The following is a 143,023-nucleotide window of genomic DNA, read 5'->3' as shown; positions in this document are numbered from 1 at the left end:
CCTGTTAGCAGTAGTGAAGTGAACACGTACATCGATGGTCGCGTTGATTTGGCCGCGTGCTTTTGATGTTCCACCCGACCCCGGGTACCTTATTACACGCCAGGGTGTCAAGATGTCAATCACGGTCAACGGTTTTCGGAAGGGTGTTTCCGTTCCGATTGCGCAGGTGAGGAGCGTGTGTACATTTGACACTGTTGGGCGGTGTACCACCGGTTGGTTAAGCGATGCGAACTTCCATCGGATTGTTTTGCACGGTTAGCTCCAGCAGTGCTGAGCGAATGGGTCACTTTGAAGCCATTTTTTAATTTGAATCGAACGCTTAGTGGAAGAACGCGCGTTCTTCCCGTACCGTCGAAATACCTCCCGAAGACAGGCTGTAATATTGATTTCTCCGAATCGGCAAAGATGATAAGACAATGATGAAGAAACCTGTCCCGGGTTGCTCCGTACCGGGGACGCATTTTGAGAACGGTTCGTCAGGTCTGCTATTCGCGCTTCGGTGCGCATTATCGGTCAAATGAACTCGTTCCAAAGGAAGCCTTAAGATTGACGGTTGCTACGATCGAAAAAAAAAATAGAGTAGCATCGAAAATCGATCGTTTCCGATAAGTTGTTCCAGTGGGGCCGACACCCCCAGCACTCTTGTTGCGCCACGTAGAACACGATTTTTTTTTGTGGTTAAAGAAACAAAACAAGAAAACCGAACACACAAACATGAGATGAAAATCGCTCGGCAATACAATACAACACAATAGAAAGGAGAAGCGGAAGAATTCGCACCGGGAGCAAGTGAAACATGGAAACCAAGCAAATGAAATGGCTGGCATCAATTTGCTTTTTTGTTGGCTAATCAATAAATAATTATGGCCGATACGATTCGTTCCCACCGTATCGTAATAATTCCGATGAATTTGCCAGCCGTTTTGGATGATAGAATATTCGAGGTGAAATAGGTGTGAAATGTTTATCAGAAATGAAGACTAAATAATTTACAATTTGTTCGGTAGCGCACTGCTAACAAATGCATTAATGTTAACCTTGTTCAAATACAAACAAATACCACGGTATTTATTTTGTTTAATATTTTTTCTTGACACGCTCTATGTAACACGGTACCGGAAATGCATCGCCAAGCGGAAGGAACGATCGCTTCACCAGGCTTACAAATTTAAATAACATCCTCAGCACCTCAGCGTAACTGGGTCGCGAACATTCTTTCCATCGTCAACTCGTCATAACTTTGCTGCCCGGGCCCGGAAGAAGTTGTTCTATTGCAAAGTCCGAACCGATGAATCGGTGCGGGCAAAGTTATGCAAAAGAAGTATCGCTAAAAGAGGTAACGCTTTAGTGAACTTTATTGAAACACTCGGGATACCAGCAGCGGGCAAAAGTTTACACACACAACGGATTGGGTGTGCGAGGGGCAGTAAGTAACGGTTTGGAGGTGTTACACTTGTTACGGAAGTGTTATAGCTCGATAAGTAATTATGTTATGGTACCGATGGTGTGTTGTACAGTTTTTGCGTCACAAAGTAAAAGGAGTGAATTCTTCATGCACACAAATAAACACGTCCAACATACCCGTTACCGAACCGAAGTATTTATAGTGGTAGTGTTTTGTCAGCAGTTAGTGGCAGTTACTGCCATTCTATCTGTAGTTTCTTTAATTACATTCTTGAAGAGTTACTCGCAAGCTGATAGCGCAAAGTATGTAGATTAAGGAGAGTGAGGTGCTCAGACGATGGATGTTAGAGCTGGACCTGAAGAAGGCTAAATATAGCATTCATGGACAAAAACATTTTTCTACCCTTCTTTCACGTATAATGAATGGTCTTGAGGGCCTTTTGGAACTTATGTTTATCATGTAACTGGCGGCTAAATCGAGGCAGCAATTGTTTGGCTTCAAATGAGATTTGAACTACGACCTTTGATGTAGTGGCGGATCTAACGGTGGGCGGGGTAGGCGGTCGCCTAGGGCCTCACCGTGTGGGAGGCAAAAAAAAACAAATAGGGGCCTAGAGGGGCCCCGAAGTGTATCACCCCCATGGGTTTGTTCAAAACTCAAGAAAACCCTCTTCGAGAGAAAGATGTGCAAAAGCATATTTGGCCCCGTATATCTGTGAAAGGAAAATGGAGGAACCACTACAATTACTGTCGTACAGAGGACGCCATACTAGCCAGGTTCCAAATGGGCTGGTCACGTCATGAGAATGACACCGGACGACCCAGCTCGTAAAGTCCTTTTAGTTCGTCCACAGAGGGCAGAGGAGGCGTGGTAGTTTAGAGGACTCCTGCAGTAGGCCAATACCACGAAGCGGTTGTAGCACCCGATAAGTGAGTAAGATCTGGCACACTAGCGATACAATTTTACAATGTACTTTAGATTGTTCTATTCCATGGGAGTTAGTTATGTCATTACAATGACGCCAGACGACCCCATAAAATCTTTTAAGAAGTCGATTTGGACGGGTCAAACTTTCGTGGCCCAAATTGACATGGATTGATCAAGAAAGAGGCACTGTTTAACAGGCACTAAATAGTTTCTGTTGGAACAGCATGTCCCGAATGATCGGTTGAAATGTTATTCATTGAATTCCAATGATAGAGCTATATCTTAGCTTAAGTTAATACCATCTGTCAAACAATCAAAGTAGATAGGCAACCTCCGTTCAATCGAGTGAAGATGTTAAACTCCTAAACGGTCGAAACATTCAAACTACACAAACTGATTAAAGTCATTATAAACTCCAACATTGAGGTTTTCTTTACCGTACAAAACTTTACGAAAAATAGTTTAATGGCAAACATAATGAAACCAACTTTAACTCAATGGTTCATACATCTTGATTCCAAGAATGATTGGTATGCCTGCCCATGTATCATTTTCCGTGATTCCGGTTGCCAGGCATTATCATTACAAAGCGTGTTGAATACCAATCGTTGCAATGAACGGTTAATTGATGTTTAATTGCTTTGAATATGTTTTCGCTCATTAAATAAATATTAATTTTTCGTTACGCACACAAAAACTCCCGTGCCGGAGCCAAGCAGTTCTATGAAAGTTTGGACCAAACAATGGTGGAATTTCATCACAGCATGATCCGCTTTTTTTTATCAGCACACTTAATAAAAAATCCATTTTGCTGCTTAATTAAATTAAACCACTTCACAAACATTAGCCGATAGCCGATTTCGTCCGGTACGTTCATCCGGGGGCCCAATCCGACAGTACAAGCAAGCAAGAAAGTTCACATATGTGGTCCGGATATGGTTGGGCCATGCTTCTACGACAAAATGTTGGACAAATCTCCCGCCGAGTTCGGAGGATATTGCGAAAAGTGAAGCGCTTGTAGCGTTAATCGATTATAGCTGGTGATCCAAATGTACTAAAGGCATGTCCGCTTAGACAGACACACGCAAGAAGCTGATCAAGCGAGTGGTAACAAAAAATACAAGCAAAAATACGTATCCTGTCCCGGGCAGTTGTCCACGGGCATTGAGGAGGACCAATGTGGTAGAGGGAGCGACGAATCGGTCGGTATTAAAGTTGGAAGAAATGGTTTTGCTGGTTAGGTTTCGATTGAAGTGCTTCCGGTGTTCTGCCCCGTGGGCAACAGCATCATCGCAATGTGAGTCAATTGGGTAGCGCTGTAAGACGACGACCCATTTGCCATCAAATTAAGTTCAATACGGCCAGCGGACACGTTCAGGTCGCATTTCAAACGAACGCCACGGTGCCATGACGACACATCCCCCCCGACTCCCGGTACAAACTTCAATTCGCCGCCTCCTGAGACCCCACCGGCGCGTCGCCGATCAATGTACAATGCAAACCGAGGTGAAGATAGCACGGTGAACGGATTTTTCTGTGTGGTTCACCATTTGTCTGACCCGTCGTACCGTTGTACTTCGCAGTGCATTCCATAAAAACGCGGAGAATTTTTGATATCATTCGAAATGAGCGACTGAGACGGAGGCGGCCGACACGGGACAGTGGCGTAACGACGCTTGCCCGGGGGTTTTGTGAATATGGACGCGTAAAGTGCAGCTTACGGTGAATAATAAAGGGGGCTTTGTGTTCATCCAGCTTCAACGGGTGTAGCCGACTGTAAAAGGGGGTGAGGACAAGGGGGAAGACACAAGCTACGCATCTTGTACGCTAGAGTGTCCTGAACGCGGTGAAGGCAAGAAGCCAGCGGTGTGGTCGTCGTGGTCTAGTAAGCAGTCATTATCCATGCATTTCGGTCGGTCGGTTTAGGCGGCGCGTTGCCTCGTCCATCCCAGAACGGCAGTTTCGCCCAGACTTGCTGGAGTTGAAATTCTTTCTCGCCACTTGCCGATTCGACACGATACGGCGAAAGCAGTCCGGAAGTACGGCGGGCTGTGTAGTAATTTGAGCGTATGCCAAGAAAAAGCAAAGGAAGCAAAAATAACTCCAGACTGCATATACGGACGGTATTCCTTTTGAAGGGTAGTAGTACTCCATTCCCGGCGCGCCACACAGTTCGAACGATCCGTTTGCGTTCGTTTCATTGCTTTTGGGTGTCGGTCGTAAAATTACAACCCCAGCACAAAACCGTACAAACACGCCCGGAGTAACGCTGGAACCCCCCTAAAAACGGTTCCCCGATCCGGTACGGTGCGGTGGCATGCGGGTAGTGTGCATTGCGCAAGGATACGTTTGCCGGGATGCCTCGGTATTTTCCCCTTCGCTCGGTTGTAACGTTAGGTGGGGAATGTTCGGGCAAGCCCCGAATCAGGTTACGAGCGGAATTTAGGTTACAACTACACCTGTTGTCATCACTTTTGCCGAAACGTTACATTTTGCCTATCAGTGCCGCATTACAAGCAACACAATATGCAGAAAAAACGAAACGATTTCTTTAGGAAAAAACGTGGCAAATGGGTTGAAAATATCTTCTACTTCAATACAAAGCATTTGTTTTTCGTTTTTGTTAATGTTTTCATTCAAAACGTTGCCTTAAATACGGAATAAATAAAGCACAGAGAAGATATACAACTCTTTAACATAGAAGTATAAACGATTAGGCACCAGTGTTCGACCTATGCGCTATAATGCTATAATAATGTATCTCGACGACTGCCTGTAATTTCGAAATAATGATGCTATAAAAAATGAACTTGTAAGTTCGTCCCTGTATAGCAGAATATTTCATTGACTAAGAGCAAAAAGAAGGACATAGCTATTAGTGACATAGTGTAATGTGTCTCAGACTCCTGTGCCTTTTGCAATCTGAAGGTAAATTTGGATATTTATCTGCTTGTTTTGCGATGTACAGCTTGATGGCCTGCTTGACTGGCGTTTATTCACTCCATTCGTAGTAAATTTGCCATAATTGCATGCTATAATACATATTCGCTTTATAATACTTTTATTTAGTTATGCTATATTTATCAGCAAATTGCAATAATATTATAACATTCGTTATTGTTTTTTTTTATAGTGTAAGCAATACTAGAAAAAATGGTTCTATACTATTTACTCATCGGTTCTGGTAGATCATCCGCTATACAAATTAAAAAAACGTTTGGTTTATAACATTTGGTTGACGTGTTGTTCATTATCTTTTTCTTATTTTTTCTACACAGTCATTTGCAAATAAATGCGCTTGAAAGGTGTATTAATTTCTTGACGTTTTATTTTCTATTGTTTATTTTTCGCTACCTTTATAGTTCCTTTCTAGTTAATGCGCTATAATTGAAAATCATTGAAAATCAGCTCATGCAGTGCATTTATAACACCTACTTGCGGTGTTTGTTTAACTAAGCAATGCGATAGAATGAAATGAAAATTAAATCAACTTAAAAATAATGCAATTATGAAAATTCTAACCTCGAAACATGCTCCAACATTTCAGGCACGAAGTGTACTGTTGATACAGCCCCCGTCCCCTGTCTGCCGAACGCGTCCTCCATCGTTACCATGGTGATCGCTTCGGCATACCGCTTGTAGTAAAGCACGACTCGACGAAACCTAGCCGGTCACACAGTGCATTCGGTAAACGGTTCGGCAAACGGGGGCAAACCCCGTGCCGAAAGGACGAACCGACAGCGGTTCGGGTAAAGCCGTGCTCCGGATGCGGATGGGTTTACAGCGTCCGTTGCAATGGTTCGCCTCGGCAGAGCATCAAACAACATTGCCACGGGCAGTAAGCGATTCGGGCTAGAGCAGAGTGCATGTGTGCGGTGTAGATTGTGCGTCCGCGTCCGGCAGAACCAGTCAGGCCAACCAGGCAGGCGGGTTAGGTGTGTTTTTGTGTCTGTTCGTTCTTAGGATCTCTTCCCCTTACGGTGTTGCTTGCGGCCGTACACTGAACTTTGCAAGAATCGGAAACACCCGTCCACGCCAGTGTGTCACTCCCCCCTCCCCCTTTTAAGGGAGGGTTTTGATCGCTCAGACGACAACGGGAAACAAAGAACAACGTGCTCGGTGGGTTTCCTGTTGGATTTCTGTTTTGTGACCAAGGGTTTCCAAGCGCTCCGGTGTGTTGGAATGTTCTGAAACGGTTCTTGTGCTGCTGTTATTATTTTCTTTTCGCTCTCTTCTTCCTCGGCATTGAAATCGTCCTCATTTGCAGGCGGCCAATCGGACGACCCCTTGTTTCACGACTCGTTTTTTGGTAAATTACGACGTTCTGCACAGAACTGCAGCGCCGTCCGTGTGTACCGTTGGTGTTGTGTAACGTGTCCATATTTGGGCAGCGCGGACACACATTGCGGCACACCTGCGTCGTTGCGTGTGTTTGGAGTCTGTGGGACCATTTTTTGGGGCTTTTCGTGCTCGTACGGGCTGGCAGAGTTTATCGATGCGGCACAGTGAACCCCGGGGTTGACGGTGACCGACGCACTGTAAATTACGGCCAAGTGACAAAGTGAGGTATTGGCCGGGTGTTGTGTTAGTATCGCCGGTCAGTCGGCCATCGGTCCGAAAGATATTTCGCGGCGCAACACCTTGGGCAGATCCAAACCACGACCAGCGTTGGTAGAATGTTGCACGCCAGACCGGTGCGATAGCGTGGAGTGTGTTCCGTGGTTTGGTGGTTTAGCTTAGCTATTTGTTTGCTGCTATTTTCTTGTGCACTCATCCATTCCTTCATCTTTCGTGCTTGTGTGGTGGTGGCGTGATGAACAGTGTGGAGTGTGCTGTGTGGTGAAATAGAAAAGGGCTTGCAAGTGGAATTGTCGCAGAGTACGAGTTCATACGGTGTGCAACAGCGTGTGATAAAGAGGCAGAGTTAAAAAAAAGAAAAGAAAGAGGAGTGCCAAAGCAACCAGACAACAAGTGGAGGCCCGCAGATTACAAATAAGACCGCCAGCAAACACTGCACACCGTCCCATCGAAGGTGCGTCCCAAAGCGAGGATGGAAGCTAGCGTCGTATATGCGTGCGTGTGGCTAGATAGGGCACCCCCTGTACGTTGCCATTCTTGGCTGTGCGAAGAGTAGTACCATCAATTCCCGGAATAACTCTTCGCAACCGTACACGTGGGAAGGTGGGGGAATTAATCTCGTCGTAAAAGGAAAGCTGCACGAGGCCCGATGTGCTTTAACGAGTTGTGATTGGAAACCAATTAAGGGATGCCGTGGTAGCCGCAGAGAGCAGGGACGGGCAGGGCGGTGAATGCCTTGGAGAATCGAACGCTTAACCACAACTTCATCCAGGACATGCACAGATTTATACACATTCGGGCCAGTGCACGGCACGAGTGGAAGCTAGTAGGCTGCGGCAATCGGCTGCGGACGTGCACCAGCCAATTGGGGAAGAGCGATGGGAAATGGCATCCAGATAGCGATATCTTCACGAACTGAGTGATGAAATTTATTACGACCGAACTGTTGCGGTTGCTGGCAAAAGGCAGGAAGCGAAAACAAAAAAACGCGTTTAATTTTTTGTCACTGCAGTTGAGCTTTCGCAGTTTGAAGAATATCGACAAGCCGTTTTTGGGCGACAAGGAAGAAAAAAAAAAAGTTAAATAAAGTCACAAGAGACACTCTTGTGACGATCGATCGGTGGTATGAAAACAAAACTCGCCAAAGCAATCTTCAAACTGCTTTTCCTGCTTTTTTCTGTTGCTTTCGGTCAGCGCCAACTAGATGGTTGCCGAACGTGGCGTGGGAATTGAAGTACATCTTGAACATTTGATTGAATCCATCAAGATGACAAACACGGACTGCAATGCTGCGGGGAAAAAGGAATAAAAAAACCGAACCTCCGATTGCGCTAATGCGTTTGCCATTTGGAAAGCAATTTTCATTTCTAATAGACTGTGAACGGTTCGCAAGGAATGTGACATTCTTTTGACACCGTTGTTATGTCTGCCCCATGGGGACATCGGAAGCGAAGCATTTTTTTTTTCTGTTGTTGTTGTGTCCGCAGTTCGTACAGTGTGAAGTTGAGCGCGACGGTAGCGAACGTTTCCGGGCGACAGTTTTCAATGGAGGCGCCTGGTACGTGTTACCATGCGTTAGGCTGCGTACGTGGTGGTTCATCTTGCAGTTTGGCAGTTTGCCGCAGCCATCTATCGAATGGCAAAACGAAATAAAAGAACATAAGAACGGCACGATACAGACAACCACCGCTGGTGTCCCATTATCGTAAGCGATGTTAAGCGGTAGCGTTAAGTGTGGTGGTATCACGCTCTAGATGCTCGTCGGGTCAACCGAACCAGCAACGATGCCAGCGGCACCAGCATCTCCCCATTGGTTTTGCCCCATCCGTAACTCAATTTGGCTCGTTGCGCGTTATTTGGAGCAACCACAGCCAAGGGGTGCTTGAGCGTATAATGCAGACAACAAAGAACATGCGGTTAAGCTTAGTCGAAACGCTGTTGCATTAACGGGCTAAAGTTTGGCCCCGCGATGCAGTATTATTTCACGCCAAATAAGTCGCCCGTTCCGTTTACTCCCGAGAGAGAGAGAGGGACGGGGAGGGGGGGGGGGGGGGGCGTATTATTCTGACCCGGGGGGCAAAGTAACAGCGCTGTGCGAAAAGAAGCAAAACCGACCGGGCACACTCCACCCCGGCCGGCAAATGTGGGTCATCATTAGACATTCATAGATTGGAATCGATTTGGTGCGGATCATGAATATGGTGGTCTTATGCGAGCATATCGATGAGGAGGATTTTTTTTGCTCGCAACGGATTTTCACTACATGTACACGGGTGTTCGTCCTTTTTTTAATGCAAAAAAGATTAAGTAAAATGTATTCTAAGACATACGGTACGGTGAACGGGGGACTAAATGCGGACAGATTTTCCCTGACGTCAGTTTCATATCCGGAGCATCTATGACATGGCTTACGGCGTATACATAACCAGCAGGATTAGCGTCGATAAGATTGTGTATATAGATCATTTTGGATGCAAGTGTTTTTTTGTGTTTAAGAATTGGAAGGGAATCCTTATTTATCATTCGTGAAATAAGGCTGTAGGCTGTAATGCGCTTAGAGTTGTGTTAAGCTTTGTCTGTGTTAATTTTTCTCCTGACGAAACCATTTCACGAATGCTGCAAAATCTTTTGTTTCTGGCTCGAAAAAAAAAAAGATAAAGCGCTTTCGGTGCTGATATTCACTCGAGTCATTAGAGTGTATGATACACGAGCCTAAACATTTAAAACTTTATATCCACTTAATCAAGGTTTTTTTTTTTTGTTGCTTAACTTGCAAACACTTTACGCATGGGAAATTCACCACCCGGTGCTTGTTTTTCCATCCAGGAACATCCCTTTCGGCCTATCTTTTCTTGGTGAAAAGATCGTTTTTCTTATGGCTTCTTGAAGGGGACCCACCGGGACAGAAAGTTTTTTTTTTTGAAGAAAAGATTTACAGAACTCTGTAACCGTTTCATTGTAAAGCAAAATCAACATTACCAAACCTTATTAATATGCAATGTAATCAAGTGGATATGAATGAATATGAAATGTATTCCGCTTTGGACTAAGGAAAAAGAGTTCAGTAATTCACTGACTTCATTACGTACTAATTAATTTATTTATGTGTGTGTGTGTGTTTTATATCTAACGGAAGACTTTTAGAGAATTCATGTGAATGTTGTGGAATGGCAGAACTGATTTTTCTTTTGCTCAACTATTCTACCTGACCTGTCAACCCATGGACCTGGTGTCATCCTAAAGTGAGGTTTAAATTGTTGAAAGACAGTGAAGTTACAGTCATAATGCGTGCCAACTGAGCAACTGTTTCTCCTTCCGAACTGAACCGAATACGGACCCAAATCTTAATGAGGCTTATTGTTTGGTGGTTGTGGAGCTATGAATATTTTATTTCATACAAGTTGTTCGTTGCAGTAGTTCGGGGGAGGATGTGTTTTTGCTAAGCTTTGGCTTGATGGAACCTTCTTATGAATCTGATTATCAATGCTGACTCTTGACCCTAGCTAGATTGGACGACTTCAAAACTGTGACCATCATCATCATCATCATCATCACCTCTAGCTTAGTTAGTATTTGTTGACATCATTTTGGTTTCTGGATCATTAATCTCCAACTCGTCTAGATATTGGGTAACGTACAGAACACTGGGATCCCTTGAAATAGAAACCCCCATTTTTAGTGCAAGGACCTTGATGACTAATGATATCCCTCTTCTTTTTAAAACATCCACTGTATGGTGAAGGAATGAGCAATATTATATTACTATTGGACTATCAATAATTCTGCTGGGGTCGGAGACTGTAATGGTTCGTTAACCTGGTGGTTTCATCATTTATTGCAGTATTCCTACAGTGTGAAGTGGTTCCGGTAGCTTGCATTCTATGAATGATCCAGTGTATTAATAAATATGTATTCTAACGTCAGGTAGATACTCTTTGGGAAACGATTTGTAATTATAACTTGTTTTTCATTTAAGAGGGACGGCCAGACCGTAATGCTTATAACTAAGGGTTACTTAATCTACGTTACAATTCACATTCGCTTGAAGACACTTCCATCTTCAACCGGTAAAAAGTCACCATAAACATGCCGAATGAGTCTGGGCTCTAAGTGGAGGAATTTTCATTCTGAACTTCACACCTTCACAGTGATGTAGCCTTTCATTTTTAATCGAAAATACTACAGCAGAAGCAGCAGTCAGAAGTAGCTGATCCAAAGACACACAAGTTAAGGCATCGTTAGCTACAACTAAACTGAACCTCTAAGGTTCTAACCATTGCTTACTGATACTGTGTTTTTGGTGGGATCAAGTTAAGGTTGGTTATTGTGAGTTCTAGCGCTGACCAGCACCAAGAGATGCCTAAAAACTTGGGCAATCCTTAGATTGGACTGAAGACCAATGCTTTGAAACATGGTTACTTTGAACTGGCTGGAGTTAAGAGGCTGACTTTACGACTCGGTTTTTTTCAATTGAACTCTACCATTTAAACATACAGATAAACATACGGATAATCGGTTCAGAAAAGATCTCTTAGCATGTTAAAATACTCTATCAAGACAGCATTCAACTTCGAACAGCAATCGAGTTTGAGATGTCTTGCGTGTGCTATACTGCCGTTGGAAACTTCTTTTGTTGTTGCTCCAACCATCACACACACTCACGATGATAGCTTTAAGAAAGGCATACAAAAATGGAATGTTGCTATCACATGCATGCAAACCCTTTGTTTGTTTTTTAGCCAAAGCAATGACAAATTGCTTTCCTTCCCGACTTATCCGATGACTTAAATGTGTTCTGAAAAGTTTTCCAAAAGCTTGGGGACGTTTGTGCAGCTCTGCTTACCCTGTGTGTTGGCTTTTGTGTCGTGCGAAGACTGTACGACGGGGCAGCACAACAGGCTGCCGGTGGTTCCACACTCGAACGCAGTACAATGATCTCAGGTGTGTAATAAAGAATAGCAGCCCAGCATTAAATGGCCGGGCAGGAAGAAGTTGGGTGGAAATGGGCAGATGAAGATAGCGAACGGAACGAAACAGTATTTGTATGGAATAAATTTGCAGTGCTGCAAACATGCTGCCCGGTTGCTCGGATAATTCTTTGTCAACGCGAATGTTGTAATATGGCAGAAGAATTTCTAGCAAAAAAAGGAAGAAAAAAAACCCGTCGGCAAACGGTGGACTGATGAATGTAAATTACTACATCTGTTTTTTAACCGGCGCTGGAAGAGTGGAAGAGGCTGTGTCCGACTGCTACCAAGGACACGAAATTTAATGAACTAGCATGACACCAGCACTCTCGTACGCCGCGGCAGCCTCGCAGTTGCTTCGAGTGGAAACTCATTACCATTTACTAAATAAAAAAATATTACCCTACTCACCGTGCCGCATGGGACCGCGTGGTGGCGTCGTGGTGGGCGTTGGAAAATTAAAATGTACGTCCGGGCTGTGCAAGGCTCGTAATGCTAACCGAGCGCTGCCAAGATGATGGCCGACTATAGTTACGGTCGCGAAGACATTGCCTAGTGACATATCATTTCGAAATGAACTATAAACGACAACGACCTCAATACTTTCTCCCTGGCTTTAATGGGGAAAGTTTCATTGGAGTTTGGAGCTACAAACAAGCCAATACATCCCAACGCTTCTACCGTAACGCTTATGAAAACATAAAATAGCAAAGTTTTACTAACAACTTTTGGGGTGATTTCCTTCATCCAAATCATGCGCAAGATTGGGATTTGTGAAATTAAATTCTCAAATAAGTTATTTCCTTTGAATACTCACTGTCAGTACTGTCAGTGCGTTTTTTTTCTTTCTTTCCATTCGCTTCGATTGTGCCCGCCTACTTAGCACGGCTGGAACAGTAGGTGGAACGCTTGGTGAAGTTTAAAGATATAACTAAGATGTTACGGAAGGATTTCATGCCCCCAAAAAAGATTGCCAATAAGCGCCATCAAAGTGGTGAAAAATTGATTAGCAAGAAAGGATGAAACATGGCGCACCTATAGCGCACCAATCCGGCAGCCCGAGGGGGAGTTTAGCTTAACCCGGGCGGAAAAACTTTGCTGCCGGAAAATGAAGAACGATTGTGCGTTGCTTTTGATGCGCTATGAGTGAGGGGTTTCCAAGCGAGAAAGTTTGCCCTACGCCCTCCGTGGCTCGAGGGTGGGGGGGGGGGGGGGCGAAGCGTTTCGTTTGAGGCGCACTTGAGGCACAAAGTTTGTTTGCCGACTGATACACGTCTTGTTGTTTTTAATTTGCACCGCAAAAAGGGTTTTTGCAGCAAATATTAAATAAGGCCGCCTTTGTGCGGGAGCGTCCGACCGTGAGTGGCATTTCAACTTCTCCCGGGGGGAGGGGGAGGGAGGGTACGGGGGCGATGGCGCACAGTGTAATAAAAATAATGAATATTAAAGGAGTCCCAACCGTCTAGCGTTTATCGATATGCGAGTAAGTACCGTGCGGGTGTTGAGGATTGGATCGCCGGGAATGTTGCGACCCGGCCTGGGCAGATTAGTTGCGCCTTCGCGTTGCGCGTCTTGTGGTTGATGGGTTCACCGTACCGAAAGCTCCTTAAATAGCTTTTAGCATAAATTTGTAGCAAAAAGTAATTGGATAATGTTTGCACAAACCGGCAGCCACCACCGGGACCGCACCCGGTTCCCGGTTCTGCGTAAATTTCCGTTGAGCAACGAGCGCTAAAGCGCTTTCCCATCCGCTGGATGGTAATTGCGCATTCAGTCGTATCGCTTTGTGAGCCACTGATTCGAATGAAGCTGTCGGTATCGAAATGGCCAACTGTTGGAATGTCGGGGGCCGGCCACATGGGGATGCCGTACGGAGATGTGTTTCTTTCCGATTACACCGAATCGGAACGTTTCTTTGCCCGCAGCGACGAAATAATTTCATCCGATTTGCTGATGCTTTCGAAAAATTCAATTACGCTCATCGAACACTCGAGGAGCGATTGTGTTTTTTCGGTGAACTGGGGTGAGCTTTATCGCGCAACTCACCGGTGCAGCACACGCCGCTACCGATAAATTATTACACCGCACCAATGTTGCAACAGTGGCAATCGGTAGGCAATCGTAACATTAATTGCCCATTGCCGGACGGAGACAGTTGGCCGGCAATAAATTCACGTGCTACGCGCTCAACCCTTTTGCAGCAATTGGCCACTATGGCAGATAAGTTGGAAAATGACGTGCCGTTGTGCGTTGCTTCAAGTGCGAGCTGGAAGTATGATGAGCGTGTATAAATTAAATTTTATTATTACCATTACCCTGGCGCAGATAAGCACCCCGGTCGTAAGTTCGTTCGTGGATAATTGTTGAGATCGTTATTACATTTCCTCCGCACTATGGTCGAAAGTAGGACATACGAAAATTAAGCAAAAGTTTTAACAGAAGGATAGTTTTTTGCCAAAAACTATTGTAATACATAATTTAATTTTTAAGTGGATTTAATCTAATAAGCGGAAAGAAATAACCTCCTCAATTCGACCGTGTTGAATATCGCCAACAAAATATTATCCCTTATACTGCAAGATCGCCTTGTCCAATTCATTGGAAAAGGTAGTTGGAAACTATAAGAGGGGGTTCCGACACGGGAATTCAACCACTGTTCATATCTTGGGGAAGATGGCGGAGCATTAGCTCCACTTTTTCCATCTCTTCAACGTCGCATACGACAACATCGTCCGGGTATTGCACCTATTTTGGGTCAAAGGAGGCTAAGGTGAGCTGAACATTTCCTGAGAATGACACGTGCTTTTAGATCGTCCACATCGACAGAGGAGGCGTAGTAGGCCTGCATTGAGATGAAGTGATGACGTTGATGCGTCCACCAGAAAGGCTGCGATAATGGGTTGGCAGAGGACGGCGCTCGACTGCGCACGGTTTAGAGGAGTCCTGAACGGTGGTAGCACCTGATAAGTAAGCAAGGAAGTTCCACGATTGATTGTAAATGTTGGAATGCTTTGATTGGTTGTCTGGATGTTTAGTTCCCAATGAAATTAAAAAAATGGTACCTTCATTGACAGCACTTTAAAGCAGCAGAAGTTCAAAACATTCAAATTGAGCTTCTCAATTTCTCAAGTGTGTGTCTAAATAATATTTGATCAATTTATTTTGTTATATGAACTTAACGAGCTTTTTTAAGCTTTTTAGAACGTTTTGTTTTTGTTGATTAATTAATTAATTTTTTTCATGACGACGACATGAAAAGCTAAGAATGTCCACCCATATGACCCGATCTGAACCACTGTGCAGCAGCGCGTTAGGGCAAATTCTCACTGATTAAAATTCATATCAATGTTTAGCCGTAACCTAACGTTCCGTACTAGAAATCCCAAAAGCAAAAAAAGGCGTAAATAAATAACGATTACGCGCGCTAAACACCGAGATAGATTGTATTTGCCAGACAAAATGCGCGCATTGAGTACTGCACACCTCGTCAAAGCGTTTACATTTTTATCTGCATTTTACGATTGCAAATGGGGTTTCGTTTGATGTGTTTTCTTTGACAGTGGGGCCGGCCGGGCGGGTAGTTTAGCCACCGGTACTTCCGATGAATTATGCAACGTAAATAATTAAAGCGAATTCAGCTTCCCGGGTAGTTTGGTTTGAAATTAATTTTCTCGCTACCGTGGAAGGATGATGCCACCACAAACGCTCGTTTGACGCTCGCACAAAACGCTTCCCGGGCGCAGCCGTTTCTGGAAGGTGCTTGTGCTTGTAAATATTGGTATTCGTTTCGCAGCGTTCAACGGGCCGTGCGGGTGCACGAGCAACGCGGTGCGTTTGGGACAAATTGAATAAAACACTTATAGTTTAACCGTTATGGTGCCGTAGCATGGCGTCACGGAACAGGGCGGGAAAGGGAGGGGGGGTGGGTTGCAATTTGCACCCCTGCACTTATTTACTGCCGTTTGTTATTACGGGTGAACTAGCTGAACGCAACGTGCCAATGGGATGCGCTTGGGCCAGTGTGAAGGAATGTACTCGTTACGTTTCATTGGATGTGTAGTCATAAAGGCAAACAGCGGGCTCGGCTTGTGAGGGCACTAAAAACCGGAAGTACGTGGTTCACCGCACAATGACGGTGTGTTTTACCTTCCATTTTTTGCTTTCGCTTGGTTGCCCATGTTTCTTCCACCGGGCAACATCTTTGTATACGACCCGCAGCACAATGTAATCTGTACGAGCTTGGTGCCCGGGCTTGCGACACGAGAAACACACACGCTCGTGTTCTGCGCGACCGATAAGCTCGACCCGAAGTTGGTGTGTGCCCTGCAAGGACATACGCATCCAGCACACGCAAGAAGAATACAGGGTGGGTAGAAAAAAAAAAACAAGTGGTACAATGTTTTATATTTCAGATCGGCCCGATGCGATATAGGATATTTTCCATTTTAATGACGGCTGCCTGAACTTGTTATGATTCGTACGTACGGCATCTTCCGAGTGGCCCGAATGGAATCGTCCCAATATCGACCAGGCACAAACAGTGCCGTCGGGATCGTACGCCTTCGGTTTTCGGTTGTCGTTTTGATTGAATCACCCGCCCAGCATTGAACCGTCGCAAAGGGCGAAGATCAGCGTCATCAAAGCGTTGAGTGAATGCTTGGCGGTCCGGTTCGGAAATATCGGGTCGTAGAACACAGCAGAGACATTTATTTTTTGCTTTGTTCCGGCCAGTTTCTTATTCCAAACCCCGGCGGGCACCTGCTGGTTAGGGGTGATATTGCTGAGACATCTCCCAATTTCACCGCTGGCCAGCGGAAGGACTGTCATAAAATCTTCCACGCTCGATCCACCACAGTTCCGACGACGAAAGGTAGGATTACTAGCATTTTATTACCCTACACATTCCACATCGATCGATGGGAATGGCGTAGGTTGGGGGCATCTTTTTGCTATTGTTAAAACAGCAGCCCGACGAACGTTTCGAAATGTTTATTGATTTTATAAAATAAATCTGTGCAACGGCAGCGTACTAGGCTTGCCGGCTGGAAGCTGGAAGTGTGATTTTAAGATACGATCGATACGAACGTTTTACATTTGCGAGATATTTATATTTCCCCCCGTGCCGGCTTTTTAAAGCCGTAAGGAACTGTGCAATATGCTTTAAAGGCGAAGCACCCCGAAAATCAAGGTAAAAGAGATGCGCCCTTCGGTATGCTTAAATGGCAAGCTTATCGGTGAGCATTGTCCGCTACGAATATTAATGAAGCTTCCAAGATTATGATGGAATTAATTTAATTAAGCAGCGGATCGTGGCAAAAGCTGCTTAAACGAGGTATTCGAGAGGGATTAATAAATAGACTTGCCGTTTCGTCCCACCGCTCAGAAACATAACAGTCATAATTTACTCGAACGGCAAATCATAAAGCTACGCCACCGGCCTGAAGGTCGTTTAGAGACATCACATCTTTAAAGGAGTTTTCCCATTCCCACCTTCAATCTTCAATCTTCAATCTTTGGCTTGGCGTAGAGGGCACCACTAAATGCGAGTTGGGAAAAGGGCCCACACACTTTGCATATCGGTCAATTTGGACCCGATAGGGCTCCGCTCAGGGGGTCCCTCTTTGTCTGTAAGCTGTGCTGTAAATGAATCCATGCTGTGGCGGATTAGGTTAGCTCAATGTGCTTTCGACCGAGGATGATTGATTTAATTGATTCTACACGAAAGCGAACGTTTGTTTGGCCCGTAGACGGAAGGAACGGTTGGTGGGAGCTTCGACTGCTTCGGCACTACACAGGCTCCAATTTCAAATTATAATGGTGGAAAATAAGCGGTCGAGTTTTACAATTTGATAACCTGCGGGAAATTATTAATTTACGGCCGAGCTTGGATGAACGAGTACTGTTAGCTACATTTGGTAGCGTTCGAAAGTCATCGACAAACATGTTTTTCCTGTGTGAAAAGTGGAAGAACGTCTAAGCTGCTTCCCGAATGCCAACAGGTTTGTCGCTTGGATTACGAACGGCTTAGGAATGCCACAATTTAGCGAACACTACATCGATTCGATCTTCAATAATCCAAATCCAAATTACAAAATCGATCGATTTGGTGGTGCTGCTGCTGATAATATTGAGCAGAGTGAAGCCATTACAAGCCGTTCCAATGTGTCAAGCATTGTTTATTGCCCCTAAATGCCTGACGTGAATGCTCTAGGGAGCCATCGCAGGATTTGAGGTGTTGTTAATCCGTCGCTGTTTTGATAAATCGGGCAGCGTCTCGGGGCGTGGTGTCTGCTGCCTGAGCAGGCTTCACTATTTGCCGGAGATGTGGGTTTTTTATCTGTGAAGGTTCTCTTCTCTGACAATCTAAAGATGTCGGAAATTGTCCAGAAAATTTCTGTGGAAATATGTGTGTTGTAGGCGCTGCGCTGTGGGAAAGATGTTTTATCTACTGGAATTTTTTGCAACTAAGGGTGAGAATTGAGCCACTAGCAACGATTTTTTTCCGACGGAAGCATGGCGACAATAATGTCACCGGTTTGGGATACCGGTCAGTAGTCATGGTAAGAGCTATTAAGAGATTGTTTCCACATAACACACACATGAAAATCTTGGAAAACTTTGCGAATCGTTATCTGGACTTTCAAAGCCATCAGCTACTTATTTTCCAACAGAATATTGCACAACACAACAACGAACAGAAGAGTCTTCCTAGAACACAATCGAGGATTACCGCATAGACACGTTGAGCTATTTCAACAGACCACGGACATCACAGCTAATATGGGAGAATATTAGGAAGAAAGGTCTATGAAGATTGGGAACATGTAAGAACCTCCAACAGAGCCCTTGAGGTGGCCCTCGGAAAAGGTTGCATGGTTCGGCCGATCCCGCACAGTTAACACCTAAAAGAAATGATCAAAAATAATGCCTAAACGAATAATGAAAGCAATTAATGGTAATGAAGGATCACAGCATTACTAAACCATACCGGTCGTTTCGTCGTTTTATGGTCGGTTTTGGGTGGTATTTAAAATTAAAGCCATGTTTCAGGACCATCTGCCATTTTTAGGAACCTACCTTTGTTTGTTAAAGTTTGAGGATTTTTTAATTAAAAATTATTCGTATACTTATACAAAAACTGTTTTTTTTTTATTGGACAACCATTAATTCATTGTCCGTTAAGTCACGGAAAGTCCTTTGAAAAGTCTTTGAACAACTAAAAAAATGACGAAAATGTGGAAAATTTTATCGAAAATAGCAGAAAATTTAAAGAAAATCGAAAATTTCGAAGCTCTCACCATCTTAAAGCACAGTAAATAATTAACAAACGATGGCTTTCGCAAGGAAAATATTTAATTAACTAAAAAAAGTTCATGATCTACGGTACAATTTGCCCAAAAAAACAAAATAAAAAAATCCAGAACTTAATACCACCTAATACTGTAAAATATTTGAACAGCTACTCAACCAAAACTCAAAACCACCTCCCCTTAGCAACCGCTTAAAGTCCGCAGAACTCACTAGGAGTAGAATTGCCATACTAATGTTTATCGATCATCATTTACTAATCCTTTTGTGCACTGTTTGCACCACATTCACTTTCCACCGCGTTTATTTACGCATGAGACACGAAGTAAAGTGAAACTTTCTCACGCCCAGACGGCACCGTAAATTGCATCACCTATTCTGACGCTGATGGCAATGATGAGGATGTTAATGGGCCGATCCTTTAGCGTGGCGCGAAACCAGACGGGCAGGCACGTGTAACGAGCATCAAGCGTCGAAGAAATGTGTTTATGGCTGTAATGGGATGGATATCAGGCGCGGTAAACGTGTTACTTAACACACATACACACACCGATACAATCACAAACAAAAGAGAGAAAGCGAGAGAGTGAGAGAGTAGCGGCTTCGTTTTCAGTGGGTGCAACTATAAATCATTCCTTTTTTCGTTGTGTCCCCCATCCGGAGCCGAAAATCCCACCACTCCATCGGTGGAGGATATGTTTAATAAAGGGCGAAAGACACGTTGGAAACACGTGGGCCACTGCAGCCCATGTAACAGAAGTTCATAATTGTGGTAAAACAAGCTGTGCTGTAACGATGGTAACAGTTATAGGTTAGCCCCGTACCGGCAAAACGCGTGAGCGCGAAATCTCCATCCCTCTTCGGAAAAGCGATCGTTTAGCGAATCGCTGTCCGGCGAAGCAGAATGTTCGAAATGATTTCGACCACTTCGGAATGTTTCTTCACTTGGTCTACCTTTCGTTTGGCGTTGCAAGACAACTCATCGAAGTGAAATGTTGATTTATGGTTTCATTTAATGCTGCCGTACCCACCCACCGTGCTGCCACCGTGCAACATTGAATGATGTAAATAATGTGCTTTTTTGCTATTACATACAAAGTAATCGTTAAACAAACGCGAAAAGAATCATAGCGAAACGGAGAAGTGATTAAGGGGAAAAAAAAGAAACACTATTGAACCGTCTGGGACCGGGTCCGGGTGGCGATGCGCTCGATCCGATTTGATAAATGCGTTTAATTTGTCTATTCATTGGACTGGTTCGAAGCGAATGAATGCAATTAACAGTATCGCGAGCAGCGGGTCACTACGTAGATAATTGTTTCATTCGACTGAACGGGTGGGATTTTCTTTTGCGGTAAGGGAAATAGAAAGAGAGAGAAAAAAAACAAGCCATAATAATGGCTGATAGGGGTGAAAGCTTTTGCAGCAGTACATTACCGCGCTGTGCGGTTTCTGTGTAAAAAGCGACCTTTTGTTAGTGGTTCGTTTCGTGCCATTCGTAGCGTTTGCATTATCAAATGAGGCGACAGCAGATGCAAGGTGTATTGGACAAAAGCTTCTACTACTGTAGAGTGTATCCTGGAATGCACAGAACGTGCAGTTTTATTACATTGCTATAACTATTAAATATCAGTTAGGTGTAAGTTTCACACAACCCAGTGGTGGCCATGTGGCTGACAGGCTGGCAAAATGTAGTAAAATTCGAGTAAAATTAGCATTTTTTTTTGTTATGAATAAATGTACCGAAAAATTAAGTTTAAATTTCGCCACATCACAACAATTGAAAGATAATTTTGCCGCTCTAATTATGTTGTTTTGGGTTTTGTTTTGTTAAATCATGATCATGATAAATGATGATTTATCGCTTTAATTTTTATGCTAATTTTCATAAAAAATAAAGCTATAATTTGAACACAACTAAAAGCGTTAATAATAAGCAACCCATTAAAGTTAAACGAAGTACAAGCTAAAAGAATAATTAAATACGCTTACCAAAGAACGGACACTCGGTCAACAAAGACCGGGCGTCTCCATTTACGCGTGCCAAGCGAACCATTATCTGGGGACATTTATTTATCCCGTTCTTTTCAACCCACTACAGACCACAAAAGGCATGCTTTGATGCAGAAAGTTTGCCATTTTGCCAGTTGTAAACATGTCCGAGACGGCCAACTGCAACCAGTGTGCAGTTCCGCACTGGTGCGCTAGTGCAGTGGTTTGCTAACTCCCTGGAGACGCTGTTTCTATACCTTACAGTAAATATAAACAGCAGTAGTTGGTTCTACGAAAGTCACTGCAATTAGTTGATGAGGAGTGAAATTAAATAACATTTTAAACATCTCTAAAATGGTCACGTGTAAACAGGTTCCACTTGTGTGCAGGTTCATTATTGATATCCACTGGCGTTTTCGCCCAATGGTCAGAGTCGTGTCACCTTACGAAATAAAAATAGGTGTTAAAAATGCGTGTTCTACTTGACGGAATTGGTTGGAGTGGTTTCTTTACCACCCTCACATTGTGGGGATTTTAGTAACTTGTTATGGCCTGAATAGCAAGAAAAGCACTGGATTAGAATTGAGTAGGAATATTGATAGTTCCCAGCTGTGTGGGAATAGGGTTTAATATAATATTTAAATGCATCATATAAAATATAATTATATAGTGGTAAAATAGTTAAAATGAAATGGATTTATTGATATTCTTGGCGAGCTTCTTCTCCAATGAGAAGTTTTATTGCGCCCGAATGTGGTGCGTGGTTGTCTGGTCTTATGGTTCTGTCTGCATTAGCTTACGGCAATTAATTACTGTGCGTGTTATACATTAAAGAGAAACCATCAGTGGAATTATATTGGATGGCCGTTAGTTAATTAAGATGCCGTCGCAGCTGCTGACAGATGTTGCTGATCTAACTGTCCCTTCTGCATTCGCATAAACAGACGGCAGGGGTTTTCTATTAATTTCGTGCCGCTTTTGGGAACTTGTCGCGTAATAGCACGCGTGTCCTGTGAGGGATAAGCTTCATCGCCCACAAATATGACGCATTTCACAAAGGAACACAACTCGGTACGTTACGGATGGGTCGGTGGGATCTTGCTAACCTTTGTGTGACATGATTTCGCATTTGTCTCCGGCAAGTTAACGTCGGTTGTGGGGATGCTACGAATTCGATCCTTATCTAACGAGCCTAATCTGGGACACAAGTTCCCAATCGAAACCCCACCACCACCACCACCACCATCAGCCATTGCCCAGCGCCGAACGACATTCTTGGAATAATTTTCCCATGAGCGCAACTCCGGTGAAGCGGAAAATCGTTGGTCGATATGCGGTCTGCTGTGGTTGACCCGATGGTATGCCCCAATATATTTGCCTAATGAGAACGACCCTCCGGCATACCGCCCGTCGATCCCTCGGTTTGTGTGTCCTTTGTGCCCTTCCAACCAGCGCTCGGAAGTTAAATTGGAAAACGCGTTAGAGGCACCCAAAAAGAGCAAATGGGACACTTTGTGACAGGTGAATGTCGATACGAGGTTATGAGTGTGGTAATATGTTGTTGACCACAAAAACACTACCCACACGTACCATACCAGCATTAGGGTGTTGTAGGGCTTTCCGGGATGTTTTGCTTCCGTCCCATTCGGCTAGGTGTGGCAAAACACGATGGAATTGGAAGTTTTACCATGGAGGTATTTTAGCCACAGAGAGGAGGAGTTTTGTCATAAAAAAAGGAACATGTTATACGTGGCAAATTCCCACCCATAACGGCAATGGTTGGGCTGTACACCACTAACTCAAAAGCACCGGCAAATCATTAATTTCTATTCGTGATCCCTGATTTCCGCCCACCGGCAGCAGCAATCGTGGATCGACATTATGCACCTGGACGTCGCTGGACGCTAGAAAATATCGCGGATGCTGAGGATAATTCTAACCGGTCATTAGCAGGGGTACGGTCGTTTGCGCTTTAGTGAATTAAATAGTGCTGTTGAACCAGCGTGCTGGCGTGATGGCGTTGACGGGTGCAAAATGAAAGTCACAGCAAAGCTAAAATGTGTCACTAATGAGGTGGGAGATACATTACAAATAGCGCACATTCGCTGGCCCGTGAATGTGCTGCGGATGTATAATTTAGCTTTTATTTATTGCGAAACCGGCATATCATTCAAACGATCAGCTGGGAAGCGTTTTACAAAAAAAAAAAACGAATGACGCCCGTGTTGAAGCGCATTCATTAGTTTGAATATGGAGGATGTTTGACTGGTGCGGATATCTTTCTTTTGATGCTTGTAATACAGTTGGTTTAAATTGGATGCAAACATGCACAGTGCGAGCAGGTTTCAATTGCGATGATTATTTTTAATTGATCTCAACATTACTAATTTTTAATGAATAATTAAATGGTTTTTAGTACACTGCTGTAATGGAGGCGCCCGGTGGTTTAGTACCATCGGTGTACTTCTGTACTAAAAATTAAGGGAGGCAGCATAACTTACTTTTTTAAACTATAAACAGAGAATAATCTTTTTCACTTATGCTATGTAAAGATAAAATAAGTTTTTTTAAAATAATACAAAAAAAAAACAGTGTATATCTTCCTGTAACACATTCATGTTAGAATTATATTTCTAAAGTGGGGAAACCACCAGAAGGTACTTTATAGCAAGCAAATGGGTCATATTTTAGCCAATCAAACCGGAAACTACATCGTTGTACTTCTGCCTCAATGCAACAAATACTTTGAAATGTTTTCATTCCAACTACTTCATTTGCAATTACCATTGAAAGTCGTTTTCTGTCGGAAATGCATTTTCATTTCTGGGGAACTGAAAGTGCATTTATGTTTTCATTATGTATTTCTATTAGCTAGAAGGGTAATTCCAGAAAGCTTAGTCCATAAGGTTAGTACTTCCTCTGAGCAATGGATTGATTCTTCAAAATAATCCACAAATAATCACCAGTTTTGCTCAACGAAATAATAACTTACGCTCTAGAATAATCTCTGTTTTGGTACGTTCTACGAAAGGTTCTACGATAAAGCATCGATGTCGATGTAGAAAGGCTCTTCTATCCAAGAGAGTGGTAATGCTTGGATTACATAAGGGTATAAGAACAGATGTTCACACTGGCGTAGAACGGATGCACACAATCAATCGGTTGATTCACGCTTCAAATGAATGAAGGAAATTTTTCAATAAACCAATCCACATCAAACTTCAACACAGGAATCTTAATTACCTTATGAATTGCGGAGAAATTCCAGGTTTCCATTTTGCTAACAAGCAAAACGGCTGTTTATTCATCTCGCCCACTAAGCAATCAACTCCTAAACAACTTGAATTATACATTCATATAAAGCAAGCAGAACCAAATAGGCAAGAGAGACGTAGATGAAATAGAATTCTATTGCAAATTGCTAGCTGTGTGGATTAGCCTACGGGACTCATCACATCGCACCTTCACTAGGACATTTACCATCACTGCAGTATTATTAGAATGTAAGAATACACCCTCAAGTCGAAAACTTCAATTGCAACCCTAATGCTTGACTTGAGCAAAGCAGTGCTCAGCAAGCAGCGCTCATACTTTCACGCTGAGCTGAAAATGAATTCTTGTTAATGAGATGAACACGAGATTACCTTTCTGTTCTTGGAAACTACTCGTTGTAAGATGGAATAAGATCTCACCTCTAGCAGCAAGGTGAACTAGTTTGGTTGAAGTTAACACACACACCCCGTACACATAGATTTTATTGAAAAAAAGAACGAGTTGCCAAGAAAAATAATAGCTGCACCAGCTTTTACATCTGTACAGCACCGGGTGTATGTTTTTTATCGAAACATTTGCAGCGCGGTTCAATTTTGGAATATGCTATAACACCGTGCGCTGTTTTTTTTCCCCCCACCCTTCGTTTATTGCAGATCGAATTTCCGCATATGAACGATGGCGGCAAGCTAGATGAAGGACTACCGCTAGTACACAGTTTATCGCGCAGTTCCTTCGCAGCCATAGTCGGCCACAGTCGTCAGCGGCACCGAGTAACAGCGGGAGTGAATCCATTCCAGCGTAAAGACATCGTTACCAGCAGTGCTTGCCGCGCGTACACAACCACGCAAAACGAAGACGGACCGCTGTCAGAGCAGCATTCCATCTTTGTCTGCATTTTCAATTTATTTTAGTTTGTTGTTTTTTTTTTGTTGTTGTTGCTTTTGTTGGTGAAAAAAACGAACACACACACGCACGCATCGCGCAGACCCAGTTTGGAATCTCCGGTACGGCAGGACGCTTCTGTTGCATTCCCGGAGAGCAGGGCGCAGGGTTAAATGAAAATGTCAGACTTCGAGCGAATAAGGCTAGTGATTTTGGGCGGGGCCGGTGTGGGTAAAAGCTGCATCATAAAGCGATTCCTGTTCAAAACGTACTCCGACAAGTATCGGCCAACGGTGGAAGACCTCTACAACCGGGAGTATGACCTCGGTTCGGTCACGCTAAAGGTAAGTAAACATGACCGTGGCTCCCCTTTTTTCCCCCGTCCCTCTCCCACTCCGTGTGCGCAGTGAGCATTTTGAAAAGTGGCACAACATCCCAACAGGTTGACATCCTTGATACGTCCGGTGAGATGCAGTTTCCGGCGATGAGACGGCTCTCGATTGCGACGGCTCATGCGTTCCTGCTCGTGTACGCGACCACATCGGAGGCAAGCCTCGGCTGCATCAAGCAGTGCTTCGAGGAGATACGCGAACAGCGGGCCGACTTCCAGGACATTCCCATGGTAATTGTGGGCAACAAGTACGATCTGACGGCATCGCACCGGGAGGTACGCATCGAGGACGTCTCCGAGTGGGTGTTCTGCGAGCTGCCCAAGCTAAAGTAAGTAGGGAGGGTGTTACCGGGGGAGGGGAGGGTTTGCGTTAGAACAGTCGCTGAGAAGTTGCAAACAATTCCGGCCTGAAAATTCCCAACCATCCGTGAGACGTCGGATGAGTGTTTAATTGCCATCGCTAGATGGAATGTTTTGTCGAGTGAGATGTGCTGCGCGGTACATTTTTTATCGGTTCCGTTGGTTTTCTCCGCTACCTGTCTCGGTTAAGCGTCATGGCATTCGTGTGTGGGGGGTATCTGTATTATCACGGAAAGTTTTGAGAACTCCTCGAAGCGATTCAAAGTATTTCATGCTGGGTAACGTGCGTTGAAGAAGTTCGGCTGAGATGTGATACGCATGCATGGTACAATGGGGAATGTGACATGTTTGAAGCAGGTTATAATAGAAGCGAACGTAGTTCGTATCAAGTGTTGTGCTCTTTAATAGACAAGAGTTCCCTTGAAAATCATGCATACTTCTTTGTAATTATTTTACAAACATGTTACTCTGCGACGCAAGTCGTCCAAAAATATATTGCTTCTTTTACAGTACGTAACATAATTAGAGGGCCACTTGGTTTTTCTAAGCCAAAATTGCATTAATTGACGAAGTTGTTTTTTTACCTTATTAATTATGCTGCAAAAGTTTGTATTTCTTTACCATTTTGTTTCATGATATTGTTGTTTTATTTTTTCGTCTCTGATTTGCAGTCTATTTTAGCTCGCAGAGCGTTTAGAAATGGATGAAACACCTTTCGTTATTATGTTGTCGCCTTACAAAATGTATTGAATTGAATGTTTTTGCTCCCCAAAATGGTATTTTATATCGCGCGAGAGTCAAATTTCTTCAAAACGTGTACTTTTTTTTCCTGTGAATGTTTTGAGTATTGTATCAGCGATGGGAATGGATATTTTTACAGATTAATGGGAAATTTTCCAAATAAAACGTAATTGAAAATGAAAAATGCCATTTTAAAAAACATTAAAATCAAACACGAAATATGGATTCTTCATAGTATTTAAGGGGCTGGATAAATTTTTGTGCATTTTTTTTTCATTCATTAAATATTTAATAATTTGCGCAAAATGTGCAAAAAAAAACATCTAAAAAGCATATTCTTTCGTTGTTTTAAATTTGTAAAAAAAGTTCTGCGAATTATCAAAAAATAAGTGACGATATAATTTTGTTACGAACTGTGTAATTAAATAAAACTTTACTAGCTGCAACACTACCAGCAGCACGTTCGTCACTAACAGGAAAAATGTTGAATATGCATAACACTTGAATGAATATGTCATGCACAAGACAAAAGAAGGAAACAACACTCGAGGCAACCGCAAATTTTCACCACTCAGCACCACCCAATGGGTTTTTTTCTTCGCCTTACAAAAGGTGGGTCCAATTTTTGCACCATGATTGAATTACCATACTGTTACAAATTTCCTCCCCAGCGGTAGATGAAATATCAATTTGAAATTAATTTGCCCTCACAATAACAAATATGTCCCACCCGCGCGGCTGGTTGAAGACAACGGCAGTGTCGCTTGTGCCGTCCGAATATTGCATTCCGGTGGACACATCCACATTGACAAAGGCCATGTCGCGAGCTGAACAATCGCTGACATTTTCAGCAGTTTCCATTCCACCCATCCCCCTCGCCGGGGTGGATTATACGTATGAGGTGTGCGGTGCAAAATTCAATTCCAAGCCAATATTTACCCCCGTCGCACAATGGTGCATACGACGGAGAGGGACGGGGCGGGAGAAAAGTCTTGCTGCGTTGCATAATTCCAACGGAATGAACATTTCCAGTCCAGTTGAAAGTGTTTGAATAAAGCGGCGTTTGGTGCTGCAAGCGATTGATAGAAATTATTCACTCTCAAACAACCTATGCTCACCCATTCGCCGGGTGTCCGATCGGAAGCAGCTTAAACCAATGGTTGTCTGACAGGCAACTGCGTGGTCCGACATCTCTACCCCGACGAGCGCTTTGAAAGTTCCTAAAATTTCCATTCAAACACACACACACACACACACCGGCCAGTGCTAAATGAACTAGGTTTAATGGAGTGTTCACACGTCAGTTAGGAGTTTGGTTGCAATAGCACCACCAGCAAACACATGCTCGTGTTCCCACACTGCTGCACCCGGGCGCCATAATCCTTCCAACCGATCGCATAATCGCAAACGGAATATCGCAACTAGCTGTTGTACTGGTCGCAACAATCGTGAAGGTATCGGGTTTTTCGGCAGCAACCGCTTCCTGTTTCACTGTTTGTGCGCTGTTTGCTAATGAGTTTCCATGGCAATTGTGAATAGTTTCATTCACAGCAGCGTTGTAACTGTTTCGAAGCGGGAAAAATGCTGCTGGGCTGCAGATATTTTCAAACGGCTTTACGATCTAATAAATTCGTATATTGTACTTCGTTATCGCTTTTAGACGTTCAATTCCAAATATTCAATCATCGAAACATAAAATATGTCAGCGGACGGATGGAGGCGCCCAGTACTTTGATGATGGTGGAGCTCAGCTTTGACAGCATATCAAATAACAGTCGTTAGCGCGGTTTGCTTCATGGAAATCATTTAAAAAAAAAGCTCCTTTTATGCAATACGAGCACAATGGAAATGAGTGTGCCGTAGAGTTAAACTCCTGTAACCCCTGTAATTAGTATTAGGTTCGCACATAAATAACAACCATTTTCATTTTTGGACAATGGCGCTCGTGTTTTATTTATCCAAAAACATAAAATTAAATAAATACAGAGAGTGTCTCTATATGGAAGTAAAATGTCAAGGGTGGTGATTTCGATGGTATCTACAGTCTTCGTGCAGGAGGGCAATGAACTGATGGGACAATATCGGTATAAACTATTACGAGTTCGAGGAAACCAGCAGTAGAGAATGCTATCGAAACCGTATAATTGAATGATTTTTTGTTTGTTTGCCGTTTGCATGAGATTTAATCATAACTCATACAGCACACGGCTAGAACAAACGTCCGGCTCAGCATGACAAAGCGATGCCGTAACATGACAACACTCGTCCTTTTGAAGCCAAACCGTACATGAAACGCCATATCACCTGTTCCGCTCGATGGCACATGGTCTGACTGACGAGTAGCTCAAGCAGTAAGAGGAAAATCAATAATGGCTTCAACAAAAGATTAAGAAGAATTTCGTCCAGGAATTCGAGCTTTGACAGAAGAGCGAATAGAAGTGTTTATTAGTTGTGAGCTGTCGGACATTTCGAATAAAATTACCATAATTTTAATAAACGTTTCATAATAAAAGAGACAATAAGAATGGGCGATAGTTGGCTTTACACCTAACACTGTTCTTACCACTAGTAACTTGGACAATCATACTCCTAACAAGATTATGGAAATGGTAAGCCGATAGTAAACTTGCCGCGTAAGATAATGTCCTGATGTCAGTCAGTATCCGTTACAATTGCCCATGACGTATGGTGCTCCATAACTCGTAACACTTGAATGATGGCCCATGGCAACCGTACGCTCCGCAGTCGTGAACCGATTGGGCTCGCGAGATGGCGCGAGGTCACGAATCGAAAACTGATTCGTAGCATGACAAATGTACCCGTCCTACACGTCCACCATGGCAGCGGATCATTTATTACGGCACTGCTCAGCACAGGCCCCGCAAGGCAGTGCGAAGAATGTGCCTAATAATCGTCAGCACGAGCACGAGCGATAGTGTTTTACTTCATCACCACAAAATGTTGATCCTTGATCCCGGGCATGGCAAACTGGCATGTATTTGATGTTGACTGTGATGTGCCCCAGCAAGATATGCCGTGCCGTTTTTTTCCAGTTCTGTCGGTGTTTTTGGGCAACAACAAAAAAAAGCCAAACCTTTCCCCTGCCGAAAACATCAGCCCCAATGGAAGGGAAAAAAAGCGGCCACACCATCAAGATATTCCACATGTGTCCTTCTGCCCTTCGGGATGGCGAGCACGGGTACGGAAATACGCGAGCAGAACCGTTAGCAGCGCGCGTGTATGTTGAATAAATATACTCTCGGGCGAAATCGTGCACTTCACACGCCGCCAGGATATGCTTTTGTCGGTGGATACGGTACGACCGAACGAAACGGCGAAGGCAACCCAAAACCACTTGTCATGCTTTTGCGGCACAGGCGGTGCGGCTGTCAAGTGGTTGGCGCATCAAACCAAAGCCCGCAAAGGCATGCGGAGCACGGGCTTTTGTGCGAGCAGTGACAGAACACGGTGGTAACGTGACTAAAGCCAATTGTGTGGGATAAATCTTAATTCAATCTATTCGCCTGGCGAGATCTTCGAGAAACAACAGCCGGCGACGGCGAGAGGTTTCGCCGGGTTTGGCACTACGTTCGGCAGTGGATCGTGAATGTTGTTTTAAATCTCTGATTTCACGCTTTACTTTAAATAGAGAACAAGGGAAGAGCTGAACAGAAAATTGAGGGAAAAGTGTACGAAAAGCAGTTCCACTGGGACAATGGCAGATGGAGATGCGCATTTCGACTCGGTGCAGCGGTAGACTGTTCCAATATTGTTTTATGGCTCATTAACAACGAGAAGCAACCAGATCTAGCTTGTTTTTCCAACTCTCCCCAATGCAATTAAGCATGGGAAAGCAAATGGAAATGTTTTAAACAACGTTATGTTCCAATAGTTCCCAGATGAACACGCGAGGAATGGCTGTATAATTGGCGCTTGTTTTGTTTCCCATCGTGGGGCTTTTGTTGCATAAAGCCATTCTCGTGCAGAAGCAACTGGTGACCGCCTGTTTAAAGCAGCAATAATTGTAAAGTTGTTTGTTCGGCCTCATTGCCGAGCAAACAGTTTAGCAGATGATAATGAAAAAAACAACAACACAGCGAAACATGACACGAACCGAAGCGAAACGAATTGTGCAAACCACCACAACGAGTGAGCTATTATAGCGGAGAAATCAGTGGCTGAATCGAGCGGGATGCATAAAAACAAAGTGCTGTAGCTCGATAACTTTTCTGTTATGGCATTTTTGACTCAATTAAGCACAACTACGCTTTGGTGTGCGTGTTAATTTATGAATATGGCTTCATGGCACAGAACTGTACAGTTACGCCTAAAGTTATAGATAGATTTCTGGTCGGATTCTATGGATTTTCAGTTGAAATTAATGGAGAAAATTACAAATGTCCATGAGTTTTCCGAATTTTTACAATAATTTTAGTAATTTGGTTGACGAAACCTCTGCTGGAAATTTAATTCTCACGAATTGTAAGAACAATTCGGACCCGTTAACCCTATTCAACACTGAACCACTGGATTCCAACTCTGTAAAATCTGAACTCAATCCCTCAACCTCAACTCAACCCATTTCGACCCGTGGGTGCATCGAGTTCGAGTCGGAGTCGGATCGAAGTAGGCTCAGTAGGTCCAGTAGATACAAGCCGCCATAAGAGACTCTGACCCGTAGGTGCAGCGGATACGGGTAGGAGTCATGACAGCTAGCATCTACTGGAATCGTTGCACCTGTTGAACCAATTAGTACCTTCTACGGGTCGAACTAATCCTACTCTGGTCGTTTACGGATGGTTCAGACTTGGTGCGCTCGGATGGATAAATGCGCATTATTAATCTGAACATCATCTCAGCTGCAATAGACAATTGTTTAAAACATCTTTTTGGATTAACTTACGGAAGGCAACAAAAAGGAACGGAACGGAATTTGGAAATCCTTGTTAACAATTGGTTACAAAGCAAGAAAGTTGTTTACAAACGGGAAAAGTCAACTTTAAAGTATTTTACCAACAACCCTTGGTGAAATGTGGTCTTTGTCTTCGACTTCTCAAGCTCCTTTAGTAATCAGTACCTTCTTGTTGCGAGTTGGTTGGTTCAGATGGCGATTACTCGTGATCTTTGCTATACTGAGAACTAGAGATCTTCTTCTCCTCAACAACCTCAAGAGTTCTCAAGCCTTTTCTGACCTTTATTGACTTTATTTACCCGTAGCCGAATAGTCAGTACGGCGTACGAAAAACTTATCCGGATGGGAATTTGTCCCGGTCCTGTCGTGTAAAGACCAGCTCAGCTACCAATACACCACACGGAGCGGCTGAACTAGAGCTCTCGATAGAGAGAATATTGGGCCATCCATCCAATTAATAAAATAAGAAGGTCTTCATCATTTTTGGTTTTAAGGAAACTGTTATCCTTTAACAGCTTCTGACCTGCGGACATTCTGTACCGAGTTATTTAAGCTGTTGCTACTTTTACGTGCAACCTATCATCCCGATCAACCCAACAGCACCTCCGGCAACAAACTTTACACTGATAATGCAGCCGACCGGTTCCGACGGTACGGTGGTGTGAACAGTCAACCTCAGCACTAATCACTGTGCCAACGTGTAATGTGTGTATGTGTGTAAAAGCTTCAATCAATACCGCACGTTTTGCTCTTGCTACCATACTACCGAATGCCTGCGCCATTGCTTAGTGCTGCGGCTGGCAGGTTCATCCAATGTGTCTTTCGACTGCAGACTGCGATGTGCCACGCAAAAAAAAAAAATGCTGTGACAGTGAAACATCTCACACAAACACGGCTGTAGGTGGGAATCGTAGCCGTGGTACTGCCCGAACATAATCGGTTGCTTAACGGGTTTCAATTGTTTCTTCGCTCTACGGTGAATGTGCGTTCCGGGCGAAAGATGTTGCTTGGCACGGTGGAGACCGTACCCGGAACCGGGTTCTAATCGCATCCGGGTAGGGCTTTGTCGAGGGTTTTTTTTGTTGGTGTCGCCACGCTGTGTATTGTTCTCTCGTTCTAGTAGAAACATGGAGAATGCACACTTGGGAGTTGGTGGATGGGATTGACAAGAGGTTGCAGCAATATCCGTGACAGAAGCACGAGCAAAAAAAAAACGCCTACCATGATTTGATGCATCACAACACGGAAAGCAAAGGGCCACCACAACAGAGAGGTACGAAAAACACTAGAGTTGAATGTAACCGATTCACGAACGGTGGAACTAATCGAATTTTAATTGCACACACACGCCCTCAAGCATCAAAAAGGGGGGAGGGTTTGTGTAAGTATCATCATGAAGGAGGGAATGTGCTTGTTTCGGGGGAAAATTGAAATCTACCGGCGAAGGTAAGCACCGAATGACATGGTTAGAGCGCATTTTGATCCTCTTTCTTGTGGGTCTTGGCTGTGCAACGGTTAGATAGAACAGATAAAATCTGGTGCTAGTTTGAGTGGCTGTTTTTCACTCTCTCTCGCTCTCTGCTGTGTGTGTGTCTTGAAGCGTTACGGTATCTTCAATACGAAGGAAAATTCAATTTGAAACCGTACCGAGAACCAGTCCGCCAGCAATACCCGACAGTAATGTACAAACAAAAAAAAAAGAAGGCTGGAACTTTGAACGAACGGTTGCACGAAACTTCACACAACAATATTGATGGCAAGCGCAACTAAACATAAGCCGCAACTTTGAAGAGGGTTTATTGTTGGTGGGGGATTAAATTTTCCATCCCCAAACATTCGGAGATGCAACTGTAACAACGAAATTGGGAGGGTTTTTTTTTTTTGTTCTGTCCGTCCTGTGCGTCGTATGATGAACTTCAACTGTTCAACGGGGGCACAAATATTCATAACGCTACCAAACATCATACAAATTCAACGAGTGAGTACTGTGTGTGCTTTTGTAAAATAGCTCTGAGTTTGGCATATTCATGGTATGGTTCATTTCGGAACTTCCACCATAAAGTATGGGCCAAGCCTTCGCCCTCCAGAAAACCCCCCAAATAGGCCACCGAAAGGCATGGTTTGCATGTAAAAACGTGATATGTTATTTTGCATTGCGCAACGGCACTGGGGATTGGTGATGTGCTACTCCGGAGTGGATTCATGAATGCACTCCGACTCCGACGCAGCAAACCGAGTGCAACTCCAGACAAAATCCGGAGCCGATTCTGGAGTTGAATTCGGATTAATCCGGAGTTGATTCCGGATTATTCAGGCACTGAATCTGGAGCTGGAACTCTGCTCCGGATTACTAAAAAGACAATTCCGGAGTTGATTTTTATTAACCCGGAGTTGATTCCTGATTTCAGGGAGTTAACTTCAGAATAATGAGAAGTTCAACCTGGAGCTGGAACTCTACTCCGGACTAGTAAAGTGTAACTCCGGAATTAGGTTTGGATTGTTCCGGATTCCAGATTTTACGGAGTTCACTCCGGATTATTTAGGAGCAGAATCTGGAGTCATTTCAACTTCGGAGTTAACTCCGGATTAATAAAAGTCAACTCCGGATAATTTCGATTTAATCCGGTGTTAACTCCGGCATCGGCTCCCGATTTTGTCTGGAGTTGAATCCGGGATTTCGGTGTTGGAGTCGGAGCGGACTTTAAGTGACCTCTTTGGGGGGAGTTGACTCCGGACTTTACTCCACAGTGGACCTCGGCATCGAATACGGTGTTGCGATTAGTGTCCGGAGTGCATTTTACCCAACACTACTGGGAACTCCGGAGTTAGCTCCGGACAATTCCAGATTAATCCGGTGTTAAATTCGCAATCGGTTACGCATTTTGTCTGGAGTTGAATCCGGTTTTTCGGTGTCGGAGCCGGCGTGGACTTTCAGTGACCGCTTTAGGGGAGTCGACTCCGGATTTTACTCCACCGTGAACATCGACGTCGCATCCGGTGTCGCCTCCGGAGTGCATTTTACCCAACACTACGGGGAATCGTTGGGGGCAAAAGCGACGAAACGTTACACACAACGAGACACACAAACATTAGCCACGTACCAAAACAAAGCGCCCGAAAGTTGATCGAAAATGAGTATGTTTTGGAGCGTTGTATTAAACCGGGTGTATGCCACCCTTGATTCCTTGGTTCCGTCCCAACCGCTGCATTAATTACAATTTGTGCCCAGGATAATAACGCCCCCCTGTTTGCCCCCCCAAAAAAAAAAAAAAAACAGGATGGAAGCTTCTTTTGGATGCAGCAAAAGGCACGGGTACGGGTGGGAACGCCCGGTGCCTCCGGGTGGGAGTAACCGTGGAATTGGTTATTACGATGGTAAACAAACAAAATGCGAAACCCGCCTAACCCGTTACCACGCCCGTGCCGTATCAATTTAAATTGATTATTTTAATCAGCATTTTAAAGCGTGTTGCATAAACTGGTGATGCGGGTTGCGTAATCGGTTTGTAGCTACAGCCGTAGGACGCACACAAACACACACACACATACACATACGGGACACAAAACCAATCGTATCCGGGCGGTTTTCCTAGTGCGATAGTAGTAGGGCTGCTAAATTTCTCCATATTGCTCTATTTCACCAATCAACCTCTAGTGTCCCATGGGACCACTTCGAGAAAGCGGTTAGGCTCTTGCCACCTATCGTCTCCTAGAGCTCACAATCTGCTGGTCGGTGGTTGAAGGATTAGGTGAAAATTGGTCCCGTCCCCCATCAACCCGTTCCTTTTCCTCCTCCCCCCTCACTCCCTCAGCACCACCGCTTAATGACGGACCAGAGCACAGGAAAAAGGTCAACCGTTTGATTGTGTGATTGAGGTTGGCCGAGGTTCGTCCCGGAGCCTTGGAGCCTCGTGTCTCGACGAGAGCGAGACTAATTGAATGTGTTGTGCGAGCGGTGCGACGGGTTAGCGCACCACTGGAAAGGCAGCGTTGGAGACATCTTATCACGGTCGAACTGATTGGCCATCAACATACGCCGGGGGTGGTGGGAGAACGAAATTTGCTCGGTGCTGTGCGCTGGTATGTGATGGGTGGCCCAGATTAGCCACATACCTGTGTACTGCATCGATTGCTATCGCCCGGCTTCATCTCAGTCTGCTTGGTCCGGTAAACTCTTCCGTACTTTTTGGTTGCATTGTTGCGAACGGTGGTTGTGTTTCCATGTCCATTTTGGACGCGGTAATAAAGCAAAGCAAACGCGATCATTTCAAAGCCAACGTGCGCCAGGGGACGGGGTTTTTAGCTAAGGTGATTCACTAGCATAAAACTAGCTGACGTAAGCACACCGGTTCCTTTGATCTATTTTTAATCTTATAAAGCAGCCCGGTTTTGTGAACCGATGGGTGTAGAACAAACAGAAAAAGAAGGGAAATCATAGGCAAGGTGTTTTGCACAGTGTGCTGGATTTCCGTTCCGTCGCTGGGTTTCCGCTTGTGTGCCGGGTTGTGTGTTACCGCAGTGCTCAAAGTGCATCTGTTTGCGACATTCCGTAGCGGGGCGGGACGGTGGGGGGGTTTGGTGAAAAGTTATGAGAAGTGGCGCTGAAAAAGGGACAGCGTGTGAGAGAGAAGAAGGAAAAAAAGAGGCATCAATAAAGGTGAGGAGGAATTAGACGAAGGCGAGAGCAGGCAAAAGGTGAGCCGCTGATGCCGTGATGAGTTGAAGGAAGGAAAATCTTGTGCTTGGAACAAGATAAATTAAAATTCAAAGACTTTTAGTATCTGAAGTCTTATGTACGAATAATGCTTAATATTATTTTATTATTAAATATTGGAAAGGTTGTTAAATATTTGTTATGACAACACTTGTCCCACACCTTCAAGAAGCAAAGTGGAGACATACTCTAATCGGAGACATATTTGCGCCATCTCAACACCCCCCTCCCAAGGATTTCCGCTCCGTATTATCTACCACGAAAAGAGGGCCTCGCCATCGCCCAGAACCGAAAGCCACTCGTGGTAATGAACCAGCCCTCCAATCCACGCCACTGTGTATCGCCACTTTCGAACCAATTCAATCGACTCTGCTGATCGTTTGCTGATGATGTTCGTGAAGGTCGTCCAAAGTCGGCCACACACATATAGTCACGAACTGTGTGTGTCACGCTGTGAGATGGAAGAAGTGCCATAAGGCAGCCAGCCCGTTCCATCAGCGGGGAGATAAGCTTTTGCGCGAAACACGCAGCCCATTCGGGAAGCGCCGTTTTCGGGGTTGTGAATCCTTTGCATAATTTGATGGCAGGACATCCCTAAAAAGTCACACACAAACACACAAACAAACAAACTGTCAATTTTGATTCTTCACAAATCTGTTGGAAAATATTGGGGAAATATTCTTCTGCGGGTTGGTGGCGTAGGTAGACGTGACCTTTCCGTACGAAACGAACCAAATCCAACCGTGTTCGTTCGTGCACGATGTGCCTGCAGACTAAAACCTTTCCAAAGTTGCAAAACTAGCGTGCCTTTCATCATATTAATGCAGTTCCACCGCTTCGTGCTAAGGAATATTTGCGAAAAGGATGATACACAGAAGGAATAATCGAGAAAGGAACGATGCACAATAAGGTTTAATATTCTGGTTCTCCAAATTCCTACTCCAGTTCCAGTTCTACAAATTCCTAACCTTAGACCACCCGTCTTGGTTTGGGCATTGCAAATTCTGTATCATTCAAAGGAAGGTGAACATTCCGTGAAAAAAAACTTTTTCATACGAAACTCATGTAAGCCGTCGGGTCGGGTCGGGTTAAAAACAAACCATTGGATTGATGATTCCGAATGTCACATTCCTATTGAATCATCATTTTTTCAAGCCTTTTCCATCGTTTAGCTGACCTAACAACGGGATCTCAAAGAGCCGCCTGGGAGAAAAGGTTGTACAAGTTCGTTAAAAGAGACATTGGGACATTCTTGTGTTTGTCCCACTTCTCTGTAATGGCGGAAAGATGTAAAGTTTTATATTTATATTTGGGAGTTAAGGTTGCTCTCATCCTCAATTAATTGCATAGCGAAGAGCCCATACTGCTCCTAAATACCGAAAATATCCTCGTCTAGCTAACCTTTTTCTATGTTAATCAGGCCGCTACACAAAGCAGAACCTTCAATCATACACGTCAGAAGCATAATTTCTGTGATCAGACATCAGGAGTTGTATGGTGCGGTACAGAATGCATTGCATATAAGATGATCGAGGTCGTTAAAGTCTCTGACTATGTTCGCTTTTTCTTGATTTAGAGCAGGGGTCTTCGAACTTTTCAGCCTGCGCGGCCGCATTGGTTGAAACCACTGTAGCTGGTGGCCAATAATTCAGCATCTTGCGGGACTGATATTGAGTGATATGCTGCACTGATGTTACTCTCAAAATATTTTATTTATTCCGCGTTTATGCATTCCAATTTAATAATCTTGAACAATAATTGGAGTAGATCACGCTCTAAGCTAGTTTTTTGTATGCGTTTTGACGTTTCCAGGCTTATCCGCTTACAGCTCGCCATACAAATGGCAAGCCAAGTTAAGCCTAGGAAAGAAGGATTAGATTGGTTTCTCAATGAAAGTACCCAAGTACCCAAAACCCAAACTCGACAAATGTCAAAACAAAGAATTTTTTCTAGCTGGCCTGAGCCAGGTTAGGCCAAGTTTCCCATGTGCAAAAAAGGTAAACAAATTTTTTTTTAACGAAAAGAACTGAAAAAGGATTATTTTGATAATCAGACTTGTATATTATTTCATTGCATTGAAATTAAAATTAAAATACTAAACTTAAATCGATTTTCCTCAAATTGTAGTTTACAAGAATGATCCCTTGTGTCATTCTTTATGTCAAAATGCTATGTGCTTTACGAATCTGTACAGAATGATATAGCCCGGTACCTGGATTATTTGGCAGATACAGGCTAAAAGCTTAAGCTTTCTAACTTTTGGAATGATCTACCCCATTAATAGATTAGCGATTGGAAAATATTTGAACTTTGGTTGAATTATCCACCTTCAAATGTTCCAAATATTAACAACAGCGTCGCGTGCCTCATTGCAGGTTCTCGAGGGCCCGAGGGCTGTAGTTTGAAGACCCCTGATTTAGAGTGACATGCCCAACTGTGCCTTCTCTGTTTCAAGGACCTGATTTCTGCAGCAGCTGTCGTGTAGAAGACGTCCTGTCTCTCTTTCTATCTCTCCCCTCACAATATACGGTTCTTGCGTGATCATTCAGGTATAAGAAGGTTCGCATACTAAATAGTTGTAAGGCTCTATTTGTTCTTCACATGCATAATGACGATGGCGCAGATATTAACATATCAACGCGACGATAATTCAACGACACTCAGAGACACTCTTTGTTTGACACACAAAATGACAATGCCGCACACATTAACGTATCAACGAGCCAATGGATTAGTTGTAAGGTTCTGTTTGTCCTTCGCATACCACGCGACTATGGTCCATACCACATTAACATATCAACGTGAAAATGAATTACCTGTTGGGATCGCTAAGTTGTTCAAAATGGCTGCGGTGCAGATATTAACACATCAACGAGACAGAGCAGAAGCTAGCTTAATCAAACCGGAATTCGTCCAGCGCTTTTGAGGTTCTGGACGAGAATTAGCCGTAGACGGTGTCAGTTAACAGGAAATGTGGCTAATGTTTGCATATTTAACAAATTCGACGAACAATTCCCAAACGAGTTGCTCCGTTTTCTGCAATCTCGTCTAAGCCAAACGTCTGCTAAAGCCCCCAACCATAAAGACAAATTCCCATACATCACACGTGTGCCCGTGGGCGACCATCGTGAGGGAACATTTTTAAAAAGAGCAATAAAAACCCGGCCCCACCTGAGCCCCGGGTCTTACGTGACGGGTAGCTTGCAGGTTGCAAGATGCGTCATTAGAAATTCAATTTCCATTCCGGCCAGAAAAGGGCCGGGAGCTTTTTTATCGCAACAGCATGCCATGAGACGGCCCATCGCCTACTAAAATAACGACTCCGGCAGAGTTGAGCCCATGAGTTGTCACCAAACGATCCAATTTTCCAACTCTCTCTCTCGCTCAACGGTGGCCACACTTCAGTAGCTTTGTTTGTGCACTTTTTATTACCCTTATAACCCATGATCGAGAACATACACCGGCTGGCGGGGTACCGTCCTGACCCTGGGAGGGGTTTTAACGGTCGTCCAATTTCGCCTCGAAATGATTAGTGTCAAATGAGTCGCTTTGTTGTCACCGTAAACCGGCAACAGCAGCGTACCGAGCGCGACAATCCTGGATTGTCCCATGCACAACCGATTAATAACGCTGCCTAAAAGTAATGGTTGGCCGTGCCACCAATACCAGGGCACACCGGGTCGTATGCATTAATTCAAAAAAGGTCGCTTGCTGCCGGCCTGTGTTCGATCGTAAAGGAAAATAAATAAAAACGGAAAACTGCAGCAAATTACTGTGCCGGTTGCAGGTCAGGGGTGGCAAACACGGCATGCGAACATTTGGAACGTTACATCGTCTTTATGGAACGAGGGCCTTCGGGGCCAGGGTTTCATCAGCCAACTTGGTTTCGTTTTGCAGTTTTGCAATCGTCACCAGCCGCGCCGTGGTGTGGCTGTCGAACCGCTGCGATCAAATGGTAGAGAGTGGGTATAAATTTGAAATTAACTTTACCATGGGAATGGGAAGCTTTTGAAGCGTTTTGTGGCATATGTCCTTCTGGGCAAGGCTGGAAAACCCAGCCAGCCACCTGCCGAGTGGTTCGAGTGCAACAAAAGCCGAGGTGTTGGTGGAAAACGTTGATGGCGTTGGAGAAGCAGGGAAGGGGGGATCATAAAAATCGATCGAGTTCGGCTCTTTTTTTTTCGTCCCGTCACCTGGCCGGATATGCCAACTCCTCGCTCCGGTCCTCCTGCTGTCCCTCTGCCGCAATCCGCAATCATTCAGCTTTTTTAAGGTGCGCAAGCTTTACCTGGCTGCATCGTGTCAGCCCCCCGAACGAATCTTTACGACCCCAAAAGCCTCATCTGCCCGACTGGCAGATCGGGGCCTGGCAATGGTGCGGAAAACTGTTCCGCGATTAGGGTGACTATCGTTTATTACCAGCTTTTTTTTATCGCCTCCCGATTCTTCCTTCCTCTCTGCGCTACGCTTACGGCTCATTTGGTATGAAGCAATTTTGTGATCAAATGTTTAACTAAAAAAAAAAAAAAACCTATCGGGTGCCGCCATAGGAAAGCAAAAAAAAAAAAAAAGTGGGTGGCAAATTGTTGGGCTGGGCGCAAATAGCCACACGACACAGCGGGACAAAAATGGTCCGTAAAGTACAAAAACGGCCGGTAGGAGAAATAAAAATAAAAAAAAACCATGGTGACAGCGCACACGGGTTCAAGTACGGGAATTAAGAGCTTAGAGCGATTGGATGGCCCTGGTCCCTGCGTCCTGGACCCTTTGCCGCGTACCGATCGATTGGAGGATTTTCACTGCAGAAACATCAAGCGATACCTTCACCAGCATCCGGTAGCGTAGTTTGCTGCTGCCTCTAATTGCTTTGGACAACGGTTTTTTTTTTTATCCCATTGAACAAACATATAATTTCATACCTTTCCCGTCTCTCTTTCCCGTTGGCGCTATGCGGTTCGTTCCTGCCTAGGGTGAAGGTGCTCGAGTGCTCGGCGAAGGATGATTACAATATAATGGAAATATTTCGTACGTTTGTCACGCTGTCCCGCATCCTGCCGGTGAACGGTAGCGCCGAGTCCGGTTCCGGCTTGAAGCGACGCTCGTCAGCCTACGTCAGTGCCAGCAGTAAAGGTGAGCGATAGCGAGCCCGAGTGGTCCCATCGCGAAAGGAGCACTGGGAGTACAAAAACCTAGAAGAACCTTATATAACATGATTATGAGTTTGACCGATGCTCATTATATGCACATTTATGCGCTACACCATTCACCTCAGTATGGCTTCATTAACTGCTGCAACATTGACATGACTCTTTTTTTGTTTTGCTCTTTTTTCTTTTCCAATGTACACACACACACTCACATACACACATACGAAAAAAAAAATCGTGTGCCCCCCTTTTTGTTGGCATGTGTAGCAAAATCACGAATCGGAAGTCCGTCCATTGGAGGTTGTGAAAAGCCAAAGGATTCGTCGTTCCTGGCGGCATCCACGTCCGAGGGCACTAGCGGCACTAGTGGTCTTGGCGGTGGCGTTACCGGTGGTGGTGATGTAAAGGCAAAACCTCGCTCAAGGTAAGGAAGAACTCAAGGCATTCCATCTGGTTCCACTTTAGATTGATTGAAATCCAATCTCCATCTCAATCTCATTTGCAGATCGCTCATTCGAAGGTCGTCCCGCAAGACGAAGCAACAGATCCAAAATGCATCCGGCGCGGAAGACTGCAACATTCAGTGAGTTCGATGAGTGAGGATCGTCGCTGGATGCCAGTGAGGGGCCAGTGGCGTTCGTGACGATCGCGAACATCCGGACTAGCGGTCGTGTTTCTCGAACAAACAACACACTTCGCACATCGTTTCCCTTGTTATTGTTGTTGTAGTGAGTGGCAGCGTTAGGTAGCAACCCCCAGAGAGGGGGTTTTTGAACGGTTTGGCCGAGTTGGGGCCGTGAAACCATCCGAGACGGCACAACAATGCGGATAACGTTGGTAAAATTATATTAATTGTACACTAACACGCTTGCGTCGTTGGCGCAGTTCTTGTGCGGGGCGGACACAACCCCAAGAAGTTCCGGACTGCGCTGTCGGTGGTCATCCGCAACGGTGGTACTTAGTAGCAGGTTAGCCCAGCGTTATATAGTAGCGGTTTTTTTGCGGGTTTGTTTTTGGGGACAATTGTTGACATAGGCTAGGGAAGCCGTCCGGCACATTATTGACGAATGCACCCGAAATTGAAGTGTTTGAAGGACGAACCGATTGTCGTGTTGAAATTCACCAAGAAAGCGCGCGTGTGTGTGTGTGCGTGTTGGCGCAATGGTTCCTTCTGTAGTGAAAGCCGCGCACGGAGCATTCGCAATTCGAAGCACAGCAAGAAGATCAAATTTATGGGCACAAAATGAAAAACGAACGTGTGGAACAAAAAACGGAGCGACCGCACAGGGTCAGCGACTATAGCCGGCAAACATACAAACCAACCCGCCTTTTGCAAAAGTGTCGTCGTAGAGTAGTGGTAGCGAACCGGCGGAGAGATCCGAGTTCCGATCGAGTAACGTCCACGCCATGTGCAAAACTGGGAGCTGGGCAAGCTGTTTGTAAAAAAAAAGCAATAATTTTCCCGTAGTGTTCGACGCCGGTGGCATGCATCCGGGCGAGTGTTTCGTTCGTTGCGTACTTAATACACTCTAATCAGTGTAATTTCTTTAACCGATGCGACAAAAGCTCAATGTGGTCCCGTAAAACAAAACAACACTTTGATGGAGTAAAGTAAGCAAGCGTGAACGAAAATGTCCGGAGTCTACAAAACAAGACTCGTTCGCGTGGAACTGAACCGATCCAGTAATTTAGTAATAAATGAATAAAAGAACAAAAGAACCCAACCAGGGGAGCAACAACTTTTTCCGGACCTTTTTCGACTAAGATAGAAACAAAAATATAAAAACTTGATCTCAGCAACCGTTTCATTTCTAACCATCAGATTTGAAGCTTTTACCACGACCTCTAGCCTCTAATTATTTTACTCGCAAAGGGTAAAACAAACGTATTATCGTTATTACTTTGTTGGTCGTAAGCATTGACGTTTCTAGTGCTTATTATTTATACCAAAAAAAAAAAAACCATCGCTTTCATGACCAAAAGCTTACTGCAAGCGCTTACCCCTTTACACGTAGAGTAACGATAGAATGTAACACTAGTCCACAACGAGCAGAGCTTATCCATTTATCGACATCAACCTCTAGTAGTATCGATCACTAAAACGGCGCCATTGGAAAGAATGAATCGGCAAGGAGCGTTCCATTGTTCACTGCAGGGTGTTCACGCTAAACAAAGGAAGGAATATTGCAAAGGGGTTTGGGGAGTGTTTTAAATTGTTTACGGGAAATGAAGCATGTTTCGTTTATTTACATGGAATTATGACTTCTGATTATTATGATTTTAATGTTTCAAGTATTTTGTTTACAAATTTCATTTAACCATTTAGGAATGATTTAAAAATCACATTTTGGAGTTCAATGGCGGTCATCAACTTTTTTTTCTATCGCAAAGAAAGCAAGATTAATAATTCTTTAATAAATAATAAATAAATATAAAAATTCTTGAATAATTAAGTAAAACCTACTATTCTGTAAAAGATTCTGTAAAAGTTAACAAGATTAACAAATAATTTTTTCAGAATATTTGATTCGTTCCAGTTTTAGCAAAATTTATTTCAAATGGTTGAAAACCCTGTACTACAATTTTAATATTATTTTGGAGATAAAGTATATAGTATGTTAGCAAACCGCTCAATGGCTGTCGAAGTAGTATTGCAATTGTTTTTTGTTCCTCTATTTGTTTTTATTTAACATGTTAGTTGTTCATCTTCAAACTAAATAACTTTAATAATTAATTAAAAAAAACTTTTTTGTTTCCAAGACAAGCTTATAAATATCAATCTTCTAAGCATTTTTATCACTTTAAGCTTGATATCGTTATATTTTCCCCTTAGTAACAAAATATAAAGTACTACACGTATGATCGCACCTGACCGCTCATCCCTTTCGTGCAGGCGTTGCTCTAAATGCTAAACGTTAAGCATATGATTTACCACTACTAGTAAAAAATAAAGCAGAAAACTTCACATTATGCTAGCAAGTAATGACACATTTGTAAAAATTAGATGAAACAAATCAAACGGTCCCAAAGTTTGATATTAAATGAGAGACAGAGTGAGAACGCAAACAAAGATTCTAGACGTTTAATGTCTGGCAATGGCTGTCGAGTTGAATGCAGCACAAACAAAAAAAAATGGCAAACAAGCTGAACGATTAGTGAAGATTAAAAAAAAAAAACTTACAATTAGGCAATACAATAATAATATTGTGAAACTAGTGCACAAAGATACAACGGACAAAGCAAACAAATAAAAGGAAGACTCAAAACAAAACAAAAAAAAACACACACAAACACACACAGAAGTTACAGTGCGAGTCACAGTTTTGTGTGGCTTGCAACCGTTACATGTTTAGTGGTTGATAAAGAATGGCGCATTCGATCAAGTTGCAAGTAGCGTATCTGATAGGAGAAGAATTATAACGAGCGAGCGACAGTATGGTGCCCTAAATCTAAATGGAAACAATGGACTTTTGTTTTGTGGCGGTTTCGAATAACAATACTCGATTTTGCAAATGACACATTTGGTCACCAGCACGTGTATCGGAAGGTACGATTTGTAATTCACCAATTAAGACATGCTCGAGATAAAAAACAAGTCACACTGTATGGACATAACATATCGTCGTTACATCAGTTGCTGTTCGTACGTTGGGACAATATTTACCCGTAGGACGTTTTTTCACAATACGATGAGACTGTTGTTTAGTGTGGATTTAGATGAAAGTTACTAACAGTTGCAAACCTGCATTGAATGTGATTTACAGTGACCGTTCGTTGCACCGATGACCCTTCCCCAGTAGTTACTAGCTTCCCAGTGTTTCCGTAAGAAATTCCCAATTTCCGCAACAAAGAAACGAAACAAACTGCACCGTGTGTACCCCTAACCACTACTGGCGTCTGTCTTTAGTTACACCTGCGCAACCAATATTTTTTCCCTTTTATCGAACACGTTTACAACACTAGGCTTATGGAAGCTACAATATCCGTGAGTTTCATGTCTCCGCTACCGGGTAAATGTCTGAATGTTGTGTCAAAAATATGGTGTAACTGTTTTCTTTGCTGATTTTGCTACATCTTCTGCTCGTCACGGGCGTATATTACTATTGTCCTGGCCTCTAGCCCAAGCGGTAAAGGATATTGGCGTATCACCATACATAGGATAGCGTTTTATAGATTAATGAAAGAGGACGAGACAGAGAGAGAGCGAGAGAGGGAAAAGTGACCACAAACATTTCGAAACCGCTGAAGCGTTTCACGGATTGTCCGTTTGCTATAGCATCGGTTTGAAGCAATTATTACAACCCCCCTGCATCCGTCACACACGATTGTATGGTAAAGTGATTGATCATTACATTCTCGATTAATCCATTTGGCTATGATACGTTCCATAAAAAGAGGAAAAAAAGAAAACAAGACAGTGAGCTATATTGTGAACGTTTCATCTAGCATTACTTAGAATACATAACAAAAAAACAAAAAACAAAAATCGTTTCATTCGCAAAGGAACGGAAGTGAACCCGACGTGAGGCGTACCAAGTTTGAGTATAGCTTACTGTAAGGAAAACCAAACTGTTACTTATGAGATATCAAAATAAGATGAAAAACAAACGATGATGGAAAATGTTTACAAAGTGATTGCGAGTGTCGTGCGGGGAATGTGCGCAGCCAACCACAATGCATTTGTAATTTAGATAAGAAGGTGAAATATTTCTTACTAATAAACTGTTTCGATTATCCTTTCCTAATACAAATAATGTTATTGCTTTCGGGTGTAAACAAAAAAGAGGTTCGCACAGTTATGTTACGCACTGTAGAATCCGTTTATATTTATAACTGCGGATCGTCTAACATCCATACAACCATTTTGTTTGCATGGTTTTAGAAGCCAGTAACAGTACGTGTAAATCTTGTATGATTTACCTCCAATCAATTAAATTACCTTTAAATCCGAACTTACATTTAGAAACTTTAGAAACCATTTTCGTATCCATCATCGTCCTCGTCATCGTTGGCCGACTTCGCGTTGATAAACTCTTCCGTCGACAAAACGGCCTTACCGGTAGCCATTCGCTTACCGCCAGCACCAGCATTGTCGCTGCTAAACTGTACCGCGGTACGTTTGCGCAATTCTTCCACATCGTTGTCCGGTGCTGCCCATTCCAGCACGAGACGACGACCGTACAAATGTGTGCTGCGGCCCAGCGTATCGAAAGCACGCTTTGCATCAGCAGCTTCCACGAACTCCACGAAGCAAAAACCACGATGGCTTTCTTCCGCACTGGCTGCCATTTTCTTCGGCAAGCGAAGCGATTTAATGTCACCGAAGGGTCTACAAAAGCAGAAAATAATTAATGTTAAGAAAATAAAAATATTTGTTGCGCCATGCGACAACGCCATACATACTTGAACAGATCGCGCACCTCCTTCTCGCTTGCCTGGAAGGGAATGTTGCGGACCAGAATTTTGCTGCCCGTTTGTTTTGGTGCTTTAGACTTTTTGCGATCGTTCCCATTTTCCGCCGTACGCAGTGTGCGATCACTGCGCACCAGTTCCACCTTTCGACCATCGAGTTCAATCGATTGCAGGTTCTTTAGCGCATATTCCGCTGTCTGACGACGTTTAAACTGAATGAAACCATAACCACGGCTTTCGTTCTGTCCACTGCCGGAGAGATCCTTGGTTCGCGCCACCTGTACGGAGTGAATAGTACCGACGTTTCGGAACCGTTCCCGGATTGCGTCCTCATTGGTGGTAAAGGAAAGATTTCGAAGAAACAGTGTCGTGCCATCTTCCGGTTCTGTGTCGTCGACATCTTCCTTTTCAGAACCAGCCGGTACGGAGCTTTTTGTATCGATACTAGCCTCCTCGGAAGGTGCTGGTGGAGCCGATGTAAACGTGTTTATAGGCGCCCATTCCAAGTACAAGGGCAACGACAAAAACATGCTGTAGGCTAACTTTTTGAATGCTTTCCTTGCTTCGCTGGGATCGAGATATTCAATGACGGCTGTAATGGAATTGTTTTGCAGGGATTAGTTTTCGATGCAATTTTTAACAACATTCTCATCTTTAAAGGATCGGTATAACGTACCTGTGACGGCACTCGGTGGCAACACGACACGCCCCAACAGTCCGTGCGGTGCGAAAAGTTTGCGCAGTGCCTCCTTCGTGCAACCAGGAGCAAGATTCTTCACCAGTATGACCGTGTTCGAACGTTTCGTCTCATTGGAGCTGAATGCATCCAGCGAAATGCCATGCTCCTGCAGAAAGGATTGCATTTCTAGCACAAGTTCCGTTTCACCGAGAGCTAACCGAACGGCCGCACTCGTGTCGCCCTCGGACGAAACAAGTATTTGTTCCTTCGTAGTACCATACTTCTTGGCCACCGCTTCGGCAACGGCATTCTCTCCCATAAAGAGCGTATTCCAATTGTGGCTTGATTGGGCCGTTTTCTTCAGTGTTTGTTCCTTCTTCTTTCGGTAGTCGTCTGTATTGTCTTCCTCATCCTTGGCGGCCTTCTCGCCTGAGGACACTCTTGCTGGTAAGATGTGAAACATGCGACCTTGCAAGAACGTACCATTCAGCTCATTAAATGCCGTGATGGCATGTTCCGGAATCATGAACGTTACCGTGCCAAAGCCCTAGAAAGCAAAGAAACGATCTCGTTACATACATCAATGCAGTTAAGGTCATTGCTTAACTCACCCTTATCTTGCGTGTGTTGGAATCGATCGGTACATCAACCTCCGCCACCGGTCCGTACTTTTCAAACAGCGTTCGTATGTCATCTTCCTGCACCGAGTAGGCCAAATTGCGAAAAAACATTTTACCGGACTCACAAATCGCCTCAGTGGACGCGTTGGCCTTTTGTCGATCCCACTTTGCTTGCTTGCCCTGTTTCGGTTGACCATTTGCTTCGGAGGCATGTTGGGCACTGCGTGCGGAAAAATCAAATATTTTCACCTGCTTTCCTCCGAGAAAGCTTTTGTCCATCAGCAGCGCCTTCGCTAGCTCGGATTCCGTTTTAAAGCCCACGTAGGCGAACCCGTTCTGTTTCGGTGGAATCCGCACCGAGTATGGTTTGGCGGTTTTGAAGAATCGTATCAAATCTTGCCGCTTTGTTGACGCCGGTATGTTGTGCACCTTGGCCACAAACAATGCAATCGGCTTCTTTGGAGCTTTCTTATCGCCAGATTTCGTTTCGTCCGAAGGTTCAACTTCGCAGGCTGAATCTTCGCTTGCTGGTTTGGCGTCAGATGCTTTTTCCTTGGTTTCCGCATCTTTCTGTTGAAATTGGTTGTCCCATATCGATTTGCCGGCCCGTTTGTGCGCGTCCAGAAACTCGTGAAACTGTGGATCATCCTGATACTTGCTGAGCACATCCTTTGCCGTCTGTGGTTTGACTTTTTCTTTCACCACTTTTTTGCTCTTTTCCACGACCGGTTCGGCCGGCTTTTGGGCATGTTTGCTCCAAACTTTCAGGGTCTTTGATTCGCTCAGCGCCACACACGGTGCCACCGTTATTTTGGACGTGCGAATGAAACTGTTGTTAAAGTGTTTGATTGCTTTTTCCGCATGTTCCTCATTTTCGAAGCCAATAAAGCCAAAGTTTCGAAATTTACCCTCCGGTGTATACTTTAACTGCACATCCGTGATGATGCCGCACGTGCTGAAGTGATTGCGAAGTTTTGCCTCATCGAACTGCAATATAGTCCATTGAATTGGAAATCAACTTCGGTTTGTATATTTCATGAGCTTTTCTTTACTTACCCCGTTAGGGATGTTTTTGATAATGATACGAGACATTTTAATATCGGTAAAAACTGCGCAAAAATGTGCTACAGGCGAATCAATACATTGTGGCGAGAACGTGGTTGATGAAGAGGTGACATCATCGCGAGCAAAGTGACAAATGTGACAAAGCTGTAACGAAACATAAACAAACGGTTGACAGAACGGATCAAGCACGGACTGCCGGCGTAGTTGTGCAGAAGTCTTCTGATGCTGTGTGTGCATGAGCTCACGGAATGCATTGGTGTGTGTGTTTCATTGCTAGTTCGATTTATCAACTATTATTATTCTTACTTCAACAAAACATAAAAATTTACTCGTTTTGGACAGCCATTTAAATGTTTTCTATTCTTTACGATACATGCGATATTAATATAGCATTTCTGTATTCTGTATTTCATTCATTCATGGCTATTCTATTATATTATATTATGCAGTTTATTTTAGTTTTTTCATACGTGTACAACGGTACATAATTTCATTTTTGAACAATTGACACATGAATTAAAAAAAATATTAATTTTGGAATGCCATCACGAATGTCCGCGGGACGTACGGTGTGCAATAGCCTGCACGAAAAATATGTCACAAATAAAAAAAAACTTGCCGGGGTCTTGGCAACGAAACACCAGCAAATTTATCTTGTTATAAACAAAGTATACTGCGTAATAGTTATTTTCGTTCGTTATCGTTACCGGCCATAATCAGTCCATATTGCTCGCCACACATCGCATCCAAAGATGTCGACGAAGGATTTTAACATCTCGCGAGACGAGTTCCGAAACATCACACGCTGTTTGGACAATGAGGAGTTCCGTGACCTGTTCATGGAGTACTGCAACGAGCTGCGGGATAATAAGAAACAGTATGAAGACGAACTGTCCCTGCTGGAAGCGCAACGAGGATACGACGTAAAGTTCCTGAAGCCGTCGCCGGGTTACGTAATCAAAACAATCGTTGACGGGAAGCAGAAAGGATTCATTAACGTGTGCCAGTGTGATCTGGTGCAGAAACCTACCAGCACCAGCGGCGTAAATGAGGACGGTTCGAAGGGTCTGAAATGGAGCATCCCGTACGCTCAAACGCAGCCGAGAAAAGATTACGACAACAAGCGGGTTGAGTGCACCGTGTATGATGTTATGTTTCATCCGGATTCGTTGCATTTGGCCTCCAAGAATGGGGGCTTCCGTAAGCTGCTCAATGATACATCACTCGACGCAGTTGAGAAGGCATTCAAAGTGAAGCTGGATCGGGCCAATCTTCGCTTTCCGAAGCTACAGTACAAAGGTACTCCAAGTTCCTCGGTAGTGCGAAAGAAGATGCCCCATTGCGATAGTTTACCGAAGGACGAACTGTTCGACAAGCTGCTTCCGCCACTGCCAAATGCACCAAAATCCAAGGAAGATTTAAAACTTTCCGAAAACATCATCCCCAAACCGCATAACGAGCGCACGGGGAAAACAAAAAATAAGGAAAACGTTAATCGAACGGCGGTAGTTGGTATGGGCAATAATCCGTTTTACGCTACACCAGAGTACAAAATCATCCAGTGCCGTGATGTCGAGTATGGTGAGATGACAAACGAGCTGGATGCAAAGATCGATGTAACGATTCCCCGCGAGCTCAAGGTGATCATCACGCTGCCATTGCTAAAGTCGGCATCCGAGTGTGCGCTGGATGTAACCAAGACAACGTTGTACTTGGTAAGCGAGAAGCCAGCCAAATACAAGCTGGAGCTAAAGTTGCCCTACGAGGTAAAGGAAAACGAAGGAAAGGCTTCCTTCAACATTGATGAGCGATCACTCTCGGTGACGCTGCCCGTGCTGCGGAAACGAAACATAACACTGCAGGACATTAACAGCGTCAATGCGTCGACCATCCCGCACGCGAAAGAGTCGGGAAAGTTGATCGAAGAAATCAATACCATTCCAGCGGCAAATGTCGATCCACAAATGGGCACGGTTACGGCTGTGCCATCTGTGGTGGTGGAATCGTCCAAGAAAACGGTATTTCCCAAATTTTCTGTCAACAAGATGGAGAATCTTCTAGCATTCACGCTCAACGTCCGGAATGTGGATCCGAGCACGATCCAGCTGGACAACCGTACCGATTCGGTGTACTGTCGATTCTCGAACCTAGGTAATGGATACTTTCCCTGCTTTTACGTGTTCTTTGTGCGGTTCCCTAACGCACAGGTAACGGAGGTTCAGCACGAGGAATGGGACAACAATCTGATCATTCAGATCACCCTCAACACGGCGAACCTTTCGTCCTATCGTGCTGGCCCGGGAGAACACGAAACCGTGGAGTATTCGATAATGGAAGATATTTCAGATAAGATTAATAAATTCGGGAAGGAAATCGAAGACGACAGCCTGTGTATAGCAGTGGTACGTCAAGCAAAAGCTTCCGCGAAGGTAAAATCGGACGAACGGATGAGTATCGAGATTACCAAGCGGGAGGAAACCGACCAATCGCAGCACGAGGCAATGAATGAGATCGAAACGGAAAAGGAGGAAGAGAAATCTTCCCTGCCCGAAGGTTTCTCGGCCACCTCTGCCGATGAGTGCGACGAGAAGGATGGTTCTGAGGCGGAGAAGGCCAGAACATTGCTGAAGGCGAAGAGAAACTCGCGCAAAAAGAAGAAGCAGCGTTCGCTGTCCGATTCCTTCTGCGATAATTTGAAGGTGATTGTAGAAAATGAGGCCACCACGGGAAGCTTCGAACAGCCGAAGGTTGGTGCGAAAGTGGAAACTCCACAGCCATCAGCTAAAGCGGGTCCGGACACTCCGGAAACGAAGGCGAGAAAAGCTCGCAGCGTATCGGAGTGCTGTCCGGTGAAGGAATCGGAAGATGAAGTACCGACGCTCACGCGGAAGTATAAGGGCATTCTGAAGCGCAGCTCGTACGATCGTAGCATCAGTGAATGTTCATCCGTGGATGATTTGGGTACATCGGTCGAAATGGCACGATCGATCGGAGAATCGGAGTGTCGGAAGACGGTACGATTCAATAACTCCATTCGGAAGCAACTGTTCAGGTAAGGTTGCGAAGGTTAAGAAGATGTCGGGCGTATGTGTTTTACATTTGTTTTACATTTGTAGATCGAACTCTTGCATACTCACCATGAAGAAGAAAGCTCAAAAAAGAAGAGAAGTGAAGCGCCGTGCCGATGCCCGGCGAATGAGCGAAGGGGAAAGCACTGATAACGACGAAAAAGATGCGGTATGTGCATATCACGCTCTAATCAAAGCGATATGATAAGCGATTTTAGGGTTGCTGCGGGAACCACCATTAATGCATTTGTTTTTCTGCAGCAACATCACGACGATGAGCATTGTTCCAGCAGCGATCAGCACGACGAGAAGGATGCGATGGAGGACGATAGCGGTGTGTCGTTCGATTCGGAATCGGGTGACAAGGAAGCGGTTGCCGTTAAGGAGGCTGGCCTGAACGGTGGCCGCGGGAAAACGGCTTCAAAGCGGAAAAACAACAACAAGGGGGGCACGAAGTCAGCTGGCTCGAAGTCAAACGGTGGTAAGAAGCATGGTTCCGATGCAAAGAACATTGAATTCAAAAGTGATATGATTTTCGATATCGAAATTTAAAGCTAGGTGGAGAGCGAAAGGGGCGCGTTGTTTGTGGCCCTCCAGTACACATTATCCCATTTTACTTATTGTGTTATAATTTAAATTGGCACGTCTCAACGTTGAAGTAGACTGGTAATACATACTTAGATTAGAATGATTTTCAATAAACAAGCCAATATATTGCACAGTTACGGATGGTACTTCCTGCTATACTGCATATCACATGGAGAAATCGATTATCTTCGCTATTTTTCATTACAAACCCAGATTTGCCTACCATTTCTGACTTTCCTTGAATTTGTTTACAATATTTCCTTGGCTCAATATTTCTTTAATTTTTACCCATAACATCTTGGTTGCGTTACGTTATGCGATTGTTGAAGGGTAATTATGCTGAGTGTTTTGTTTTTTTATCCGGGTTATCCGAAGGAGTTGACCTCATACTGCTATCGGTGTTCCGTTTCAGCTATTACTTATATTTCTAACAACAATTTACTGCTTTTATCTCTCGGTTATGGGTGCACCCTGGCCTAGCTGAACGAAAATGTTTATCTAAGCTGTTGGCTGCACGAATGCTTTTGTTGATATTTATGTTAAAGAAATTCTTCTTGTGATAAAGTAAAAGGTCATGTTTTTTAATAGGCGTGTACCTCACAGTCGAAACTGTACCTCAGTTTCTACAACAGTTTTACAAAGTTTGATTTGCTCACGTACTTGACTGAAAACACAATATTTAAATATAATACCATCGAAAGCACATACACCAACAGGGAAAAAATAGTCCGGTGTGTTCGTAAAATGGCCTTTAAATGTTGGTCGTTGATTGATTTGATGTTGATTCCAATAAATTTCGTTGGTATTCACTAAAAGTGTCTCAATATCATCATTTTTCGTTGATTGAACAAATAATAAGTAGTAAAATTGTTACATTTATGAGCAAACATTTGAATTTGGAAAGATCAACTCAACTAGTTTGTCGAGATAGTTAGAGAGAAGTTAGGACCTACAAGTTTGATGACTACGATACAGGCTGTAATACATCCATATTTGCTGATAACTCCGACTCCGACGAAGTTCCGCTGGATGTTCATAAGCAATACAAAGGTAGTAATAAAACGAGTGACACATAATTCTAACTACAGAAAAACATTATCAGGACAACTGGCGACTGGAGGGCTTGGATCGCTCAGCAATGGCATTATTATTAAGATTTAATGACCACTAGGAAATGGGTCGTCAGCGTAGTATAGTGCTCTGCCATAAGAGTTACAGAGAGTCGTACTAACTGCTCAAACAGTCAGTTCCAACAGTACTTATCCGACACATTTGCACAATCATTTGTCACATGTGACTGAAACAATTGGTTTCTCAATGTTGCATACGACACTACAGCCAAAGCAAGGTAGATAAACTCCGAACTCTGGTATGCAACTCCGAATTCGAGTTCAGAGTAGTCCGGAGTTTTAGAGTTGTCTTCAGAGCGTTTTGGAAGTGTAAATTAGTATTAGCTTCGAAGTAAGAGCTCTGTTAGGTGGATGTAGGTGCACCACACATAAGCAGTCCCTCGAAAACTTCAGCTTCTTCAAGCTTCAAAAATTCAAATACACTTTTGAAACTTACTCCGAAACTGAACCCTGAGGATTCTTACCGAAGTCCAAGATCGATAAGCGGATGTAGTGGAATAAGCTCCTCACATATCATAGATTACTACCTTTTTTATGAGCGGTCAATAAAAGTTCTCGGATATCAGAACTTTAGAGCTTTATCAAGGCATCACGTCCTCCAAGAGAAGTTCGTCTATCAGTCAGATGTTATCAACAGCGAATGCTCTTTGCTAGTAATTTGAGCATGTCCTTAGCTCCTCTGCCACGCTTTTTCTGCCTTTTCTGTCATTGTAGTGTACTCGTTATTCTCAGAGCAATAGAAAATATTCAACTTCTTGCGTTCGGAGCTCAAACTTCTCAGTACAGTACGCACAATACTTACCGATTTGTACATAAATAAAGAGATGTTTCCTTGTGAGCATTTGTTCTGCTGGTCAGATGTTAGTATCTAAGCTATTTGACAGGACAAGCTCGTCAAGAAGATGCCGGCTATGTTGAAACGAAACTGTCACATTTTGTGTTTTGCTAACGAATTCGTTACTCGGCAACCGAGCGGACTGTTACCAAAATTTAGCTCCAATGCAATCTTGGATTACTCATTTCAAAATATCTAAAGTTAATGAAGTCACAATTGATATGGTTGGATCCATCCATTTCAGCAAATCTGTGCAGTTTCATAAACTTTGTTTTAGACAAATTGTTAACATTATGGGAATTATGATGGTCAATTCATCAAAATGATGGTACCATTTCATCATCATAAAATCCTCCTCCCACTGCAAAAATAAAAAAAAACAACATTTAATTCAACAAAATCAATGAAATCTAATACTCCCCCCCCCCCCCCCACTTCCACGGCATCACACAATCGTTAGAAAGAAGAAGCGGGAATATCAAAAACATTCGCCCGTCACGCATTCGGCGGCTAATTAGCGTGGCCAGCGGAAGTTGGTTAAATTATTCATCTTGAGTGCCAACGAGGAAAAAAAAAAAGAAATGGCAGCAAACAAAATTCGAGGAAAAACAAATCCCCATCAGCAACGTGCAAGGGCAGCCGCGAGCGCCTGACGAATATCAAACTGGTTTCTTCCTGGTCCGTGGCGGATCCCGTGCTGTTCCGTTGCGGTACAGCAGTGCGAAAACGCCAAGCTGGCACAGGCCGAACGCCCGCAACGCGGAACGGTGAAACAGAAACAATAATCACACAAACAAGCGGCGATAAATGTGGTGTCGATTTTTCTCACCGTAATGTGGGCCTTCCCATTCACACTCCAACCCCCCCACCGGGGGTGTTTTCTTTCCGGTTGCCCATGGAAATGGCATGCCGGACCTGACCCATAAAAAGCCGATCTAATTCATGACTCATTAGCCTCCCGGTTAGGATTTGTGTTCGGGGCGCACAAAACGGAAGGAAAATTGATGAGCAATCATATATAAAACGGACCGCCGTCTCTCCCAGCTTGGCCACCGATTGGCCAGCCGAGTGGAGTGTGGTCGGGGCGTGGGTGATCACTGATCGATTGAGCAAACCGTACCGACACCGAGGGGGGACGTACCAATCGAAAGATGCATACCAATCAACCGTTTTTCAACGTAACGCACCAACGCCACGAGCAAGTGAGCAGCAGCGGGCCGTGAGCAGTGAGCAGTGAGCGCGCGGTGTGAGTCGGTGGGCATATTTTTGGCGCTCTACCGCACTTATCAACAGGTGAAATGCCGTGCGGGAAAACTCGTACAGCCCGTGTGCAAGAAACGGCAAGGAAAACGGGAAGCAGCACACAGGTGGGACGCGTAATGTATGTTTTATTTCACCAACAGAAAACATTGTTTCGCACGCGCACTCTCACCAGCCACGCGTTGCCCATCGGCTGCTCCATTGTTTGTGCACGGTGGAATGAAATCGGCTCGAGCGTTTTAGCGCGAACTGCACTTGACTTTGTGGCCGTCGGTGCGTAACATTCTGCAAACACAAAAAAAAAACCGAATGCGTTGTTTGTGCACCGTTTGAGGATTCGTTTATTTCGATAGCACGATAAAACACTAAAGAAGTCACTTGTGCGTGTTGGTTGGGCTGTATGAACTCCACGTTGGAATTTGTTGAGTGTAATGGTTTAATTGGGTTGTTTGATTTGCTCGGTTTTAGTAGCGAGCGGGAATGCAAATAAGCTTCCAGCGTTGGTTAAACGAGCGCAAATCGTGGACCCTTATGGGGATTTAATCATGCATTCATATGTCGGAGGATTATTAAGAGTTAATTAATTAAATTTTAGCTAAAATTTATTATATTGCATTAAAAATGAGTTAGACATTGTAGCTTAATTAAAAATATTTTTAAGACATCTTGTGGTAAACCTTATCTGTAACTTAGAACCATCCCCTTTCACACCATATCGACCCATCGAATGGTGCTAAAGACCTGCCATGAGCGCAGTTACGCGGTCTCCGCCCGGGTGCCGCTCCGTTTACCGCGATTTCTATCACTTAAATTGAATAGCGTTTGTGGAAATCTACGATAACGGTTATCGATTGTCGTGAGCAGCTCGTTAAAATGGCGCACTGCACCGTGCCCTTGAGATGGTGGCGATGGTGAGCTATCGATTCGGCATATTGCGATACCAAGTGAATCACGGATCGATCGAATCAAACCATTAGCGGGTTGTATTATTGAATCAAGTGCGGCAGAAATAGAAGTAAGTAAAGATTCACAAGTTATTTGTTACGAAACACGTTCTAATGCATTTAAAATCTCTAAAGTTTTTGGTTATTTGATAGGTTTTTCATCATTGTGAAATAAATGATACAAATAGCCATATCTACAAATGTCTTGTTGATTGGATTTGTCTTGAACATTCGGAAGTTTATATTTGCAATTAATTAATGATGTTTTTAAAAAAATTTAATTGATTTTTCCTTTCGAAACAATTCTGGAAAAACAAGCTGTCAGACCATTTTGTAGAACTAAACAATAAAATTGAAAACGAAAACTCCTCCCTCTCTCTCTCTCTCTCTCTCTCTCTCTCTTAAGGAATAAATATCATGATAATACATATTGAGTTTATAAAGAGGAATCGAATTCTAAAATTTTATAGTAAATTTATCCCAAAAACTAGGTTTTACTTAAATAAAAAAGGACAAAAGAGATTTTTATGTCTGCAAATAATTTAATATATTCTACATTAGTTTGCTCATCCCACTTTTTTCGTCTAACCCGGTGGGGTTTTTCCTAGTTGCAATATTGTTTTCCTCAATGCTTTTTCAAATTAATTTAGTTTTTTACTCTTTTTTTGTTCTATTACCTCTATTTACATATTCTTTTACCTTTTATTAAATAAAACCTACAGTTTTTGCTAATTTTTATGTGAACAACAAAAAATTAAATTAAAAATTAATAAACTTGCATTAAACACCTTCTGCCACGACGAGCCAAAGGTTGGATCCTTTTAAACATTTTGGAATGTTTAAACCAAACATTATTCAACAAAGTGTTGCCGGGCTTGATTTCCATTGGCTGGCTTGGTTGTTGTCTGTTCCGCGAAGGTTTTGGGCCATTAGGGAACTCTTACGCCTCTGCTTTTACGATGCCCATAGCTGAACAGTATGTTTTGCATATGGAGAACCTCACGGCAGCCATGATCTGCCGGGCCGAATCATTAACTTCATGAAGCTCCAAGTATGTTGGATGGCCCAGTGGGTTTCATTCCGCATGCAGATAGAGATTTTATTATCTTAATTAACTTAATAAATGGAACTCGCTGGAGGAAAGTTTAAGGCATTCGAACGGACGCTAGAGGGCGCTGTTTGAAGATGTTGAATAGTTCCAGTGGATTAGGCCATTTCTTCCCCAAAACTCAAATCGAGCTGATGTTACTAATTATAAAAGTTTTAGTCATGTCATGTCTGATTATTTTGAAAATGTAAAAATGTTTACTTGGGCCGTTAAGTGAATAAAGTTTTCGTTATGTATTTCTTTAAAATTTTGGATTTGTTAACACAATCATTTAAAGCAAATCAAAACACATCGTTAAAATGTCACTATTGCTATTGCTAATGCTATTTGTTTCTATTATCAAATGTTCCTTCAATACATAATTTCATAATTTAGTAACAATTAAACACTTAACTTAAACAACTCTTAACAAGTGTCATAAAGAAACGAAAGCAATCCGTCAAAGAACACAGTTGGAAATATTTAAGCAATCCGCAGAGAAATAGTTACGTCGTCGAACTAGAACATCATTGCCATGGTAGTCAGGATTCTTTGAGCGAAAATAGAAAGCGAGCATGCTTGTTGTTGCAGCCTCAAATGGTCCCACGGTGCCACACACGCACACGGTCTGTTTGCTTAGGACCCGAGTCACACATTCTTGCTTCCAGTCTTCATAATCTGTTCAAATAGTCGCCTTTTCCCGCGCCATGCTTTTATTCCAAGTTTTGGCCAACTCCCGACCTCTTTTGTATTGCAACAGTCACAAAGGGTAAGTTTTTAAAAGTTAAGGTTTTTAGTAGAATAAAATCCAAGTAGGTGTTAGTGTATAAAACTCGCTGCGTGTGGATGCAATTCCACTCCTCGCACGGTTCATTTGGGCGAAAATGGCGTAAATGGCGTTCCGGCGGTGATTTCGTCGTCCGGGAAGAATGATAAACCGAACGGCCGTGTGTGTTCCCATTTCCCTATCGGCATACCCCTCCCCCGGGGACCACCTGGTTTTTTCTTCCCCTTATTTTCACCCTTCCCAACACTCGTGGGGGTGGGGGGTTGTTAGTTTGCTTTGGTTAGGTGCTTTTGTTTTGAATTCCAAATGATGAACACCCTCGCCTTCCGTCGGTTGTGAGGGAGGGTGGTGGGGTGGGTGGGTGAAGGAGAAATGTTTTAATCGATGGTTCAAATCACTGACTTTTTCCTTTTTTGTTTTGGGAACTCTTTTTCATTCTCTCTCCCTATCTCTTTCTCGCTCCCCCTTCAAGTAGCTAGCAGGACGAAAGCATTTGTTCAGCTCTTTCACCGTCAGGCGTACGCAAGGTCACAAATATACAGTTGGCCGTATTTTTGTATTTTTTTTTTTGGTGAGTGTGTTTGTGTGTTGTTTTGTTTGCCCAAGCGTAAGCACATCACGTTATCAGCGGGGGGGGAGCTGCCTTAGTGCCTTAGTGCCGCCGTGTGCAAGCATTTGGCAAACAAACGTGTTGCAAGCTATCGGGGGGTTCTTTATCAGAGTTCCGGATTTTCCTAGTTACCTCCCGCCCTCCCCTTGGTTGTTTCTTCCCCATCCACCCCCGCAGGATGGGGTGTGAGCAATCAGCCACATGCCAGCCGTCACTGCCGTTTGCCGGAAACTGTGTCGCTAAATTATGTCTCCGTCGGCAGTGTGCAATTCGTCGAAACCGACCGCTTCAACTCCCGAGCGAACGAACCCACCGTCATCTGGCATCCGCTGGTGTAGCCCGACGGCTGGTGGCCGCAATCCTTGCGAAACGTGGTCGTTCCGCTGGGGATGCTACGGCGCGAAAGACGTTCCAGCCGAGGGAAGCAGATCATCGTCACGCGCTTGGCGAAAGTGAGGCCGCTTGCGAGCCGAACACCACCGACGGTTCCGGCGGACTGTGCCTTCACCGTTCGGCATCCGAGTGCGAAGCGGTGCAGTGTGTTGCGCATGTCCGGCACCAAAACCAGCCGTGTTTGCGAAACCGACCCGAACGTCGCTTGGAAGCCATACTCTTGCCCAGGGCAACAGTTTGTTGCAATCGGTTTCATTCCGCGCTGATCCAATCGCTGGTCCGGTTCGTCGGTGTTGTCGTTCTGCGGCCCCCTGATCGCTGCAATCGCTGGGCAAACACACAGTGACTCGGATAACTTTACTCCCAGCACTCGGTGCAGACTCAGATTCCGGTCACATGTAGCCCTGGCGGTTTCTCTGGCCCAGGACTGGAGTGGTGCTTGTAACCTGCCGGACCCTGCTCACGATCCCGTGCCGTGCGCGTGTGTATCCCCTGCGTCAATTACGTCCCCAGTGGGAAACTGCCGTCTCTCGATCCTTTCGGGTTAGGGTTTGCTGGTGCTTCCCGTCCGGTTTCAGCGGATCTTCCTCCACCGACTGCTCCGGAGCTGGGGCAAGCTGCACAAGGAGTCTGTGAGGAAGGAGGAGGTTAGTGAAAATGCGCCCAGTAAACCGGTTTGGTGGTGGGTTTTGGTCGAAGGAATTGAATCCTCCCAACAGCATCAGCGGCAGCAGCAACACGAGCGAAGCCATGTGGCTTTTCTAATGAAGTTTGTTTAGCGATTTCGTGTATTCGGTGTCTGTGAATGTGCGCTTAATGTGGAGGGGGAAAAAGTGTCTTTTCGGTTTCCCAGTTTACAGAGCGGAAGCCACAGGCAACAGAAACAAAAAGAAACTGGTGAAAACCATTTCGGGAAGATTGTTGCTGGGGGCTCATTCCCAGTTGGGCACGTGCGGCGATGATGGCTGCCGTCTGTAGGCAGTTAACACGGGGAATTCCTTGCAAAGGCTTTCAGCTTTAGTGCCACAAAGCAACAGCCATGGCGCATTGTTGTGCCCCATCCGCAACATTATCCGTCAATGTCCGCGGTGAAAAGAACCTTTCAGGACGCGTGCTGTGTGTGTTCGGACGAGTTGCAGCCGCTGCTGGTGCTTTTGGAGCCGATTCCCAGCAGTAACAAAGAAGGGGGAGAGTTTGGCGTTGTTGAGCTGGGTTTTGTGGGGTGGAAGGTAGCAAAAAGGATGAGTTTTGTGCTGCGTGAAGTTAAAGTGCAGTTCGGGTACGACGGTGATCTTCAGATAATTAAAAAAAAAACCTTGAATGAATAATCGGGTTTTTTGGCGCAATTCCCTTACGCGAATTCAATTCTTCAAAAGATCCCAACGTGCAAACTGGGAAACATTCTTCATATCATCCGTTACCTACTTTTGAGAAGTGGAACTGGCGCATGTTGCATGCTTTTTTTCGTACCAACGCAGGCAAAGCACCGTTGAGCTTGCATCTGCTCCACGCTTGTTTATTGGTACGGTTTCAAAGGAAGGCATAAGAATGAAGATGAGATGTTGCGCGACTCGTTTGCTGCACCATCCCCGTTTGGCACAGCACTGCAGCTGGAATGGCGGAGAGAAAAAAAAAGCTCCCCCTTGCTAGCGAGAAACCACCTGCCGGAAGAAAAATCGCATCGGACAAAGTAGACGTAGAAAGTGTGAGGGAAAGAAGCAAAAAAAAAGCAAGATTTCCAAAGACCTATGGTTGCTAAGCGAAATACAAGACGACTAGCCCACAATCCCGTTGATCCACCGCACACACACATGGTGCTTTCCCTTTTGGTTGTTGTTGTTGGCTGTGGCAGTGAGCAGTGAACCCGAAAAGCGCCATGTGATATAAGTTGTGACGAAGGGTGCGCGTGTGGGCTGTGAGTGGTGTTTGCGAGTGTTTTAAAATATACATAAGGTGAACTGTTTGCCGTTGGCTGCATCCGTCCTTTTCACAACCTCTCTTTTTCCCCTCCCAACCGAACCCCGCTTGTGTGCCTGAAACTCTTCTCCCCTCGACCCCAAGGCCAGCTGGTTTTGCGTGAAGATACTGGAGTGAAGTGAGTGGAGGGTGTTTGGGCGGGAAGCTGCGTGTGTGTGTACGGCGGGAGGAGGGGGAGAGCGGGGACGAGAAAGAAAATCAGCTCAAGTATAAATAGTGCAAAAAAAAAAGAAAATGCCGCCAGCAAACGTGCAAAGCGTGTGCGGCCTCCTGCGATGTAGTGTGACTGAGAAATTATAGCATGGACTGTGGAAGTGAAGCAAATGACAACCGGTGTCTGTGTGTGCGTTTGTGCGTGTGTATGTGTGTAGTTTATAGAGACGCTATCTATTCACCTGTAATCGCTTTTCGCCCTCCTCCCATCCCCCCACTCGTTACGGGGATCGTTTTCAGTGAAAGCAATTTTTCACTTCATTTCCCGTACTCCTTTCTGATGCAAGAGTGCATTTTCCGCACACTGCACTTACGAGCGAGCCCATTTTCGAAAGACTTAATCCTTGTGGAGGAAAGTTGAATACCACCGCGTTTCCCGCCCGGAAGAACTCCAGCCCCGTTACCCGTTAAAAGAACCCCAAACCGTACGCAAGTGGGCCATTCGCCGCTGGAAAACTGACCTTGCATCTCATACTGCCTTGCTCGCTGAGTGTTTTGATGCCATCGTCTTACAGCGCTCTTACGTCTTCTGTTTGTCTGTCCGTTTCGCCCTTCCCCATTCATTAGAGCTGCGGCCCCCAGGTGCAGGTGAAACCCCAACATTTCGGTGTCCGAGGGCAGGCATCAATTGAAACCCGGCTGGTTCTTGGTACACCTTTAAACATTATCATCACCGTACGGGGCGAAGGTTTTATCGGTCAACAGCATCATTCAGCCGTATCAGCCCTTTCGCCCGGTCCGGTACCGCCACGGCCAGCAAGGATGCAAAGATCCGTGTGATTTCCTGCAGCTTCGCCCGCCACACTCACACGCACACACGTTCCCACCGTCCCGCCTCCCGATCGCCGCCGGGGGCAAACGCAGAAGGTGAGTGGCAATTTTCTGATTGACTTCGCCATTTACTTTCCACCAGCGATAAGCAGCGCGTAGCGGTGCTGAAGTCAACTTACCTTTACTTTCCCTTATTTGTCCTTCCTGTGTGCAAGTGTTCTTCGTTGCGCTATTCCGTGTGCGATGTGGCGTGTCCTTCGCAAATGCTTGTTAGATCAGTTGATTTTTCCCCGGGTTCCGGGGACTGTGGACTTCACTGCTGGTCGAGTGTAGAAGGACAAAAATGTTGAGAAAGGAAGAAAATTCAGCAGTGAAAAAAAAATTCTCCCGGGTACTTGGGTCGGTTTGGGTAATATTTTTCTCGACCCTGCTTGAAATCCGTTGTAATCCAGTTTTAATGGAGCAAGCAACGTTTATGGTCCAAACGACGAGGCCTGAAACGGAGCTTCTGCAATCACACGCTATCGACATTCGGAGGTGGGTGTAATGTGTGTGTGTGTGTGCGTGCTTGTTTTATTTTACATTACAGAACCGAAACCAAAAATACAAATCGGAAAATTTATAAACAAATGGGTAAGAAAATAGCCCCACCGAAAGCTTTGGATCAGTGGCACAGTGGACAGAGGGTGAACAAATATAGGGATAAAATTGTGGGTTCGAGTTTTATTGTCGTACGTTAATTGTGATATTAAAATGGGGTTTATGGTTTGTTGTGAATTATAACACCAGGTGGTGCTTAATCAAATAAAATTTTTTGGATGATTGGATTACCGGAAATTTTAATGTTACTCTTCATGGTTTACTTTGGTTTAAGCTTTTCAAAATAAAATTAAGATTTTTCACAACTTCAATTGCTATTTAAACATAACGAAAATAATTAAAGAATACTGAAAGTTTTTGAAAGACAGAACACAGTTATCGGCTTATTAATTAAAACTCCGCTTTTATTATTAAAAACTCTGTATTAAAAAAACGCATGAAAGAAAATTCTTGTCGTCGTTTTCCTATGCCAAAAACAAGTCATTTACATTTTTGTTTTCAAGTCAAGTCGTGAAAGTTGCACTTTTCGCTTTTGATGCTAATGAATGAAGCATTATGCTTTACAAATATTCTTCCGAAAATGAGTTAATTTAATACTTAAAAAGTGTTACTGCCATGGAGACGCCTGGTACCTCATAGTTTTTGTATCTAAAAGCAACATTCGACGTTCATTTTCGGCTGGTAATTTGCCATTCCTAGTTTTTACTAACTTTCTCGCTGATGATATTTCTTGTTTCTAAAATGAACCTGAATATTTGCTTTTTTCCCCTTCAGTAACTAAAAATACTACCGTGGAGACGCCTGGTACCTCATTGTTTTTATGGCCAAAGAACAATATGATACATTTCGGCCGTGTATTTTGTGTTTTGTGTGATGTTGATTTATCTTCTCTTAAAACTAGTCTTAGTTAGTTTAGTATTGAATGCTCCGTGTTTGATTTGTTCTTGTAATAGAATAGGTATTTATATTTTTTTTTTGTCGGAATTTGCATTGGATATATCAGATAAGGTTGTTTATCATTTTTCTGTTCTATTTTGTTTTCTTGGGTGATTATATCTAATAAGTTGATATAAAACTGAATTTTATGTTTATTTGTATACAATAAGAATCTTAAACTATTGATGTATTATTATGATTTTAAAAAAATCACCTTGCTAAAGACCGTTAGTTGTTATGCTTTCATTTCAATGTGTATTATCGCAAAAAAGGCAACATGAAAGCGAAAATAATCTACAGAAAAATCAATACATCGCACAGTAAGGTTAGAACGTTTTCGACAGGACTGGATGGCCGGGAAGGTGGCACGTGATTAGGAACGTGTAGCCATTGCTAGATTCAAATAGCGGAAGCGGTCCCCCAATTGAAGTGAAGCTTACGGAACGAATCGAAATGAGTTTTTCGCTCCAAACTCACGTCCACCCCGCCAGCGCCTCCTCAACCCGAGAGGGCTGGTTCCGTTGGGCTTTTGGGCATTCGATTTTTCATCACCCTTCAGGCGTCGTAAAACTCAGTCATCAGGCAGCAGTACGATTTGCTGATCTGCTTACATCTGGCAGTGTGGGTTTGACCTAGACGAACTGTATTTCACTGTGATAAAGAATCCCGGATGATCAACCGAGGGCGAGTATGATATTTCTTCGCTGCCGGTTCGCTAGTTGGTTCCTCCCAGATAGAGGGATAGCAGCCCTCAGACGTGCTATCAACCTCCGCAGGCCGTCCTTTTTTGACAGCCGACGCAAAAGAGGAAGCCACCGTAAAGGAAAGATGATTTAGATTAGGCGCGGAAGAATCACGGAAAAGGAAAAAGCTTTTAACCGTAAGAGAAAGAACCCCCCCCCCCCACCCCCCCTCCTCAACGATTTCGTGTGCTGCAGGACGGACGTTTGGAGGCCATCTTAGGCGCACAAGGGCACGTACCATCAGCGATACGTTGCTGGCCAAGCTGTTGCCTAACTTTGGTGTGGATAATTTTCACGAACCATGGCGCAGCCGGAACCACGGCGTAATGGGTCGGGAAATTGGGTGCCCTCTCGTCTGGCTTGGGGCTGCAAGACAGGCCCAACAGCGCACGGGTCGACCGCGGCAAACAGAAAAGTTGTGCCATTACAAGGGAATGGCCAGATCGGCTATAAATTTGTGTTGCGTGGCAAAGTTTCCCTTCCAACAGGTGGTTCAAAGCATTGCCAAGAGGAAAGTTTAAAGTTATGTTCCGTTCGTGAGCCGTTTTTTTTCGCTTTCTTCGGTGCTTTTCGGTGAGTGTTGTCGGTTCGGGAGGCATTTTTTGGCGTGGTGTGTCATTTTTTATTTGAGGCGGGATGGAGGTTTTGATAATATCATTGAATCGATTTAACGAGCCCAATTTATACGTTTTATTGTCTTGTCGCGCCTTTTGTGAAGCGATCTTCAGGGTCCTCTTGAGTTGTTTTTGATACCGTGATAATGGGAATAGATGATTTTTTATCTACATTAGATTGTACCGTTGACTCGTAACATTCAAATGTGTGTTTGTGTTGGGTAAATTGATTTTTTTATAGCATAAAGCTCTCTTCATCTCGATTAAATGAGTTTTGTTTTCGTCAACTTTTCACTTCATCCACTACCTTCATATCATGTCTGTAGTGTGAAATTAGATTTTTAGTTTAGAGTTTTTTGTTCTCTGCTCCACCATCACAGTGGAATGAAGATTGATTCTTGCGCTTGCTTGTTAGTTGATTGCAAAACTTTCTCATTGCGATCAAAATTTACGACTCCTCTGCTCTCCAATTTCCAATCGGTTGCCTTCAGTTTGTCTTCGAAGCGGCACTAGCATGAAAGTGCACATGCAGTGGTGCCCGGTGCACAAGGGTTAAGAAACAAACCGTACAGCGAGTGTTGAATCGAAAGACATCGATCCACGAACACGTTGATTAGCGTGTTCCGGTCACAAGTTACGTGCCGTGTACTTTCTTTTATGTCTTTTTTTTACTTTTGACCCCTCTCGCTCGCTTGCTGCCTGAACGGGCGCGTTCAATCTAGATTGGATGAAATATTCGATAATATGGACGAGCAATCTCGTAAGCAGCGGGTGAATGGTTCGGTGCTGCACTCGCCGTAGAAGCAAACTTATTTGCTATTGATGCTCCCCGCCGGTTCTTGCTTTTCTGCGGTTTGCGTACCGGGCATACCAAGCAAAAAACTTTTGCCTTGCACAGTGCTACAGTGCGTATCGTAAATATGTGGCCATTTGTTTCGTAAACAACACAAGATTTTTATTTATATAATATAATTAATCATTTTAATATACAATTATGATGTTTTACCATAAATAATAAGGGTAAGCTGTAAAAAATATCCGCAAAACAATTTTTTTTCAATACGTCCCAATTCTTGTCATGATAGGCTTTTTTTAACGGTTTTACGAGGTTTTCAATGTGTACAGAGCATTTGGAACGATCGTGCTTAGTTCCAATTTTTCTCTACGTTTATAATATATCTGTGCTTGTGGTGGGCATTAGAACGACGATGTTTATTAGTCAGAAATTATATAAGCTGTCAACACCAACACCAACAACACCTTTGTGACCAACACCTAAAAAATTCTACCTAGAAAATGTATTTGTGCCTTAATATCACAAGCAGCATTTAGAATGTGATATAATGGAGACTTAACATCTTCAAGGAAAAAAAAAGGGCATTAAAAATGAAACGGTTGTCAAAAAAAAAATTGTTAAAAAAGTAGCAATATTTGGGGTGTAATGGGGAGACCTCACTGTAGTTGAAACATTTTTTTTTATTAACTTTATGGCCAACTTGCGATTAACTCAGGAGTCGACTCACAAGAGATTCATGATTCGATATAAATTAATTAATCTTCAATATTAATTCAATCTTTAAGGGTGCATGAATGAGTGATTGATTCATAAACATTTTAAATATTTCGTTCAATTCAAAGATTCATTCAAAATCATGAATTTAAATCCAAATCCAACAGAAATTTAGATTTTCAATTCAAAAAAATCACAACAACTGCCCTTATTTATGTGTTAATTACTGTACATCAGAAGTTTCGATGCATTGACAGGCGCGATTCGCCCCCAGGAGCAAAATGGAAGAACGGTTGAACGGATACTATCGATACACACACTCACCCGAGATAGTCGACGGAATGGTTGTTATTTATTATGCCACGCAGCCAAGCGGGAGAAACAGAAGATGGCGTCAAAAAGTAAAACGAAAACTTCCATAAGCCATATTATCTGTGCCTTTTGTAAGCGAAATAGAATTCGGCAAATTCCGCCACAAATGGCGCTCGGAGAAATGGGTACGGTAATTTGTTACGGTGGCTTACTATCAAGCATAATTTTCCCAGTAACTGGAGTCGTTTCGGATCGAGAAATGACGAACCAATTGAGATTAGGTGCGGTTTAAGAGAGCACAATAGCATCGATGGCCTTTGTTTGTGAAGTGTGTCGGAACGCCATTCGGAAGGACATTTGCAAATGCTTCTCCTGCCAACTGATCGTTGATAAAATATTTATCTTGATGTAATAATATCGGTTTGGCAAATCTAAACACCAACCCCTGGTAGCGTTCGAATCGTTTACATTTAATCAAGTTAACTTACCAAAACGACTGTTGAAGGGTACCGTTTGAAATTCATCCCTTGCAACATCAGTCTTAATTATTTTTGTAGCGATAAATTATCTTTTCATCCGACCTTCCCCCTTGAATTTGGAGCGAAAGCCTCGATAAACAAGTGTTTCGGACTGCTATCATAACAAGCCGTGTCAAAGGATATTATGGTACGGGAGGTAGGAATTATAAATTAAATGTGATTTTATAAGCCAACGAAATGGAACGCAACGCCATCAATCAATGCACGAACTGTCTGATGTATTCAGCTTCTGCTTTAGAATTATACAGCGTACAGGTTCTGCCTATGGTTTACTGGGGTTTGCCTTTATGTAGCCGATATATTCATCAATTTCCGATGTCAGATGTCTTCAAACCTGAGATAGCGAAATGACTATATTATATAATTTTTTGTAAAGCATTAATTAATTATATTGCAGATAAATTAAATTAGACAGTGCGATACGATAGTATACGCAGCGTAACTGTAAGGCCATTTATTACTCAAAAATCAATAAAAAAGACAGCTAAAACTCTTGTTGGATAAAGCCTAACGAGTTTAAAAAGCATATTTTAATATGTTTTTTAATCCTTTTTAACGTTATTGAATTCTTGTACTTATTTTACTTAGTGAAATATATAAAGTTTTAGTATTTTTTCACAAGCTGTGGTTCAAATTTTGTAAGCAAAAGCTGCATTTTAGACATCGGAGAGGTAATACTCAAGCGATGTTAATTTCTATTTAAGACCGCCATTTTCCCACTATTGCAGAAAGCATTGTTGTCGTGCATTTCTCACTAACAGCCTCGAAATAAAGCTAGTTATTCTATGTCAAATAAAATAGACTGCATTATTGATTCGGGGCGGAATCCTTTCGCCCATCTTAAGAATAAGCTGCCGTTTCGCTCTACCAAGCGCTAAATAAATAAAAAACACTTTCATCATCAAACTGTTCTGAAGCCGCTTAAGCATGGGGATGGCAAAAAATAGCATCGATATAAATAGTACCCAGCCCAGGCGATAAATCTCTCAACTACTTCCCGTGCCAAGCGCTCCGAGCCAACCGGGTTGCTGCGTTCCGTTCGAGAGGTTGGATCGGTTGGATGCACCTGTGAGTAAGAACGGTCAACTAGAATCGGAAATGAGTGATAAATTGACTAATGCGATGAAAGCTACCCCTCAGCGACGCACGCAGCCGCAAACGGTAGGGTGGCCAAGAAGGTTCTACCGCCGGTCGGAGGCTGTAACAGAGAAGTCCTTGCCAACAGCAGAAGTTGTATCTTTGAGTAGTTAATTTAATTTGCACGGCAAGAAGGAAATGAGTGCCTTCCGCCATACTGCGCTGGCTGTGCAGGGTTCCGTTGCGCCCGTGCAGAAAGCTCCCTTTGCCAGCGCAAAACTTCACGGGCTTTTCTGCTGCTCTCGGTCACATTCGGACGCGCTGGCAAACAACCGCAAACCACAACCGTGTACCGCCCGGCACTCGTGTCGCCGTTTGGAGGAAAACAGGTTTGTCCTGCAATCATTCGTGCAGGTTGCATTCCGCAACCGCCGGGTCAAACGGGGGATTCTACTGGCGCTTTTGGTTGGTGGCATCTTTTGCAATCGTACTGGCCCGGGGCAGGGTCACCGCTACACCATCAGGAGTAGAAATTTATTCATGGGATTTTGGAACGAAAAAGATATGCATATTGCAGGAAAATATTGAACACGTAGCGCAACGTGACCTAGTGCTGAGCACACATTTCTCGGAGGGGAACTCCTCCCTTTTTTTTGGGAGCAATAACGACAAAACAAGCTAGGGCGCGCGAGGACATCCATTCCATTTGAGATGTTGAAGAATATTTTGCTATTGCTAAGCATTATTGAGGTTAAGCCAGCTTAATTGAGCTTCGAACGGAAGCAGAACTGTTGCATCTGTGCTCGAATCGCAGAAAGGAATCATTTTGGGTGCGAACGATAGAAACTTGACAAGGTTTCGTTTTTCGCATTCGTAAAGCAGCTAAAAAGTTAGATGCTGAAGTTGTCCAAAACTTTTGAAGACATGTGCTGGAAGTTTCATCCATGAGAGTTGATAGTTTCTCATCAATTTGCATACGCTACGTCTCAATAAACATTTATTAACGTACAACTAATGACTTAAACGTTGTACGATTCATTATTCTTTATTAACAGTTACGAAATTCAATTAACCGTAGTGTTGTTAAGGTTAATGTTAATAAAGTTAGAAACTCATTTTCCAAATTTAATGTGATTTTATGCGTCTCAGTATGAACTATTTTGAACAGGTTGTGCCTTTTTTCGATGTTTGGATGGATAAAGTCTAGCAATTTTACAAAGAACAAGGTTAGAACATGAGCAATTAATTATTGTGTAATGATTTTCATTTTGTTTGTTCTGTTAAACGCAGACCCGTGTGGAGAAATTATCGCAAAAGTGGGAAATATGATCGAAAAGTGTCACCTTGTTAAGGATGAAAGCATTGAAGCCAGAACAAGTGTGCAATTTTTTGAAAATTTATATTAAAATACACAATTATCATGCTCTAAATTACCAGTGCTACATGAATTTTTGTATAAATTAACATGAAACACAGAAAGGACTTCAAAATAATAGAAGTAGGACTAGTAAAAATAGTAATAATACTCATTAATGGTTGTAATAATATATTTATATAAGTATTAATTTAAAAACTCTACAATTTTCATCATTTTACTGCTTCCAAATACACAAAATATTACAATATTACAGAGTTAATATTACATCAATTCTTGTAAAATAATGTGCAGTAAATGGAGGCGCCTAGTAGTTGATTGAAGAACACTAAAGAAGCGTGTCTACGGTTTAGGTTTGCTTCGGTAAATCCAGATCGAGTACAATATAAAACATATGTATTCATATAAATTTGTAGTACAATAATAAAGTGTGTGTGTTCCACATCAGTAACAAGCTTCCAAATGAAGCATCATTCTAGCACCGAACGTCGATTAAAGTACTGTGTCCCGCAAAATAGCAATCATTTCAATGCTAAAGTCATGCTGGCATAACAGTATCACACTCCAGGGAGTTACCAGTTAGGTATTTATCCCTTTTGAATGTGTGCAGAAACAAATTAGACAATGGCGTTTCTGTTCGCCATCAAAGACAAGTTAATGTAATTCCATGTTTGAAAGCCAACGAGCAACTGAGAATGCTATTTCGCTTCAATTCTAATCAGCTCGATAGAAATTGTTTGGTATGGCCAACATGGAAAGAAAAAAAAAACACGCCACTCTTTTAAGCGTAAAACTCAGAACGATACAAGGAAAAGAAAATCCTCTTCCATTCTCCATCACCAGCGCGCCCGGCAGCATCTGTAGCCGTGTGGCAAAAAGAAAGCTGAGGATTTTGTGTGTGTGGGTCTAGCTTTTGCAAAGGGATCGGCAGCAGTCATGATACCTGTTGAAAAAAACGGAATGGAAACGGATACTTGGTGTGAGACCGCACTCTACATGTGGAAAGACACGCACGCAACACTTTGCAAATTCCCGTCCGAAAAACCGGGCGGCAGATAACAAAGTCGCCCCGGGTGAAAAGCATGAAACGAGCGTAATCCAATTTACATTTTACGTATTTCGATTTTGTGTGACTACGTACTGCCGGCGAGTGGAAGCCAAACGATCGGTTTCGGGGCGCTTTTAAAGTTTGCACAAAAATTGAACACTGTTTGCTGTGGGAGCCGTTTCTCAAGCACTCGCCAAACAGACAGCTCGGCGGAAGCTCAACTTAAGACAACACATTTTACATCTGACATCAACCCTGTCCTAGCGGCGGAATCCATGGCGAGTGTTTGACGTTGCTGGGGCTTTCCACTGCTGCCCCGGATGGCATCTCTGATCGAGATGGAAACAATGGCAAGACGATGCGTTCGAAATGTGTCAATCACCGTTTTGACACTTTGGTGATTGAATGTAATGAGAATTGGTGTGTGGAAACATTCGATAGAAGGAACTCATTTGAGACGCCCTAATGCAGACCCCAATGTGGGTTCTGTCGTATTCAAATTAATTTTGAACGCGTTTCTTTTGGTGTAATGGCGGAATAAGCACATTATAATATTTAAATTTAGCAACATTATTAATATCCTTCATGATGCAAAGAAAACTTAACGGAAGGAGTATCTTTAGAACTTCAAAAGAAGATAGAAATTTTGGGGTTATTTCTTAAAGAATAGCTTCTTGACACATTTTGGATAGCAGGTTTCATTAGGCAGTAAACACCTTTATGAGTGCGTTAAAACATATGTTTTTGATAAATATAAAAAATTATGAATTAAATAAATAATAATTAAAGATAGATAAAAAAATCATAAAATAAGATATTTGTATCTTAAACGTCTAGAGAAAAAAAACTGAACAAAGTACCATGTTTAAAGCCTCCGGCTGTAAATTTGTCTGTATTTTATCTATGTAACACAAAAATAAATCAATATTGTTACCCACAAACAGTTATCAAATAAAGCTGGATGGTGTGTGGAGTATCTGCTCATAATTCTAAGCGAATCGATTTACAGCTTCGCGAGATTTTCTGAGCACCGAGTGGCGAAACGTTAGCAAAAGTTTAACTGGTGGTGCCAATTCGTTTGTGGTGAAATCGATATTTGCGAAGTTTCTGTGTTCCCGCTAGAGTTCCCAATTTTGCAATTCGTTATTCGTTTGTTCTTGCAATTCAGTTTACAATTGTAGAGTTTATTTCTAATACACTCGTTAAAGTTCTTGAAAACGTTACCGTTTGCATGACCTTTTGCGTTCTGTTTATACTGTTAGCTCCAAGTGTTTTTAAGTACATTATTCACAAACTCATCAAAGCAGCAAAGAAAAGGATATTCAAAATTGTCTGTTTCTCTTCGGAATGTTATGAACTATGACTTAAAACGCTTTTGTTGAGAATAACGTTGAGAATTTGCATTTTCGTGCTGAGTGGAGTTTACTAATCGTACTGTAATTTTGATATTTGTTGGAATATTTTATATTTTTTTACCACATGTGTAAGAATCTTTTAGTTTTGAAAATTAGAAGAGAAAACCTCTTTTATCCCAGCAAATATCTTCAACAAAAACAACATTTTCACTAGCTTGCAAGCGGTAAAAGTCACTTACGGGTGTTATTTACTGTTTATTCACTTAGGTTCATTAGTCATGAAACAAAAAATAATTAACACGCGCCAAGTTTATACTTCTCAGATGGCATTTAGATACTGTTGTCCAAAGCAATCGATACAGAACGGGAGCAGCGCAAACTAAGCAGATAGTGATACGCTCCCCGCATAAACATGGATGCTAAAAATGGTATCAAATACCCCACCGTTTTAAAAATAATCATAATCCAACCTCCAGGCCAACGGCTCACATTCATCCTCTACCGGGCGGCGACGTATTCGGCCGTCGTGTGCCCACCTGTTGCATCGATCCGTTTCACGGTGTCCGCCAAGTCCGTTCCGCTTTGCTGCCGTTGAGTTGAACAAAAAAAAAAAAAAACAAACAAACGCCACTGCAAAAAGGGTTCCGATACGAGTGATTACCTTTTCTAACCCATCAAGACAAGGTCGAGAACCAACCGAGAGGAGAGTGGGTTGATATTGAGTGTTACATGCTGCAGGCAAAGGAAACAGAAGGAAGGGGAGGAGAACACACTTTTCCAGCTTCATTCTTTATTTAATGATCGCTTTAACGTCTCGCCTGTTGCGATAAGGGGTGAATTCGTCCACAGTTTTCCCCCCCCCGGGCAGCCACCGTGGCTGTGGTCAGTGAAAACCGTAGGAGTTTGATCGGTTGAGTAATTATTATGCTGGAAGTGCTGGGATGGCACCTTCCACGAACGGGTAAATTTAAATATTTGTAAACTCGCTATAAAAGTGGTGGTCTCTTATGATAATGGCAAGATGGAAAGTGGAAACAACGAAGCAAAACAGGAAGCGTATTGGTGTTGGATGTTGAATATAACAATTAATCCTGCCGGAAGATGGGCAGAATCCTCAATGGTCACGGGAATAACATTGATGGGTGCATTCGCACCTGAACCAGCGCAGTTCAAGGGCACTTTGGGGGGCAGTTCAAATGGACACCCGGTGATGGAGGGAAATGTTCCCGGCAGCCGTGTGCCGTTGTCACCAAGCTGATCGTTGGCGCATGTCGCAGACAAACGCAAACCGATAAAGAATAAAAATTGTCCGCCATACGACCGCATGAGGTAATCTATCTGCACGCACACACAGGCATCAATGGGGCCCACACGGTGGGAAAATGTTGTTTCGTAAGTAGTGCGCACAGCGTGAAGCAACATAGAACAGTTTGATTATTTCCAATTCACGCCTTTCCCATGCAGAACACGTTGCGTTCCGTTGAGCCGATCAAATCTGGCCATCCCTTAACTTTGTGGCGGAATTTTGTGGCAGGGAAAAAAGGGAAGCGAACGGGGAGGTGAGGGAGGCTGATGTGTAGGTGCTTGAACATTGTTTACACAATCAATATGCTGGCAATGGCACGGCATAAACAAAGTCAACCAGGTAAAGGGGCAGGTACAAGATCGAATCATGTTTACCACCAGCACCACAGTGCTCTAGCACGCCTCCTCCGGTTATCTCTCCTAGCGCTCAACCGTTTGGTCTAACGGAATGACTACGGTGACGAATGTAGGCACGGTGTGGATTGAAAAGAGACCATTCAAGTTCCAGAACATATTTATTTTTTCTCAATTTTACAAGCTCATTAATGTCTGTAGGTAAATAATAGAGCGTACGAAATGAATAGAACAGCTGTAGTTTACCAGCCCTTGAGTCAATGGCCGTTCAGTAAGCATGGCTTTTGAGTGAAAACAGTTCGTACCGCAAAGCAAAAAAAAAAATGATGTATGCATTACGAAAATATTTGCTGCATTTAAATTAACAACTAGTAGAGTGTTTAGCATTTCTTTAGTGACTGGGTTCGAAGTAAAGCTCCAGAGTAGTGTTGGGAGATCCGGAGTGGATTCATGAATCCACTCCGATTCCGATGCCAAAAATCCCGGATTCAACTCCGAAAAAAATCCGCAGTCGACTCTGAATTACTGCGGATTACTCTGGAGTCGAATCCGGATTTTACTCCGGAATACTCTGGCCAACACACTCAGTTGAGTTCGGAGTTCACTTCGGTGTTAAATCCGAAGTCGTTACCACAATCAACGCTGAAGTCAGTACCGGATTTGACTGTTTCAGCAGTGTTCCACGGGTTTTCATACAATTTTTTAGCAGGTTTACCTCAGTTTCCAACTTTCCAAAGGCCCAATGAAAACACCAAAACCCAAGCAGGCATAGTTCAGTGCAAACACATGATATCACAATGGCAGCTCCGTTTACTACAACACTAGCAGGACTGTACAAGTGAAGTACGATCCGAGGAGTATAAACACACTCTGAGAAGGATTTTGACAACCAAACGTTGTTTGTTTTGAACCGAAGAAACATTTACTGTATTTATTGAATTAAATATGCTTTAATTCATGGAAAATACGTTAAATGTTACTAACAATCATCACAATCACAATCAAAAGCCTAAAAATCCCACAACAGTTTTGGGGTCCTTTACTAACAGTTTTTCATTAGTAATTCCGTACTTTACTTTGGTGTTATCCTTAGTTTTATTGTAAATTATTACAGTCAAGATTTGCAAGCTTTCTTGTAGTATTGCTTTGAATCCAGCATCTAGTTTTGAAATTCTCTTATTCGGAAATTTAACATGAGAGTAGCAACTGCGTGATATTTTGGCTTGTTCAAAGTGCTGAACGCTCCTACTGGCAGATTGATTGGTACATTGATTTTAAGCTGATCTGTGAACCGTTTCTTGTGAAATGTTAGACACTCACCTACAACCCCCTCCGGGAATTACTCAACACTGCTTCAGAGGTGACTTCTCGTTAAGCTCTGTGCGCTATAAAGCCGTTTCCCATCACTATTATAAAGGTTTTTTTAACTTGCTTTCTCCCTCTCTCACTCTCGCTTTCTCTCGTTATATATAATTGATCAATAGAAAAAAGCCGTACGAGCAGGTTCGTTATACCGTTTTGATACGCATTACAATTTGTGTATGTATTTGTGTTATCGTGTTATTTCCGGTTAACCGATTCCAAATTCCGATAACCATTCTCGGTACTTTTCCATCCGTTTTCGAACGCATTAGATACAGGAAAAAAAGGTATAAATTCCTTGTATCAGATCTGTTTGATATACACGTCCACAGCGTTAGGCGATCCGTTTGTTTGGTGTAGGTTATCTAATCGTCTTTGGCGTCTGTCCGCGCCTGTGATAGTGATTAGTCACACCAACAAAGGGGGGAGGCGCGTAGTTATAGAGGTTCATCCTATCGTTTAACCCATGTCGAATGTTGGCTCTTCCACCATCGGACATTCATTTGCCGGCACGGCGCGGTGTAGCGTTCGTGCGCACGTTTGTCGCTGCTTGACGCCCTTGCGAGGTACCATAAACATCGATGTTTTCCTGCATATCGATGTTTGCGCTTCGATAGGGCGAGCGATAGTGTTTGCGCATTGGGTTGCGCTGATTCCACAACCGAATCGTTGTCTAGTTTTCGGTACAGTCGTATTTGAGCAAGAAAAAGACGCCTCGCGCGGCGTTTTATTCCCGTTGCTACCATCTTCACCATCAGCCTCAGCTCGAATTGATCGATTCGCGCGGGTCGCTACAATGTGCTGCACGCGTATTACGTTCGGTGTGCGGGAGTACTTTTGAATGTACTGGCGGAGTGTTTTGGTCCCCGGTAAATATTTACCAAAACTCAGCATGCACCACGTCGCGTATCGTTTACAGCTGCCACCTTCAACCGGCACCACCCCCGTCCTTGTCCACAACCACCCGTCCGAATTTGAAAACTGTGCGAGGCACTGACTAAACAATTTCCCGGTGTAGCTAAATGAGACTTGATTGTTTTGTACTTTTTTTTAAAAAGGTTTTTTTTTGCTTTGGTGTGCGCGTGTTCGCAGGTTTCGGTGCCCCGCCCGAGCCCTACCATCCGGTCGTAAAGGAAGCACGCCAAACGAAACATCTCCCAAATGCCGGCACGGAAGGGGCTCCTGGCGCCCCAGAACACGTTCCTCGATACCATCGCGACCCGCTTCGATGGCACACGTAAGTAGACAGTTTAATTAAGGTGGCATTAAAATGTTCACCGAAGTGACTTAAAAGTGCAAAAGGTGCGATGCCGGAGTGTGTGTGTATCCTCGACTAATTTCATCACGTGCCCCGTCAAGGATGTGGATCGCATCGTTATACCAGCTACGAGCTACGACTGTGTGTGCGTATGGGTGATTTTCCTTAAGGATGCTTGTCACTGTACCCGTAGCCACCCCCATCGGGAAAGGGGTTGCCAGTGAAGGAAAGGCGGAAGACAAGTGAAGCTGAAAACTTTCTTTCATTTTTCTCGCCCCGTGGCCGATTGGGGTTGGGTGGTGGGGAGGGACCGGTTCGGCCGGGCCGTTCCCATGCCATGTTCATATTTTCACAATTGGTTCTACGAATCCGGTTTTCCGCTGTTTTCCTTCCCAAAAGCCAAGGGAAACGCATGACTTCGCGGGGCGTGGGAAAGGGACGAGGGAAAAAAAAAGGGAAATTAATTGAGTTCACATAAATGAGTGACTTTTCTTGTGCACCGTTTAGTAGACGATTCGCTCGTCCTTTCGCCGGAACGGGAGCTCGTGTGTATGACACCGAGCGAAAGTTCACCACCAGCTAGGCGATGAAAACTTTGGTTTTTGCGAGGTTCGGTTGGTTCGGATTTAATTGGGGGAAAATTCATGGCACACTTGGTTTTGGATTAGGATAAGGTTAGGGAGGGCACAACAGCACATGGATTGCAAACCGTGTGAAGCAACTGTTCAACCTTGAACCCTTGAATAAATCTGGGGTCGTGATTTCACCATCGGAAACCGTTAAATTGGGTTCATAAATCAAAAGAAAGGCATCGGTTTTACAGTAAGGTGAATAGCAGTAACTATCGAAAAGCATCAAAGCAGGCATCACATATCATCTGTTAAGCATTCCATTCTGTTTTGGATGTATTTCTTTTGTGAAACGAAATTGCTCTGAAACGTAGAGCTCATTATCTGTCGATGAACAGTTTTCTTTTTGGGTGACATAATTGTGACCTTCTGCCCTGCAGCGATGTGCCCTGAAGAGGCAAAGTGGAGGATGTTGATATTTATACCAACGGGCTCAGTAGTTTTGTGTAGTGTCACGTCAGCTTAATGTCAGATTTATGGTTCCGTTTATTTATTGCTATCAATTGCTGGTCGTATCAGTAGGAGGATAGCGTGCTATTCTTGGTCCTTGATCGATCTACGGCCAGTAGCCGTTAGTTGAAGGATTTCAGTCTTGAAGGCCTTACATGTTTAACACAGAACTTTTTAATGCTTCTAGGTAACAAAATTAAATTCAATTTTTAACTCGTGTAAGACAGAAAGTAAACAAATGTAAAGGAATTAAATATGTTTAAACAATAAAAAAAAACTTATATCTAATATTGAAACTCTCGAAAAAGCGAAACAAAAGCGACAAAATAGTTCATGAAAGTTGGGTCTTTATAGAAGTAATGTATAATAATTAACTTAGAAGCTTGTTTTAAATTTAAATAGACTTTGTTGCTTTAGGGAGTCTAGAAGAAAGAGGTTGACAACAAAATACCAAACAAAGATCCATCAGGCGAACATTATGTACTACAGTAAAGTTCAGGATATCTCATCAGAATTGGCAAGTCTGACCCTCCCAAAGATAGTTGTAGCAACTTCACTGTAAAGCTCCAATCACCCTAAACCCGGTCTCAATGGCCGAAAACTCGTTCCCAGTAAGGGTAAGAAATGGACGATTGTAGGTGTAGCGATGAGAGGGGAGAAATTTGTCGTTTAGTGTCGAAAGCCATTCAGAAGCGATAAACGGCAAGTACTTTTCCAAGTACTTGTATGTCGTTTACCTACATTGCAGCAAAGCATTGCCGGCAGCTGCGGGGTAGACTTTGTAGCATTGTGGAGTTGGCAATGGAGTTGAAACAATTCCGTTTGACGATGGTCGTTTGAAGTTTTGACATTTGATGGGTGAAAATTCTTGATCGATTTTTCCCGCTTGTTGTACTGTCTACTTCATCCGACTTTAACATATTAGATAGCGTTTGGGGAGGTCTATAAAGAAGAGCAACAGTAAGGAGAAACGTGAGGCTGCCATAAGATAGAATAAACCGCTCTTGTTGGAAAAAACCATCAGAAATAGTTTACTAAATTCAGGTCCTACCGTTAACTATAAAGTTCGTTTGTATTCATGTATTTCATCAATTTAATATTTATGAATTATTATTTCAGTAAATATTGTAAATTAACGTTAAAAAAACATTCATTAATTCAAATAAAATACAAAAATAGCTTCGACTCACCCACGGCCAAATGGCACCTAAAACAAATAATGTCATCACCATGACATCTCAGGCGCTATAAAAAGAGTGTATTATAGCATGCAACCACTTCATCTAATGTGTTTTTTTTTTGTTATATGCTTCCCGACTGCCACAGATTCCAACTTCGTACTAGGCAACGCACAAGTGAACGGGTATCCCATCGTGTACTGTTCCGATGGCTTCGTGGAGCTGTCGGGGTTTTCGCGCGCGCAAATTATGCAAAAAGGTAATAAAGTTGTGCATTATCTCACACGTTTGGAACGCTATTGAGCCCACCGCGTCCTTGGCCGGCTGTGCCGTTTTTTTTTTACTCCCCTCCCTCCTCCCACCAGGCTGTGCCTGCCGCTTTCTGTACGGGCCCGAAACGAAGGACGAGCATAAAGGCATGATCGAAACGAGCCTGGACGGCAAATCGGAACTGAAGCTGGAGGTCATCTTCTACAAGAAGAATGGTAAGTAACGCGTGGTCGTAAAACGTGCCCCATGCATAAACCGGCTGGCGGGGCCATGGCTATGGCTGTACGGGCCCGGCCTGTTTATCTCGCAAATGTTCATTTTGAGTTTGGTACCCCGCGGCAAAAACGAATGCTTTTTTCCCCCGTTATGGCATATGAAATCCGATCGAGAATGCGTGGTGGTTGTACGTTCATGTGCAATCGAAGCAGAATTAGTACACAATCATCAAAAATGGAGCCAAAGCACGGTGAGAAGTCTTCGGGAAGGACAATAATTCGAACAGTCCGCAAAAGCGAATCTTTAACGTTTAAAGACAACCCACCCAACCGTCTAAAACTGTCCTCCGTTTCCAATGAAATCCATCCTCGAATGTGTCGCCGGCTACTAAATTTCCCATTAGAATTAGACCACTCCATTGGGCGGAATTGAGGTAAAAGATGCTAAATGATGCAGAACCATCTACAAAATTCACGGAACCCGGGCACAGCACAGCATACATATTCAAAGGAATTCCACTTTAAATGTGATTATCTCCACCATTTAGGCCAGGCGCCCGAGATGGATCATCGCGGTCGAGGAGTCGCTGCGGTGTGACAACTTCATACTTTGGCTTCTTTCACTGTCACTTTAGCGTGAAACCACGGGCCAAACGTTGCCGCTGTCTGTTCATGCAAATTTATTTATTAACAACCATCTGCACCTGATTCGCGACTTCGCGATGTCAAATTAATAATAACTGTGGAAGACATCGCAGGGCTCGCAGGCAACAGCAACGGAACGGGGGTCAGGTTTTGGGACCAACCGCTCGAGACTGTGCGTGTGGCTGGGACTGGAAAATCTAGTCCGAAAGTCGTTATCCAACGAACAACCCGTAATTCTTTATGCCTCCGTCTTTTTTTTGGGTTAGGAGAATCACTTCACTTCTTTCGTTTTCGATCCTTCTCTGCTCACTTTTCCGGCCAAAAGTTTACTCAGCACGAGCCCGCCCGCTTGCGTGAGCGATCCGCCTTCCATCTGCTGCGAGTCGTGCAGTATCACGTTACCGATGGGAGGCAACGTGTGTGTGGGGGTGGCTGTAAACATCATGATTTATGGGACAGACACCGGGACATCAAAACTTACGCTAATGAAATCCTCTCCAAAAATCCTCGCCTGTTCTGTGCGAAGTGGTTACGGTGAATTTTCAGTGAAACAATACAAAAAGCCCCCGCGCGAAGAAAAAGGGGAACACCCTCTCTAAAACCCACACGGCACTGGGCATTTGATTGTCCGGGAAAAAAGGTGCCCCGTGAGTGAAATCGGTTGTCCGATTGGGCGACAGCAACTACGGAGCAGAAGGGGAAGGATGCATTTTTGTTGTTGCTTTGTTTGTTATCAATCACCTTCATCTTGGCTCACCCGGTTCCCCCGCTCCCCAAAGTTCCCGAGGAGAACTTTCCACCCGGCAAAAGTTTACTCGTAATCGTTTTAATGAGTTATTATGCTTGTTATGCTTAACATTTCATGTCTTTCCATCAACTTTTCATCTTGCGTTTTTGGTGTTGGTGGTATTATTTTTTTATTCTCCGCCGTTTTTTTTTCTCTTCTTTCTTCTATTCATCAAAACTCTCCACCAACAACTGATAGGTACGCCGTTTTGGTGCCTGCTGGATATTGTGCCAATCAAAAATGAGAAACGGGAGGTTGTGCTGTTCCTGGCATCGCACAAGGATGTCACGACGGCGAAAATGTCGGAGATGTCGATGTCGGACGAATGTGATAGCGGTAAGTAAGCGTTGCCCATGGTTTGTTTGTTCCTTTTTTTCTTTGTTGTGTTCCAAGCCCTGTTTCTGTTTTGCTCCTACGCTGCGCTGTTCGCCAACGTTCGGCCCCGCGTGGCGCGTGTTTCCGTGTATGTGCGTGTGTTTTTTTGACTTTTTTCTTGCCAATTTGTAAGCCTTCGATTCTGTTTCGTTTCGTCACTGTGTTTTTGGTATATCAGGCTGGGGGTTTTATTTTTCGATTTCTTGGTGCGAAATATTAATGCAAGCGGACACAAAGGAAGAAAAAAAAACGAACTTCCCCACCGTTTGAGGGAGGGGAGGGAAACGACCGTGTACAATGTTGTTTAACTAAGAAGGTATAATGACGTTAACGTGCTATGTTTTTGAATAGAGAATGTGTTTTTTTCCCCATTGCCCATCAAATATTCAATGTACACAAAATGTTAAAACGGGCGTAAAATGATAAAGTAGTATATTAGTCCTGTGGTTCAGCAATCTCTATACGTGAACGTCATGTAAAAGTATACCTCTTGCGCATAATCTAAATCTCGTGTAACTAATCTACATCGTAAAGGTTATTCAAGCCACGAAAAAATGACCGACTGCCGTGCCTTATTTGTTTACCATTTTCAAATTGCTTCATCGTTTTGTTGTTGCAGGTCGTGTACTTTCCTTTATGTAACTTTGTGTTTTACAGTTCACGGTGGGGTTGTTTTTTTTTACATGTTTTTGATGACATTCAATGAAGAGCTGTTATGGTTCTCAGGAGATTTTGGGTGTTTAATGCCGTATCTGGTACCGTACATTGCCTTCAGTGTTAGTTTGTTGAGGTTAGCATCGAGAGAGTCAGGTGGAGTTAGTTGATCGTTACTCAAACAGTAAAACTTTCCACACGCTGCATCAACGTCATCTGCATGTGAAATTGGACCTACTTGTCTGTTTGACAAGTGACTCTTTGATTGTCCTTGTGTTGGAATAAACGGTCGGAAAGGCGACTTTAAGCTGTCTTTAAGGCGAATGGTGTTCACTACGCAATATGAAAAATCGTACATCACATACAACTTTGCATTGTGGAAGCCATAAAGCCATTATTTTTCTAAACCCTTTGCAAGCGGCTGAGTGATTTTGATCAGCTTTGGACAAATTCCTTGACGTAGTGCTCTCGTGTAACTTACACAGACTTAAAAATGCTTCGTATACTCAGAATCTCGTTAAGAATTTTGAGTGGATAATTCGCTCGATGTGCTGACTGGAGTACACGGCGAAAAATGTATGGATCAAGTTTCAGGCCTTCAAAAAAAAAACAACAGAACCTCCAAACATTCACCAAAGTTCAATCATGGATGTAAAAAAACAATAAGCAATCGAGGAGACGCCTGGTACCTAAGTACCATGGTTGTGCCAAGGATAAAGTTACATTCGCCCAACTTTTGGTGATTGGCCTTTCGGAAATTGTTGCTAAACATTGCAAAGAAAATATACACCGTGGAAAAACCATCATATTTTCAGCTGCTTTCGCAGTATTACAATGGAGGTCTATACTTTTTCGTCAGGGGTTCGGTTTGATCACGTTCGATACTGAACTTAGCTTCCGTTGGTTTATAATCAAACTAAAAATTTAAGAAATACATTTAAGAAAATTGTATTACTGTACTTATACCTGTTATTTTTCCTAATAACAAAAGCACTGTGACGTAAATATCTAATAGGTTCATGAAAGTTCAAACAAGTTCCAGCAGAGATTTGAATGTGTTCTGTTTGTCTGCCAGCAAAACATCGATTCATACGAGGTGAATCAGCAAACAAAAACTTAAATTATACACAGGAAGTAGGGCATACTCCGAGAGAGTGGGTTTGCTCATATTTACAAAACGTGAATAAATGAATGCTTCACACAATCAAATCTGCTGCTGTCGACAAAATTGCTCGAAACAGCACAATTCATTTACTCACAATCAAAATCACAATTAGACATTCCATTCATACTACCCAAAGTGCTGTAAAATAGGTTGTGTGTGATAAATTCTACTAACTTACTTTGAACTTCGTTAGCACCGGTTCGTTTGCTGGTGACGGTCGAAGGGAGGGGGGTGGAAAAATCTCCACCGGGCGGAAAAGATAACGAGATTTTTAGTACCCACCCGCACAGTGCATTCTGTTTAATTTTCCCCTCAGTAATTATTCATCAGCGCCCAGGTTTTCCGGTTTCCCAAATTGACCGGAAAACGGGACCGGCGGTGCTGGTGGGTCGCATCCCCTCAAACGATGCTCATTTATTCTTCGCTTCGACCGACTACTTCACAAGCGGAAACGTTTCCAGTTAACTCTCAGGCCGATGCTGCTGCACGGGTGCATTGCGAAACTGTGATACCCGCGCGCGCGCACACACACACGTGGAAATGGAACGGAAAATTTGCATTTACATGACCGCGCGTATGATGCTGATAGCAAACACGCAGTGGTCATAACTAATATGCGTGTGCGTGTGGCTATATTCAAATGTGGTTCAGTAACTTTTTCCAATGGCGCAACGGTGATTGGATTACGGTTGGTTGTGCAAAGTCGTATCGATGTGCCATTCCATCGTGGGAGGTCAAACGAATGTCACCAGCTGATTTGCCTGGTGGCCTAAACCGTGGTGGAAAAGGATTGAAATGTTAAATTCAATTAATGCAGTTGCGCTGTGCTGAGCTGTATTTATGACGATGGAGCTGTTGCTTGATTGTGAAATATCATGAAATTTATGGTCATTAAAATAAATGGAAAAAGAAAAGCTCGGGTGCAGGGTTAGCTGGTTGAGGAACTTGTTTTTTGTTTAACTACAGGGGTTTCGAGTTGGTTTGCAATTTAGTTTTTGCTTGCTGCCCACATTTTTTATCACTCGGTCGCAAAATAAACATCGCAAACAACCATAATTCAAATTGATCTTTCAACTCAGGGGTTATAAACAAGCTGCCAGAATCTGGGTTGTGGAAATTAAATGCTCTCGATAAAAAATCCGATGTTTGCAATTAAAAATGTGCGCTGGTGACAAGAAATCGGGTGCGGCGCGTTAAAAACTTAAAACTAAAGCGTAAAACCCTGTAAGTTGATCTGGAATATGTGGAGATAAATCTGGAATATACACCAAAATTTGTACTTTGTACCCCACATTTGAAGGTCGACTTTTCAGATCCACTTCAACTTGCCCAGAACTTTACCACTTGCCCTTGAAAAGCCAGTTCCAGAAGGTCCAAGATGCTACAAAAAAAACAATGTTAATTATTATTTATTTCTTACCGGCCAAAAAAGATAATTATCCATTTTCTTGCTAACAAGAAACCTGAAGTACGTACCCGTTTAATTAGCTGCGATTAAAAGCATTAATTATTTAAAAAACAAAACAAAAAACAAAATGAAAAACATTATCAAGGATTAACGCACCGCCGGAACGGCACCATTCGAACGACCTCTGGTATAATATATCTCGTCTCAGTGATGAAATCCTTCGCGGAATTGAGTTTTCAATTGTTTCACCGTAATGGGACCACCGAAGAAACGATGTTGAGCTTTGTAGATTAACGTTCTGAGAAGGATGCGTCTACTGTACGGAGCAGTAACAAACAGAAAAAGGTTCCAGAGCACCTTCCATTTTGGCGCAAGATGTGGTGCAAGTCGCAAAAGAAAACAGTAATATCTACGACATTAATACAAAATCCCTCCTTACTTTAAGAGGTAGTTTTGCAATTGCATTCCGTTCCTACTGACCGCATGAATGTTACCCAACATATTTATGAAAAAAATAATGTTCTGATTATTTCATGTAACAATTCAAAATTCAAATCGTTAGTTCTTGTAGTTAGGCAATTCGGAAGTCGTGTTTCAATCATACGTGTTGCTATCATTCGTACGTTGTATGTAGTGGTATTGTGCTCCATCCAAAGCTCTCGAATAAGGCTCCATGCCTATCATTTTCAACACCCAAACCCAATCGGCGTAGCTAAAAAAAAAAAAAAACGCGGGCGCGTGTTCTTGTGCACGTTGACGGTATTGCAAGATTGATTGATTTTAATTTTGTCCACCATACGCGAAAGAACAATCCGACCGACAATTCGAACAAAACCACCAAATTGAACCACTTTCACGTGAAATAACAATCGATGTTCTATTCTCCTGCTCTTTCTCTCTCTTTTTCTCTCTTTCTCTATGTGTATTGTTCACTCTGAACGCCTCACTTGTGTTATGTTTTGTTATGTTGCTGTTGGTTTCTTCTTGATAACAATTACATTCATATCAAATCGGTTTTGGTGTTCTATCATTTGTGTGCTTGCCGCCATCTATTTTCGTTTCCTCATTTTCGCTTTCCGGTTTTTGTTTTTGTTTCATGGAAACTCGAGGCCCTCTGCCTCGGTTGCCAGTTCGATTGAATGTTTCAGTGTGTGTTTTTTAATCAATTCAATTCTCTCGACATTTACACCCGATTGGAAATTTTAGCTGCTTTGTTGGGAGCACGATTTCGATCAGCTGAAACCTCTTTGCTTGCAGACGATGGGGCGGAGGATGATAGTTTGGAAATACCGCCGGGCGTCAATATGGGCCGTCGGCGTTCGCGTGCCGTTCTCTATCAACTGTCCGGGCACTATAAGCCGGAAAAGATGAAAACCAAAATTAAACTAAATAGCGTAAGTAGAGAAAAACAAACAACACCATGTATTCCAGGGTTCGACAAACAAGAGACAATCATCTGATTCCGGAGTTCAACTATTGGGGTCTATAATGGCTTAAGTGAGAAAGCTTAAAAGTTCGAACGGTATTAGAACAAATAAGACTTTATTGGAATAACTTCCTGAAGAATATCCTTTGAAATACCATCTAATATTAATCTATTTTTTAAGGAATCAACAAAATCCGGTAAAAGACATCAATGTCCACAATTCTTCAAAGTTCAAGAAAGGATTTTTGATTAGCAATATGTCAGCTTTATGTCAGAGTAACAAATGCTCGTCGAGTACAAGTATCTTGTGTGAAGGGCTCTCAAATCAACCGGTCAATTCTTGGTACCATTATTCACTAGTTGTGTCACAGCATGCGGCTACTCTCGGGGTAATTCTGAGAAACTTCGTTTTTAGTAGGGATATTAATATGACGTTTTTGCCAGATATTCCTGAAATCTGCAATAAAAATGTAAGGCTTCTTGGAAATTGCTGATGGTACGTCTTCCTTCACAAGTGTTGCATACATTTAAGTTAAAAGGACCTTCGGTATTTGGTCCAGGAAGGATAAGAATCGAACCTAGAGGAGTATTTTTTGCAAAAAGCTTTTATACCACAAAACGGATACAAAAACGTAACTGAAGACATCATAGACCCCAATGTCCAGACCCGTTTGACAAACTGATTCATTTCCTCAAACTTCATTCGACTCGTTCGTCTCTTTCTTGTTTTTTTTTTTTTGCAGAATCTGTTGCACTCGAGTGAGGCACCGCTACCTGAGTACAAGACGCAAGCCTTAAAGAAATCGCGTTTCATTCTATCACACTATGGCATGTTTAAGGGATGCTGGGACTGGATGATACTGGTCGCCACGTTCTACGTCGCCATCGCTGTACCGTACAATGCGGCGTTCGTTAAAACCGATCGCTTAACCATGGTGTCGGATGTTGTTGTCGAGGCTTTATTTATTGTTGGTAAATATTAATCCCCTCTCCCGTCTGCCCCCCCCCCCCCCTCCTCCCCCCCTCTTCCCGCCTTTCGGCAACCCGGGGAACACTTTGTGTGCGAGTGAAGGGTAAAAACCACCCGAGCAGCCGTAACCCAGAAACGGTAATGGCAAACAGTAAACTTTATCTCCCACCCGCCACCAGCCACTGGCAGGGCGAACCGTTCGGTGTGTTTTGCTGCTTATTGAGGATATATAACTAATTGCATCATTTCACTGAATCATTGCTCCGTACGGGGTGTTCGGGGGCTGCCGTTTACTAACCGGGGCTACCCGATTATATGCCCCATCTGGGGGCGGCTGGAGGTATCTTAAACAATTCCTCCACCCACTGGCAGGGTATATTAACTTTCTCCCCCCCCCCCCCCTCCTCCCTCCACTCTTTCTCGCACAACCTTCTTCCATTACTCCGAATGGCCTGGGTGGGCATTCGTTTCAATTTACTTACGGTTTTTGACGTTTTTTTGGCAGATATTTTAGTAAACTTCCGCACGACGTACGTTTCGCGCAAGGGCGAGGTCGTGTCGGATTCGAAAAGTATCGCCCTGAACTATCTTCGCAGCTGGTTCATCGTGGATCTGTTAGCCGCCCTGCCGTTCGATCACCTTTACGCAAGCAATGTCATTAGTGGTGAGGTAAGTTAATTTTCCCACACCGCCCCATTACTAGCGCCCATCGTCCGTCGTGCGGTTAGGGGCGTTTCGGACCGTACTGGGAAAGTGGGAAAAAGGTCGAAACACACTATTATCTACAATCTCGCACGCCTGTCACGAAAACACCCACGGGCTCGCTGAGCCGACTGCCAGGAGATGCAAATTGTTGCCAAACCACACCTTTTTACTGCCCAAAAGGACAGATGAAAGTTTACCACAAAACTTGAGGTACAATAGCACCATACAGTACTGTGCGGCCATCAAACACAACTGGCAACTATCTTGCATTGGTGATGAATTTGTTGAGTGGCTCTGTTGGAACTCTCAGCGGATCGACCGCTAGGCGTGGTGCTGAAGGTGGTTCAGTTATCATTTTTATTCCTCTTTTTAATGTTACGAGTTGTGTCTCAAATCACAATCTTTTGCAAAAATTGTACGCAACATAATCTATCCGAAGTAGAATGTACACTGGTGGCAATACGTTTAAAACCATGCGTTTTATTTGTCCTAATTTTGATCATGTCATAGATCGTGTTGTTATGTTTAAAAGTTATGTTAACGTCTATTTCATTCGCCGTAAGTAACATAAAAGCATTATAGTGCCATTTGCCATACTTTTTTTGAATTTAAAGCTAATAGTAATAGCTCATATCGGTCCTAATTGTTATACTTAAAAGTTTAAAGTTTTACATGGAAGTTACGCCTTTCCCACATTAGTTTCCGTTGAAAACATCAATGAGGTTTAAATTTTTCCATTAAAAATCAACGCCCTCAAAACTCCATTCCGCCATTCCTCATTTCAAGGCTTGTTATATGCGGTAAAAGCTATTCGAACAATTTTTTTTGTAATGAGCTTGCAGTCTGGTTGTAAATATTTAGAGTCAAAATCTGTTACTGCCAAATTACACACACATTTTGGACAGCTGACGTTGCTATAATCGTCGGTTCCCAAACCATCCGATCGCGTCTGGGAAAACCGCGTCAGATGGCTTGATATCATTGGTTTGGATTAGCTTCGACGTTGCGTTTGTTGTTGTTTTATGACATCTTTATCATGTAGCTCAATATTCATCCAAGTTTGGTGCACTTTACTTTACAACAACAACTGTAGCATTGTTTTGATCGAAGCCTGACGCCGTTCAAACTACACGTACCAAACCGCGTCAGTTTGCCCGTGCCATAATCTGACGGCTTGTCAAAGCGTGTGTGTAGTTTGACTGTTCAATTAATTTTCTAAATACCAGCACCATCATGGCTGCCTTAAAGAAGTTTGTGAACTTAAAAACTTCCTTTTCCCTTTCCGTGTTAGATTGGACATCGTTACTTTATTGGTTTACTTGTTTGAGTCCATCTTCATCTATTTTGACAATTATTCCACTAAACAAAAGTGGTTCTTCACTAATAGCTAATGCACACTTTCTTTCTTGGCTAAAACAGTTTTTCGTAGAACTTTATATATTAAATCACAAATAAACTATTCAATACTGTGATTAATCACAATATATTCTTTAATAATGAGAAGCTTTTCTGCCAACACTTCGATTTTGAAATAGGTTTTTAAAATTATATAATTGAACGAAAAGAATTCAGAGCTACATTTTCCTTGTAGCTGTTCCTAAAGTTTAAATTGTCAGTTATTGGAGCAGCTTAATAGTTAGAATAAAAATCTGATGCTGGTTTTATCCTTATTTCCACCAGTGTATTTTGCAGCATCCATTTTGAAACAAAGTGATAAATAAAAAATAATTAAATTTATTCTTAAAATTACAGCAAAATATTAATGAAAACACCAAATCACTTTTTAAAATAAAACATTAATCTTTAGTGTGGAACAAATCACGACACGCTAAAAATAGTTTTGCTTCATCCACTGGAATGACGATCTCACTATATCTTTATAGCATCGCAAGGCGTGTACTACAGTTCAGTTCACCAGCACACTACCGCCAGTAACCTTGGGTAGCATACTGTCACACACCCGCACACCAACATGTGCCTCGTACATTAGTTTTAGGCCAAACAAAAACAACAACAAAAAAACCCACAGAAATGGCCGTGCCTAAAAGCGTCTTATTTTCTCTTTCCCGTTTCTACTCCCCGCACAGGAATCCCACATACACTTAGTCAAATTAACACGTTTATTGCGGCTGGCACGATTGCTTCAAAAGATGGATAGATACTCGCAGTACACGGCTATGATTTTAACCCTGTTGATGCTATGCTTCTCTTTAGTTGCACATTGGCTGGCTTGCGTTTGGTATGTGATTGCAGAGAAAGAAAGACTCATAAACGATGCGGACTGGGACATCGGTAAGTGCAATGCAATCTCGTACAAACGGAATCGGAATACGGGGTGGGTGCCGTAGATCGCACCGCATTTGCCACACAGCACGCGGGGTGTACACGCTGGTGAGCGGGTACGGGGGAGTGGGAAGAACACAACGTCCCCCCCCTCCCCCCTTCGGAACGGCCCGGTGCAGTGCACATTACATTTTCGCATCCTTGAGCCCGGTTCGGCGTACGGTTCCAGTGTGCGATAATTAGGCCAAAGATGTAGTTAGAGCGTATGTAGTGCGATTAAAAATGGCTTCGAAATGAAGTTGACTGCACCAAACAACAACCACAACACAATGGCTTTCAGCTGCTCGAGACGAGTGTGCACCAACGGCACAAGCTCCTTCGCCCCTTGGTAGCACGAACCGAACCTTCCCTTAGATGCGCTTTCGTTTTGGTAATTAGTTTAGAAGGTTTGGAATTTAAAACTATGCTTCTAGAACTTCCCACCGTGTGCAAAGTATTTATTTATTTTTTCGTCCGTAAGTAAGGTAAGAGTATTTAGAGTTTGGGATTTTATGCGAATCGATCCAATTCGAACTTTGAGCGCAGATAAGTGAATGTATTTAGCCAACTTATTTACCAAAGTGATAGTAGTGTTTTTGATGCAATTTTTTTATAAAATAGACCCATGTTGTTGCCATCCACATCAGTAGCTATTACAGGGTAGAATCAATCTCATTATAGCATCATAGGAATGCATGTGTACATTAGAGCATATCGCTCCGAGCTCTTCACGTTTTATACATTCTGCACACGATCATCTTTCCGTACGCTTCCTTCGCGAATTCCTTATCGATCGAACGCCAGCAAGTTAAAGTAGCTATTGTTTCGCTTCTGAGAAGTATCCGTCAAATGTCTAACCACTAGTCCAACGGAGAGTGCTTTTACGCTCGCAGCGAAAGTGTGTGAAACCCGCGAAAGATTCTCGAAGCAACAGCGAGTGCTCACTTAATAAGATAAACAAAGATTACTCCCTGGCCGAGTGTGGGCGCAGGAGGAGTGAGAAGTGTTAGGAAATAGGCAACAAAAAAAAAACGCAACAGGAACAGGAAAACCCAAACGGGGACTTTTTTGTTTTGGCTGTTGTTGGAAAATATTCAAAACAGACCTGCACTTGCTGCCTGTTCTTGTGTGGTGGTGGGGTGGGCCTTTGTGAGCGATTAGACCGAACACTGCCTAAGCGGACGCCCTCAACGTTAAGCGTTTTAGTCTGGGCGATTCTGGTGAAAGTTTGGTGTGGTGTGTTGAAAAGTTTCACTCACCACCTTACCCCCATTCCCCCCCCCCCCCCCCCCCCCCACCAACAAGATGTCCGCAGGTGAAAACTCAACCTCAATCTTCCAAGCATCGTGAGGCAGGCCTCGCCCGAAGGCCGACAGTTCATCAACCACAAATTCGTTATGGCACCGGTTTCAAGTTTTATCCTTCTCTCTATTCCTGCTCAACACACACACACACACCGTGACAATATCTGGCTCCCTTCCCATCCGCCCGCCCCGCGGAACGTGATGATGGCAGGTTGGATCCACACGCTGGCGGAGCGTCTTAAAATTCCCGTATCTAACGTGACACACGGCGAGGCGTACATAACGGCATTATATTTCACCTTCACCAGCCTTACCTCCGTGGGCTTCGGCAACGTTTCGGCGACTACACTGAGTGAGAAAATTTTCAGCATCATCATGATGCTGATCGGAGGTAAGTGAGGGGTGGAAGACCGAGGGGGGATGGGTTGGGATCATGATGCGTTGGTGGCGTAGGGGCAGATTCGTTGGTGGTGTTGATTGGATCGTCCTGTTTGCACCTTTGCACTGGTGGTCTAGATCCTTGAGGCACGCTTGGTTCGTTGTTCGATTCTGCAGAGGAAACCCCCAAAGGACAGTATGAGACAGAGAGAGAGAGAGACAACCGTGGGATGGGAAATGGTCTTTTTCCGCCAGATGTTTTCGATCACCACAGCACGGCTATCGTTTGGACAGGGACAGTGGAAACAATCCATGATGAGCACGGGTCTTTTGGGCACGGGTACGCCAACATGGCCAACATTCTAGGCAGCCGTACAAAATGGCCGACGTTAATTGAAATCCAGACCGTAAGTTGCAGGCGTGTAATTCTGTACCAGTTGCGGTTCCGGGGGAAAACCCCCAAGAACGCTACAATGTATGGTAACGAGCAAACGTTGGACGGTTTGCTTATGTGTCTTCCCGCTTTCCGAAAAGAAGCCACGGCAAATAATAATTCCACTTGGCAAATTGGGAAGGTTTTGGCCAAGCGTTTTGGTGGAAGCATACTTTATTGTTTTTATTTTTGAACTTTGGGCATAAGCGATTCTAGGGCGAAATTCCCCATACGGAGGGAATGGCCCGGCGATGCTTTGCGTTTTACAACAGCACATCCTGTTGCACGCAGCCGAAGTTCGTTAACGTTATCAGTTTAATGTTGTAACAGCCACCACGGCAGCCGTCTAGCAACGTGTGCGCGATGGCAAGGGGACCACAACAGGGCAAAGCAAATTTACATCCTGAGACACTTTATGTCCGTCCGGATGTAGACAGCATGGCGTTTGATATGTTTTTTGTCCCTTGTGCAGCCAAGGCAGAGTGTCGAAGAGTGGTCTAGTGGGGACCATACCAGATGAGAACGAAAGATGCAGATTGAGGGCAAAGTGACCTCATCATTCCGACGGTCAAACGGTGAAGCAGTACCGTAACAACCTGGACAATGTTATGCGAAAGCGTTAGTCGAGGTCACATCTAAATGGCAATCAGTCATGCATAAGGAATGGGTTTTAGTTATTCCGACGAAGCAACTCTACGTCTGCGTTCTCGATGGATGACGTGACGCATTCCACATTGCTTAGCTCTGGGAGCCTTGGATTCTGAATAAATCGTGTCCTCCATCTTGGAGATAAGCATCCACGGCTTCTAAATCATCTTCCTGAAGAAGCGCCTTCAGTGGTTGACGAATCAGTGGAGTCGAAAAACGACATGTCTTGAGGGTTTTAGGTAATGTCAGCAAATATCACCAAGTGTCTTCCAGTAATGACCACCTTTTCCAGAAGAGTATTTGATAGTTAGGACTGATCTTGCTTCGCCCCTCATGTCAATACGCTAATCGACCCAGAGATACGTCTGAGAGACTTGTTTATTGGACGGAAGTTCTTCTCCAGGAGTTTCTTCCAAGTGTCTTCCAGTAATGGCCACCTTTTCCACAAGAGTATTTGATAGTTAGGACTGATCTTGCTTCGCCCCTCATGTCAATACGCTAATCGACCCAGAGATGCGTCCGAAAGACTTGTTTATTGGACGGAAGTTCTTCTCCAGGAGTTTCGTGCCAGAAACGAGAGTCAACGTCTCGATCGTCTAGGTCACCGCAAAGCTGGCCCAATGGTTGTTCTTTTCCAAGAGTTCCATTGTTTTTTTTTATCAGGTGATATCTTAGCGAATTTTTCCAATCTAACTTGGTTTAGATATATTGATTTAATATTACTACCCAACATATACTGTTGGGTCGTTGAGGATTATTGGAAACACAAAGCAAAAGCTCACCTTTTTTCGTACAACCTGAATAAATCTCTCTTCCATTAGGTCAGTTTTACTTTCCTTACCCTTGATGGGACAAATGAGTTCTAGAATCTCTCCAATCTCCTGTAAAATCCCTCATGAATGTTTCACACAATGGTTAGGCAACGTGCGCCCGAAACCTGCATTCATTTTACAACAATCTACCGAAAGCGTTTATTCAATAAAAGCAGCACAAAAACGTGTGGCACAAAACTTAAAGATGGTGGGGCCAACAACAACAAAAAACACACACACACAACACCCGAAAAACTCCTTTTCTTTTGTGCAAACCACAATGCTTGGCCCCATGATCATGATTAGTTTGATACCCTGCCCTTACCCGTGCGGTAAGGCAGAAGCGTCAACCTTTCTTTTTTTTGCTTTCGTTGCCGTTTGCTCATCAACGGCTTATTTTTCTCCGGAGTGCGCAAACAAAAACAAAACACGGCGGAAAAAAGAAGGTGGAAACGTTCGTGTGGGTTGACGGCTCTTGGGGTGGGACGGTTGTGGTTTTAGGGCGAACAGTTTACAATGTCTAGCGGGCAGCCACAGGCAGCAGCAGTGGGTTGTGCAGTGCTGCTGACCGGAATAACAATAGGTGCAAATGACAGAGTCTTCAAGACACGGTGGGAATAGCGCCGGGAAATCCGAAAGCAACCGAAATGGGTAAATAATATCACAGCGAAATGCGTCAAAATGGGGCAAACGGCAGCGGGACCGAGCTGACGAAAATGGGACGGACAGCCCGTTTCGCCAACCCCCAAGTGGACGGTGGTTTCGGTGCTGTGATAATTTGTTTTTTTTTTCTGTCCTGCAGGGAAAGATCAATAGCGACATCGACAGACGAAACACTTTTGGCCAAAAAGTGGACCCCCCACAAACAGACGCGGGGCAGGGAGGTTGGTGTGTTTGTCCGGCGTGTCCGGCAAACCCACGGACGAAAGCAGGAATGGAAGAAAAGCGTGCGCGGGCGAATCAAATCTCGCTTCCGAAACCGCACGATTGAGCTCGCGATATCGGCTGTCCTAATGAGGTTTTGTGGGTTAGCAGTGGGCTTTTGGGGAGCGGTTGAAATAGTCACCCCAATCGTCCCCCCTTTCGCCCAATGCCTTCCCGGGCGTTTCTCCAATTTCTCCACCGTCGGTTGACGTCGTTGCGGTTCATTTTCAATCTTGCTCGTGGTGATAAGGGCCGCTTTGGGGCAGCATCGTTATAAGCATGTACCGGCAACCCAACAGCCAGCATCCTTTCGCAGCGTTCCACCAGGTCGTAGCAGGCTCTGCTAACCTCTCCGATCGATTCGGTGGGGTGTATTTTTTCGGAAAATAAATTTTACCTTCCCCTCACAGCCACGCGCATCCCCCCCCCCCCACCCCGTAACTTGCTGTTTTGATTTCATCTTCCCAAAACTCCGTTCTCTATCACGCACCTGCTTCCACAGCTCTTATGCACGCCGTTGTGTTCGGAAACGTGACAGCCATAATTCAGCGGATGTATTCACGCCGCTCCCTGTACCAGAGCAAGTGGCGTGACTTGAAGGATTTCATCGCTTTGCATCAGGTGAGTGTTGCCGCTTCCCTCCGCAGCGATGGCGGGCCCCGCACCGAGCAGGAACTGCCATTGCGACACACAATTTTTCATCGCTGCAACGTGATTTGGCATTTCTTGCTGAGTTACGGCTGAGTTACCTTCCGAGCAGGGGGTCGGAAGGCTTTAATTTGGTTCGCCGCGACCGTACGCACCGGCCTAACCGTGTCCGTTTCCGTTCCATTTTCTTCGCCCTGCCAGATGCCGAAGGAGCTGAAACAGCGAATGCAGGATTACTTTCAAACAATGTGGTCACTTAATCATGGAATTGATGTGTACGAGGTAAGTAACCGTGATGGGGTTTGTCGGGGTGGCTAAGGAGCTTGCCGGTTCCACTTCCCGGTACAACAAAGTTACATCCGCTGCATACAACTTAACACATTGCGGGCGAACCTCCGTGCAGGTTGTGCAAGTTGCAACACTTTTTGTGGGTAGGAAAGGGAGTACCCACCGAGGGGCCAGTGGGTGACTTCACTTCGGGGCGGGCAAACTTTTAATGGAATGGACGTTCCGTGCCAGTACCACAATGAAACGGGAAAGAACCACACCACATCTACCACTGCGATTTGTGACTTCCAAATCTCGGCACTGCCCCGTGATGACTGTATCCCCCCCCCCCCCCACGCACTGGTGTGGTGTGCGAGTTTGATGCTTTCATCAACACCGCAAGTAGAAAGTTACGCCACCCTTCCCCAATGGGGCAGTGCTACTTGCCTTTCTATTCCAAAGGCGGCAGGGACTTTATTCCTTGCTGGATTCCGATTGTCTGTATTGCGACTGCTTTGTTTGCTCCTTTTTGGGGAGTCTTGAAGGGGTTTGCGGCGTGTACACATTGGTCGTTCTGAGCAGTGCTTTTTGTGTACTATTCGTGTGCCGCCTTGTTCTCTGAATGGACCGACACCAAACGTTAGCACACCAGCACTAGCTGTAAAGGGTTAAATTATTAATTTCCACCTAAAAACAGCTGTTTTATTGCAAACACACAATCGGGAGTGGGATTTTTTGCATTTATAATCAGCATTACTGTGCTCATTAAAAGCACTTCAAGGGGGGGGGGACCACAGCAAACTATCTCCCGCTGCCATAATATTAAAACCGGAGAAACACTGAAGTTCGTAATGGCGTGAAGAATGAACTTGAACTTGAAATGGCAAAGGATGTCCGTGAAATTTTGGAACAAGAGTGGCGCTAAGTGGAATGCGCTCGGTTGCTGAAGAATTAAAACGTGACAACGCACCGAAGCGGCGACCGCTTACGTCTTACGGTGCGCTGCTACTTGCAGGAATAATTAAATGGAGAATTGTGATTTCGTGACCTTCCTTCATCTTTCAATGAATGGCACAAAACAAACCGAGCGAAAATCACGCAAAATTGGACCATAAACTTTTGGCGGACAGCTAAAGAGTCCTGGGTGCTACATCTACATTCAATGTTTAACTGTTTGAGAGTTTTGGATTACAGTATGTGTTTTTTCCCCTCTTTAGTGGCACTACAAGCTCAAGAGGTCTCGGTTTGCCATTTGTTGCTTTCTTTCGCTTTTCACTTTGCCGTAGTCACCGGATAGTTCGGGAGGGTATTATTTAAAGGGTTGGCTTTATTTAAAGACTCGGGAATCCTTTTCGCAACGCAGTGATGAATTTTAAGAAGAACATCAGACAAAAAAAATAATACAGCGCTGTTTAAAAGAGATTTGGGAAGGTAATGCAATTGGTATTTCAAGGATTGGACTGGAGGACATCTTGTGAAGGTAGAAGGCGTTATAGCTTTACACAAACAACTTCGACTTGCAAAAGCAAACATGTCTGTCTCGATCTGTTCACGGTGCTGATATAAACTGAGATATTCTCGGACGAGAATGCTATTATTATAGCTCAGTACATGGGAAAAATCTCAAATATACTTATAGCCAAATCATTAAAAAAAAACTTCTCTAATTCGATCATTCACAACGAATAGCGTTTCTTTAGCAACTAGTTTTAGCTAACCTTCTGATGTACCTCCACAATTGGAAGTCAACAGACGATGGGAAGCCATCCATTCTGGAGGATATAAGTGTACCTGACAACCTGTAACAATTTTATTAGATTCATTTGATGCTGTTTCTCAAAAAGCTTCACTCGGTTACTTCTAATAGATGATAAAGAGTCTAATCCCACCGGATGTAGACGGCATGAACACCTCCTCTGTCAATGTGGACGACCTTAAAAAAAACTTTACAGGCTTGGTTGTCTGGTGTCATCCTCATGACCTGAACAACCTACCGGAGTCGGAACCGAAGACTTCGATATATCCGATATTTTAATTCTTCAAACGATTTTGCTATTTCCCATCATGTGGTCGATCATATTTGAAGTGACATATAGCGTGCACAGCAAAATCTTCGCAAACATAGTCGAATTACTGTTTGGAGAGTTTCCTATAAATATCACGTCATATGCACAATGATTCCGAATGAAAGAATTATTCAAAGATTGCTTGGGGGTAATTTAATTCAAACCTCCAAGAAGAATATTTACAACTCTTTTGCAATTTAACTCACACAATAACACAGTGTTGAATCTTGAGTTAACTCACAAATGAGTCAACACACGATTTTAATCACTAGTTGAAGGTCACCGTGAGGAGTTACATCTTGAGGTAACTCACGATTGAACAAACAAGTTGAAGATCGTAGCACCCCGCGCCCTCAGTTTGCCTCCTTGAAGTTGTTGAAGTCATTATGAGTGAGTTAAAGAGATGCAGCTTTATTCTACCTCTGGAACACGGATTTGAACCCTAAAATGGAATTAAATTTCCCATCGCTATAAATACCGCTTATTTGATCATACTCACAAATTCAGCGTCATTTTGGAACGCAGTATATACGGTTAAGCTTGGATTATAACATTCCGGGTACCGGCATAATGCACGCACCTAACAGCAACAACAAAACAAACATTCCATGGTGAGATACCGAATCGGACACCGTATGGCGCAATGCTTAATTATTTTCGTGATTGTATTCCCCCCCACCCCGGAATCTACAACACCGGTGGTAATTAGCGGATCAATAATATTAATTAAACCACACCTCGCTTCACCACTTCATATCACAAACCGACAAAAAAAGGCAGAGCGGGTTGTGTTCCATTCATATTCTGCCGAAAACCCACCGTGACAAGCTATTTAAATAACACTTTCGGCATGTTCGCAATATATTTATCAAAGCAATCGTATCCGGGGTCCGGGTTAGTGGTTACCGTGCTGGGTACAGTGCTTTGCCACCGTATGCAGTGGTTGATTTGGTTTGAATTAATAGGACGGGAACGATGGATTCAACGGACAGGCCAAAAAAAAAAAGGACAGCACAGCACTGCATGCCTCAAATTGTACACCGTTCGTCAGAACTCGATGGAGGCAGTGGAGGTGGAGTTCACGCGAAATGCCATTCCCTAGCCTTTATGGGGTGGAGTGAAGTTCGGTTCGCTGGTTCCGCTCGCTTGCGTTCGGAATGTTTTCTTGGAAGCATTATCCGGCACTTCGTTGGTTGCTCTCTGCAAATGGGGAAATATAGCTCCACTCCGGTATAACTAGTGGCAACAGCAAACAGGAATAATTTGAACTTTACCCAACCAATGCTACAGATTTTGAAAGAATTTCCCGAGGAACTGCGAGGAGACATATCAATGCACCTGCACCGTGAAATACTGCAGCTTCCAATATTCGAATCCGCATCGCAGGCAAGTCCATCCCTTCCGCGTTGATTTACACCGCCAGCCAGGGTAGTGCGAGTAATGTTTTTTTCTTTTTGCTCCTTCCATGTTCCACCAACGATGGACTGCTTAGGGCTGCTTAAAGCTACTCTCTCTACATATCAAAGCGAACTTTTGCGCACCGGGCGAATATCTGATCCATAAGGGCGATGCGCTGAGCTACATCTATTACATATGCAACGGTTCGATGGAGGTTATGCAAAACAATATGGTCGTCGCCATCCTAGGTAAGGTGCAGGTCGGGGATGCGGACCCGAAGGTTTTTGTCCGCCGCCCGTTCAGCTAATTACCATCTGTGTCCCATCGGTACCACAGGCAAGGGAGACCTCGTTGGCTGTGATATAAGCATACATCTGCTGCACGGGAACCAGGGCAATTCGGGCAACACCGGTTCGCAGGATACCATCGTGAAGAGCAGCGGCGATGTAAAGGTAACCCATCTGTCCTTTCAACTTGTTTTTTTTTTTTTGTTGCACGCTGACCGCATTTCGCAACAGCAATGATATCGTTTTGCCGTGTTCCAGGCACTCACCTATTGTGATTTAAAAAGCATCCACATGAGCGGGCTGGTGGAGGTGTTGCGCCTGTACCCGGAGTACCAGCAAGAGTTTGCCAACGACATCCAGCACGATCTCACGTACAACCTGCGGGAAGGGTACGAGGCGGAGGAGGAGACGGAAAACAACGGGCCCTGCTTGGCGTTGCCGTCGATCAGCGAGGACGACGAGAACCAGTCCGATGCGGAGACCAGCTCCGCGTCGCCCATGAACACCTCGCTGCAGAAGTCACCGGCACACAATCTTGGTACCAGCCCGCGGCACGCGAAACTCGTGCATAGGTAAGTACGGAACTTGACTGGCAAAACAAACAGCAGGACGGAGGAGGGCGGGAATCAACAGGCGGGTGGCCCGTTTGCAAATCACATGCCGCGGGTACGCTGATGCCGAACGATGAACTTTGTTTGCTTAAGCGAGTGAATGGAGCAACCCTTCGAGGGTGGGGAAAAGTTGGCCGTTTAGCGCATTGTTAGCAGTGTCTTAATGCGGCACGAATGTAAGCAGAAAGATCTGCTGGATGTGGTTGGTATCGGAGGTAGCGTTCTCCGTAGCGACAGATTTATCTTATGTTTGTTGATAGAGCATTTGAGGCTGACAAAAATCTCAATGTTTTATTCGAACTTTTTAGCAAACGAAATTTCTATATGCTTCTATCTCAACCTTGTGAAGCTTGATTTTTTAACCACTTAGGACATGCTTCAGTAGTGGTGCTATTAAGTGTTGATCTTTTCGGAAGAGTCCAAGTATCAAAAGTCTTTCAAATGAATCTTCAGTGAAGATTCCAAATAAGGAGTCAATTCTCAACAGGTTAATGAATGCTCATGAATTCATCTGTGCAAAAGCTCCCTTCAAAAGCTCTAACTGTCTAAAATCTATTCCTGTGAAGGATAGCTCTATCACTCTATGAGGCTTCATGAATGTTTAAGGATTCAATGATCTTCAGGATAGAGATTCATCCAACTCACCCATCAGATTCGCCCAACACTAGCTCTATTAGATCTACAAAGGGTGGGATCAACTAAAAGATTTTTACTGTGAGCGACTCAGAACCATTTGAAAAACCATTTTATGAAAGCTCTTAAGCACACACAAAAATGTCCTAAAAATTTTGTACAAAGACTATATACTCATCTTCTAAAATACAGTAATTATCGTTAAATTCTGCCTCTAAGCCTTTGGAAATCATCAACAATCAATATTTTATAATATTCAATTCTACAACTGGAAAGCTATCGATGTTCCTACCATGTTTGATGCTTTACTTCGGATGTACAGTAACTTAACCGCATTGCGAAACATTCGGGAAAACTTTGCACATTTCATTTTCATATTTTTTGGAAAATTTCTTACTTTAAGATTTTGCTGTGATCTGATCTGAAAGTCATAAAAGGTCTTTTCCCGTCCAGCAGCAACTTTAAATTTAATAACATCCTGCTTCTGGGTATTAATCGTTCTTCGATCGTCATTGATGCAGCTCATAGTACACGCTATTGAGCATGTCCCACCAAATGCTTGATTTGAAAATTGTATATTGTAATGATAATCGATTAATATCACTTAACATTGTACGTATACAGATGCTTAAATTTATGAAATTGAATCTGCTACCAGTAGTGCGGCGGCAACAGCACGGTATAAGTAATGTTAATAGATTTCAATTCAGTTTTAGAATTTTAAACTAGCAGCTAATGCAGATGAACCTTGGTAATGTTCCGCTGGGAAGCTTCAGCTCGAGCGCATCTCATGATTCATTCAACAAAACTCCCCTCGCCCCGCTTCGAACGAATGAAGCATTAGCAGTAGCCGCTGAACACAAGAATATTGTTAATTTATTTCTTCTCGTTGCACAACCCAACAATCCAGCCGCAATCGGTCGTTAGTGGCACTGCGCGAGCGAGTCGAGCGGCAACGGTCGGTGCAGACGACCAACCAGGCGACGACGGTCGAGCAAACCAACTCCTTCGAAGGGCTCAACCTGGAGGTGGCGAAGGAGAAGGAAAAGGGCCGCGTGTCCGTGGAGCGGTTGGACAATCAGGTTACCACACTGCACAACGACGTGGCGGCGCTCAGCATGGAGGTAAGGAATGTTACGGTTTGGTGGCAAACTTCTAATTAGCTTCCGTTCGCACACTGGACTCACTGCTCGTTGGATTTGTGGCACGTTGTTGATTGGAGCTTTAGCGACAACAACGACAGAGCTTAAAAGTTTTTTTTTGGGGGTTGGTTTTTTCGGGCGGTCCATGCTGCAGGATGATGAAATTCATTGATGAGTTATTGTGTAGTTGGTATTTAGGTTTAAAATATTTACCATTATTCAAGTTGATGTTTTACTTGACAAGAGCAGTGCTATAACCCATCCATCCAGACCGTTTCTCCGCAGCAAGAATGGCTAAGAAGGGCTGCTTTGGATAAGCACTTAGCGATGCATCGGTTAAGAATTGCATATTACATTACTAATTTACGAATACCGCAGCTTTGGTGCACTACATCATACTTCTGATGGACGAATGTGTGTCACGTGTCAGTCAATTGAATGCTACGCTATTGCATGCATGTATGAGTGTTGTGTGGTTCATTCGCGCTTCATTCGCTTGGCGGTCATGGCCTCCTACCAAGCACGGAGTAGTAAAAGTGGTAAATGCAAAATGGAAGCAAAACCAGGACGATCAAGTTTCTGATACAGTGCATGACATACGTATACGGTTTCTTCACTATTTATGCAAAACATACAAAAGTTGTAGAGATTATTGCGCTGAACAATTTTTTTTATTAATTTATTTAATTTAATAATTGAGAGTTATAAAAATTACAATTATATAATTACAATCTTTTCCCGATTTACGCGAATAATGCATGCCATAGGAATTCGAGTACTCAAACTCCCTTAATAACGTCGTTTATATTTAGTATCCAGTGATCGATTTCTTCTTTTCACGTTATGAAGCACATGAATAATTGATATTTATTTCGACAATTTAGAGTAATTTATTTATTATCCATAGTTAATTTTTATAATTTTAAAATGTGAAGTATTTTGAGGAAAATTTTAAATACGACAAATAAAAAAATCTTTTCCATATCCAAACATTACATCTACTGCTATAGTTTTAAGAATTCGCGTATCTCAAATTCGCGTAACTCAAGTGTCGCGTAACTCGGGTAATGACTGTGTTCTGTTTTCCAAAATTAATAACTACATAAAAAACAGGCTTTAATGATTCCTTTTTTTAATACGAGCAGTTCTATAGTGGTGTTTCCTAGTTATATTCCGTTGTTGCAAATCATGGCTTATTGAAAGCGGTTAACGACGCGATTTATCTACGTTTATTATTTTTTTATTGGCCTCTGTCATATGTAGTAGTGTGTAAAATAGAGTTAACATCTTCGAAGCAAAGCCAAAAAGTAACCTAATTAACCACAAATCAAATAACCCTATAGTTATGTCACGAGCTGTATGTTCTTCAAGAATGTATTTTGTCAACTCATGTGCTTCTCGAGAAGGACGACCAAAACTAAAAAAATAAAAGACGCTTCAAGTGCTGAGCTAAGCCACCGTAACATTTTTGATTTATCATTCATCCTCCCCTTTTAACGGATTGCACCAACCGTGATCGTGTTAAAACAACAAATATCTTAACCGGAAGGTATTCGAAATAGCCTTCCCTGCTGGTATGTTGGGATTGAAATGGCTATCTGGTGAAACACGTGTGTGATTTGCATGAATATTTACGGGCTATCAGGGTGAATGCTTGAGATGACATGCATTTTAGGCGCCGTGTGGGAGGAAATGTCCGATTTGATGCGTGTTATCATCAGTCCATCGAGATCTGTCCGTCAGGCGAAGATGAGTAGTAAATGCAGTCCAATGATAACTACATTCCTTATCACTTCCGACGTGCGGTTGAGTGACATTGTAGTTTACAGTTTAGAATAGTGTTGCGTTAGATGGATCTTTCGAGAAGAGTTTTTTTTATATGAATCTTTAGTGAGACGCCACTCAAATTCAAATCAAGACTCAACTCACAAAAGCTTTAGTAATTCTTAGAGATTTATAAGTTTGAATTAAGCTACGGTGTGCATAAAAATTAAACAAAAAAATCATATTTCCCCAAAAAATTCTTGAAGATCCAAGGATTCTGGAATGTCTGAAGATTCATGACACTCTTAGGAATAAAGAATTTCTGAGGATTTTCACGAATCTTTGGACAACAAAGATTCATTCAAATTCATGAACCTGCCCTCAGCAAACTGATCTCTGAATATTTTTCGATATGAATTCTAAGATATCCAAAGACCTCATGTACTCTGCTGTGGATTGAGTGAGTTTTTAAACGAATTTTCCCTTCCGTTTCATTGGTCTTGTCCTTCAGGTTCGCAATGCCATACACGCGCTGCAGGAAATGACTTACAACACCATGAACTCCCAGCTGGATCTGGGACATTTTCAACCTGCCCGGTCGATACCGAACCTGCAGAACGGTGCCGTCGGCATACTGCGCGACAGCGATCACGTGCTGATGGCGCGCAGCAGCTCCCATCCGCCGGAGATGTGGTGCCGGGAGATGAACGTGTTCGCCGAAACCGGGATGGCCAGCCCGAACGGGACGGAAGTGCTGTCCGAGGCGATGTATCGCCGCAAATCGATCCTGTCGCAGAAGTACTCGGAGGAGATGTCCAGCTCGACGCAGACGGAAAACATGATCGATTTCGACACGCTGGAAAAGATCGTGCTGGCCCATCCGCATCTTGTGCTGAAGATTCTCGGCGTGGAGGCCGTCTTCGGGAAGGAGGCGGATCATCTCGCGAAGGCGTACCCGCTGAACACTATCTCCGAGGTGGCCAGCTCGGGAGAAACGATCTCGTCCCGGGTGCAGGACACTGGGAGCTATAAACCTCCATTTCTTAACACCAACTCCGTAAGCAATCCGCTGGTCCATCAGCAAGATCCGGGCGACGGTCAGCTGTACGATCCTCACGGTCTGATCGATGCGTACCAGGCGGGTGGCTTCTATTCATCCAGTGCAAGCGCACACGTGAAGGATGGCAACTGTGACAACATATCGCTCGTAACACCACCACCACCGCAGCTATCCAACCCGGGCCCGGATGTACCTTTGCACGCGGACGCCAACGGTGGGTCCGTCCCGGTACCGGACACGGACTGCATACTGATAGACGAGAACGTGAACGTACTGAAGCAATCTGCTATGAATCATATCTTCCGCAAACAGGACCGCGTACCACCGAATTATCGCTTCTCTGCCGGCGATGCCGACCACCTCGAGAAGGGGCTGAAGAATCTTCCGTCGTCCCGTTCGCTCGGTGGCAGTTGAACGTGCGCATCCGCTGGCGGAACCGTAGCGAGAACCGTACATGAATGTCTGTAGTGATGAAACTGTTTCTTTCGTTTTACATCGCTATTGTGTTGCATACATTTTAAATGCTAGTGAGATGGTTGAATAAAACCGAGACATATTTTAACGGCTAGTCATGCAGAACTGGAACGTTTTGTGGTGTTTTTTTTTTGGCTTTTCTTGAGAACTAATCCTGAATCGTTGCTCGTGCTTTACCCTTTCGTCAAAGAGCGTAGAAGGCAGCACATCGAGCTCGTTGGCAAGTGGAGCTTGACTTCACGGAGATTGGATGTGCCCTGCGGTTGGAGGTGTGCAACCAGTTGTCTGGAAACGGATTGGTAACCTGGCACTAACAGCACTATGAGTTCAACTGCCAGAGGATTTTTTCTTTTCTCAAGACTAACACTCTTCCTATAGGCGACCCTTTTATGAGCAAATGTTTATTACTTTAGTATAAAATATGGGTAACATTAGTAAATATAAGGCACAAGCACATACCGGCCAAGCTGTGTCCCACACAGAAGAAACAAAAGGTGCAAGGCACGCTGCTATCACACAGCGGAAGCCACTTTCCGACTGCTCGGTTTATACCATTTCTTTTTCGTTTTCACCGGTTTTTCCGGCTGTTTCAGTGGACATTCGGATGGTGCGGAAGACGCACCGCCCACCACGGTTGATTGTTTTTTGTCACGCCTGATCAGTGCCAGCGGCGAGGAACTGGTTTTCTTCGGACTGGTTGACGGTGCAATATCGTTAATGCTCAGCTGTGAAGTACTGCCGTTAAGTTTGTCCTTCTTGTGACTAAAGCTAGAAAATAAGTCCCAAAAGGAATGTGATTTCTTAAGGCTGCCCGTACGACTTTCCTGGTCCACCGCGCTCGGAAGTTTCACCACCATGGTGGGCTCTTCAACGATCACCTTCGGTACCGGTTGGGGTGTGGTTGTTCCGGTCGCCTTGACATGCATTGCTGTTTTCTGTGATTCGCTCATGTCTCGCACATTCATTTCTAAGCCAACCTTCCGTGGCGTGTCGCGTATGGAGTCGGCTAGTTTGTCCCAAAAGTTGTACAAATTCTGTGACCGTTGGTAGTCCAACCGGCAGGTGTACCGTAAATGAGGCGGCAGTTCGCATCGATCGTACACGCACGGTATGACCTTGCGTTCCTTCTTCTCGATCTGCAGTGCCTGGGCGAATGTGACGGTAAAATCGTTCAGTGGGCTCTCCAGGAAGGCCTTCGAGATGATCACCACTACCCGGCGGCAACGTTCGGAGATGAGGCGCGATATGACTTCATGCTCGAAGTTGCTTCCACCGAGAATGTCACGGTCCTTTAAACACAGTTGCATCCCGCGCGCCTCCAAACGTTCGACCATTTTCGACGCAAATTCAACGTCCGCATCGGCGTACAGTATGAACGCATCGTACTGCTGCTTGTGGTCCGCCGTGTCATCCTTCGTGATAATGTCACAATCTCCGGTTACGGTCGACGATTCTTGCGCATCCGATTCGCTCACTTTCCTTGCCGCAAGTTTCTGTTCCCGCATGAGATGCTGTTCTGCGTCTTGCTCTAAAAAGAAAGGTATAATGTAAACAAGGGTCACTGTTTATACAACTGTCGTTTACGGTTTAGCAAAAGGCAAACATACCGAACATTTTGCACGTATCGTCCAGTATGTCCCACCGATCGATACAACCGAGGACACATTGCAATTCGGCCAGGTTGGCTTCGCGTTTGCACTGGTGTTGTTCGGACCGCCAAAGTTCCAGCAAACGGCGGGTCGGATTGGCATTGGCGTCGATCAAGGGTAGGTACGTTTTCGGAATGCCAACAACATCGAACACGCCGCGCCAATCGCGAAAGTATCCATCCTCGGAGGTGAATATTCGCCGATGATTCAGCAGCTCGGCCAGTAAATCCCTCGTCCGGGTATTTAATGCATCCAGGGGAACCACCGCCAGATCGATCCGATTCCTCACACTGACCTCCGTGGGTTTTACGGGTTTGTCCAGCATTCTGTTCACACGTGAAATATTATATCACACAGCGCAATTTCTTCCCAAACAGCTTGAACACACACACACACAAACACTGAATTCGACAGTTTGTTAATCTGCACATAAAGTTATCTAAAAATCTTATCACGAAAAAGTTCCGGAATGTAAACAAGTATGATCATTGTTATTGATGACATTCGTGCGAAGTTGGGGTAAAATCAAGCAGGCACAGTGGCAAGTCAGCAGGTCAAGGCAAAAAAAAAGACTTCCAAAAATGGGTGATTACACCAAATGCATTAACAAATTGAAATCGATTTTTTACGATTACACAATAAAACGAAGTGCTGTTTAGCACAGCAGAAGCAAAACTATCAATTAATAAAACAATTTAAATTTTAAACTATACAGTATAAACTAGGAAGAAGACAACAGCAGTGTAAACACAATCGCGTATAATTTCATATTTACATTAATTTTATGACAGCAAGCTATCAACAACTTAATAAATTACAAATCCAAAGTAACGGTTAGTTATATTCTAACTATTATTTTCAAAACTAAATTAACATGCTTGGTAGACAATGCAAAGGCAGTCAATCAAAATGGTGCACTGTGGTAGAATTCGATGTCAAATATTGGACATGATTTCCGACATAATCTTCCGACACATCTTCTTTCTCTTTCTTTCAAACTGTTGCAAGTTGTCAGATTACAGGGTTGTAGTCGGAAGGAATCGCATTCTGCAGCATACCTTCCTTTTGCGGACGTACAGCTCATTGTAAGGGCATACAGAACTTGGATCAGTAATTCGAAATGCATTGAATTTCGATCTGTTACTTGGTGGTATTGAGAAAATTATTAAAAATCGTTTGAGTTTGAAGAATATTCTGTGAAAAAGAGCGATTTGTGTTTCTGTTAACAAAGGTTCGATAACAAGGAAAAACAGAGTGATTCTGGAATTCTTAATTGAATGTTCAACGAATGTTAACAACCATCGGTTTGAAGTGCCATTTCGACCATTGCACATTGTACTTTTGAATTTTTAAACACGATCCATATTAATTCCATACCATATTTTAGAAACACGACAAAATCCCAAGAGAAGAAGCTTTGTAATGAATTAATAAAATACCGTGGAGACGCCTAGTACCTAGTGCCAAGAAAATACATAAGTTTCTGTTTCATGATTTAACTGAATTCATTATGTTACAAACAACATAATTTGATGACTTGATTGGCCTGCTTACTGAGCGTTCCAGAAAACAAAACAATAGTCAAACATTAGTACTTACCCGCAAATTTGTTGGAGGTTCGTCGCTTTCGACCAGAAAGGATAAATCACTCAAAGGAATGGCGATGTTACGATACGTTTGGGATAATTTTCACACAGATTACAGGTTATCTTAGCGTCATTAGCAATGGATTTACCAGGTCAGTGCAAATGAATCCTGTTTTCAACGCCTAGCCTCAGCCACCATGTACGAGATGTCCATTGTTTATAATTTTATTTTAAACTTCTTAAGCGATTAATTTTTATTCATTTTTAAATAATTTTTACATAATATAACAGAAATATTCTATACAAAACATTAGTTATTTTTTATTTTTCTTTGTTTCTTTAAATATACTTTCATATTTTTTTGCGTACTTTCCCTTCGGCAGCATGTTTTTTCTTCTCATTTCCTTTACCTCTTCCTCGTCTACTGTTGTGCACACTGTGTAACACTGTCACCGCTTTGGCCGCAACTACCGGGTTCTGCTACGATTCGGTAGGGTAAGGTTTTTGGCATCCGAATCAATCCGGAACGTTCGAGTTGATCGAGTCGGATCCCGACACCAATCTCGAACCCGACCCCAACGCTGGAGCGCTTTTTATAATCTTGCGCTTAGTTATCATCGTACCGTTTGGATTTTGTTTGTTTTTACTTCCTTATTTGCTCTGCATACGATTGCCACAAACAACCAATTCAATTTGGGCTGGGCGACTAGTAGTGGGAGAGAAAAGGGAAGTGGGAGCTGGTGGGGGAATAGTTTGAAAGATCGAGCAGGAGCTTTCTGCGTCTTCTCGCGCTTCCACCGCAATCCTTTGCGTTCGCTTGTACTCGCGCACGAACTGTGTACGTATGTGTGAGCTGTGTTTGGTAGTTGTATTAGAATTTCTAGTATGAACACCCACTTGGCACTGGCACTGGCGCGCGCATACGCATCTACTGAATCGCCTCCCCCATTTTGAAAGGAGGGGGAGGGGAAGGAAGGGAAGAGGGGGGCGGGGGTGTGAAAAACACAAACAAACAAAAACCCCCATTCTGGCCACTCTCCTATAGCGGTGTCGGTTTGCCGATTGGTTTTTAATGCACGACCTAGATTGAAACTATGGCAGCAATGTGAGGTGTCGCGTGTCGATGTGTGTACCATGCAGCTTATGACGGCGGAGCCTATTCGTATGCGAGCCGGCCATACCCGCACCGTGCGCCTTTTGTTACTTTTGTTACTAAGGGTGCGTATTTATCGCAGGCGATCGTGGCGATGCAGGCCCGCGCTTTTGTTTTGTTTGTTTTGCATATATTAGTTTGCTGTTTTGCTTCGTTTTCTCGATTCTTTTTGTGTTGCTATGTTTTGTTTGCTTACTTTTGTTGAATTATATTCAAAACCCGTTTAATTAGTTCTCGTACTTCCTTTATTACGCGTCCGCTGCCCCGTCCGATCACCATTTAAATACTTGAATATTATTTAGATTAATAATTCTAGGTATTAAATGAATTCGACTTTAATCAATGTGTTTGTGGGTGTATGTATGTGTGTGTGTGTGTGTTTGGATGTGTATTTGTACCATGATGGGTACGTGTAAATGTATTCTTCCGTAATCAGTATGTTAATTAACAAAATTTGTTAATTCACCATTTTGTTTTTGGGTAGATTATTTTGTTCCTGGGTTTGGTTTTGTGTTAGTAGTAGTAGTTAGCCACTAAATTCCGATAAGTTCTGTCAAGTTTACGTGCTTGTTCTGCACGTGTTTTGTCGTTTTTTTTCCATTGTTTAGTAACACCATTCATTTGTTACACAACTTCACACTTTTATTCTTTCCGATTTCCTTCTTTCTTGTCTCCTTCGCATTTGTTTTTGTCTTGTTTTATGTTTCGTTCCATACTCGCTTGAACTCGTTCTACTACGTTACTTCTCTTTTTCTCTCGCGCATTTATGTCGTGCCGGTGTATCGCTGCATTTCGCCTAGATTGTTTATGTTTTTTGACACTTTTCTTTTTCTTTTATATATTTAAAAAAATATGTTTACGATATCGTTTGTTTTTTGTATTTTTTTTTCTGTTTGTTTGTTTGGTATTAGAAGGTTTTGCTATATTTCAATTATTTTTCATCGTTTCTAACCATTTACTACCACCTATCATTATCCAACCTCCCGATGTGTGTTTTTAATTATTTTTTTGTTTGTTTAATTTTTGAGGGCTAGGCAGATACCAACGTTGCTACAAACACTGTCACACCGGTACGGCGTCATCACGAACCGTCGCTCCACGTTCACTAGGATGTGTGGCGCGATGCATTAGAACGATTGTCTACCCATCCAGGAATGAACAAACAGGTCGGCTTAGTGGATTCAGCTTAGTGTCTGCTTCTCTTCCACCCAACTTTTTGCATTTGCGCTGCTGTATTGCGTGGCTAGGTGTGCGCGTCTTCGCTAAAGGTGCGTCGCGCATAATCGGACGCACTATATTAGCATAACTTTAGTTTGTATGTTTTGCAAAACGGGCGCTTCACTTCAGCACGGCCAGATAGCGAGCATAAACCAACATTCTGGACAGTTATTGTTTTCGGTTGTTGGGGGTTTTCTATTATTCGTGTGTTCGCACGTGTCCATTTCCAATTGTGTGTCGCAAACACCCTGCTATGCAATACATGGTGGACACGGTCGTTGACTGCTTGTTGTCCCTCGGCGGGGCGGGCAATTGCTGACGGATCCACTACAATGTTCGGCTGTTTTGTCCGCAGCAAGAGTGAGAGCGCGGGCGCGTGCTTGTCGTGTTCCTTACTTAGGGGGCTTAGGGCAGTGTTTGGTATAATATAACCATGCGCTATCTTCTCAGTCGCACGAATCCGCGCTTTGTTGCTGCTATGTTTTAAACGGCAAGTTGCGCGTGATACCTGTACGCTACACACGTGCACGCGATGAGATGAGTTAAAGTCGTCTTGATTTGCTACTCGCAATAGGGGGAAGGGAGGGGGAAGAAAACACACACACACTCACCAGCCAGCCAGCAATGTGGGATGACCTGGTACTAGCGATACACATCTAAACATCGTACACATTGCGGCATCTTCATTCACACGCACGGATGGTTTTATTCCCTTTTTCTCACTACAATTTTAGGTACGTTGCTTGCTTCTATCGTGTTTGTTTGCTTCTTCCAGTTTCTTACGTTACAGTGTTCACGTCCGCACAAACAGAACACAAAAAAAAAAACCAATGTCCAAAGGATATCAGTTGTTTTGTGGTTCGAAGTTCGATCTTTGAATTTCCATAGCTCGGGTGAGTCGTGAGCAGGAAGAGCTACCTCAGTGAGCGAGGCGTACTCACCCGAATGAGATGAACTCCGCACGAAGTCTAGTGAACGAGCTTCACTCGAACTCGTGGTGAGCGGTGAGCACTGCGAGTGAACAGTAGTGCCGTGTGCAATGAACGTAATGAGAACTTTAAGCACTGTTTGTTTTCATTGACGTTAAAACCGTTGACGTTAGTTCGTTTAAATTTTTCTCGTAAAAATCTAGCATTTGGCAAACGGTTCGTCTACGGGGTTTTACCAAATTTTTATAAATCCCTAGTTGGTTTGCCTTTACTGCACCGTTGTTCATTCGCTCGCTTTTTTTGAACGAGAAATTCACCCGTTAGTTCACTTCGCGCACCTTTTTTTGTGCGAGAGCGGTGAGTGCGAACGGTTTCACTCTGCTCCTTCCAAAGCGCTGCTTAAACCAACAACACTAATCCTGATCCACAACACGATGGTTCACCGATTCCATTGCTTCCAACACACGGTTTCGCAGCAAAAAATGTACGGCGCTTACGGAATCGTGTTAGCGTGTGAATCGTGTTAAAAATATACACTTATACACTCAAGCCTAAATAAATACGTATAAAATAGTCAATAGGTTTTGTCTTCTGGACCGAAGACGAAGAAAACCAGGATAAAACCAGACACTGTATCAAATAATTACACTATTTAGAAAAAAAAACCAAAATGTTCCTAGTGAACTGTCAAAACCGGTATGATTGTTGTGTCAGGTGGAGGCTCTCCGTTTTGATCCCCCCTTACTAACTCTCACACATACACACACACACACACACACACATATGCTGACGATATTACTGTGGGGTTCAGTTTTGGGAAAGTGTTTGCTGTGTGCTTATTACATATACAATGGATTAACAAATTAACACATCCATTCATATACATTATATCGCGTTTCTTGGCCTCACTTGCCCGGTAGAGCGGGGACAAACACTAGGATAACAATAACCCTTAAACCCCGTGTCGAGTGTGAATCTTCTGCCCGTTTTTGTTCGGAAGTTGTATTGTTGTATTTTGGGGTTTTTCGTTTGTTTTTGGCATATAAAGTTACAGTTACGTTCCGTGTTTTATAAATCGCGTTTCGTGCGCGGCGTGTCGATGTGTTTTTGAACTATCGCAAGGGCATCTCGGACACCAGTGTTTAATGTTCTCACAAATGATATATTGACGAAATTAGCTACTGCTGTTTAATTCGATAGAAGAAGGTAGAAAGCTACCTGGTTTTTACACAAAAGGGGTAGCATTTTGGCACATAATTGTTGCGAATTGGCTAATTATTGGCAGGTGGAAATTGCTTAACTCAATGGCGGATGGTGGAATTGAATTGTTGTAAAACTTTGCTAATGTGCCTCCTTTCTTCCTCCTTACTTTACTATCAATGATATTGATCCGTTGCAATGATGATAAAAATAATTACCCCAACATTACCCCATAATTACCCCACAATTACCCAAAACGAAGCATTTGACTACTAGGATCTGCACAAAGTCCGTTCCGTATCGAAATGTGTTTAAAAACTAACACTTAATTTCTTCCGCAAAGACATAAACGTAATGCTAAGGTAAAGTAGTACGGTAAGTGTATACTTAGTTTATTCTGCAGCGCTCATTCACGGCACGCCAAGCGCCAACCGGCACGAGAAAACTAATGGCAGTGATGATTACGACACGATTGACTTAAGAGAACCAAATGTAACGCACCGCGTTCGAATCCATCTAACGGTTTCATTTTACCGCAGTTCTGCGTCGCTTTAAACTAAAACTAAACCACTTGTCCTTAAGGGAGCGGTGGATGAGCTAGAACCACCCATAAAACATCTAACAACCCTGGTTTTACAGGTACGGTTTTTCTTGTGTGCGTGTGTGTGTGTGGGATTACAAATAAACGCGAATGAACACGTCTTTAAAAAAAGACAGATACACACACACACACACACACTCTCACACGCAAGGAACAGCGATAGGCCAATTGCGGGGAGGAGATATTCAGATACGTGAACAGAAGAAGACTTTGTGCCCACTGTACAGTACTGTCCGAAACATTGAGTGTAGTGTTTTATTGTGCATGAGTGTGTGTGTGCCCGAGCGATAGAGAAAATACAAAACAAAACAACTTTCTAGTGACCTACTAGCACCTACTGTCAACTTGCAAATTGGGTAAGCCGAAAGTGGCCAAATCAGGTCCTCTTCTTTTCTCCCAACCTTCCAACACACGCACGCACACACATACGCAGCACTGAGTGCAAGTGTTCACTAATACAGCATCATTTCTTTGTTGGTTTGCTTATTTGTTGTTTTATTTCGACCTTCTTCCATTCCATCCGCCATTTTAACCGTGACCACCAACGATGGCCGCTCCACGGGCGGGTGTGTACTGGTGCAGGGTGACCCCGGCGTGGCAATAAGAAAAAAAGAAAACAAACAATGGCACAACGCACAACTCAATTCACACGCGTGCACAAACACACACGCACACTTCGTCCCGTACGCCGCTACCGTGTTTCGCGTCTGCAACACATCTTCGACCGGAGCCGTACAGTGGATTATTGCAAATTTAATATTCGTGTCAACAAATGTTTCGCCTTTTGTTTGTTTGCAATTACTAGCATTGTATCATCCACAGAACCGGGCATATCTGCGCGAATGGATAACATCGTCATGCTCGTTTTACCAATAATATAATATATATTATTTCACGCCCAAAACACACGCCACGCCTGCAGGGGTTTCGGTTGCTATATCATATCATCTTGTTATTCATGTGTGTTTGTTACGGGTTTGTCGCCATTTTTCCCTTTTTTCCTTTTTTCGTAACAGCAAGTGTGAGGGGGTTTTTTCTTGGTTTACTTTCGTTCATTTTCTTGCTTGCTTGCGCTTTTATTCGAGTTTGGTTTTTTGCTTTAGGTTTTTCTTTTCCATTAAATTCATGTTTCTTTTTGGCTGTTGGGTTGGGGGCATGGTGCTAGTATAGAACGGTTCCATTTCGTGTTTCATAATATGTGTTGCATTAGGGGTGTTGTTTTCTGTTCGCTTATCGTTAAACGGGTGGTGTGGATTTTGAGGACGGGAAGCGGAAATGAGGGGGAAGTGGGGATGGGGATGGCATTTTGTTGTGTTATCGACTATCATCAAACTCCCCTAGTTTACCACGTTCCTGTTGCTGTGTTGTGTGTCTGTTTGTTTGAGCTCTCTATAGTTTTATTATTGAATTACCGTGTGTTTTTTTTTCTCTTTTGTTTGTTATTACGCGTGTTTTATTTCTCACTTCTGTCTCTTTAGAGTTTCGTCGTTTCAACTAATAGGTATGTTTCACTCATTATAACAACTGGTTTTGTTTTGCTTTTGCCTTAACCGGGGACGCGTCTACTAATCGTTCGCTAACCGCAATTAAATGTTGTGTTTTGTATTGTTTTCTTTTATTATTTGTTTGTTTGTATGTGTGCATGAATGTGTATGAGCCGTGGTACTTGCCTTTTACTATGGGGTTTTCGGTTTGTTATGTTTGTGATGGTTTTAACCCTGTTTTCGGGTGCTAACTATCTCGCCTTACGATTGCCTACAGTGCGTTCCAACCGTTAGCGCTCCTCTTCGAGACTGTGTGCGTTGGTATGGGTGTGTGTGTGTGTCTGTGTGATCATTTGAATTTTTTACGCTCTAGCATCAAATTTTGATGCAATTGGTGGCCTTTGCTTTTTTTTTGGGGGGGATGGGCAAACGCTAATATCCGTTCCAACCCCCCTTGCCCCTCCCCGGGGGGTTTTCACCCACTTCACACTCTTCGCTACTTTACAAATAAATCTAGTCTAAGTACGGCTTTTTATCCTATTTTGCTTGAAATTGTCCTCAGTTGCATTCGCATGTGTGATTTGTTTTTTCTTCCCTTCTTGCCGTACACTTCCCTGCTACAGGGTTTTGCCGCGATAGCACCACCGCTACCGCTTGTCTCGTTTTTTTTTCTGTTCTGGAATGAATGAGTTATACCTTCGTCCATTTTTTGTTCACCCTTTTCTTTAATAATAAGCTAATTCGACCGTACACGTCCGTTGTTACGATATTTTGTTTGTATCAATTTTGTATTCTTTTTTTGTTTGCTTCGTTCTTGTTCTTGTTCACGGTACCAGTTTTAAAGTTTGACCTTTTGTTTCCTTTTTTTTCTTTTCTTTTCTTTTGTTAATTTAATTGCTTCGTTTTATCCTTACAAGCTACCATTTCGCCACAGTGTTGAGTAATACCTTTTGTTGCTGTGTTGTTTGTTTCGTTTATTTTCTGTCCTAAGTAATGATTACAATGATGTGCGGTTTTGTTGTTGTTGTTATCTTCTTCTTTTCCTTCCTTCCTTTTCTTCTACCGTTGTTTTGTGATTGCAGCTCATTATAACGTTTGCATTACCTGTTAGCAAGGTACGTTAATTTCCTCAAAAAAAAGCCGCAGTTGTTCATTGTGTTTTCTCGTTTGTTTTGTTCTCTCGTTTTTCTCTCTCTCTCTCTTTTATGTTTGCTTACACATACACACATTCGTTCGTTTCACTATTGTTCATTTTATTGATTTACGTTCGTAAACTGGCAGCGTGTTTCTTTAAAAACGTTTGGCCTCCTTCGCGGCCTGTTTCCTGCTTTTCTGTTAGGTCTACGTTTACGGGAGGGGGTTTTGTTGTTGCTGCTGCTGTAAGATGCCTTACATTTGTGGGGCGCAATTATGGCGTGCAGTGCTTCGTTTATGTTGTGTGGTTTGGTTTCTTTACTGGTTAGGGTTTTAATCGTTTTTCGTTTTCTTGTTTTAAATTTTTATTTTATACTAACGAGTTCTCACTCTGGCGCTGCAGCACGCCCATTGTTTTTTTTTCCATTTTGTCTTGTGTATTAGTGTTTAATTTATTTGTTTTTTTTGTTGTTGTTGTTGTTGATTTGTTTGAACTAGTGTAACCAATTTTTTTTATTTTTCTTCTTCTTCTTTACCTGTTGTGATGCTCCTATTTAGACATCCGGTACTGAACTGCACTTGGTGGATAACTAGTGCACGTTATGCAACTCGTAAGTTTTGTTTGTGTTTTTTGTCTCTTCTTTTTCCGCTTTTTTTTGTGCCATTTGAACCCCCGCTGTAGCGTGGAGACAGATTTGTCCTGATTTTTTGGCACCATTCACGTCCCACCACGCATTATCGCACCCGGCAAACCGACTAAACCGATCGGGTTGTGACCGATCAACCGCATAAAAGGAATCCGTACGCCATACAAAATGCTACACAGTAGTAGTTGGATGTGCTCTGGTTAGCTCTACGTGTGTGTGTGTGTTTCTTTTTTTTTAATGAGGAATAGTGTGTTCTTGTGAGTTTGTCTGTCACTGTGGATTGCTGTGTCTCACACTTAGCCCCACACATTGTCCGCCTCTCTCTCTCTCTCCACTATCTCCCCCCAAAGGTTTACAAAAACTCTCCGGTACACACACACACACACAGATAAATACTAGTATTTCCGGTTCCGCTTGGCTGTGGCTCCAAAACAAATCGTCCCCTCAATCGGGAGCCTCCCCAATATGAGAGAACCGCGCGCGCGCGCGTGTGAGGTGACGTGCTCGAACGGCTGCTACTATGTACCGCCACGCGACGGTGGAGCCCTAAATACAAAGATAATCACTAAACACCGTTGGGTAGCTCGGGAGGAGCCAAACATCTCCTCCCCCCCCCACACCCATCCCGATACGTGTGCCCGGTGGCGAGTGGGTCGGGATTGTTCTAACTCTCAGCGCATCGAACCGCAAAAAGGGAAAACGAAACACAAAACAGTCTCGCCGATGTACTCGGGCAGGTGTGTGTGTGTGTTTGCTTGTTTATAATCTATCCTCGTCCTCCTCCTCCGCATCCTCGCCGTTCTCCTCGTTCTCCTCCTTGTAGCCCGGATGCTCTGATATTGCGTAATAGTTTCCATTATAAATAACACCTAGCTCGCGCAGCGCATCGCCACGTATCGTTGCCTTGATCGTCCAGTTGTAGCAATCGTCCGACTCGCTCTCGCGGTCCAACCGCTCCACGTCCAGTATCTTGGAGCTCAGCCGCTCCAGTATGATGCCGATGTCCTTGATGCTGAGGTGGCGCTTCTGATCGACCGACAGCTGGTCGATCAGCAGCAGAAACTTCTCGGACGTCACGGTTTCGTCCTCCATGACGGTGTTCTCCGTTTCGCTCTCGGAACTGTCCCGCTCCGGTCCGATGTCCAGGAACCGCACGTGCCCCTTGGTCGTGGACGTTCGCCGGCTGTCCGACAGGCTGCTCGGCGGCGGTTGCGGGCTCGCCGACCCGTCCTGTATCGGTGACGTCGCGACGTTCTTGTGCACCGCAATCTTCCGTCCCTCCTCGTGCAGTGCGCAGCAGTGAAAGTCACACTCGGTCGCACCGGGGCTGCCGGCCCGCGTGGGCATATGCGCATGGTGCGCACACTCGGGCGTGTGCACGTGCACCGCCCCGACCGCACTGTCGAACGAGCCGCCCTGCTTCGAGAGCCGCCGGGCGGAATGGTACATCTGCGACTGCGGATCATCGTGGTTGATCACGGTGATCTGGGGGCTGGGGAAGCGCGGCTGACTCGAAACGGACGACTTGTCGATCGAGTTCTGCGTCGAGAGGCTTTTCTTCGACGGGGAAAATTTGTCCGACGTCGGACCGTTGCTTAAACCGGCACCGGGACCACCGCTGCTGCTGCTGCCGCCGCCACCACCTTGACCACCGCCCTGCCGTTGATCCCAATGCAACACAACTGTGACTCGACCCTTGTTATCCATAATCTTCCAGGAGGGTGTTTCATCCTGCAGCTCCAATGCATGTATTGTTTCGCAAACGATCTTTGGTATTGCTGATATCGCTACCGGCACACAGGTGGATAGGCGAGTGTGTGTGTGAGAGAGAGAAAGAGAGAGTATGTGTGTGTGTGTGTGTGTGGGAAGAGAAAGAAAAAAGACACATAAAAGGTTGGAACCATCTGTGTAGCGGGGGAAAAAAAAAGGAAAATGGCCCAGCCACTTACCAGCCTTTATTACATCGACACCCGTCGGGTACCAGCGTTCACCTTGTCGCAGTAGGAGCAGCACCGTATTGTTCGCTAACGTCCTGAAGTATTCGCCATCCTCGACCTGCGTACCGTCGCATTCCAACACCAGTCGCACGGGTTCGGAGGCTGGCACTCCTAATTTATCTTTTCCTATTTTGGGTGTTTTTTTTTTTGGGGGAGGGATGAGAATGGGGGGTTAGTAACAGGCAGATATATAAACCGTGTTTTTTTTTTTAGTACAAATAGGGGAAAAAACACACAATTCTTGATTTTTGCAGCACGGGTGGTGTGGGCTTATTGAATGTTGCTTCTGCCATTGGTGGTCCGCTAGCGCACCAGCGATGCCTCCGTACCGTAGCGAGAGAGCCTACATTATTCACAATCTTACCGCACAACTGGAAAATAGGGTGTACGCGTATCCTTCCCGTGTCAAGCCTCGCCTACAAGAAATTCCACCGATCGTTCCACGCGCTGGAATCGACCAACTTGCTGGTTCGTTTTTGCAACTGTTTTGACACTTGGTTCGGTTTCGGTTCACCACTAGCGCGGCGATGTGGGCGATATTTTACACCATTCCGGGTGTGCTTTCGGCTGGCAGAAATCGAAGAATGGTGTCCAGTGCTGCTGGAGCGTCGTACAATTTTTTCACCATTTTCCCACTAGGTCGTCGCACGGAGAGATTTTCCGCGCGCTCTCACACTCTTTCTCTCGCTTTATCTCATCTCACACACATCTCAGCACGGGGCACTCACGGTGACAGTCGGGCGGCTGGTTGGTAATGGGTAATAAGCCATCACACTCAATACCACCCACACGTGAAAAACCGATTTTCCAGCGTTCCAGGTTTTCCACTCACTCACTTTCGCTTGATTGCATTTTTCGCTCACTCTCGCACGCTCTCACGCAATCTCCCGCATTCTCGAATGGAGAGAGGGGAGGAAGGGGGGGGGGGGAGGATTTGTTCACGCTCTTGCAGTAAGATTTTCGCTTTCGCTCGGCAGCATCCCTTCAAAATGGCCAATTCTACTCAGCCATTCTTCCAGGCATTCATATCCCTCTCCCTCTCTCTCTCGCGGGCTCTCTCTCTCTCTCTCGCATTGCCAGTCATAATTGGCAATGGCAGTTTCGTTGTGTCCTAGTTTGGCCTACTTTCCATTACTCGGTCACTTGCATTCCACTCACTGAATGTTCGATCCACGCTTCGGTTTCGTCGACGGACCTGTTCCTGTTCCCCGTGCGTATGTACTACCTTTTTTGGAATCGACGCGTAAGGATGTGTGTGAAATGGGGAAGGTTTTTTTTTCCTGTTGTTGTTGGTTGACTTGTGTGTGTTTTATTTTAAGGGACCGATGGCTTTTTTTTTGCTGGAACGGTGCTGCCTGATGTCCTAATCGTTACCTTCTGCATCCCGATTTATGCATCCGCTGCTTTGGGCTCATGTTGCAGTAGACTGGCACGCGTACAATCACACACACACCGTGCTGCAAAAAAACAATTGTGGCAAATGACCATTGGTTGACACGTACCTCTAACTATTAGCTCCTCGAAGCTACCTACTACGAGACCTTTACGGACATTGCGCCAACTGTCCCAGATTTTTAAAGGCCTCTTGCCACGAGACTCCTGCGGGTGGGAAAAGAAAAGAACCGGGATTGTAGTTGAGAAACTATCGGGACCGGGGCTCCGACGGGGGGGGGGGGGGGGGGAAAAATCGGGTTTTCCGTTTCGCAACGAAAGTTACTGTGCTGTACACCAAATTGCGGCACAGCGGCAACAAAAAAACAAACCCAAACGTACCACGGACATTCCTTGGCGAAAGTTCAAACAGTTGCAGCCCCAAATCGGTTTCGAAACGCCCAATGTACATAGTGCTGCAGACCACATCTTCAGTAACTATTGCACGCCGGATGCTGCTGCTGCACACACACACACACACAAACTCCCCCAAAATCAATGCACCATGGGGCAGCTCGGTACCACCCAAACGAACCCTCGATCCGACCCCCCCTCGCCAGCAGGGGGTAGAACACAATGTGTTTTTCTTTTCGCTTTTCGTTACTTTTGAACGCCTACGGGTATCGGCGTACCAGTGGAATCCGGACCGTCCCTCACCGGTCGCCTCAAGATCGCGAAAAATGCCTCCGACCGCATTGTGGTGCGCTTCCGGTCATAGCGTACTTCACGTGCGTTTGTGTTGTTTGTCTTCCCGATTCGTTGTGGCTTCCGCACGGCTTAACGCGGCTTCGATCGATGATGCACCGATCCACCGACTTGCTGGACAGCGCGCGGCGCGTCCTCCTTATTGTGATGCAACACGGGCGCGGAATCCCAACCAGGCATTAGCAGGGGTAGCAGCTCTAACTAGGGCACACGTGCATCCGGTGCAAACTGCAGTGATCGCGGCCGAAACTGTTTGCTTTGGCACTGGTGCTTTGGTGAAGATTGGAGCGGACGAACAATTGCAAAACTAAACATTGACCTAGGTTAGGATGGTCGCGGAATGATACTGCAGGAACGGCAGGAACTGGGAGCAAATACGACACGAGCACAACTTTTTTTTCTATCACAGCGAGTATGGGTTGAAGCCCTGCAGCCTTTATTCCAGCTAGTCATACAAAAATACGCTGGCAAATTGCAGGTGTTATCACTCTGATATCAGACAAAAATACACCAAAAAATCCTTCCTTAGAACGACGCCAATCCGTCCCTATTTGCTGTATGTTTATGGTAGGCGAAAGTGTCCGACAAAATGTTTCGATAAAACGCCACTAACTTCCCAGCAGCTCCCAAAACCCAACTACATGTGGGCCACACGTCGTTTGACAGCGCAAAGTTCACTCGCAGCAACTCCTTGCGCTTCTCACTAGGCTCACGCAAGGGGGACAAATATACAAAAAAAAAACACACACACACACACACACACACACAAAGCAGGAATTCGCTTTCTCGCCCCGTTATTCTTGCGTCGTCCCCGACCAGCGGTGGAGAGCTTCCCGTGCAACGGTCAGCCAAGATGGTACGCTCTATGTACTGCTTATGTAGCGAACGCGAGCGGGATAGCTACCACACATAATAGACGGCACAACGGATTTGGCCTACATTTTCACTACGAAACTTGCCACTTGCTTTTACGACCCGTGACTACTCCGCTAGAACCTTTCGACAGATTTCCTTTTCTTTTTTCGGTGGGGAGATTATTCTTTCAGTCCCGGTTCGCACTGTTCCACACTCCGTGCTGTTCGGGGTGGCTTAATGGGGGGGGGGGGGGGGAGGATTTTTCCGAGCTTCTTGGCTGTCTAAATGTCCAACTTCTTCCCCCAATACAGCGCTAAGCGTGCGGGCAGGAAGCTTCTTAACGTTTTCGAGCCTTATCGTGTACCACAACGTGGCTTATCGCCATCAACGATTCCTTGATTGTCAGACACTGCTCGCACTGATCGTGATGGAAGGACGCTGTGCTTCAGGCACTGGTACTTGCCGAACACAATGCCAGCACCCGCGAGTCCATATTGCAGTGTGATGCGAAAATATTTTAACAACTCCACTGCTTTTTGCCAAAACACACACACACACACAAGATGTCCCACGAGGGACCTCCAAACCGTGGCTCGCGTCGCGCGCAATTAAACCCAACCAAACCCACGGCGCACGGTGTAGCGGTACAGCGCGACCTCGACGTGATTGCTACGGCCACGATGACACAAAGTGCACTGCCCTCATGACCGAAAGTTGGCAATCGACAGTCGGTCGTTTACGGTGTGGCACGGTCGTGTAACCTCGTTTCGGACAAAGTAGTCGCTGTGGCAATGCAATAAATTTACAATCCCCTTATGTACTGAAAAACGGAACGCCACCACCACTACTACCACCGCACTGTCACTGGCGTGCAGCAACAACGAAACGAAACAACGAAAAAAAAGGCAGAGCAAAAACGGGTTGGCCTGCCGTGCTTCCCGTTGGCACCGTGCTTCCCGAATCGGTGCACACACACACACACACAGCAGCGCACCGCGCGAAAAGCGATCCCTATTTTTCCAGCGAGAGGGCGCCTACCACTTACTGAAGAGCCGTTTGCAGCATGCTGACCTATCCCGATGTGCGTTCTCTTGGCCACTCTCGCAGGTGGCTCGCACGCTGCTCTCAGTGCGCTCTCCCAGTCTCTCTCTCTCTCTGTGGCGTGAAGTTCCTGGGAGTGCTTGCTCCCTGGGTGTCCACAGTGACTGTGTGTGCGTGAGAGCATTTGGCACTCACAGCATCCTTCCGGAGGAGCAACGAGTTCCTTCACACTGATGACAGGCACTCCTGCACTTATGATCATCTGCATGCCGTATGAACACGACCATACTGGTTGGATGCTTTCGTACAGGTCGTGGAAGCTCCTGCAGGAAAACCCGCTGTTAAAGTCCGCACGTGAAGCATAAACTCATATCCGAACCACAAAGTTCCACTGTTGGAGTTCGTTTGGGTGCACGCGAATTCTGGGGAGGGTATTGTGACATTTAAATTTTGACAGCTTCATCTTGCTATAAAATGAAAGTGCCACTAACAAGTGAGCTTTTATAGCACGGTTTCTATAGCATGGTTCGAAACCATGAATGAAGCGGATTGCGCGGAAACATCCCACAAAAAAAACCGTGACCTAGTCGCGTGTTTTGACAGGCACCCTACGGTAACGCATCCGACCAGCGGCATACTTAACGATGGCTTCCCATCTGTCAAACGGTCGGTGCATGGGGGGGGGGGGGGAGGAGGGGGGGGGTGTATATTCAACTAGGGATTGTTTTCATTAACCTTTTCACCCGCCCACGGAAGCTGTCAGGTTGGTGGCCTCGGGATCGGGACCCATTCTCACCCTTCTTCCACCCCCTTCGGGTGGGTTTTTTTTTTTGAGGGGGGGAGGGGGGAGAGTGGGCACACTGCTGCGTACGTGTGTTCGCACACACCCATTCAATCATGATGGGTAAGCGAGCGCGCGCGCGTGTGTGTGTGTGCAGCATCGGGCGTTTCGATGGTCCCTGTTTTGACAGTTGGGCCGTCCCGGTATGGTGTGGGCCCCAATATACGGCGCATACGGATACCTACCTCCCTTGCCATTACGACATGCCTCAAAAGAACGAACTAGGGGGCACTGTTTTGAGCCCCCTCGCTGCATCGACACTTGCTGGTGTTAAACACGACATCCGTTAGCTCCTTGGATGGCTTGGAATGTGTGGCGGGGGACGGGTGGGCGGCTATGGTGGGAGCGCAGTGCCGAGTGCTCGAGCGTTTGGGAGCGCTTTCCCAAATCCGGTTCGCGTATCCGCAGCACCGCAAATCCCCCAATATGCTCACAGCAGTCCGGTGACACCAGACGACCACGATAACGCCGAGGACGATGACAGCGATGAAGACGATGATGATGCTGATGATGGGACTGCTACGTCCGGCTCCATCATCCGGGGGGGGGGGAGGGGCGAGGGTTTTCCCGACTGTCGAGGCTCTTACGACACACCACTGTTCCACACGACACACGCGGTATGAGGGGGTGTCCGTGCACCCGGGGTCAGTAACACGCGCGAACCTGCGCCAACCACCGTATCCGACCCTCGCGTTACCTCGCGTTACGTTACGCCCGTAACGGACAAAACGGCAGCCGCTGCCCGCGAACGCACTACCGTGCAGCGCCTCCTACGTAGCGCGGTGAACGATACCGACCCGTATCGCAGGAGCACTCTGCCATCGCCGACACGCACTGTTCGAATTGAACGATCGATTGAATCGAGTTTCGAATATCCTGTGGCCCTCGTGCTACTCCTCAACAAGGCGCTGTCCGCTAGTCGCTAGTCAGTGTGTGCGTGCGTGCTTGCTTGCGTTCATGTGTGTGTGTGTGTGTGTGTGGGGGGGAATGTGTAGTTGTGTGTGCGCGTGTGTACAAGATATTCTCCGCGTGTATGGGTGTGTTCGTGTGTGTGTGTGTGTGTGTGAGCACGTATGATTGCATGCGTTGTGTGCGGCACAGGCACTGAAGGGCAGTTCACTTCATCGCTTTTCACACTCAGCGTCGGCAGCGCGCAGACGCAGTGCGGGTCGCTGTTTTCCTCCGAACTTGCCTCCACCAGAAACACGCTTCACCACGGTGCCCCTTGTGCCCAGGCCACGCTCACTGGTACACCGCTCACCTGTACTAGCACCACCACAGCCAACCACCAACGCCTTTCATGCATGCAGTAGGCAGCATTCGCACTAACGGCCCACCATTCGCTGCCCCGAAAATCGCCCAATTCGCCCTCGTTTCGGTGGCTCAACGTGGGATAATGCGCCACCACGAGATATCTCTATCGCGGGCCGTTAGGGGGGCGGGAGGGGTGGAACTTGCTAGCGTCCTCCCGAACGCACCACAGGGAAAACTCACACAGCGGTCACAGACTGGTTATGCAGGCAGAGGCAACCGATGTCAACGCTTGACGCCCCGTGTTCCAGAGCCCGCAAATGTTCCGGACACTGCAAACCCTGTCACCCCACACACTGTCTGCCCTTGCCTGCAGCGGGAGGCTTCCGATCCACTTTTTTTCTCTATCTCGATTCACCACAGTGGCCACTTCGCTTCTCCCGCATGCATTCCACTAGCGCCTTGAGGCGATTATTCTTCACTAAGCACACGCGCGCGGACACAGGTACACGGGAGGGGGTGGGTGGGGTGGTGGCGAACTGTACTGTACAGGCACGCCGACGGTCGTCGCCGTTCCCACAATCTGCACTAAAACCCGCACTGGCGGAAGCAATGTACGAACCTTGGCGAAATGTCGGCCCAAACTTCCGCACGCACTTTTTGGGGGGGGCGAGACGCGATCACCGACACCGTACCGTGGGGCCACTATTCTGCTGCCTTCTTTCGCCTTCCATTCACTCTTCACTCTGCTCTTCACTGCCACACACAAATCTCTGCTCGCTATCTCGCTTGCATTCTCTTCCTGCACAGAGGCTACCTCATTGATCACGCCTCAAGCACAACCGCAATAACATTTTCGCATTAACGCCCCAAAAACCCCCGACCGACCTGGCAGCGCCGCTTTACCGTGGTCGAACTGTTGTACTGGGCCACCACACTGTCCCTGTCTGAGGGTGGTTTTCCGTGTTTTTTTTTATCTAACAATTTTCACTCACAGTGCCGTCACGCAAGCAGCGAAAAAAAAAACACACACACGAACGGGTGCCTACGTGCGTGCGTGTGCGACGGTGTGTCGAATGAGCTGCCACACGGATTTAATCAACAGCCGCCCCCTTGGAACAACGGAACTTGGGTTCTGCCTCCAGTGTGTTGCCTCTCTCGTGCGGAGCGATTGCGTTCGCAAACTCATTCGATCACGGGTTTTGACACGCACGGGGCGCCTAGGATGGACCGTAACTGTCCGACTGTGCGATGGCAAACATGGGTGACAGGCGAGAGAGAGAGAGAGAGAAAAAGAAACCGGACAAACCGCCACCCTTGAAAAGGCCTTTTCGAACAAATTTCCACCCAATGCAGCCGTGCAGCCCTTGTGCGATGAAAGGGCACCACTGGTTCGGTTGGCAGGGGGCGGCCGCGGTCGTGGGATGTTCGAAATGTTTCGCATGACAGCTGGGAGCCATTCGATGGAATGCTGTCGTTTGGGTAATGGCTTGCTGATGTATTTCGAAATTTGGAATCTTACTCAAAGAACTAACGGCGATTGCGAAATATTTAAGGCGAGTTGGAAAATGTTTGCACATTAAAATAGCGGAACAACTAAAACATGAATAAACGAATAAAACAGTCTTCTACAAGTGAAAAATAAACGTCAAGAATTGTTCTGCTTTCATTTCATACTTGTGTCACAATTGAGTAATCAACAAATCTGTATTAATTGGGACGGTTTTGTGTTCTCTTGCTGTGATGTTACACCATCGAATGACTCGAGAAGGTAGTCAAGAATCATAAATCAAGAAGTTAAGGAATATGTTGTGAAAATATGTCCTTTAAACCAAGAACCAGTTTCATTGGTGTAAAACAGATAAATTTATACAATATATTGCTGAAGCTCTCACAACTACATGGAGCAAAACTTGACCGTTAGTTCTACTTCTTTATCAATTCTTTGTATCTCTTTTCCACAAAGGTAATTGCTACCAGCGTGGAAGGTCTAACGAATATTCAGCTTAAGCCTATTATTTTCGTGTTTCATTTTATTTTAATATTGGCTGCAGTTAAAAGAATTCATATTGTTTTGCCGTCACCTTTTAAAAATGCCTTGCATTATGTTTAATACAGGAAACTTGCAAGATATGGAGAATTCTTTTCGACAACTCTAAGCAAACGCAATCCCAGGTAGCTTGCAGTGGCGCCACCTAGCGGATTTAAATAGCACCACTATTACTGCTTTTGCTCGAGACGATACTATAGAATAAAGCCATCGTCATATTAGCGTCGTATCACAAAATATGTTCGTTGATAGAATATTTCATTCTTTTATCGGTAAAAAAAATGCAAAAAAAAGGTTAAACCTACTAACGTATCCTGCAAACACCTTAGCGCTTTCTAATTCCTATGCTTCCACTCTTTCGGCATAGAACTATCAAATAGGGGTAAAACGGTGGATTAGAATATCTTCCGAAAAGATCAGTAAATGGACTATTAAGAGAACTGTTGCATTAGTCTAATACAATTTGACGGTTGAAAAGAACGGGTAGGTAAGTGTCATAAGTCCTCTTTGATGTACTCAAGAGTTTTCTTGTGGTTGGATCATGATGCAGTACTGATCATTGTTAGGTTATGATGAAGATCTTGATGATCTATATAGATGCATATCCTAGCATTGGCTGGGAACGACTGAATTATCTGTTGATAGTTGTATCTTTAACCCTAACCCTAAACGAACATGTATTTGACCATAAAATTTGACAAGGACAGTGGCGAATCAATCCTCCTGGAGGCCCTGGGCGGAATGATAGTTGGGGGCTCCTAGTTTACAACGGGTGAGTGGGGAGTAGTTTCAATTTCTCCAGTGGCCCCCGGTGGTACACTTCGGGGCCTCCTCTATAACACGGAAAAGGAAACGGAGGATAATTCATACTGCTTTTTCCTAGTCAACTGCTTTTTTTAGGGCAAGGCACTAGGCGGCCGCCATTCGTAGGATCCGCAATAGGACAAAGACACTAGATATTCACCACATATCATGTAATATTGCTAATTCTCCACACTTGAATATCAATTTCTACACAAAACCACCCATAGATTACGTGCAGTTTATATACATTCGGCATTCGACTTCAGAACCCAAGGCTTTTGCCATGAATCTCATAATTTCGGATAAAGATGGATGTTTTATTGAGTCTTCCTAATGCCTAATTAAGAAAAAAAAACATAAAAAATGATTAAAAACCTGGAAGTTCTTTAATTTCAACGTTAATATTGTAATCAAACACGTAGAACTAGCGACACGAACTACTTACCCATTTGGTGTCTAATGCTCAGTCAAACGAACAACCAACAATACTTTCGTATTTATAGGACCAGATTTTCCTCGTATATATTTTGCTAAATATATGTATATATATATATATATATATGTATGTATATATATACCTTTAATTATGACAACAATTATGATGACCAATAATTTACTTTGCTCTGGTTTTCGTCGGGCCTGGTTGGTTAAGAAACAGTACTAGCATTACGTGCGCATATTCCACGAACGTTCGACCCTGTCCATGACTGTAAAGGGCTGTTGCATGTTTAGTTGCATTACTGATTCTGATACGCTTTCGATGCGCTTTCTCGACATTGCATTAATGTTTCCTGTGAGATGTGAAGGTGATCGTACTGATTGGTACATTATTCCATTGCAAAACGTGCAGGTAGCGGAAGGTAAATCATGAGTAGAACAACTTGAACGCTTGAAGTGAAGTACTAAAGGATTTGAATGAGGATTGAAGAGCATAACGTGGCAAACGTTTGACGCACTACCAACGATAACGAGTGAAAAGATTTGTCAACTTGTAGTAGTTTTGTTTCACAAGCAAAACCAAAACAAAAAAAAACCGATATGTAGAAAACGAGTCCGCATATCATCCGTCCGGCGTGCGTACTGAAACGATCGCAATTGCGCCAAACCACAACCGGGCAGTTTGTTTGATTACCGATACAGCTGCCTTTCCAAAAGAGTAAGTGGGGTGTAACGCATAGTTACATAGCGTTACGTCGCGATGCTTCCATTATTTTACACTTTATATTGGACGGCAAGGTGCCGTCCAGTGTTAACCGGTTAATTTAAGCTAAGGAGGAACGTCTATATCTTCCAACACCCACCCGCTGCGGCCGCTGCTGCTGCTGCTGCTGCTTAGTAGGCACATGTAGATGCATATTCGGGGTGTTGAATTATCTGTGGAAAATTCTTTTTAAAACATGAACGTATACACACACACTCACACACCCATACGTCGATTGTTCTGTAACATTGAATTATCATCGATTAATTGAATTTGACGTTGACTGGTGTCTGTTTTGCCGCGTACCAGACCGCTTGCCTCGATCGCGCCCGCTTAAACACCACCGACACCGACCCACCGGCGCCTAAATGCACACTATCCGCCACGCCTCAACCGTGCAATACCGTTTATACTACGTTCGAAGTCGATGTGATTGTTACTTAGACTTAAATAAAGGTTCTACACGCAAACTTGTCCCAACTTGTAAACGCTATATGTTGTGTGTATGTGTAGGTTTTTTTTCTTGCACAGTGAGGATGATACATGACACACCGATATTGGTTGAACGACCGATGCAGGATAACGTTGTTTGTTTGTTTGTTTTGGTCATTTGCGTTACCAAACACACATGCAGCTAGTGCCGTTCTATTTCACTACGTTTTGCGTGCGAGAGTCAAACGAGGGGTTTACGAGGCAAACAAAGACGACTGACTTAAACCGATTGTGTGTTTTTTTTGTTTGCTTTGCCCTACAATACTGCTAACGTTAACTGATGATGCGGTTTTCCAATACTTCTCAGTGCAACCGAAGCCCAAAGTACGCAAAATGGCAATAATTAAATGGGAATGATGTAACCACCTGGCGTCATATGAACAACATTCTGTACATTGTAATACTGTTTCTATAACGTTGTATGCGGGGGATAAAGGTATCCTATGGTTGGGCATTATGTCTGAGCTCCCGAGCGAATCGCGTCCCTGCTGCCATTCGATGTCCCTCCTTTTGTTTGGGTTACGCGGGGAAAACGTTCAAGCTACTCGTGCCCTGTAACGGATAACTGATGCTGGCTCATCTATGGTGAAAATGGAATGTTGCCCTCACCCCTTTGAAGCTTATTGTCGCTACCTCACTACGAACAACGTACCTAAACACAATGCGTAACCCCTGCAATCCCTGCCCGAGATCTGACCGGAAAAAAACGAAGCGCACTCTCTTTACGCGGCTGATTCGGTTGCGTTCTGCGGGGAGCTTGTTCGAACTGCCGGCCGAAACAATCCAACCGAGAAGAGACATAAAAAACCAACCGAACGGAATGGGTGGTCCAGCAAGGGCTCCCAACGATACGATTGCTGCGGTATGTGCCTTACACGCGACCTTCGTTCCATCTTTTCGGCTGTCATTTCGTTTGTCCTCCGCCTACCAGTTGCACCAAGAAATGCGCTCCGATTTTCCGATCGCGTCCGCATCGCAACGCCCTTTCTGCTAAGTGAATGCTAATATGCTTTACAGTACGGTAGACGCGTTTTCCGAAACTCCGGAACCGTGCCCGGAAAAACCAACAAATAAAAAAAAAACACGAACAAATTTCCCATTTCTAGGTTATGCACAGGCCGCGCCTGTGCCGCTACTTTAACGCCTGGGTCCAATTTTCACCCATTTGTTTTGCCTCCTTCTGCCCACCAGCAACTCAATAAATCCCCAACCCCAGCCCCGGCCCCAATAGCCCTACACATAATGACGATGAATGTATTAATTCTTTGCGAATGTATGTGTGAGTGTTCTGTTTTTTTTTTTTGGTTTTGTTTTCGATATGAATATTTCTGCACTTACTGAAGTTATACTTTCGTTAAATTACGGAATAGGTTCTAATAATCATTCTGCTTTGGTTGGATTAATTTAGCTTTATCCCTTTGTTTCAGCTTAGTGTGTGTGTGTATGTGTGTGAGTTATGTTATTTGGTTTTTCGTAGTACGTTATATTAGTGTTAGACTTGCGTTTGTTTTGTTCCATTTTTCGTGTTATTTTGTGTTTTGTTTTTTTTTTTGCTTCTTTTTGTCGTTAAGAAAAGCCATTTATAAATCAAAGTACAATCCTTACCACCTTTAGCGCAATGCTCATCCTACCCACGGCCAATTGTATTGAGTACCCCTGCATACATTCCAATTCACGGACTGCCGGATAATAAGCTACTTCCAGCACGGTGCCATGTTGGTCACAAATTTAGCAACAATCGTACACCGCATTTTTAGTTCCAACCAAGTTGTTTTGTTTTTTTTTTGTGTTTGTAAATTTCTGTTTGTGTTTGTTGTTTTGTTTCTTGCCTAATATGCCAAGGAAACTCATTTCTACGATTTTGAATCCTCCGTGGACTGCTTTCAGCACGAGAGCATAACGAGTGCGTAAAGGTGTTTTTTTTTTGCTTGTGTGTGTTTGTGTGTTGGGAATATATTTGTGTGTTTTAGTTTACGGGGTTTACGTTCTTTGTTTTTGTTTTGTTCTGTTCTCTGTACGTTACACCGCCAAAACCATAATCCCAGCGCAGAAAGATAGCCCCGACCGTGCCCAATTGCCAGCGGGCGCAACTTTTAGCAGTTACAGTTCGCGTTCGGTGGCCCTTGGCCGGGCTGATCGGTCAACCGTTGACCCTTGGGACCGCCGGCCACCAGTGTTGGATCGGAATCTAAGCTCTCCGACATCTTATCGCAGATGATGTCTACCAGTCGCTCAAACACATCCTGCAGAATTTGGCGGTGGTAGGAAGAGAAGTGGGAAACACTGTTTTAGTGCGCTGTCTCAATGCTTACGGATGGAATACTCTACCGTCACGTGTACGTTTTCCTTGGCGGACGTTTCGAAAAACTCCACACCCAGCTGGTCGGCTAGCTGTTTGCCGCGCTCGAAGGAAATCACTCGCTCGTCCTCCATGTCGCACTTGTTGCCGACCAGTATTACTTGTGCGTTGTCCCACGAATAGGTTTTTATTTGTGTTACCCTGTAATGAAGAGGGAAAGCTATGAACCTTGTATCGATACGGTCACTTTGGTGAGCTACAGCGCGAGATCTAGCTCACGAGAGCTGGTTTACGAGTGCTCCAACTCGATTGCTGAAATTATTTGGCATGAAAAGTTTCATGAAACGTTTCACGGATTAGACGATAGCTGAAGTGCCCTAAATGTCCTTAGAAGAAAAAACATTTTCGGGGGATCTTGATCAAGAGCTCTGAATCTCGTGAGCTCATAAACTTTCACTCCCTTATTTCTGAGGCTTTCTCACTTCAGTTTCCTCAGTAACTAACAACTCCAAAATAAACCTCTCCGACTAACTCTAATGTAAGTCTGTAAGCTTGAAAAACAGCTGAGCTCTGTAGGAGTTCTGAATTCTGAAAACTTAGCCAATTCGTGTGAGTTCTCGTACTGTCTTTGCTCAATTCTTAATCAATATTAAAGATGAAGCCAATGAAACCAATACGGGCATAAAAGGAAATTAAAGTAAATGAATTCAGTAACGATAAGTTGGTTCTTACCAATCCTGTACAGAGTTGAAGCTTTCCTCATTGGTGATATCGTACATCAGGATGAAACCCATCGCTCCACGATAGTACGCCGTCGTTATCGTGCGATACCGCTCTTGCCCGGCAGTGTCCTAAGCGCAACGAGGAAGATATCATTACCATGTTCATACTTTGCCACCAGGCAAACCCAACTCACCCATATCTGTAGCTTCACCCGCTTGTCATGGCGGAACACGGTTTTCACTTTGAAATCAATGCCTACCGTCGACACGAACGCGGAGGTGAACGAGTCGTCTGCGTAGCGAAACAGGAAGCTGGTCTTGCCGACGCTCGAGTTACCGATGATGAGCAGCTTGAACATGTAGTCAAAGTTCTGGTCGGACGCATCTTTCTGCCATTTTGGGTCGCCACCTCCAGCCATCTGGTTGTGTGGTTGAGTGTGAGGGAGAAGAAAAGCAAAAAGCATCCGGATATTAGTACATTACAATCTTACGGCCATTCAATCATCACAACGCCACAATACGTTATGGGTTCCGTTTGTTCTGTCACCTTCGCACGGTACTGCACAACATTGAACGGTGCAAACCGTTCCACCAACTAAAGCCCTTACAACTTCTCAGCAAAGAGCCCGCTAGAAACAATTAATCTAGACCTTGTTGACGACCTGAACGTGAACTTAATAAAGTCACACTCATGCAGTTTTTAATTAGCCTCCATACGCACGCGAGGTGCGTAGCCAAACTCGTTTCTTATCAACGTTTCGATACGGTTTCTTTGGACAAAGTAATAATGCCATTAGCTCGGTGGAATGTGGTTAATATCCAGTGAGCTCAGTTGTAGTGTAGTTCTTTTTGTGTACTCTAAGCGCGCTGAGCGTACAGTGAGTGTTGCGGAAAGCACCTTTTATTTATTGAGTATATATTTGTATAGATCATTTAAACCCTTCCAATTCTTAACTACTAATTCCTGCTTATTACACATTGATGATGTATATAAATAACCCCTTCATATAGGTTAGAAGTAAATATTGTTTTTTTACAAATTAGCTAAATTAGAAGTGAAGAATTCCGTCCAGATTCGACGCATGTCGAGCACTACTTCTTCGCATACACAACCACCAATTTGTATGGTGAAATGAATTGTAGATTTGCATCATTCTCCTCGGTGGCACCTTTCGCCAAATACATCTCCCGCACAACAGCGATATAATCGAGCAAGAACTTATCCTGCAGCTCGGCCGGCATCCGTTCGCTGAAGGGATTTACAGCCAACACGGCTCCTGCAAAGGAAGGTGCATAGAAAAAGGAGATGAAAGTTGGAGCTTTGTGGCAACTGCAGCACTATTACACCTACTCTTCAGATTGTCCAACCCCTCGTACACGTACAGCTTGTCGCGAACCTGAATTTGATAGTGCTGGAAGCCCACCGTGCACAGCAGATCTTCGATCTCACTAGCCGGGTTCTCGCAGTACTGGTACGGTGAGATGTACTTCTCCACGTCGTACATGTACTTGGACCATTTGGGCGAACGAGACAGTTGGTTGTATATGTCGAAGATGGGATTGTTGGCTAAAAACACCAACAGGCAGTCACCGCCGGTCTTCAAAAGTTGGTAAATGTTGGAGAAAGCCGTGCTGGAAACCACCGAACCGCACTGTGTTACGATTTATGTCTGGGTGCATCACTCCCTGCAGATGTACTTACTGTTGGTTCTGTACCCAGTGCAGACAGTAGAAGGAAGTTACGTGGCTAAACTGACCCCACCGTGCAAGTGTTGACGCTTCCAGCTTCGCTCCAATATCGAGCGTATCGAACTCGACCGTCTTCAGGTGGCGGTACGACTCGCGCGCGTAACGCACCATCTGCTCCGAGATGTCCGTCCCCAGCGCGCGCCCCACCGGAACGGTCGTACCCCGGCCGAGCACGGGTAGAACGAAGTCGACCAACACATCGCCACTCCCGCAACCGATGTCCAGCAGCGCAACGTCTTCGCCACCCCGGCGACAGCTGAGCAGGGGTGCGTATTCTTTCAAAATCTCCATCGCATCGCGCCGCTGCACACCGTTCGCCTGCTCGTACAGATTAGCCTTATTCATTTCACTTTCACTTTTGGGATTCTGTTCTCCGCTTCGGGTTTGCCGGCGCTTCTAAGCGTGGTTCGGATTTCCCCTCCCAGGGGGGCAGCACTTTCACCTACGGTCGTTGCATACCCAAAAACGCGCGAGTTGGACAACTGGCGGGAACCCGTTGGATACCGATGTACCGCTTCGGGTAGGGCACAATATGTGTCTGACCGGTGTGGAATTCTACTGTTCCCGTTTTATAACCCGGTTCGGCGACGGCGAAAGAATCGAAGGCGTTTCTCTTCCATCCCACGGTGTCGATCACCGATCGTTCGCTCCTGCTCTGCCCATGATTGTGGCGATCTAATCGCCCCCGAAAGAGAATACATTCTACGAGTAAAAACTCCCAAACATGTCCCGCAACAAAAGAGGTTTGTTAGAGATTTCAAAAAAAAAAACAACAGAACACCCCATCCGAGATCGAGATCGCTGAACCTGACCCTGCCGACCCTTTACGAATGCGTCCGAAACGGTGGAAAAATGCCCTTTTGTTGTACGAAGAAGTTTCCGAACTTGTGCTTGAACTTTGATTCAACCTGGTTGGTGAATCGCGTGCCCGTGTGACGGTGCCGGGCTTGCATTCTCGCATTCGGAACAACCTTGCGGCTTTGCTTCTGTTTTTCTTTCTCCATTGAACGGTTGCGCAACGGGGACGGATATGTACCTGGCCGGACACGTGGTTACACAAACAACAAACGAACGCTTTTGCATGAGAATAGCCATTGAGCACGGTTACCGTAGCAACAGCAGCACGGAGGCGGCGCTAATTGATCAACGATAAAAAAATGACGCACGCTTAAGAAGGGGCTCTAGGAGGGGTCTTTGGTGTAAACGAAAAATAAAGAATGCTTTTCAAAGGTAAACATTGCATTATCTGTTTACCATGGCTGTCTTCAGTCATTGAGCAGTGAGCAAAAAGTGTCAAATTGTATGGAGACTGTTTGTTCATCGGACATATTTTCCATACGATTTGACGTTTTTTTTTTTTGCTCAATGATCATTGGCTGTAGAGCGGCGGGTAAGTTTTGAATGGGAGTTCGACTTTTTTTAAAATATGCGATAAGTTAATAATAAAATATTGTGCATAAGTTATAAAAATGTAATTTGTTAGAAAACTTAATAAAAACGTTCAAGAAACATCAATTCAATCTTGTAATAGCAGCTATTGATAATCGCAGGGTTACACGAAACGCAATATTTATATGCGTACAGTTAGTACTAAAATTCTGACATATAAAAAATATTCCATACTTTTGGAGGAAAAACAATCAATCGTTCTCTATCAAATGTAATGTCACGGATCTAGTTGGCCTTGAGTGGTATAAAATTCAAATAAGCACGTTTTGTCCTCATGTAAGGGCAACAAATCTTGAATAAATTAGTAAAATATGTGACTTATTGGCACAAATTGATGTCAACAATTGTGAATTATGAGACAAAATTCATCATTATTCACAAGCTTCATTATTTTACAATTAAAATACTGTAATACAGAATGGTGGTGACGAAGGTTGTAAGTTAAAGACAGTTTAATTTGCAATAATAACGATTTTTATGAACTTAAGATACAATAAATAAGATGAAGAACAGTCTCAGTCACAAAACATTGCGGTCTGTTCCGCACACCACATTCAAATTCCGAGCTCATCTGTACATTCTTCATGCTTTATCGCCAAACTCGCCACCAAACCGTCCAGAAAACGCTGTCACCATCGAAGGAAACGGCTCGTAACCAATCTCCGGCTAACCAAGGCCTGGGTCGAAAAGACGGAAACAATTAAACGCTCGGCCATATACAGCGGAGCAGCAGGATTCGTCTCGGCGTCCCCCACCAGCTCCAACCCATCCCGGGCACGGCTTAACTTCTGCCCGTTTTCCGTGATTGTTATTGATTTTTTCGTTAGCCGCTCATACATTTATGCAGCAGATCAGCGAACTCCGGGACCGTGCTCGTGTTTTGTGGCCCAAAACTAAAAAAAAAACCTCCCACTTCTTCGGCCGGAAGAAAGACAATTTTATCAGAGATTTTTCTGGTGCTGAAAACAGCCAGCCAAATGGAGGAAAACATGACCACATTAGACTGGTCGATCTCCACTGGCGTCAATGCTGTGTAGTAAAGCATTCGTGATTGACCTTCCCGAGCGCCCATAGTATGTCTTGCGTAACATACAGCAAAACGCTGGAGGAAAACATGACAGGCTTTTTTGACATTGTGCTACTTTTGCTGCCACTTCCTTCGAGGGTTTCCCCATCACCTTCGCCCCCCCCGCGCTAGGGTCGCTCGGCCAACTGTCGCACTGTTTCTCTGGCCGCGTGACGTCTTCCGTGTGTGCGGAAGCACTGCTTGTTGACAGTAATGTGACAGACGCATCGAAAATGATGTAGGAAGCAAATCACACACACACGCACACACACACGTACCTCTTTGCAGTGACTGGTGCTTGCGGATGGAAAATTCCGACGGAAAACTTGCTAGCTTGTTGGACAGCGTCAAGTAAACACGGGAACTACAGCTGCTCGGCCAATTCCTGCTGCTGTGGGTGCGCGTAATGCGTGGGGATTTTTTCTTTTGACGAAATCTGAGACTTTAATCACTTAATTCCGCTGAGCAAGACACAACCTTCGATCCGTCGTTGAATCGAAGAGATACACTTAACACTTTGCGCTGGGACACTTCTTTACGACACACCGCCGCACGGTATTGTTTGATGTGTGGATGATGAGTTTTGCAATGGGGTTTTTTGTTTTTGGAACGGACGTCCCTAGAAAGTAAGAAAAGATTGTTACCAGAGCTGACCCACTGCGACGCCTGCCAGGGTTCAGGATCCAAGCCTGCACACCACACGGAACTGTCAATATTTTCCATCCACGGTCTGTCACGCACCCGTAAGCTGCCCCGTTTTCGCTCGCTCAGTGTTCGGTATTCTCCCTGTTCCACGGGCAACAACACTTCCTGTGGTAGGGTTTTTGCTTTGCCCACCTGCAAAAAAAAAACCACCTAGCCAAGAATATGCGGACGGTCGAGAAGAGTGCTTTTGCCCCAGAGTGGCACTTTCCTGGTCTATCCTGTACACACTGCTGGAGTGCTGCCCAAGAGGAATGGTTCTATGTGTCAAAATTTCGCTGTGCTTTTTCCCATCTGCTGGATCCACCCACACATTCAAACGTACACACGCACACGCACACACAGATCCCAACACAAGCGTGGTTTTGCTCGGAGAGCGGGGAAAGTAATTGTGGGAGAATGAAAATGTCCTACCCAAGTGCTGCTCGGCCCAGCAGTAGGGCTGGCAATATTACGAACCGCAATAAGTTCCTGCACGGGAAGAAAAATCAACACAATCCTGTTTAAATTCGAAGCCCCCCCAAACCCCCCTCCCCCTCTCCGAACAGGGAGCGCTCACCTTGAGAAAACAACACTCTTAACCACACCGTGAAACGACGGACCCGACTAACACAACCCACTGCACGCACAAAACCAGCACACGGTGGAAAGGAAGCGGGTTTTTTCCACTCTCACTCGGTACACACTGATGGGGCTGCTGCTGTTACAACCGACCCGAACCGCTGGCAAAGGACCACGAACGGGAGCGCATTCGACGGGTGTTGCATCGGGTTGAATTCGACTCAATTATTGATCTTATTTACAACACTGGTCGCCTTCCCGCACACGAACGAACGCCACCACCGACGAGTGGGAGCGAGCCCACGGGCATGCGCATGCATCGTTCCGCTGGGCGAAATGTGACGGTGTTCGAAACCTCAGCACCACATCGAGCGTCACGTCGCGCGATTGTGTAGCCACCCACGGCCGAACCGATGCTTGGCTGGGGGATTTTTATGAATGAATATTTGACGTTCCAATGTGTGCGGTTTGGGGATGTGCACCGGTTTTTTTGCTGTTGTTGTCGTGATATTCGAAACGGTAATACTTAAGCTTTGCATCACGCGGGAAGCTTTCGGAAAATGTGTTTGACTTTCGGAAATTGTGCTCAGATTGCGGGGAAAATTTAATTTGACCAGTACTGTTGTGGAAGCTTTTTCAAAGCGATTAAGATATCTTTTGCACGAGATGTCATGTTATTCAATGGAGACTATAGGCCTAATATTACTATGCCCACTCCAGATAAAACTATGGGAAGATCACAATAAAAGCACTTAAAATATCGAGGAAAACTGTTAACTTCGAACTGCATGAAGTTCCAAGACAAATATCTGAGAAACAATTGGAAAATTCACAGGAATACTTGTAGAACAGACACAAACCTTGGACAAAACCTTAGTATTTTCACGAGAAATTTGAGAATAATAGTGGAAGGAAAATTCAATGATTTGAAGCTCGTTAATTTGACAGATGCTGGGCAATTTGGAGTTTTTGCGTTATTCATAAAATATTTGCCCTATTCCAGTGTAGTAGGAGCAATATTAAGCAATTCGCATAATTTTTTATGGCTTTAGTCTTTGAATTCCTCAGGAATTCTTTGGTTTCTTAGCAATCCAAATCAGTCCGGAACAGTTCGTAGTTGACTCTCTTTCTTTCTTCTTGGCATAACGGCCTACTAGGATGTCATCATGCCTATTATTTCAGGGTTACTAGATTTATTTTACCACCTAGCCCGGGTAGTCTTTGCTACGAGGGATTGGTCCGGAGGGGATTTTGGATCGGTCATGTCGTGTGAAGATTGACGCCGCTGCCATCGTGCTACCAGGCCGTCCGTAGTTAACTAGAGTAGTTAAAGTAATCCGTCGTAGTTCGGAATAATCCAGAGAACTCCAGAATTTCCCATCACTGGTAAAAAGTCCCATTATTTTCGCAAAACTTTGAGGGTTTGGTTGGATAACATTCACAATCGTTTAAAACCCATTTATTTCGAGTTGAATACCTCTGTAATGATTTTTTTGTTCTATTTTGAGACTCGAAACATCCTGTTTTGGGTGTATTCTTTTACATAATACTACTACTACAGGTTGAAAAAGGCATTTTTCTGATTCCAAATAGAATAGAAAAAATCATTAAAGTTGAAGGCGAACTTGAGCGAACTGGTTCGTTCGTTGTGAAGAGTTGAACGAACGGTACAGATCTTCCGCTCCTTTGGACAAGGGCTTCACTCAACCTGTCATTCTAGTTCACTCCTCCGTTACATTCTGCCTGCGTTATATGTCGTTCGTGTCGTTATTTTTACAATTTGGGGATTTTTCACAAATTGCAGCAACCTTTCTTGACGAACGAGGTTCTTTCGTTCACTAAAAAGAACTGATCGAACTGTACGGGTTTAGTTTATGCAACCCAGAGCTATAGTTTACCAAGCCTTCCGTCAACAAGAACTTACTATTTGTTATCAGCCAGATGACGATACGGTCAAAGATTTGTTCTGCAACGTTCCATCCAATGTAGCACCACTCCACTTACAAACTTTCCACGAGCGATAAGCAACAGTGCTCTGCCATAATTGTATTTCGCTACGAACGGTTTTGTTGTTCTACAACACTAATACCGCTTCTAAAGCATTCCAAACAGAGCTCGGTAGGTCAATTTGATTACCTTGCTACCATACCAACCATCTAACTAACTTTTTCCTGGCAGCGCATCATTTTAATGATAACAGACTAACAAGTTGTTCTACATGCGAACGTAACCGTATATGTAACCGTTCAACTTTTGTTACATAATTTTACCTCTCTAAATTTGATTCAACGGCAGACACACAACAGTTTTTTTCATTCATTCGGAGCACAGGTGTCTCGGTTTCCCACAACGTTATCACCACGTCCCTTCGCAGTGTGATATTTAATCACAATTTCCCATGCGCTGAGCAGACAGTGTGGGCTGTGGTATCAATTCAACCATTCCATCATTGTACCGGCACCAACCATATCTTTTCAATATCCATCACGCGCCACGTGGTTCGTACATCGATGCCCGATGAAAATGTTTCTCCCGGGAAGTATCGCAATAATTAGTTATATTTATTGCCACGCGATCGATAAGAATGCAATAAGTGAAATGTTGCAGTGGCGGATATTTGCATTTAAGCCAGCATTTACACGAGCGCATTTAGGTGATAATTATAAAACTACATCACCTTTCAATCGTTTTCAGGTTGTAACTGATTGTAACTTGCAATTGTGAGAGAAGGATCCGAAAAGGTTTAACAGCACCGAATGGAAGCTTTCCGCAGTACTATATTTAAATATTCAAATCCATTAGTAAATTTGACACTCGGTCAACCTTTTAACATGCCACAAAAAAACCCCCCGGTACACTTTCAAGGGTTACTGTTGCAATTGTAACATCTGCTAATTCCATGTTGCAATGCAGTATGAACTTCGACGCCTAATCCTTCTAAAGCATCGCCGCCATCGCCATTTTAAAACGCATTTCTCTGCAAACAAAATCCCCTCAGGCAAAACCTTGCGACCTTACGGACTCTACCACCAAATGCACTCCAATCGATAGAGTATTTGTAGTTCGGATATGAATGCACGGGATTAGCTGTGCGTTGCAGTAACGACTGCAGTACCAATGCACTTCATTGTGGCGATTATGGTCTGTGGTTTAGTATTACGCGCAATATGTCCATGGTGCCATTTACACCAAACTCTTTACATTGCAATTGATTTTTTTTTGTGTTGGAAAGAGTTTGGATGTAGTGAATTTTTACATTTCTGCAATGTTATCATTAACAGGGTATAGATTCAAGATATCAATTACCAATTCAAGATTCCAGTGAGTTGTATTAAAGTGTTTAAAAGTTGTAATAAATACAACTTCTTTTTTTTTCTTTTAATCTAATAAACATTGCATGACATTACATGAAAGTGTTAGGGAACCTTTTGCATGGAAGAGACTCCTGGTTTCAATACTTATTTTGAAATAAATCTGATTCTGATGTGATGAACTTTAGTGTACAAAATAGGATGAAATTTGGTTGTAAGACTCAGCGAACAGCTTCAGTATGTGGCCAAAAACTGTGAAGATGTAGCATATGATATTAAAGTTTCAGGACTTTTTCAAAATAGTAAAACCCATGACTTTGAATTTAAGCTGGAGAAGAGATTCTTTGCTAGAGATTGCGCGAAAAGATACCGAGGAAAAGCTATTACAATTTTCCATACTCTGGAACAGACCAACCATATGCCTAAAATTCTCGGAAGTCTCTCAGTCTGAACTGTTTGAAGGTGAAATAGCAGGTTTAAGTGGATTGCCTTCGAAGTTGTATTGCCACGAAGAAAAACAATGCTGGGTGAGGCTAGCGGCGGATGATTTAATCAATCAGTGTTTCCTTTAATCGAAGAGACATCCAAGTGTATAGCAACTGCAACGTACATAATTAATTTATGTTGAATTGAACTTATTTTGAACTTCTGACTAATTCTACACTGCTCAAGTGATCCTTTTCAGCCACCTCTTCCTCTATGTCGAAATGGGCCCACTGGTAAGCTAAATCGGATATGAAATTCGTGCTTGTCTTTGCAATGGATTACTCTAGTACTTAAGAAAAGCTTTAATTAATCTTTTCCAAATAAAAACTCTCCTCATCTCTCAAAAACACACTCGCTCCCGTTCTGTTTTTATCAATCTTTTTTAGAAAATTGGATTCAAATTAAAGTCAAATAAAATGTCTCAAATTTGAAGAATCTGTTCGTATGTATCACATTTCACCCACAACCAAAGGGCCCCAGTTGGGAGTAGTTAATAATGAGTAAACGATACACAGTCAGCGGCCAACCAAAGTTAACTGCTTGAGCGCTTTGTACAAATCCACAGTTTCGGCACGTTAAAATGCGAATATTCAAATATGTTTAAGATATTCACAATGGCGTGCTCAACATTTACTAACTTTCTTTTTTATTCCATTTCATCCGGACAATAGCGAGGTTGGTGCCGTTGGTGCCATAAAATATGTATCTCCATCAGTGGTTCAGCGGGTCTGTACAAATTACATTGCCCCTACCCACCACCAGCCCGACACGGTTGGGGGACACCGCTTGCCGTACGGTGGTGTAGTTTCAAGGTCATAAATAATTTATTTTTACGAAGAATTTACCACGGTGCCTTATTTGCCGTCGTGGTCAAGCACGTTTTTTCGCCGTGCAACTATTTAACCGACAGATACGGTGCGGCCAACGTGCAAATTCG

The 143,023-nt window shown here is 44.1% G+C and overlaps 8 protein-coding genes across 9 annotated transcripts; 3 read left to right on the top strand and 5 right to left on the bottom strand.

Moving 5' to 3' along the window:
* Positions 1–25,505: 25,505 nt before the first annotated feature.
* LOC128713839 (GTP-binding protein Di-Ras1) lies at positions 25,506–42,184 on the top strand. Its single transcript, XM_053808709.1, has 5 exons — positions 25,506–25,676; positions 25,775–26,052; positions 41,420–41,580; positions 41,865–42,021; positions 42,103–42,184. Exons 1-5 carry the CDS (start codon positions 25,506–25,508, stop codon positions 42,182–42,184), a joined length of 849 nt encoding a protein of 282 aa, XP_053664684.1.
* A 4,381-nt stretch (positions 42,185–46,565) lies between these two features.
* Positions 46,566–49,400, bottom strand: LOC128712242 (probable RNA-binding protein 19). Its single transcript, XM_053807137.1, has 5 exons — positions 49,365–49,400; positions 48,300–49,295; positions 47,686–48,235; positions 47,001–47,601; positions 46,566–46,926 (listed from the first exon to the last, which is right to left on the bottom strand). The coding sequence occupies exons 1-5, from the start codon at positions 49,398–49,400 to the stop codon at positions 46,566–46,568; spliced, it is 2,544 nt and encodes an 847-aa protein (XP_053663112.1).
* Positions 49,401–50,125: 725 nt separating this feature from the next.
* Positions 50,126–52,993, top strand: LOC128713499 (protein kintoun). The gene is made up of 3 exons (XM_053808359.1): positions 50,126–52,425; positions 52,490–52,610; positions 52,703–52,993. Exons 1-3 carry the CDS (start codon positions 50,126–50,128, stop codon positions 52,991–52,993), a joined length of 2,712 nt encoding a protein of 903 aa, XP_053664334.1.
* A 24,334-nt stretch (positions 52,994–77,327) lies between these two features.
* LOC128715898 (potassium voltage-gated channel subfamily H member 8) lies at positions 77,328–105,412 on the top strand. The gene is made up of 17 exons (XM_053810816.1): positions 77,328–77,403; positions 79,830–79,940; positions 80,047–80,166; positions 81,797–81,934; positions 86,407–86,594; positions 87,370–87,598; positions 88,102–88,265; positions 90,389–90,593; positions 92,139–92,318; positions 95,625–95,743; positions 95,972–96,052; positions 99,394–99,489; positions 99,596–99,749; positions 99,838–99,953; positions 100,047–100,360; positions 101,943–102,156; positions 104,450–105,412. Exons 1-17 carry the CDS (start codon positions 77,328–77,330, stop codon positions 105,410–105,412), a joined length of 3,468 nt encoding a protein of 1,155 aa, XP_053666791.1.
* A 572-nt stretch (positions 105,413–105,984) lies between these two features.
* Positions 105,985–107,446, bottom strand: LOC128711915 (myeloid differentiation primary response protein MyD88). Its single transcript, XM_053806807.1, has 2 exons — positions 107,080–107,446; positions 105,985–107,000 (listed from the first exon to the last, which is right to left on the bottom strand). Exons 1-2 carry the CDS (start codon positions 107,444–107,446, stop codon positions 105,985–105,987), a joined length of 1,383 nt encoding a protein of 460 aa, XP_053662782.1.
* A 10,386-nt stretch (positions 107,447–117,832) lies between these two features.
* LOC128716087 (uncharacterized) lies at positions 117,833–124,238 on the bottom strand. 2 transcript variants are annotated; one of them, XM_053811007.1, is made up of 4 exons: positions 124,129–124,238; positions 120,573–120,669; positions 119,023–119,196; positions 117,833–118,860 (listed from the first exon to the last, which is right to left on the bottom strand). In XM_053811007.1, exons 1-4 carry the CDS (start codon positions 124,138–124,140, stop codon positions 117,833–117,835), a joined length of 1,311 nt encoding a protein of 436 aa, XP_053666982.1. In that variant the 5' UTR covers positions 124,141–124,238. The 2 variants fall into 2 exon arrangements, with proteins under 2 accessions (XP_053666982.1, XP_053666981.1); XM_053811006.1 differs by lacking the exon at positions 124,129–124,238 and adding an exon at positions 120,844–120,950.
* Positions 124,239–131,832: 7,594 nt separating this feature from the next.
* Positions 131,833–133,181, bottom strand: LOC128711346 (ras-related protein Rab-3). Its single transcript, XM_053806215.1, has 4 exons — positions 132,957–133,181; positions 132,773–132,891; positions 132,070–132,241; positions 131,833–131,984 (listed from the first exon to the last, which is right to left on the bottom strand). Exons 1-4 carry the CDS (start codon positions 133,179–133,181, stop codon positions 131,835–131,837), a joined length of 666 nt encoding a protein of 221 aa, XP_053662190.1. The 3' UTR covers positions 131,833–131,834.
* A 673-nt stretch (positions 133,182–133,854) lies between these two features.
* LOC128714608 (juvenile hormone acid O-methyltransferase) lies at positions 133,855–134,856 on the bottom strand. The gene is made up of 3 exons (XM_053809482.1): positions 134,465–134,856; positions 134,114–134,394; positions 133,855–134,039 (listed from the first exon to the last, which is right to left on the bottom strand). The coding sequence occupies exons 1-3, from the start codon at positions 134,854–134,856 to the stop codon at positions 133,855–133,857; spliced, it is 858 nt and encodes a 285-aa protein (XP_053665457.1).
* Positions 134,857–143,023: the final 8,167 nt, after the last annotated feature.

Source organism: Anopheles marshallii, chromosome 3 (genome assembly GCF_943734725.1).
Source record: "Anopheles marshallii chromosome 3, idAnoMarsDA_429_01, whole genome shotgun sequence".
Classification (NCBI taxonomy): Eukaryota; Metazoa; Arthropoda; class Insecta; order Diptera; family Culicidae; genus Anopheles; species Anopheles marshallii.
Note: the sequence above shows the minus strand (reverse complement) of the source record. Positions and strands in the feature narration are given on the sequence as shown.

What these genes read in the sequence shown, in the direction of transcription:
- LOC128713839 (XM_053808709.1), top strand. Translation starts at nt 25,506, where the DNA reads ATGAAAATGTCAGACTTCGAGCGAATAAGGCTAGTGATTTTGGGCGGG. An exon ending in TGCGAGCTGCCCAAGCTAAA is followed by an intron (nt 26,053 to 41,419) that starts GTAAGTAGGGAG and finishes GTTCCTGCCTAG; the next exon opens with GGTGAAGGTGCTCGAGTGCT. An exon ending in AAGGCAAAACCTCGCTCAAG is followed by an intron (nt 42,022 to 42,102) that starts GTAAGGAAGAAC and finishes TCTCATTTGCAG; the next exon opens with ATCGCTCATTCGAAGGTCGT.
- LOC128712242 (XM_053807137.1), bottom strand. Translation starts at nt 49,400, where the DNA reads ATGTCTCGTATCATTATCAAAAACATCCCTAACGGG. An exon ending in CCAACACACGCAAGATAAGG is followed by an intron (nt 48,236 to 48,299) that starts GTGAGTTAAGCA and finishes TTTGCTTTCTAG; the next exon opens with GGCTTTGGCACGGTAACGTT. An exon ending in GCCACCGAGTGCCGTCACAG is followed by an intron (nt 47,602 to 47,685) that starts GTACGTTATACC and finishes ATTCCATTACAG; the next exon opens with CCGTCATTGAATATCTCGAT.
- LOC128713499 (XM_053808359.1), top strand. Translation starts at nt 50,126, where the DNA reads ATGTCGACGAAGGATTTTAACATCTCGCGAGACGAGTTCCGAAACATC. An exon ending in ATTCGGAAGCAACTGTTCAG is followed by an intron (nt 52,426 to 52,489) that starts GTAAGGTTGCGA and finishes TTACATTTGTAG; the next exon opens with ATCGAACTCTTGCATACTCA. An exon ending in ATAACGACGAAAAAGATGCG is followed by an intron (nt 52,611 to 52,702) that starts GTATGTGCATAT and finishes GTTTTTCTGCAG; the next exon opens with CAACATCACGACGATGAGCA.
- LOC128715898 (XM_053810816.1), top strand. Translation starts at nt 77,328, where the DNA reads ATGCCGGCACGGAAGGGGCTCCTGGCGCCCCAGAACACGTTCCTCGAT. An exon ending in GACCCGCTTCGATGGCACAC is followed by an intron (nt 77,404 to 79,829) that starts GTAAGTAGACAG and finishes CGACTGCCACAG; the next exon opens with ATTCCAACTTCGTACTAGGC. An exon ending in TATGGTCGTCGCCATCCTAG is followed by an intron (nt 99,750 to 99,837) that starts GTAAGGTGCAGG and finishes TCGGTACCACAG; the next exon opens with GCAAGGGAGACCTCGTTGGC.
- LOC128711915 (XM_053806807.1), bottom strand. Translation starts at nt 107,446, where the DNA reads ATGCTGGACAAACCCGTAAAACCCACGGAGGTCAGTGTGAGGAATCGG. An exon ending in CGATACGTGCAAAATGTTCG is followed by an intron (nt 107,001 to 107,079) that starts GTATGTTTGCCT and finishes CTTTCTTTTTAG; the next exon opens with AGCAAGACGCAGAACAGCAT.
- LOC128716087 (XM_053811006.1), bottom strand. Translation starts at nt 120,930, where the DNA reads ATGTGGTCTGCAGCACTATGTACATTGGGCGTTTCGAAACCGATTTGG. An exon ending in TTCGCCAAGGAATGTCCGTG is followed by an intron (nt 120,670 to 120,843) that starts GTACGTTTGGGT and finishes TCCCACCCGCAG; the next exon opens with GAGTCTCGTGGCAAGAGGCC. An exon ending in CGAGGAGCTAATAGTTAGAG is followed by an intron (nt 119,197 to 120,572) that starts GTACGTGTCAAC and finishes CACCCAAAATAG; the next exon opens with GAAAAGATAAATTAGGAGTG.
- LOC128711346 (XM_053806215.1), bottom strand. Translation starts at nt 133,181, where the DNA reads ATGGCTGGAGGTGGCGACCCAAAATGGCAGAAAGATGCGTCCGACCAG. An exon ending in GGGTGAAGCTACAGATATGG is followed by an intron (nt 132,892 to 132,956) that starts GTGAGTTGGGTT and finishes CGTTGCGCTTAG; the next exon opens with GACACTGCCGGGCAAGAGCG. An exon ending in TTCAACTCTGTACAGGATTG is followed by an intron (nt 132,242 to 132,772) that starts GTAAGAACCAAC and finishes TCTTCATTACAG; the next exon opens with GGTAACACAAATAAAAACCT.
- LOC128714608 (XM_053809482.1), bottom strand. Translation starts at nt 134,856, where the DNA reads ATGAATAAGGCTAATCTGTACGAGCAGGCGAACGGTGTGCAGCGGCGC. An exon ending in CACTGGGTACAGAACCAACA is followed by an intron (nt 134,395 to 134,464) that starts GTAAGTACATCT and finishes GGTGGTTTCCAG; the next exon opens with CACGGCTTTCTCCAACATTT. An exon ending in GGGGTTGGACAATCTGAAGA is followed by an intron (nt 134,040 to 134,113) that starts GTAGGTGTAATA and finishes CTTCCTTTGCAG; the next exon opens with GAGCCGTGTTGGCTGTAAAT.